General features: G+C 55.1%; 31 protein-coding genes across 31 annotated transcripts; 15 read left to right on the top strand and 16 right to left on the bottom strand.

The window, feature by feature from the left end:
- Positions 1 to 12,818: 12,818 nt before the first annotated feature.
- Positions 12,819 to 13,700, bottom strand: CH63R_12281 (uncharacterized protein; the record flags this gene model as incomplete). The annotated part of the gene is made up of 3 exons (XM_018307255.1): positions 12,819 to 12,876; positions 12,958 to 13,516; positions 13,601 to 13,700. The coding sequence occupies 3 exons, from the start codon at positions 13,698 to 13,700 to the stop codon at positions 12,819 to 12,821; spliced, it is 717 nt and encodes a 238-aa protein (XP_018154096.1).
- A 5,117-nt stretch (positions 13,701 to 18,817) lies between these two features.
- CH63R_12280 (uncharacterized protein) lies at positions 18,818 to 22,728 on the top strand (the record flags this gene model as incomplete). The annotated part of the gene is given in 6 exon segments (XM_018307254.1): positions 18,818 to 18,872; positions 18,887 to 18,990; positions 19,065 to 19,417; positions 19,585 to 20,044; positions 20,187 to 20,999; positions 21,106 to 22,728. The coding sequence occupies 6 exon segments, from the start codon at positions 18,818 to 18,820 to the stop codon at positions 22,726 to 22,728; spliced, it is 3,408 nt and encodes a 1,135-aa protein (XP_018154095.1).
- A 799-nt stretch (positions 22,729 to 23,527) lies between these two features.
- Positions 23,528 to 26,242, top strand: CH63R_12279 (uncharacterized protein; the record flags this gene model as incomplete). The annotated part of the gene is made up of 3 exons (XM_018307253.1): positions 23,528 to 23,622; positions 23,661 to 25,012; positions 25,140 to 26,242. 3 exons carry the CDS (start codon positions 23,528 to 23,530, stop codon positions 26,240 to 26,242), a joined length of 2,550 nt encoding a protein of 849 aa, XP_018154094.1.
- Positions 26,243 to 27,259: 1,017 nt separating this feature from the next.
- On the bottom strand, positions 27,260 to 29,520 carry CH63R_12278 (uncharacterized protein; the record flags this gene model as incomplete). Its single annotated transcript, XM_018307252.1, has 2 exons — positions 27,260 to 28,630; positions 28,768 to 29,520. The coding sequence occupies 2 exons, from the start codon at positions 29,518 to 29,520 to the stop codon at positions 27,260 to 27,262; spliced, it is 2,124 nt and encodes a 707-aa protein (XP_018154093.1).
- A 7,950-nt stretch (positions 29,521 to 37,470) lies between these two features.
- Positions 37,471 to 38,289, bottom strand: CH63R_12277 (uncharacterized protein; the record flags this gene model as incomplete). Its single annotated transcript, XM_018307251.1, has 1 exon — positions 37,471 to 38,289. The coding sequence occupies one exon, from the start codon at positions 38,287 to 38,289 to the stop codon at positions 37,471 to 37,473; it is 819 nt and encodes a 272-aa protein (XP_018154092.1).
- A 1,580-nt stretch (positions 38,290 to 39,869) lies between these two features.
- Positions 39,870 to 47,858, bottom strand: CH63R_12276 (Beta-ketoacyl synthase; the record flags this gene model as incomplete). Its single annotated transcript, XM_018307250.1, has 1 exon — positions 39,870 to 47,858. The coding sequence occupies one exon, from the start codon at positions 47,856 to 47,858 to the stop codon at positions 39,870 to 39,872; it is 7,989 nt and encodes a 2,662-aa protein (XP_018154091.1).
- Positions 47,859 to 50,619: 2,761 nt separating this feature from the next.
- On the bottom strand, positions 50,620 to 51,898 carry CH63R_12275 (Terpene synthase metal binding domain protein; the record flags this gene model as incomplete). The annotated part of the gene is made up of 2 exons (XM_018307249.1): positions 50,620 to 51,580; positions 51,672 to 51,898. 2 exons carry the CDS (start codon positions 51,896 to 51,898, stop codon positions 50,620 to 50,622), a joined length of 1,188 nt encoding a protein of 395 aa, XP_018154090.1.
- A 1,474-nt stretch (positions 51,899 to 53,372) lies between these two features.
- On the top strand, positions 53,373 to 53,615 carry CH63R_12274 (uncharacterized protein; the record flags this gene model as incomplete). Its single annotated transcript, XM_018307248.1, has 1 exon — positions 53,373 to 53,615. The coding sequence occupies one exon, from the start codon at positions 53,373 to 53,375 to the stop codon at positions 53,613 to 53,615; it is 243 nt and encodes an 80-aa protein (XP_018154089.1).
- Positions 53,616 to 53,622: 7 nt separating this feature from the next.
- Positions 53,623 to 54,951, top strand: CH63R_12273 (uncharacterized protein; the record flags this gene model as incomplete). Its single annotated transcript, XM_018307247.1, has 1 exon — positions 53,623 to 54,951. One exon carries the CDS (start codon positions 53,623 to 53,625, stop codon positions 54,949 to 54,951), a length of 1,329 nt encoding a protein of 442 aa, XP_018154088.1.
- Positions 54,952 to 55,832: 881 nt separating this feature from the next.
- Positions 55,833 to 57,681, top strand: CH63R_12272 (MFS multidrug transporter; the record flags this gene model as incomplete). Its single annotated transcript, XM_018307246.1, has 2 exons — positions 55,833 to 56,905; positions 56,973 to 57,681. 2 exons carry the CDS (start codon positions 55,833 to 55,835, stop codon positions 57,679 to 57,681), a joined length of 1,782 nt encoding a protein of 593 aa, XP_018154087.1.
- Positions 57,682 to 58,260: 579 nt separating this feature from the next.
- On the bottom strand, positions 58,261 to 59,895 carry CH63R_12271 (Protoheme IX farnesyltransferase, mitochondrial; the record flags this gene model as incomplete). The annotated part of the gene is made up of 1 exon (XM_018307245.1): positions 58,261 to 59,895. One exon carries the CDS (start codon positions 59,893 to 59,895, stop codon positions 58,261 to 58,263), a length of 1,635 nt encoding a protein of 544 aa, XP_018154086.1.
- A 5,056-nt stretch (positions 59,896 to 64,951) lies between these two features.
- Positions 64,952 to 65,191, bottom strand: CH63R_12270 (uncharacterized protein; the record flags this gene model as incomplete). The annotated part of the gene is made up of 1 exon (XM_018307244.1): positions 64,952 to 65,191. The coding sequence occupies one exon, from the start codon at positions 65,189 to 65,191 to the stop codon at positions 64,952 to 64,954; it is 240 nt and encodes a 79-aa protein (XP_018154085.1).
- A 3,201-nt stretch (positions 65,192 to 68,392) lies between these two features.
- CH63R_12269 (C6 transcription factor) lies at positions 68,393 to 70,747 on the top strand (the record flags this gene model as incomplete). The annotated part of the gene is made up of 3 exons (XM_018307243.1): positions 68,393 to 69,005; positions 69,057 to 69,143; positions 69,204 to 70,747. 3 exons carry the CDS (start codon positions 68,393 to 68,395, stop codon positions 70,745 to 70,747), a joined length of 2,244 nt encoding a protein of 747 aa, XP_018154084.1.
- Positions 70,748 to 73,731: 2,984 nt separating this feature from the next.
- On the bottom strand, positions 73,732 to 76,220 carry CH63R_12268 (uncharacterized protein; the record flags this gene model as incomplete). Its single annotated transcript, XM_018307242.1, has 3 exons — positions 73,732 to 74,151; positions 74,238 to 75,325; positions 76,001 to 76,220. The coding sequence occupies 3 exons, from the start codon at positions 76,218 to 76,220 to the stop codon at positions 73,732 to 73,734; spliced, it is 1,728 nt and encodes a 575-aa protein (XP_018154083.1).
- A 1,779-nt stretch (positions 76,221 to 77,999) lies between these two features.
- Positions 78,000 to 79,162, top strand: CH63R_12267 (uncharacterized protein; the record flags this gene model as incomplete). Its single annotated transcript, XM_018307241.1, has 2 exons — positions 78,000 to 78,966; positions 79,140 to 79,162. The coding sequence occupies 2 exons, from the start codon at positions 78,000 to 78,002 to the stop codon at positions 79,160 to 79,162; spliced, it is 990 nt and encodes a 329-aa protein (XP_018154082.1).
- Positions 79,163 to 80,777: 1,615 nt separating this feature from the next.
- On the top strand, positions 80,778 to 81,841 carry CH63R_12266 (uncharacterized protein; the record flags this gene model as incomplete). The annotated part of the gene is made up of 2 exons (XM_018307240.1): positions 80,778 to 81,393; positions 81,468 to 81,841. 2 exons carry the CDS (start codon positions 80,778 to 80,780, stop codon positions 81,839 to 81,841), a joined length of 990 nt encoding a protein of 329 aa, XP_018154081.1.
- Positions 81,842 to 83,399: 1,558 nt separating this feature from the next.
- Positions 83,400 to 84,618, bottom strand: CH63R_12265 (Beta-xylanase; the record flags this gene model as incomplete). The annotated part of the gene is made up of 4 exons (XM_018307239.1): positions 83,400 to 83,498; positions 83,583 to 83,785; positions 83,864 to 84,098; positions 84,163 to 84,618. The coding sequence occupies 4 exons, from the start codon at positions 84,616 to 84,618 to the stop codon at positions 83,400 to 83,402; spliced, it is 993 nt and encodes a 330-aa protein (XP_018154080.1).
- Positions 84,619 to 85,672: 1,054 nt separating this feature from the next.
- On the top strand, positions 85,673 to 89,278 carry CH63R_12264 (Myb-like DNA-binding domain-containing protein; the record flags this gene model as incomplete). Its single annotated transcript, XM_018307238.1, has 1 exon — positions 85,673 to 89,278. One exon carries the CDS (start codon positions 85,673 to 85,675, stop codon positions 89,276 to 89,278), a length of 3,606 nt encoding a protein of 1,201 aa, XP_018154079.1.
- Positions 89,279 to 91,189: 1,911 nt separating this feature from the next.
- On the bottom strand, positions 91,190 to 91,603 carry CH63R_12263 (uncharacterized protein; the record flags this gene model as incomplete). Its single annotated transcript, XM_018307237.1, is given in 3 exon segments — positions 91,190 to 91,390; positions 91,429 to 91,510; positions 91,515 to 91,603. Coding segments are annotated over 3 exon segments (372 nt in total).
- Positions 91,604 to 94,184: 2,581 nt separating this feature from the next.
- CH63R_12262 (Hexose transporter) lies at positions 94,185 to 95,941 on the top strand (the record flags this gene model as incomplete). Its single annotated transcript, XM_018307236.1, has 3 exons — positions 94,185 to 94,357; positions 94,458 to 95,627; positions 95,680 to 95,941. 3 exons carry the CDS (start codon positions 94,185 to 94,187, stop codon positions 95,939 to 95,941), a joined length of 1,605 nt encoding a protein of 534 aa, XP_018154077.1.
- Positions 95,942 to 96,927: 986 nt separating this feature from the next.
- Positions 96,928 to 97,829, top strand: CH63R_12261 (Endo-1,4-beta-xylanase B; the record flags this gene model as incomplete). The annotated part of the gene is made up of 2 exons (XM_018307235.1): positions 96,928 to 97,040; positions 97,142 to 97,829. The coding sequence occupies 2 exons, from the start codon at positions 96,928 to 96,930 to the stop codon at positions 97,827 to 97,829; spliced, it is 801 nt and encodes a 266-aa protein (XP_018154076.1).
- Positions 97,830 to 98,192: 363 nt separating this feature from the next.
- Positions 98,193 to 99,944, bottom strand: CH63R_12260 (peptidase family M20/M25/M40; the record flags this gene model as incomplete). Its single annotated transcript, XM_018307234.1, has 1 exon — positions 98,193 to 99,944. The coding sequence occupies one exon, from the start codon at positions 99,942 to 99,944 to the stop codon at positions 98,193 to 98,195; it is 1,752 nt and encodes a 583-aa protein (XP_018154075.1).
- A 919-nt stretch (positions 99,945 to 100,863) lies between these two features.
- Positions 100,864 to 105,068, bottom strand: CH63R_12259 (ABC transporter; the record flags this gene model as incomplete). The annotated part of the gene is made up of 2 exons (XM_018307233.1): positions 100,864 to 103,182; positions 103,248 to 105,068. 2 exons carry the CDS (start codon positions 105,066 to 105,068, stop codon positions 100,864 to 100,866), a joined length of 4,140 nt encoding a protein of 1,379 aa, XP_018154074.1.
- Positions 105,069 to 107,202: 2,134 nt separating this feature from the next.
- CH63R_12258 (Alpha-ketoglutarate dependent xanthine dioxygenase) lies at positions 107,203 to 108,706 on the bottom strand (the record flags this gene model as incomplete). Its single annotated transcript, XM_018307232.1, has 5 exons — positions 107,203 to 107,550; positions 107,632 to 108,174; positions 108,237 to 108,428; positions 108,466 to 108,519; positions 108,587 to 108,706. The coding sequence occupies 5 exons, from the start codon at positions 108,704 to 108,706 to the stop codon at positions 107,203 to 107,205; spliced, it is 1,257 nt and encodes a 418-aa protein (XP_018154073.1).
- Positions 108,707 to 109,922: 1,216 nt separating this feature from the next.
- CH63R_12257 (Alpha-ketoglutarate dependent xanthine dioxygenase) lies at positions 109,923 to 111,585 on the bottom strand (the record flags this gene model as incomplete). Its single annotated transcript, XM_018307231.1, has 3 exons — positions 109,923 to 110,350; positions 110,408 to 111,284; positions 111,352 to 111,585. The coding sequence occupies 3 exons, from the start codon at positions 111,583 to 111,585 to the stop codon at positions 109,923 to 109,925; spliced, it is 1,539 nt and encodes a 512-aa protein (XP_018154072.1).
- Positions 111,586 to 113,607: 2,022 nt separating this feature from the next.
- On the top strand, positions 113,608 to 115,278 carry CH63R_12256 (Benzoate 4-monooxygenase cytochrome P450; the record flags this gene model as incomplete). The annotated part of the gene is made up of 3 exons (XM_018307230.1): positions 113,608 to 114,810; positions 114,903 to 115,198; positions 115,251 to 115,278. The coding sequence occupies 3 exons, from the start codon at positions 113,608 to 113,610 to the stop codon at positions 115,276 to 115,278; spliced, it is 1,527 nt and encodes a 508-aa protein (XP_018154071.1).
- A 603-nt stretch (positions 115,279 to 115,881) lies between these two features.
- CH63R_12255 (Benzoate 4-monooxygenase cytochrome P450) lies at positions 115,882 to 116,611 on the top strand (the record flags this gene model as incomplete). The annotated part of the gene is made up of 3 exons (XM_018307229.1): positions 115,882 to 115,911; positions 115,957 to 116,368; positions 116,436 to 116,611. 3 exons carry the CDS (start codon positions 115,882 to 115,884, stop codon positions 116,609 to 116,611), a joined length of 618 nt encoding a protein of 205 aa, XP_018154070.1.
- A 100-nt stretch (positions 116,612 to 116,711) lies between these two features.
- On the top strand, positions 116,712 to 117,438 carry CH63R_12254 (Benzoate 4-monooxygenase cytochrome P450; the record flags this gene model as incomplete). The annotated part of the gene is made up of 2 exons (XM_018307228.1): positions 116,712 to 116,779; positions 116,832 to 117,438. 2 exons carry the CDS (start codon positions 116,712 to 116,714, stop codon positions 117,436 to 117,438), a joined length of 675 nt encoding a protein of 224 aa, XP_018154069.1.
- A 2,444-nt stretch (positions 117,439 to 119,882) lies between these two features.
- Positions 119,883 to 120,893, bottom strand: CH63R_12253 (Dopa 4,5-dioxygenase; the record flags this gene model as incomplete). The annotated part of the gene is made up of 2 exons (XM_018307227.1): positions 119,883 to 120,538; positions 120,584 to 120,893. 2 exons carry the CDS (start codon positions 120,891 to 120,893, stop codon positions 119,883 to 119,885), a joined length of 966 nt encoding a protein of 321 aa, XP_018154068.1.
- Positions 120,894 to 121,952: 1,059 nt separating this feature from the next.
- CH63R_12252 (Cytochrome P40 monooxygenase) lies at positions 121,953 to 123,761 on the top strand (the record flags this gene model as incomplete). The annotated part of the gene is made up of 3 exons (XM_018307226.1): positions 121,953 to 122,009; positions 122,195 to 123,349; positions 123,408 to 123,761. The coding sequence occupies 3 exons, from the start codon at positions 121,953 to 121,955 to the stop codon at positions 123,759 to 123,761; spliced, it is 1,566 nt and encodes a 521-aa protein (XP_018154067.1).
- A 452-nt stretch (positions 123,762 to 124,213) lies between these two features.
- CH63R_12251 (Geranylgeranyl pyrophosphate synthase) lies at positions 124,214 to 126,529 on the bottom strand (the record flags this gene model as incomplete). Its single annotated transcript, XM_018307225.1, has 3 exons — positions 124,214 to 125,777; positions 125,834 to 126,134; positions 126,184 to 126,529. The coding sequence occupies 3 exons, from the start codon at positions 126,527 to 126,529 to the stop codon at positions 124,214 to 124,216; spliced, it is 2,211 nt and encodes a 736-aa protein (XP_018154066.1).
- Between the last annotated feature and the right edge of the window lie 1,234 nt (positions 126,530 to 127,763).

Genomic DNA, 127,763 nt, shown 5'->3' with positions numbered 1-127,763 from the left:
AACCCTAACCCTAACCCTAACCCTAACCCTAACCCTAACCCTAACCCTAACCCTAACCCTAACCCTAACCCTAACCCTAACCCTAACCCTAACCCTAACCCTTTTCCCATACTTCACAAGCTTAGTCGGGACCCCTACCCTCCCGGCCGCCCTCGACCGGTCACGCCGCGTCACAGCGGTTTGCCCAACAAGCCGTGGACCGGTCGTTTGACCCCGTCCACCCGTCGTCAAAGCCCAACAGCCGTAACCCGGTCGTTGGAAACCGTCGCCGGGGTCCACAGAGCCGGAGACACAGAACCAGACAGACACAGCCAAACAGAGCCAGACACAGCCAAACAGAACCAGACACAGCCAAACAGAACCAAGCAGACACAGCCAGACAGACAGGCACAGCCAAACAGAACCAAGCAGACACAGCCAGACAGACAGACACGGCCAGACAGAACCAGACAGACAGACACAGCCAGACAGACACAGCCAAACACAGCCAGCCAGACAGACACAGCCAAACACAGCCAAACACAGCCAGACAGACACAGCCAAACACAGCCAAACACAGCCAGACAGACAGAGACAGACCCAAGTAGACACAGCCAAACAGAGCCGAACAGACCCAACACCCCGCCGGGGGCCTGACACGCGCGCTGCCGCACGCCACCGGTCGTTTTCAAGCAGCCGCCGCCGCACGCCGTTCGGGGGCCTTACCGCCTTCGCGGGGCCACGGGGTACGGGTCCACGCCGTTGCCGGTCCACCGTGCTTCCGGGGCCACGGTGTTACCGTCTCGGCCCGTAACCGCTACGCCCCCAAACCCGACGTAAACGCCGAAAACAACCTCACCCCATCCATCCGTCCGTCCGCCGCTGGGGGGCGGTTGGGTTCAACGCCGCCACCGCCTCCCATAACCCCAATAAAACCCTAACTTGCCAACTAACCCTAACCCTGATCCCTTCTCGTCCTCCTGCTGCCCCCCCCTAGTGCCCTCCGCCTGCTTACCTTGTCCCTGCCTGCCGCCTGACCCTAACCTGTTGTCGCACGACTGGGAAACACTAAGAAAACCCCCTGGAACCTCTGCCCCTCCAACCCTGAGAGACAACCCCAGCTAGAGAGCCGCCCATGCAGACCGCTACAGAACTAGACAAGTGGACACCCAGAGAAACAGAAACCCCAAGAACCAGTCACTGTAATGAAAGAGACCTACAAGAGACCCAGACGGCTCGAGAAACACCCTTGCCGCTTGTCCCAGACCAACCCTACCACGAGCCTAGCCACCTGCTGAATTAGCTCTACGTCCTGCAGGGTTTTATAGCCTGCCTTTGGCCTGCCTTGGTTAGCAATATATAAATACCTGTTATAACCCTGCCTGCCCTCTTTTGCTGGTTTCTTTACACAGTAGCAAACGTCTCTGTGGCCCCGATACAGGCGCTTTGCGTTCAAGTCTGATTGGATCCGGAGATCTGGACCTGCAGCCGAGCTAGGCACGGAAGAAGGGGCCGGCCTTGCCGCCTGCCGGCCTGCCTCGGGCGATCCCACCTTTGGTCCGATCTGTGGCCGGCCGGCCTTGTCATCCTGTCCCTGGTCCGATCCTGGCCTTGCGATCCTGCCCCCGGTCCGATCCCTGGCCGGCTCTGGCGGCCTTGTTGTCATCCGGCACAGCCCTTCCACAATCGGCGTGCCTCTCCGTCTGAGAGCGGGCGGTACATCGTGGATTGTGATTGTCTTGGCCCCACGATGGTGGCTCGAGGTTGATGAGAGCAGCCTTGTTGTTGACAGTGGGTGGGCTTCTATACTGGATAATGTACTGGTCACGCATCTCACGTGTTGTCGCTAGGGACAATCCATCTATTCGTTGCAGGCAGGCCTTTCCTAGGGTCGTGTTAATCCGGAGGTCCAACCCTGCACTTGGGCTAGGGCGGCCCTAGGGGCTGTTGCCTCACCCTGTGCGATCCCTCCTCTGGTCCGATCTGTGGCCAGCCAGCCTTGCGATCCTGCCCTTGGCCTGAACCCTGGCTCCGGAGGCCTCTAGGCGGTCCGGACTTTGGTCCGAACCTCCGGGCTGGCGTAGGGTGGCCTTCGTGCGGGGCTGAGGATGGCGCGCCGTCGCTGAGACGCCGGCGACGTTAAAGGTGACGGGCCCGCGTTTTCAGAGAGAGATCGATGCGCTGCCGACTTTGAACGTCGGGTTCACGAGTACCAGCCTCAAAGCAGGCTGGGCAGGCAGTGCAATGGCCTCGTCTGGGTTGGACAATTCGTCAGGTTTTATAGGCTGCGGGAAAATCATCCCCTGCTTGGTTGTTTTAAAAGGGAAGGAACAGGCTGTCCGTACCTTCCCTTTAGAGGGGTTTCTAACGAAAGGGGGGGTATAAAGGCACCTTCCCTGCCTCCGTCATCCCCCTCCTTCCCTTCCCTTCTCCCTACCCCGTGCGGGCAAATGACTTACCCCTGGAAGGGGGGGGGGGTTCCAGGCCTTCCTTCACCCGGGAGGCTGCAACAGAGGCGGTCTCGTCGCTGGCTGCCCGGGCAGGGTTGCCTCGTGCGATCCGGACTTTGGTCCGATCCGAGGCGGCTCTGGGCCGGCAGTCCGGACTTTCGTCTGAACCTCCGGGTTGGCCTACCCTAGCCATCGTACGGGGCTGAGGATGGCGCGCCGTCGCCGAGACGCCGTCGACCTTGAAGGTGACGGGCCCGCGTTTTCAGAGAGAGATCGATGCGCTGCCGACTTTGAACGTCGGGTTCATGAGTATCAGCCTCAAAGCAGGCTGGGCAGGCAGTGCAACGGCTTTATCAGGGGGGACAATTCGTTGAGTTTTATAGGCTGCAGGAAAATAATCCCCTGCTTGGTTGTTTCGAAAGGGAAGGAACGGGCCGTCTGCACCTTCCCTTCAGAGGGGTTTCTAGAAAGAAAGGGGGTAGAAAAACAGCCAACACCCCCTCCCTCACCCCCTCTTTTCCTTCCTTCTTCAGCTACACAGGCCAGCCCTCTCAGCCGAAGCTGATCTTCTGTGACTGGTGTTGGAGGCCGCCTGGGGCCTGCCCTCGCCGGCCGGCCTTGTTCCTGGGCCCGGCCTCCGCTGCGCAGTCCGGTCTCTGGTCCGATCCGTGGCGGCCCACTCCCAGCCTGGGCCCTGCAGTCCGATCTCTGCCTAGGGTTTCCAGCCTTCAGCCCTGCAGTATTTTAACGGCTGCCTTCGGGCCCGCCTTAGTCGGCAATATATTAATACCTATAATAACCCTGCCTGTCCTCTTTTGCTGGATTCTTCAGATGGTACGAAACGTCTTTGTGGCCCTGCTGCAGACGCTTCGCGTTCAACTCTGATCGGATCCGGAGGTCTGGACCTGCGACCGAGCCGGGCACGGAAGCAAGGGCGGCCTTGCCGCCTGCTGGCCTGCCTTGGGCGATCCCTCCTTTGGTCCGATCCGTGGCCGGCCGGCCCTGCGGTCCTGTTCTTGGGCTGATCCCTTGGTCCTGAGGCCTCTGCCGTCCGATCCCAGACCGGCTCCGGCAGCCTTGTTAATACTAGTGCAGGCCTCTACCTTTATCGAATAACAGGCCCCGACTTTCAAGTTCTGCAATTAATAGCTAGTATTAGATATACGACTAAAAACCTGAATACATTAAGGTTGCAGGATTCTTTCAGTCTTAGGCCCTAAAGGGTTTTAAGGCCTGCCTTTACCTTATTAGCCGCTAGCTTACCTGTAGGGTTAACCTTTTAGTTAAGCTAGTAGCTACCTAGCCTCTACACTCTTTTTTTTAAATCTAATAATATACCTGCCTAGTAAATAAAGGGTGTACCTTCTCTACTGCCTAGGCCTCTATTCAGTATACTTACTACTAGAAGCTTAACTATCTTAACTAGGGACCTAAAAGGGTTAATGATTTTAAGTACTACTCTAAAGCTAAAGTATATTAGTTTTAATTTACATACTCACTCGTAGTTAAGTAGGATTGCAAACTTAGGTTAATACTTCCCTATATTGTTTACATTTACATAGAAACGCAAACAAAGCCCTACATTATAAATGTCTTTTTGTTACTTTTATTCCAACCCTAGAAACAAATCATAACTCTAACTAAAAAACACTATATAATAGCACCTCTCTCTATGCCAAACTATCCCATCCCTATACCTTTATTACAGTAACCCTTATACATCCTCGCTCTCTACTCTACACACACGCCGTACTAACACTGCCCATGCCGCTAGCGCGTTCGTTGCCATGTCCAACCCCCCTACCTGCCGCGATCGTCCCAGCCAGCTGGTGAAGCCCGCCTCGTCCGACGCGTCGACCTCGAACTCTTCCTGCATCCACCGACGCCCCACGCTGAACTGCGTCGTCCACTGGATCACCGGCAGCACCGCGTCCGCCCACCGGCACCCGTCCGACCCCCCCGCCGCCCCGTCCCCCTGTCCCCCCGGGCACAACGTCTGCCCGAGACCGCACCGCCAGCAGCATGCGTACGGCTCGAACTGGATCTTAGCCCGCCACCTCCGGAATCTCTCCCGGTCCAGCCGCCCACACTCCACTCCCCGGTGCCTGAACACCTCGGCCTTGCTGGCCGGCCTGCCCCTGTTACACCAGTGCATGTAGCAGACTGCACACTTGCCTTCTACCTCGTTAAGCCAGCCCTGTAGTGCGCCTGACAGCTTCTGCGTCGCCATCTCCTCCCGAGCCAGCCGGTTCACCTCCCTCCTGACGTCTCCTCCTTCATCCTCCCCCACCCCCACCTCCTCCTCCCACCCTCCTGCCAACTCGCCATAGCCCTGCTCCTCGCATCGGTCGCACATCTCCCCCCCCAACCCCGTGCAGTCCTGCCCGTACCCGTCCATGAACACCCCGAGCGCTACCCGCCGGCACCCCTCCGTCTGCAGGAAACTCTCCATCCCCTGCCTGTCCAGCTGCCTTACGTCGCTTGCCTGCCGGTCATACGGCGTCCCGCCCTCTCCGTCCAGGAAGACCACCGAGTCGACTGTTTCCCCCTCGGCCCGACCTCCCCGCCCCGTCTGCTGCACGAAGTCCACGAGCCCGTACGGCGCCTCCGCGTGGAGAACGGCCACGATGCTCTGGATGTCGACCCCGGAACCGAGCCCCGTCGTTGCTGCCATCCACCGGCTCGGGGACCGTCCGCTCGACCATGCCTCGAGTGCCTCCTCCCGCCCGTCTGCGCTGACCGACCCGTGGTAAAAGGAGCACCCGATTTCCGCCGCGAGACGCTCGCACTTTTGTTTCGACCGGCAGTACACCACACCCTTCTGCCCCTGCCCCATCACTCTCTCTGTCTGCCTGACCTTGCTGAGCACGGCGGCCTCTATGGAGGAGAACCCCCCCGGCCCTGGCCCCTGCCCGCTGCAGCACGTCACCCGGTACCGGATGTTCGGCCTTGCCGTGCTGGCCCGCACGATGCTCGCCTCGTCCGCCACCATGAGCCGCCGGAACCATCCCTCCATCCGGACCGGCAGCGTCGCCGTCAACAGGATCACCGGCTGGTCGTACCGGTGCAGGCCGCGCAGCCCAAGCAGCTGGGGCCGGTACGCCGCGTCCGTGAGCACGGTGTGACACTCGTCGACAAAGATCCGCTTCAGCAGGCCCCGCGCCCGCAGGCCCTCGGCGTACGACGCGAACTCGGCGCAGTTGGCGTACTCGGCACCCACGAACACCAGCGGCGCCACCCGGACCCGCTCCACGCGCCCCGTCACTGAGGCTGGCTGCCACAACAGGAAGTCGAGCCCGGCCCTGCGTGCGCTGCGCGTGAGGCTGCTGAGGAGTGCGACGAACGGTACGACTACGATGCTGACCCCGCCGTGGACCCCGGGCACGGCCGGCAGCATGAACAACGCGCTCTTGCCCGCCCCGGTCGGGAGCACGACCATCAGGACCTTGCCTCCCCGTAGCGACATCACCTGCCGGGCGCTCTCGTGCTGCTCTGCCGTCTTCCAACGCGCGCCCTCGCCAAAGAGCCCATGGAGGCCGATCTCGAGCCGCCGCTCGAGCTCGTCCTCGTCCGGGACCCTTCTCCACTCCAGTATGGCGTCGTTGGCGGCCCTCCTCTTATGCCCCGACTCGGCACCCCGGCTGCCGGGCGTTTCGCTCGTCTCTGCCAGCCCTGTAGCCCTGCGTTTAGGGGCGGGCGTACCCGGCGCGGTTGTGGGGGTGGGCTGCTGGCGCCGATGTTGCTGTTGCTGCTGCTGCTGCTGCTGCTGCCGCTGCCCCTCTGCCTCTGCTGCTGGCCCCTGCTGGCCCTCGGCTGTTGTTTCCCCTGCCGGCATCGACACGGACGACGTCGACTCGAGGAAGGCGTGCCACAGCCGGCTGATCTCCCGGAAGTTGGCTACCATCTCCGGCTGCAGCTGGTTGGGGAACTCGATATTCATGGCGTAGTGCCGCCTTGCCGTAACGCCGCCGTGCGTTGCCTGCAGGTCCCATATAAACTCCATCCGGGGCTTCCTCCGCGCCTCGCCCGTGAGCGGGTCCGTCTCTAGTGCGCCTCGGTGGGCCCCCGCCCCGGGCCCGGCCCCGTCGTCCTCCTCCGCCATCTCGACCTCGACCTGCCGCACCACAAGGCCGCGGATCTTCCTGCCGAGCTCAATCGCCACGTGACGGTAGCTTGACACTGTCAGCGACACCCCTATCGTCCCTCTCGTGACGGCGTCTAGCTCCTTGCTCAGCTCAGCCGTGCCCCAGACACCCCGCCGCGCGTCCTTCCACAGCCACGGGTGCAGCGACCGGGACGGCCCGTGGATGCCGGCCTCGGCATAAAGGAGCCTCTCAAAGGGCAACACCCACGCAATGTACGCCACCATCATCTTGCCGAGTTGGTCAGGAAGGAACCGGGCCACCTTGCGACTGAGGCCTCGTATTGCCTGGTTCTTGTCCCGGTCCGTGACGATCATCACCTGCCCGTCAAAGACGAAAACGTTCCGCGCCATATCCTGCGTATCGCAGTAACGCGCCGTCGTCATCTCGGGTCCGCGCCCGGGCTGCCCCCCCCAGACGTGCATGCTGGCGAGCAGCGACCGCTTGAAGGACTCCGCCTTCGCCAGCCACCCGAGCACGCCGTCCTGCCGCCACTTCTCCAGTCTCGCGTCCCAGAGAGAGCCCCGGCAAAGCTCGGCCAGCCTCTGGGGCCCCGGCCGCAGCCAGCTGTTCGCCTCGTTCGTGGCAAACGACTGCCCGGCGCCCTCGAAGAGCGCCGTGTCGACAACCCGGTCGAGCGTCAGCGCCTCGCGCGCCTCGGCCCAGCCGCCCCGCATCAGCTCCTCCATTGTTGCCTCCGCCGTCGTCAGGGTCGTCCGCGCCGCTTTCTGGAACGCCTCGATCATTACCCGCTGCCCTAGGTACCGCAGCGCCCTGCCGCTGGCTTCCCACATCACCCGCGGCCTTCCGCCCTCCCTGCGCCGGTGGTCCTTGCCGTACGCCATCATGCGGATGATGGCGCTGAAGGGCGTGTGCGATCCGTCGGCGAGCCAGTACCTGAACTGCTCCACGAAGTCCTCGATCACCGCGACGCTGATCTCGTTCGGGTCGCCGTCGATTGGCTCCGCCTCGAAGAAGTGTTCGAGCATCAGGATCCGGCCGCCCCACATGATGCCGGCAAGCCGTTGCGTGAACTTGGATGCCGGGCACCAACCGAGGCCGCTGACGCCCCTGGCAACGGCCTTTCCTGGTTCTGGCCCGGTGCTGTTGCCACTGCTGCTGCCACCGCCGCTGCTGCCTCTGCCGGCGGTGTCGTCTGGTACACCCCTCCTCTTGGGGTCCAGGATGCCCAGTATGGCGGTGAAGTGGAGCAGCGGGTTGGCGAATATGTCAACTGCTACCTTCTGCTTCAGGGACACGACGCAGAACCTGTAGACCCGAAGGTCGAGGGCCTCGCTGTACTCCAGCCTGTCGCCAATCGTGTTTTGGAACCCGGTAGAGGAGTCTGTCTCGCCTGGTCTGCCGCCGCTCTGGCCGGGAGATCGGTGTCGTTGGTATCCGGCCCCCTCTATGTCGGAATCGCTACCGTCGCTGCTTGCCTCATACGCACTCTCGCTTTCATGCCAGTCTCCTAGGCCTCTGGCTGCTGGGGCCCTCCCCCCCCCTTGCGGGTGGCTGCTTCTGCTGCTGCCGCGGCCGCCTCGGCCAAGCCGCCTGTCCTCTTCCCTCGTGGCGTCGCCTGCTGCGTCGAGCGACTCCGCCAGTGCATCGAGGGCAGTCCACTGCTCGTCGGTGAAGCGGACGCCGCGCTGGCGCCGTGCTTCGGTTCGTCCTAGCCGGTGCGCCCGGATGCAGTAGCACAGGTACCGCTCCCAGATACCCTGGTACTTCCGGACTGTGTCGGCTTCTTGGCCGAGCTCGAACGGCCGTCCGTGAGGCTTCGACGGGTCGATGCTCTTCAGCCACCGCTTCGTCTCCAAGGGCACCTTGCCCAGCCGGAGGGAGCATCTCGCCACCTCCCGGCGGAAGCTCTCCGATAAGAGGGCGAATCGGCGCTGCTCCTCCTTGAAGCCCTCGTCCCAGGCTGCCCTGCGGACGGCCTCGGACACGGGCGCCTGCCCAGCGGCGTATAGGTCGATCAGGTCGAGGCCGGCAAGGTGCACAGCCCATCCCATCTCCCTGACCCAGCTTGACTGTTGGTTTATGTCTAGGCTGGCAACGATGGTCCGCCCCCATTCCTCATCCTCGGCCGCCATGAGACTCTCCTGCCTCGATAGGCGCTCTGCGAATACGTCGTCACTATCCTGCCAGGCAGACAGCCCCCCAACGCCACGGGCCTGGACAATCCAGTACCGCGTATACCGCCCTCGGCACAGCGACTGCACCTGGACCGCCCCCCACCCTGGACTGTCAGCATGAGCCGCGGTTGGGGTAACGGCAGGCAAGCCGGCTTCGTGTACGTCCCGCTGCGCATGCAATTTGGCTAGCTTCCGGCTGCTCGTTCGGAATGGGCACCGCGTGCATCCGTACCCGTCCAACAAAGGCACCTGCTGAATAGGCGGCGTGCCGTCCGGCGGCAGCTCGCAGGTGTGCGGGTCTTCGAGCGCGCCGTCGGCGGCCGTTACCCAGGCCTTGTCGAGGACGCCCTGGAGCAATTCGCCCTTCAGCCGGTGGGCCCGGCGGAAATGGGCCTCGATGGCGCCGTCCGGTCGGAGTGCTTGCTTGCAGTGCGTACATACCGCAACACGGGGTCGCTCAACAAACACAAGATACGCGCTCGGGTCGATCTTGCCTACCAGGCCCTGGCTCCTGCTGCTGCTGCTGCTGCTGCTGCTACGCCTAACCATGATGAGATGGCGCTCGGGGATGCTAGTCACACTAGGGAAAGAGCTGCAAGCTGCTGCCTGTGACCTATTACCTGTTGCTGCTCTATATAGCACTGTAGGGACTGTATGCGCCTTGGTAGTGCTTAGGAGCTAGACATAGAGTATATCCTGGTATTCTTGTCGGTGCTTTGAATAGCATGCCTACAGCAACGTTGTTGGTTTAGACGTTCGGTGTCTAGGTTCTCTGTGTTAAATTGGGTGGGTCTGATGTTGCTAAGGAGACGGCTGGCTATCGATACATAGACCCTAGTACGCATGGCAAAATCAATTGCTACTCCTATACTCCAGTAGAACTTGACTAATATAGAACAACAAGGACCTATAAGCACGTAGTATCTATACGGACTACCTTTAGGGTTTACTCCTAGCTGGTAAAGTAGTTTATACCTGAAGTGTAATGTATTTAAGCTATATATATACTTAGTACAATAAACTAGACTTTAAATTGGATAAGATAAAGCTTAAGAAGTTTTAAACTAACTAAACAATATTCAACTATTAAGCTATATCCTAGTATAGTAATATAGAGTAGTATCTTATTTATTTTACTTTTATATTACTATTTAATGCTATTACTATTTCATACTTAAAGCTATACTACGTACTACTTTAGTACTTAATTCAATATATAAATTAAACTATATATTTAATACAGACAGAAATTAGTAAGGTACTAAAAAGAGAAAGGGGGATGAACTTTATTGCTTTCATATACTATAGTTTCTTGAAGTTAAAAGAATAATATATCCTGAGGTAGCCCTAATTCGTACTGTAATACTAAATAGAGAGCTGCCTATTTCTAGGGTGTTATAGTAAATGCCTAACCTACCTCCACCTGAACTATCACAGTAACTTACATCTTGTCCCTTTTGCTGCATGGACGTTAGTGATTACTATCGTAAGGAATTTACCTTTACATTCTTTCCTAGTAATAAATAAAATAATCTTCTTAATTAGAGTATAGAAATAGCTACATAGAGTAGCAATAAGTTATAGGTTACCTATGCTCTTCATTATAGTAGAGTGCTTTACTACAAAACATATAGAATAGATAATTAATCTTTTATTAGACAGGTCCATATGAGGCTCCTATTAGTCTAACCTTTTAGAATAATTAAAGACTAAAGAGGACTCTATAGTAAAACGTAAATTATTAAAATAAAATATTGTACTACTATTTCTCTATGATTACTTCCTTCTATAGTACTATAAATTATCTAGTTGTAGAGTATAATAGAGACTACTACTTCTTTAGCTACTACTACGACTACTAGGAATAGATTAGGCTGAACCCTAGCCCTTTTGCTAGTAACCCTAACCCTATCCTCCTCCTTCTCCTTTTCCTCCTCCTCCTCTTGCCTCTCTATCTTCTTCTTTAGTATACTTATCTGCGCATCTGCTTACTACACCTGCTGTAACCCTAACTGGTACACATCTACTTACCTCCAGCCCCCTAACCTACCTCCCTATGTTGCGAATTCCCTTCCCTACTGGCTTGCTTACGCTGCGCCTTCTCTAGACAGGCTGCATACGTGGAGGTGTGCATCTCTCTCTCTATCTCCAGGCAAGAACCTCTGTTTTGCTGCAGTATGCGGTGCACCTTACCGCCCTGCTGGGTGCGGTTGGCAGCGCTCGCTCCTGGCTTACGCTCCATCCTCCAATTGGCATAGGGTTACTATTTTGGCAGTTTTGGCGTGGGGTAAATGCGCCAACCCCAGGGTTGCCGTGCATGTGGGGCGCGTTATCTTTATTTATCCTTTGTTTTTTCACGCCGTAATCTGCGAGAATCAGCCTGCGACAATGCACGGACCATGCCCTCCCGTTTTTGCCCGCAACCCTCGACCCTAACCCTGGTATTCTGCCAGAACGCCGCCCGCAATGACGGCTAATACTTCACAGGCTGCACAAGACGCCTTAAAGTTCAAGGTCGCCGTCCAGGATGACGACTTCTTAGGCGACACTACAGGGACTAATGGTGTCTTTGCAAAGGCGCTGCAGTCACAGGCTGGTCGCTGAGACACCATGACCTAAGTCCGGGACTACCGACAGGAAGCCGTCGACCATGCCAAGCACATAGAGGAGATGCTTAAGGACCCAACTTTGAACTGACTGACTGCAACAACCGAGGCTAGTGTCAACAGGGCGAGATGCATCTCCAGCTTCGTTCAAGTAGTACACCAAGTCCGATGGGGATAGTCGACCTCGACTGGCAACACGATTCTCAATGGCTGAGGACGATGATGATGAGTACATCCTCAGTACGTCACGTTGTGTGACACAAGTCACACAAAGGTGTCACGTGACTAATCTCCCAGGTATTTCAAATCAAACCCTCGTGCAGGACAAATCTCGGAGGAAGATCAACCACTGTTCACTCTCCTACATTCCTACACGTATAGTGCTCATCACAAGGAAGAACACTCTAGTCTTACATAAGTTACCTAAGACAATGCATCTGCTGATGATCGAATTGGTAGTTGGCGCAGAAGGCCACTTTCAATAGGGTTAAAATAGCTTTACTTTAGGCAGCAGGCTGGTAACAGCAACAGCAACGTTGCAGTAGTTGGATGTCGACAGTTCTGTAATGTGTGGTTCTGCTAGCAAAAAATTGGTCATCTTGCGCTTGCACGCGTTTTATCCTCACGCACAGACAGGTTGTTTAATTGCAAACGATGCCGACGCGGCGGACTGTGCTCCTCGCATAGGGACTGTCGTTTGGAGGGCGCATAAGACTCGGTAGCGCGTAGGCGCAAGGTCGGCCACGCGCCTCTCCCGTCTGCCTCTGTAGCAAAGGGCTTATCTTCAACTAGAGGAAGACAGGAAGGGAGGAAGGGGGAGGCCCTCGCTAGGTATTGGCAGCCAAGAATGCGGTCTGGACGGCGACAGCCGGCTGCCAACTGCAGCTGGAGGCCCCAGTAGTGCAACGACTGACTGTTGCCTGGGAACCTCTTGGGCCTGACGACTGCGGCAAAAGGACGAGGCAGTAGGGGCAGTGCTTGCTTGTGCGTATGTTGCCTACTTTGAATGCAGGGTTATCTAGCACGGGCGGCCTGCAGGTAGGGCCGGGCTGGGTGCGGGTCTGGAGTGCGTCGTTGGGGCCTTTGTGTCTGAGACGCTGCGCGCGACGAGACAGACAGGCATGCTACAGGCCGCCGTACCAGCTGACGACAGGTTTTTGCTCTTCTCACAGGGACAAACACTTCTGCAGTAGGCCGACGCAAGTGCCGTGCAGACTGTTAGGGGAAAGGAAAGCATTGCATTAGTCTCTCTGCTGCCTGTATTACTCTACTTCTGCAGCAGGCCCTACTCTAGATGCTGGGAGGAGGCAAAGGACTGTGTCCCTTAGCTAAAGCGCAATATGCAGACTGGCCCTAGTATAAGGGATGTGGGTGGGAGTATGGCGTCCCGAGCTGGCCTGTTCTTGCTCCGTGCTTGTCCCTGCTGTCTCCCCCCCCCCCCCCCCCCCCCTTACCCTACCCCTTCCATTGTCTAATGGCTAGCAGGACGGACATCCTAGCGAACTATGTCTTGTTGTGTGAGGGACTGAGATCCTCAACGACCTGATGCCACTTGGGTGACCTAGTGCAGTTGGCATTCTTCATGTTAGCTTACGATCGTCGGACTTCACAGGAGGCTGAGAGGGGGGGGGGGGAAACATACGCCAGGGTGCCTTGATTGACAAGCACGCGGACGTCGACGGCAAGGAAGAATTCCCACTCCCAAGTTGAGGGATCCCCCTCCTTCTTGGGCTTAATCTCGATCAGGCGTTCGATTCTAAGCGTGCAGTCGGCAATGTTGTGCGGGGTGTTTGAATATCCAGTGCGGCCGCTGGAGTTGCTGCCGCTTGGTGCAGTGGTACTAATGGCGAGCTGGCTGTAGCTGCTACTGCTGAGAGAGACGCTGAGGCGCCAACCGCGCAGGCTGAGGCTGTTGTTACTGGTAGGCTTGGTTGCCTGGATCTCTGCGATTGTGCGGCTCTCGACGTCTAGAAGCTTGAAGGTGACCTTGGGGCGACTGGCCGGGATAGGGTCGGCACCGGCGTGAGGGCCGGCCGGGACGGGGACGGCGTCGGCGTCAGGGTTGGCCGTGGTGGAGTTGGCGCCGGCATCCGGGGCGATCCGCGTGACGTTGATGATGACAGTAGACGGACTGCCAGGCTGGGTAGGGTCTAGCACGACCAACTGGTCGTTGTGGTCTTTGGTAGAAAGCTTGACAAGAACTATATAAGACATTGGTCAGCCTGCTCTGTGGATGGTGGGAAACACGCAGGGCGGGTTGGGGGAGGAGGAGTAAGGAAGCATACTGGCTCCCTTGACGGCAGGTAAGTTGTTCTGCCCGTTGAGGAAGGCAAGGACTTCCTCCGCGCTGCAGGCCTCGGCCTGGGCGACGAGCTGGGTCGTCATTATGCGACTGGGGACCGTGGACGGCGGCGGGCCTGGCGGTGTCTCGGTGGTAGGCACAGCGGCAATGCGGTAATGCGTGTATAATCGATTGGGTTGTACGCGTACGGGAAGAGAAGCTATGCAGCAGACGTCAAAGGGCGCTTTTCAAGTGTAGGCGTTTGTGTGGTGGTTGAATAGATTAGGTTGATACGCCTGGAGAGGGGAAGAAGCTAAGGCAAAGTCGAAGGTGAGGGAGAAAACGAACAGAAGGAAGAGGAGAAAGAAAGTACGAGGGTCTAGCGGTTTGCTGATCTAGAAGGGAAGGAAAGGGCCTACCTAGGTGGACGATAGAACGGGCAGGAAGGAGCAACCGGGGGTGAAACAGCTTGACTACCTATTTGTTGGAAGGAACGCAACGCCTGCAGTCGACAAGGGCCTGGGGACGATCTAGCTAGATAGTGGTTTATAGGTGAATACTGGCGCAATTGAACCTGTCTTTTTCTTTGATTCTAGTAAAGTCTTGCATCATGGAGGCACTGTTGCTTCCTGCAGGAGGCGCAATGACCAGAGCGGACTATTGAAGCCGAACCGTCCTTCGAGGCTAGTCAAGGTTGCTAGGGGGGAAAATGAAGCCAGAAAACTGGAATGAGGACTGCAACCGGGCTAGGCTACCGACGGGTTGCGCAACGTCGGCAGGCTGGAGATGGATAATAGGAGGATGGGATTATCTCTAGTAGGATACTGAGAGGAAGGAGCAAGAGACTCTTTGGGTAGGTTGTATCCCGGCAAGTTAAGCAATAGTTCTGATATCAGCCTATTGCAACTACCTTCCTAGCGGCTTGTTGTAGAGACGCGCTTGACTCCTGGGGGTGGGGGATAACTTCTGCACCTAGACTATTGCTAGAGAGGGATGCTGTGCTGAAGCAGCGTAGTAGTAGGCTGGAATACAAAAATGCTACTGCTAGGAAAGGAGGTGATGCTAGGGCTTATAGAGTGCGTAAGAGGAAGCCGGGCCATCTAAGTAGAGATCCGTATTGCAGCATAGTGTGTATTAGATTGGGCTACGTGCGCGAAAGCAGCACCCACTAAAACAACCTACCCTACTGAAACAGTCTAGCAGCGCTGCACACTGCCAGGCCGTCAGGAGGGCCAGGAGCAAAAGCGAGCCCTACTCCCACGCTTTCAGATCGTCGTAGTTCGTATGTCAATAGATAGAAGCTTCGATTCTCAGATCGAATTCACTTAGAGCAAGCAAAACGGAGCACAATTGATTGGTAAGAGTCCTCTTGAAGATGCAGGCAAAAGTGTGAAATTAAGACTGGAGTCTGCGATGATAATGCTGAGTCCTGCCGTCTGGCTAGGCTGAACCTATCTATTATACATGATCAGATCTGAACAACTGAGAGCCAAGTGGATCCTATGATCCTTTCCTCCTTGTAGGCTATACTACCCTATTCCAGTATCCTTACATAGAGGTCGACACTGTTGTCCCCTGTAACCCCACACGTGCTTTCTGCGGACTTCGATTTCCAATACACTAACATCTTTTATCGCCTTTGGCCTAGACGTTGGACTGACGGGGAAGGCGGCAAGTCTGCATTGCTATACTACAACAGGCTGCCTTTCCACCGACCTTACCTGTAGAGGAAAGCTTAATCATGTGGCTGCTAGCTCCTCAGGCATTATATAGTAGAGGGAACTTGTGGCAAGTAGGTATAATGTAGTAGGGTGGAGTAAGGGAGTGGGAGGAGGATGGCGACAGGCCACGTAAAATAGCAGGGCCAATTCACAAGCCGCAGTTTCTACACAGAGTCAAGCGCAGACGAATGTAGAATGGCAGGAAGCAAATAAGAGGAACTGGAGACAAGAGGAAAGAAGACATAGGAAACAGGAAAGAGAGAAGAGACGCGAGGACGAGGGAGGGGATAGGTGCGATGAAGATACAGACGACCGGCTGCCGAAAGATGCGGTCGGACAGTGCAGGGGAGGGAAGGCACGGCTGTCTTGATCGTCCGGAGAAGGCCCGTGCAGTCGCGACAGGACGTGGCCCGGAGGGTGCTCTGTTGTGGGGCTGCTGCATTCCCTGCCTCGCCAATCAGGAGACGATGCAGCACAAGGTCAGTGTCCCTGTGCTTAAAGTAACGCTAGGACCGACTTAACAGGAGGCGGACGAAAGGGGGGGGGGGGGGGGGGGGGGGGGGGGGGCACGAAGACGACAGACAACAAATCACAGCAAGAACAAGAGGGGCTGTAATAGCCAGCCTAGCAATCCCGGCAACCGCTTACCTAGAGGCAAACGAGTCTTTCTAGGGCAGCCAGAGGCCCTCTCGCTAGGCTAAGGGCCGATGATGCTAGGCGAGTAAATAGATGACAACCCTGCAAATGGTAGACGAGCTGCTTCCTAGAGGGCCTGGTGTGCTGGCTACACCTACGCAACAGCAGTAGTGTCTGACTTTCGAGGCGCAAGGAAGACCTGTGATACATACAGTCTTAGATGAGCTGCTGCTTGCTGCAGGGAGCAGACGCCTGGCGCTAGGTAGGGAAACAGGATACTACTTGGTTCTAGTAAGGGGAACTGTGTATTTGCATAAGCTTCTAATAATGTAAGGAATGTACTAGGTATAATGGTGCTTGTGAGTTTAGCTTGAGTGTACAAACAGTAAGCAACCTTCTAGAGGGCAATACCTGTATGCGCGTCTTCCACTGCTGTAAGGGAGACGGTCCGCTGAAACGTGGCGGCGGGCATGTTGCGGCGGAAGAGGGGCAGGGCTTGGACTGGGGAGGTTGAGGACCCGAAATGTACGGGGAGGGCTGATTGTGATTATCGGCTGCGGCGTAAGGTGGGTAGGCCTAGGTCGGTAGTGCGGATGGAATAGAATGGGACAGCAGTGCGAAGCGACGTGCAGCACCTGGCGCCAACCTATGCGTTACAGGATGGGGTCTCTGCGTGCTTCTTTCATACTTGGTCCTGCCTGGCCATTCTACGTCTATCTCCTAACTGACTTGATATGATAAGGTTTATGTTCTTGCATCCGAATGTAGGCAACTTAATGTGGCTGTTAAGTCGCCCTGCGAAGGTGAAGTTGGAACAATGCTGCTGCGGCAGCACAGAGGGGGGGAGAGGGGGGGCTTATACCTCTATATGGCTAGGCAAAACCGCCTACCTAGGCACAGGCTAGTAAGCAATTCCTGCCTAGTATTTCTAGCCTAGTAGGCGCGCACCCTCACCTTGTTTTCCTTACAAGGACGCAGTCTACCCTTAGGTACCTAAGTAGGTTTGCTGCTGGGGTGTAGTATGTTGCGCAGCAGATATCTGCTAAGGTACAAAAGTATGTACTGCAGGCTGCAAGTTGTTTTGCGTCTGCACACGCTGGCCCGAGGGGGACTTCGGGCCCGGCCGGGACTTGCGCGTCGGGATGGAGGTAGGTGTATGAAGTGGACGAAGGAAGCCTATGCTGCCAACCTGCGCCTAGGCTGTTTGAGAATGGCGTGAATCATACGAGACCTGGCATGGAGTCGGCTTTGTGCACAGGTAAGAAGGGACCGGGGGGGGGTGACAACGTCGTCTCTGTTGCATCGCAAGGCGTCTGCTGGGCGGGGGCCTAAGCCCAAGTAGGAGAAGTACCTTCCTTAACTACCTACCTAGTAAGAAACCTCCAGTCAGTACACCAGTAGGACAGAAGTTCCCTATCTAGTGCTTCCTTTAGACAAGGGCAGTATATAAGGGAGCAGTGTTCGAGCTGAGGGGAGGTCCCTAGGAGACAGGGCCGCCCATTTCTTTGCACTACAGCCTACACTTACAACATATTTCTATTTGAATAGTACCTTGTACTGTTAACAGACTTTACTCTACGCCTTTATGCCTTTACACCTACCTAGTATCCTTCCTATCTTCACCCTAGTTGCAATAGTTTAAGACGCTTTTCCTAGTAGCTATACGCCCTCTGCTGCTCCTACCCAAGCATACAGATATGCTATAGCATGCTGCCCTACTAGCAACGTCTTCACCACCAACATCCTTAGGGCCTATAGCAGCCTTTTACAGTCGTCGTGCAGCTCCACTCACAGCAGGCCTACAGGGTAAGTATGAATAGACCCGCTAGAACAACGAGGCATAGAGTTGCTTGCTTATTGCAAGCCGACGACAACAGCGCTACACATTTCTACCTTATCCAGCCTGCAGAGTAGGTGTTGGAGTGCTCCTTTAGCTAATACAACGGCCTATAGCTGGCTCTGCAAGGAGGAAGGACATCTTTCCTATTGTGAATACGCAGCAAGATTTGGCTCCTAACTATCCCCAGACGCACTACTGCCTACCTAGGTGTACACCTACTGTTACCTATCTGCTAGGGGACCCTTGTTAAAAAGACACCAATACATTAGTGTTTGTAACAGGCTGGTCCTGCAGCAAAAGGGACATAGTATATAGGTAAACAGCTTTGCGTAGAGAAACGCAACTACGTAAGTACAAGCCAAGCCCTTACATGTATGTACTAAGTGCAATATACTAAGGTAAGAGCAGCAGCCTTTATCTACCCTTGCACTATACATTTCTCCAAAGACAGGAAGTAGGCAGTGTAGAAGACACTAGCTAACTATTCCGGCGGACGTATGTGCCTGGTATTGTACACGCCAGCATTTAGTAGCCTTCCTTTACTACTTCCTTCCCTACCTCCTTCCTTCCTTCCTTCCTTCCCTCCTTCCTTCCCTACTTCCTTCCCTACCTCCTTCCCTTCTTCCTTCCCTCCTGCCCTTGTAGCAAGACGCAAGCACCACATTAAGGCCTCTACAGAAAGCCAGGCCTCCCCTATCCTAGCACGTTGTCTAAGCATCCGCTTGCCTCTCCTTCCTTACCTACGCAGGACAGGCATTGTTAAACTGCCTCAGACACTGGTGTCTCAACCTCTGGGGCCTCTCGTCAGGAACAGCTTTCTCACCAGGGCTTGCTGACGCTCCTTATCTGTAGGTACCCAGATCCCGCGCCAGGACAGTTCACATCTTCATCTATCCAGCTGGGTGCTAGCTACGCCAATCTCTGCAGATGCTGATGTTGCCTGGCTGGACAACAAGACGGCGCCTGCGTTCCTGGCTAATGATATTAGGAGCGCAAGGGAGTATGCAAACTGCCTGCGGCAGCGATGGCAGCGGCCTACGGGCCGACACGAAAGCGGCTGTTGACTGATATGTCCGCTGGTGGGGCGCCCTAGGAAAGGGCCAGTTCTACTGCTGCGACGAGGATCACTCCAAGGTCCTCCGCGCCACGCACAAAGGTGGCCTCGGGGCGGCCAAGGGGGGGCAGAACATCCAAGAGGTACGTGACAGCTGTTTCCGGACACGCGACAAAGGCGGCTGCGGTATGCCGTCCGACCTCAACGAGGTAGGCAGGGGGCTGACGTCAAGGCGCACTGGCAGGTGACGGACCATCTCCGACACCAGCACGATGTGCACGTCCAGCCGGACGAGGTTGGCCCCTTAGCGGCCTACCTGGCCGCGGAGGTGGCACAGGTCCCAGTAGAGGACTTGGATGGTCGCGCGCTTGAGGGGCTTCCCGGCCTCAACGTCTCCCTTAGCCGGCTGCGGATGGATCTCCGGTCCACGAGAGGCAAGAGGCAGCTGACGGCGGCTGTTGTGCAGCGGTGTTTCTGCCTCTTGTGCTACCCGGACGAGAGCCTGTGGGCGTGGAAGGACGGCATGTCGGGTGAAGAAATGCAGGCCCACCTAGCGGCCAGCCACCCTCAGTAAGTCCGGAGGGGACAGAGTGCGCCAGGCTGATCCTTCGCCTAAGGGGGCCTTGCACAATGGAGGAGGCAAGGCAGGGCGGATGTACGAAAAGGGGAAGAAGACGCTGACGCTTCGGCTTCCCTAGGGAGACATTCCCTTGTGGTTGCCCGGACAGGGGCTGCAGGTGTGAGGGCGCCAAGTACCAAACAATCCACCTGCAAAAGGTCCTCGAGTCGACAAGGGTTGGCAGTTCCAACCTTCCGAGCAAGTTCGTCAGGGTCAACGCACCGGAGACGGTGGATCCGCCGGCGGCCGAGCCGGCGACAGAGGGGGCGGGCCAACAAGGGGCGGCGGCGGCAGCAGCAGATGAAGAGGCTGCGTGGAGGGCGCTGAGGGACCGTTGCCGCGTCGTGCAACCGACAGTGGTCTTCGGCGACACGGCGGCTGCAGTTGACGTCCCCTACCGATTCGCCACACTTCTTGGCATGGACACGCACTTCTTGAACGGAGTCGACCTGGCGGCTTTCCAGAAGCTCAAGGCAAGGAGGGAAATGCCTGGCGACCACGCGGTGGTCGCGCTGTTCCTCGCGAACTTCGACATCCTTGGGGCTGCCTACTTCAGGGGCATTGCCCTCCTCCACCAGGTAAGCAAGCTTGATATGCGCGCCTGCCTGTCTTGGCGTCGCAGGTATTGGGGGGGGGGACGGGTTGCTGAGGAGGCGGGCGTTGTGCGGCGAGAGACGACAACGGCGGCTGACAGGACCTGGGTGGGCACGGCGACTGTAGGACCACAAACGCGACATGGGCAAGATTGCCGGACGCAGCTCCGGGGGCGCCGCGAAGGCCAAGGGGGCGTTCCCCATGCAGGACAGCACCATCGTGTCGTATCTCGAGAACTGGCGCGAGGTTCTTGTCTACCTCCTCCGGCGATTCCTCATCCACACCCGCAAGATGACATACGACGCCGGCCACCTGCCTCGAATCGACTGGTCGACGCAGGAGACGCAGCTGCCGTTGGAGATATCGACGACGATTATGCCAACCGTCTTCCCGCGGCGATCGGTGCTCGACGCCTTCATTGACCTGGTCTGTTTTGCGGAGGCGAGGCTGGAGACGCCGGCTGCCGACGCCGGCGCGGCAGGCTGGCTAGACAAACTGCTGACTGTCAGTCTTGCCCTTTCCGAGGACATTGTTGCAGGCGACAAGTTCGCCTGCGCGCTAGTGGGTGCCACCGCGGCGTCGTGCACGCGGGCCGACGGCGTCAAACACCCAACGGTTGCTAGTAAGGGCATCTCGGGCATCATTGCCTGCGTCAAGGCGACGTTTGTTGCCTGGAGCCACAGGGAATCGGCGCTGTGGAGCACCGGGGCCGACTGGGACTTTGCCTACACCATGTTTGCACGGCCCTACTTCGCCTACTTCAGCACCCGCCCGGGCGCGCTGACGAGCCGGCCGGGTTCCTACGTCCCGATCACGGCGCTCGCTTGCCTGTATGAGTGCCGCAACGTCGGCATCGAGGAGAGCTTCAACACGGCCGGACTGACGACGACTGCGTTGCGGGACGGCGGCCAGACGGCCATCCACGGCGCCAACAGCGAGGTGCGTTCCGGGGGGGCGGGGCGGGATGAGGGAGGGTCGAAAGGCCCGTTCGTTGGCTTTGGCGGGTCACCCTCTTGTGACGTAGGCGGCTGACACCTTGGCGCAGCTGAACATCCACGACTTCCGGGCCGCCAACGGGCAGCAGATCGCGCGCCTGCACCGGTGCCTCGTCGACCTGCTGCTGCTGGACGCGGCCGGGCTCCCCGAGCAGGCCTCGGTGCCTGCGATGCAGGCCTTTATCGACAACGACGTCCCGTTCCCCGACATTACCGACGACTGGACGGACCGGGAGTCCGGCACCTCGGCCTACACCCAGACCTTTGGCAAGGACGGACCGCCTCTGCTGTTGGACCGGGTATGGGACGGGGACCGGAGGCGCGCGTGGACGACGCCCGACCGGGTCTCGGGCGGCGTGCGCTTCCGGCAGGACGCTACCGCGGCCTATTTCCGCCAGGTGCACGCCTTCCTCGGCGACCTCCTCGTCACGGCGTTCCTTCTGGCCGGCGTCCAGAGCCGCGGGACGGAGTTTCTGACCATGCGCCACACGAACACGCCGCAGCACGGGCAGCGGAACCTCTTCTGGTTCGGCAACATGTGCCAGTGGGGTGCCGAGATCCGGTACCATAAGGGCGATAACGACACGGAGGCCGGCGACTCCGCGTGGCATTTCTTCCCTCCTCACCTCTCCTACGTTATATCATACTACCTTCTATATGTGCAGCCCTTCACGCAGGTCCTCATCCAGGAGATGGCGGGCGGCGCAACCGTCGACCACAGCCCGTTTCTGTGTGGCACGGCGCCGGACGCCCAGAGGTCGAGAGTGTTGGCCGGAGAGATCCGGCGCATGATGGACCGCGTGCCGCCGTCCGACTTGATGCAGGCGCTGGCTGGCTGCTCCGGGGCGGCCAGGGCGGCGGTGGCACAAGAGGAGATGGGCGACGACTACGCGGACGACGACGGCGACGAGAGCCGCCTGGACGGGGAGTACGCCTACGACAAGGCCGATCCGTCCAACGCCCGGCTGGGGCATTGCTGGCCACGACGGCCAGGCGGGGAAGACGACGGCGACATGCTTGGCCAGCTCGAGACGCTGTGCCGGACGCTTCGTGGGCTGGCTAGGGACAGCGCGATGGCCGACGCTGTGGACGCCGGCGATGGCGGGTCTCTGGCCGGCATCACGATCGGTTCCGGTACCGGGCTGGTGACGTCGCTGTGGGAGACGGCGGCGCCCCAGCAGGTCCCGCCCCGCCGGGCGTCGGCTGGGCCTTCCGACTTTTCGCCCGGGTTCTGGAACAACCGCAAGTTCTACATCGAGCTGGCCCGCTTCTTCGAGCGCCGGCTGGGGACGAAGATTGGCATTGCGAGCCTGCGACATATCATGGAGATATGGGCCCGCCACCTGACCGAGGGCCTACGGGAGGACGCGGCCAGCCTGTCGACGGTGCAGGGCATGACTGACTGCCTGCTGGGAGCCATGCACGAGCAGGCCGGCCACAGCGACCGGACGGCGGCGATTAAGTATGCCCTGAGCCAACCTTTTCTACACTGGGGCCGCGGCCGGGAGAAGATTGGCAGGCACGCCAGGGCTTCCATGGTCATGCATGCCTTCCTGCTGAGCGACGACATGGTCGGGCGGCCTATGACGCCGACCCTGCTGACGAGGTACGGTGGTTTGCTCTGCTGCTATATATATGCCCCCCCACCCCCCTTATTACCTCTTGGTCCTTGATAGACTGATGGAAGTGTGCGTAGGCTCTCGGAGTCCCCTAACGACCTTGGGGCTGAGGCGGATGCTGGGCGGCTAAGGGCGCTGTTGACGAGCCGGGATGCGGTTGTGCAGATGAACCGGCTCTGCGCCGGCGACAGGGCTGTCAATGACCAGCCCCTGGCGTTTCTCCAGGCCTGCTGCGGTGTCGGTGGCCACGGCGCGTCCTTCAAACCGGCGCAGGAGGGGGCTCTGCGGTTCGCCTACGACGGCCGGCCGCTGTCGGTGGTGGTGCTGCCTACTGGGGGCGGCAAGACGATCGTCGCCTTTGCCGGCGCGCGCCTCCCGGGCCGGGGGGTGACGCTGCTGGTGGTCCCCTTTGCAAACCTGCTGGAGGCCATGCGGCGTCGCGCGGCGGCGGCCGGCATCCTGGCGCTTACCTCGGAGCAGCTCTCCGCGAGGGAGGCAGCCTTCCACCACGGCACGAAGATGCTGATCTGCACGCCCGAGGCGCTGCATACCGCCTCGTCGTCGCCATCCGACTTCGCGGCTATCGTCCAGCGGCTGGTGGATGAGCACCTGCTGGACAGGGTCGTGCTGGATGAGTACCACAACCTCCTCGTTAGCATGTTCCAAGACTTCCGGCGGCCATTCCTTCACATACTCCACCGCCTGGCCGCAGTACCGAGGTGGATTGTCCTCACGGCGACGCTGCCACCGACGCACGAGACTTTCCTTGTGAAGACCCTGAGGCTGGCGCGCGACGGCTACTACCGGCCGATCGAGGCGGCCAAGGAAGCGACCCTGCTGCCGGCCCCCCACGATGCCGGCCTTGACCCGCCCGATGGCCGGGGCCCGCAGCGGCACGTGGACGCCGTCTTCCGAGCCTCGGTGGAGAGGAGCAACCTGTCCTACCGGGTGAGGACCTACCGCGCCCTGCATGACCTGGTTGACAGCCTGGCATGCGAGATCACTACCCGAAACACAGTGACAGGCCACCTGCCACGGCCGCCTAAGACGATTGTGCTGCTGTTTATGGACGTAGCCAGCGCGACGGTGGTGGCTGACGGCCTCGGCCGCGTGCTGGTGTGCGCCGCCCATCACTACAAGGGCGACCGGCGTCGGCAAGACGCGGTCCGCCAGGCCCTGCAGGAGTACGAGGATGCGCCAGATGCCTACGCGACCGCGACTGCGACGGCGCCGGCAGGCAGGGTGGCGCCGGAGATGGCGGCAGCGTGGCGGCTTGAGGACGTGCCATGCCTTGTTGGGACGAGTGTGATTGGCGAGTCGCAGGACGTCGGCGCCGACGCCGTCATCTGCGTGCAGGGCTTCCCCATTGGCGCGACGACGCTTGACCAGGGCTTTGGCCGTGGCGCAAGGGACGGGAGGCCCGGCACGGCGACATGCTTCTATAAGCAGGGCGATGCCGATGACGCATTGATTGCCCCAGCGCGCCACGCCGGTGCGGACGTCACAGCTGACGAGGTAGGCATGGCGGAGACCCGGGAGAGTAAGGCAGTAGTGGCCCAGTTCCTGTCGACGTCGCAGTGTCGAAGGGTGCCGCTGGCGACATACTTCAACTGGGCCAGCCGTCGCACGAGGTGCGACAGCCTGACGGGTGACCTGCTGTGCGATCTCTGCGAGGACAGGAAAAACGACGGAGCCGCGGCAGACACCACTGACGCAGAAGGAGCAGGGCGTGCAACGCCTGCCCGGCCCACTGTCCACCGGGCGCCGCCAACTCCGCCTGCCGACCCCGCCGGGCCAAGACGGAAACTGCCGGCCGGGTGGCAGCAGACGGGCGGTGGGGCCGACCGGCGAAAACGCGTGAGACGGCTGGACAGAGATGACGCGGCAGCGCGGCCCAAGAAGGCGCCGCCGCAGACCATGACGCCCTCACAGGAGGCACACCGCCATCATCGGCTACCAGGAGACGAGACTTCAGCCAGAGGACCTCGCAGCCACACCCTTGCACCGGCGTCGTCTCGAGCGGTTCGCAAACCAGAGAGCGCTACTCTACAGGTAGATTATGGTAAGCCTGGAGTTAAGGACTACGATGCCTTCCGGCTAGGCTCTGCTAGGAGGCGACAGCTACTGCATAACAAGGGGGAAAAACAGCAACGCGCGATGGATCCCATCAATAGTTCAGACGACGAGCATGCAGGGCTCGCAAGTCAGGCTGACCAACGAGAGACCTTTAACGAAGACGGCCTAGGGGTAACTGGACGCACTGGGCGCGCCATTGGTGCATCGATTATAGAGGAGGAGGTGTATGAGATTATGAGAGAGGGGGGGCTTGGGAGTCAAGGTATGTTGTTGGCTGGCGATCCATTCTTCCGGCTCCTGAGGCTGCGGTCTTAAGTGGGCTGCATGGTATCAGGCGCTGGGCTGAAGGGCATCTTTGTTGCTGTCTGCTAAGGTGACGTGTTGAATAGGCAATCCTCCTTGGGATGCTACTGAAGAGCCTGATAATGGCGACGGCAATGACGACAACGATGACGACGACGACGATGACAACAACAATGACGACGACGACAACATAGTGTACAGTAGGGCAAGGACACATGCTAGGATACGCTGCGCAGGCCCTATGCAGCCCCTAGCTCAGGCTGCAACCGGCAGCAGCAATCTTCGACGCATGCAGCCGTCAAGTGAGGTTGTACAGCGCTCTGGTAGCAAGCTCCAGGCCTACAATGACCTGCCCTACATTGAGATGCTGTATGGCGAGGAGGCCTTCTGCATTGTATGCAGGGTCCTCCAGGGATGCATTGCAGACGGCCACATGTCTGATGAGTGCAGCTTGCTTGAGCAGGATGTCGGCAGTGGCGTCAAGCTGAAGGGGGCGTTGCGGAAGGTGCTTGAGGCGATGAAGGATAAGTCGGTCAAGATGCCGAATGCGACCTGTTGGAAGTGCTGCAGGCCCCAACCAGGGCCGGGTGCTGAGGATCCTCTGCCTCGGTACATATGCAGGGGAATGGTGCGTGGCGCCTTTGTCTGTCGGAGTCCCGGTACGGAGTATCACGACCGGAGCCGAGACTACAGGGGGGCGGACGGGGCGGGGAGGTACCCGTCACTAGGCGTTGCTTTTTGTCTGTTGCTGTTGCTGCAGGATCGGAAGCGGACTGCTGGCGTGCTGCGTATGCTAGGCGCCCCGACGTCCTTTGTCGCCTGCTTTGACGTGGGCAGTGAGGCGGCGGCGGCTGCGGCAGGGCAGACCGGTCAGTCTCTGGACTGGTGGCAGGACCCGTCTCGGCTGCGCGACGTCGTCAGGGCTCGGGTCAGGAGCGGGGAGGGCAACGAGTGGAAGGAGCTTCTTCAACGCAAGGGTCTATGTACGCGGCGCAACTGCGAGCTCGCGCTATTTGTCCTCTTTGTTGCGCACAGCCTCGGCTTGAGGGCGCGCGATGGGAACAGGGTGCGACGGTGGGAGGATGTGGTGGCAGCGAGAAACAGCTCTCCTCCGTTGTCTAGCCAGATGCATCAACCCGTCGTCCGCCAGCGCGAGCAGCAGGACGCCGGTCATGATTGGGCCTTTTGATAGAGGTAGCAATAGGGCAGAATTGGAAGCTTGGGTAGACCTTCTTGCAGCCTGATTATCTTAACGCTCTGTATTAGTTTAGGTATAGGCATTTTGCTGCTAGCTGCACTAAATGGGAAGGGAGAGGGCAGCTCTTGTCCTTGTGGCTCCTTGCCTATTTTGCTCTTGTAGTTGCAACTGGTGGACCTTGAATGCCGGCTGGAGTGGTAATAACGCTTGTCTCCTACGCAGAACCTATTGTAGAACAACTAAAGTAAAAAGATAGAATCCGTACTAGCAGCAATGTAAACAAACTGTCTACTACTAAACTGTTGAGTAAGACTAAGATAAACGCCTGTAGATAGGCCTAAGGAAGATAGAACCTCTTTTGATTGGTGACGCAAAAGGGGAGCATAGGCGATGCTACCTGCCGGCTAGAGCGGTTAATAGAGGAACGCAAAGAAAGAAAGGGGGGGTTGCAAAAACAGACCTACTTAGGGAGGAGTTAGAAGCAACCTTCTTTTTAAAAGGGTAGGAAGCTAATATCCTACTATATATACTAGCCTTAGGTAATGCGCAGGTAGGGAGGCATTAATACATAGGGGTGACTACTACAATAGTATGTAGTTGTAAATAGAGGAAAGGTACAGCTTGTAGTTCTTGTAATTCTTGTCTCATTAGTTATGAACTAAGATAGAGGTAAGCTAGAGGGTAGGGTAAGTAAAACTTACATTATATAACCTCTTCAATAATAGACCTGCACAGATCGATCCACGGCTGCCCATTGGCTGTTTTAAATACAAGGCGAAAGAGGGCTTCAGCATCGTCGAGATAGGCCGTGGCAACAGCCCCCTGAGCCACAAGATCGGCATCCGGCTTGGCAACCATCCGGGTAAACCAGTCAATGTTGGTGTCCTTACTCACGAGATGACACCAGCCAAGGACAAGGAGTGTACGGTGGTTTAGCCCTGGGCCGCCTAGGCGGGGTACTCAGGTTAGCAATAATACTTGCGATGGGGACGTAGGTAGGCGGTGTAGCTACGAAAAGTAGGGGGGAAGGAGGGGATGTCTTATACCAGCTGAGCGGAATAGAGATGTCCGGTGCCGAATCCGTCCGGCGGCCTCTCCTGCCTCAAAGCGTACTGGCGCGACAAACCAGAGTATCCTAGTAAGCAGGGCAGCAGTACGCTCACAGCCGGAACGGGGTGCCTTTGTTGACGGCTCAAATGTGGCAAGGCCTGGCCTGACAAAGGGCGTGCAGGTGGCATGCCCAAAAACGAGGGCGGTGAGTAGGAGGATGTCGGCCACCTTGGGACGGGTGGCTATCAGGTCGTCAAGTACACTGCGCGCAAGGCGGTAATGGGCAGCAGTCTTGTCGAACTTGTCGTTCTTAAGGCTTCGGTTTTCTAGAGCAGTAAACCCAGCAACAACAAAGGGGGGCACCTGGTTGTATGGGGGCCGGTACTCGGGACGTATGCGTATGATGCGGCGGAGAACAACGCTCTTCCACGGCGGGGTAAGCGGAAGCAGTGCAGGGGCTGCGATTTCCTTGTCTTCTTCGTCTACATTACGCAGGGCGAAAGAGACGAGTTGAGATTGATTGCCGAACCATCGCCGCACGACGTTGCAGACCTGCACCCACGGGCTGTCGGGCTGGAAGCGGGCCATGTACTCAGGACTCCCAACCCCAGCCACGGATAAGAGCGTCTTTTGCATCTCAGGCGTCCTCCACTGGGACATAGACCTGCTGACCGTGCGCCACACGTCGTTCTGGAACTCAATAGACGACACCTCTGCTAGGCGGTTGTTGGGTAGACGCGCTGGTTGTCGAAGGAGACTTTGATAATACTGTAGGGGTATGGCGTGTGGGTAGCTGCAGCTTAGTGTTTTGCAACTGCAGCTGACAGCTCCTGCTGTAGACGACTCTTCCAGCGGGAGGCCTAGCTTGCTGCAAAAGGCGGATAAAGTAGGCGGGCCTTGGGAAGGGTTGTTACGAAGCTGGACGATGACTGCTGTAAGCAGCGGCACAAGTCGTTGCCGATAGGTTGATGTTGGGAGGGCTGTCTCTTGCCTGTTGTTGCTGGAAGAGACAGCCCAAAAGCTGATGTGGTGCATCACCTTCGAGAGCACGTCGACATCGTGCTTCTTCTCGTTTAAACAGCGGTTGATATCTGGCATTAGGGACGCGGCCTCGGATACGCAGTACTGGAGGACTTGACGATGTCTAGAGGCGTCCGCCGTCCCAACGTTGGCAGCAACATCTGGCTCCTCACCAGAGCGTGACGGCAGGCCTTGGGTAACTTGGCGAAGCCATTCCCAGGCCTCCTGGGTGGGATTGAACTCTGGGCAGCAACTGGCTTGCACGGCGCGGATGAACAACATTGTCTCTTCGATCCATGGGATCCAAAACTGGGACGGATGACGTTAGACATAGCAATCTAAGGAAGGGTGATCGTTTGCGACTGCTCTTGGGTGCTGGTCCTGTGTAGGAGGCGGAGCTGCGCTGCATGGGGGGACAAGATCAGGAGGCGGAGGCAAGGACGTACGTCGTCGACACGGCTGACGGCCATCCATTCCCATCTCGATATATTGAAGCTGCTCTCAGCAAGCCGATAGAGACACCACCTGTCAATAAGTGGACGCCATACTGCATTACGCTGGAGCGTGTAAAGACGCTTTACAGGGATAGGGGGGCGGCCTTGGTTGTGCGAAAGGTGCGCTGTGGGCGCTGGTGGGGAGCAGCCGTCTAGTATCCTAGCTGAGACGGCCCTGACGGCATGTCCTGCTGTACCTTGAACGCTCTGCAATACGCGTTGGGGAACAGGAGTGCCCGGGGCTGGAATCGACTGGGCCTGTCGCCAGTAACCGGCATGAGACTCGGTGGAGTCGAGGGCGAAAGAGAATAGGACCTTGTGGCTGGTTAGGTCTTTGCATGGGTTGTGTTTGTTGTAGTAGGGATGACGCACGAACCAAGTATCGGCCTTGTTGGCAGATTGATGGCGGAATCTAGGGGAGGACGGGGAAACGACGGAGGGAGAAGCCTGGCTGGCGCTGGTGGCAGGCTTGTACCTGCCAGTCCTGACCTCGTCAGGCAGGGAAGAAGGCCGATCTCTATGGACCGGTGGAGACAGACTGTTCACCGGCTGGGTAGCGATGGTGTCGACAGCTAGTGGTACAGGTAAACACTTGGTCTGAGGGTGTGGCATGGCCTGCTGCTTCGCACATTGCGCAGAGAGTGCAGCGTCAGCAGCATCCAGGACAGTGTCGGAACAGGTGCTAGGCGTAAAGTAGTGAAGCATGCTGCTGGAAGGAACACGTTTGGGTGAGAACACACCTTAGATATTGCTGGCAGGGAATCGTTGACAGCGTTATAAAAGGGGCAGCAGACGCCGTTTTTCTTGGGAGGTGGGTGGATGTAGGTAACTGACTGCTAGGATGGCTTTGCGTAGGGTTTTTGCAATGCTGCAATAAAGGGGGTCTCTAATGTACCAGTCTAAGGAATAAGATGGCGCTGGACGACGTTGACCTTAGATGACTGGCGGCTGTAGATACATACTACTGTTACCAGAAAAGGTCTAATAGGTGATTCTGTGTACAGTTTTAGGTTGATGCAGTAGGGAAAAGGAGCTTAGGACTGCCAATCTGCAGTAAAGCATGAGAGACGTCCATAATAAGGGAGACTGAGCAGCTTGCAGGTGAGGTGTAGCAAGTAAGCTAGTGAAGGGAAAACAAGGTCTAAGACATACACTGTGGTCAGAGCGTTGCTGTCCTTTGACCTTGTTAGCTGTAGGACACCCCTACGCTATGAAATGGACTGAGTCTTGCGGCTGCAGAATGGCTGGGGTACCTCTCCTGTCCTGCAGAGTTAGTCTGCGCTAGAGGGAGACTAATACAGTCTGTGGAAAAGGAAGCGTGCGGTATGACGATGGAACGGAAAAACCTAGGATAGTTATGTAACTTACTGAATTGCACTGCCCTGGTGACATACTGTAGTAAGAGGCCAGTAGCCTGCACCTGCTGTTAACCCTGAATTCCTCCTCATCCCTAATTCTATAATAATAACATCATTATAAGACCTTCTGCAGCATACAAAGATACAAAGATAGGCAGTATAACTCTAATCTTAAATATATTACTTAATTGTTCTACTTATAGTTTAGTTGAATACATACTAACTATAGCTAGTAGCTCTTTATTTGCTAAGGACTCCCTACTCTACTCTTGCATTTAAAGTAGATCCTACATTGAGTACAAGTATTAGTATAACTGTTACTATAGGTTTGATTTCACGGAGGCAAGATGGGCCAATTCGTCATACAGGGCAATAGCGATGATGCTGAATATCGTGACGAATTGCGTGGTAGGCTGCTTGAGGTCCTCAATGGCAGGCGCGGTGGCTGCCCCACTTTCACCAGACGGGCAGGTCGGGTGGGGCAACTCGCGCGTCGCCCACCTTTCGCCCCATTGTGCCGAGGACCGGATTAATCCCCTGCCCCAAGGTCGCAGGTCTGATTCCAACCCTAGCAACTTCTCTTTTGATCGAAAAGTGGCCGGGATCGAACCGCAAGAACTGAGGTAAAAGAGGCTCCTTTTCAGCCTGTATTCGCGCCTTTCCTGCAAGCTATTAAACACTCTCTAATTAGCTTACAATTCATACCTAACCCAGAAACAATTGAGTTAGGCATTTACTTCCCCAGATTCCTCCGCATGACCCCAAAAGCGCTAGTCTTCATCTTCCTTCCTGCTGAGTCCCCTGCAATAGACACTTCAAATCCGATTGACCTATCCTTCCATTCAAACAGTAACGTTATTTGCAGAGATAATGCGCTCAAGCGCAGCGTTAGAGTTGCTCTTCTTTATTGCGTCAGCTAGGTTATAACTCCTATTAATTAGTCTGACCTTTGTCAGCTCTCGTCGCTTGTATAACTGACGCTAGGCGTAGTGATGATGCCGTCCGTTCAAAGATTCTCACCAAGGGCCCAATCGGCGGCCTCCTTCTCGGACATAAATGCTACTGACGCATCGTTGGATCCGTTGTTGCAGAGGGGAATTTCGACGACGATAGTGGTCTTCTCGGTCTTGCAGACATCCTTGTCGGTGACTTTGTTGGCACAAAGTGAATTGATATATTGATAATTAGTAATAGCTTCACTTCGTTCGATTGGGTTGGTGCAGCTATAAGGAAAGGAAGGATAATAGACAGGGGTGCCTTGCAGTCGCCCTGCGAAGTAGGTGGGTGGCCTTTGATGGGGCCGCCCACCTTAACTCCGATACACGATTTTGCCAGCCCGATTCCGGCGAACCAACAGACTTGGATCCCTTTATTGACCTCTTCGTTGTCGCTGGAGTCCTGCCTGTGATAAGCTTAACCACAATGGATCTGAAGCTCCGGGGACCATTGACGTTGATAATTGAAGTAGTCCGGTCCATCCTTTCTTTTCGCACTACACGCGTACCTGTAATCCAATTGCGAGCTTCTTTAGGGCCAAATTATCTGGACTGTTGCGCGTGGCAAGTGCGTTGTTGACTTGTTGCTTCGCGTGGTTCTTTCTAATAGCTGCGCTAGCTTTGCGAATAGCCTCAGCACGTTGCGTAAGGTCTAGCAATGGAGGGGACTCATCGGTCGTACGGGGGTATGCGCCAAAGACAAGGAGGATCAGAACAAGGCCGTCCGGTCCAGGGGTGTTGTTGACTGACTTGAAGGCACCTTGGAGCGCTGAGTCTTACGGAAGGAAGAGGCATTCCTCTCAGGTGATCTTGTATGCCCTACGTACGGCAGTGTGGTATCTTTCGACCTTTCCGACGCTGTAGTGATTTTCGACAGGGATGATTTTGACGTTGATAGACAGGGCCTTGGCCTCCTGCTGAAATATGGGCAGCAGTGAAGTTCTAGCCAGCATCCGCAATGATCCAATCCAGGGGCCCTTGATAGACGGCAATCCAGCACGCCTAAAGTGCCTCCTACATTGTCTTTGAATAAGTGTCCTTCTGGAACCTTGCGGCATTAAAGGTAGTGGCGGAGTTGACGACGTAGCTACGTTCCAACAAAATCTGCTTGGGGCCTAATTAATTGAGCCTAAGCCCCGACGTCATTAGTCTGATTCTAGCAGCAAGTAATTAATATTAGCCAAATAGAAGCTGGCAAGTTGCAATGAATGTATTAAGAGTAGCACATTAACATGAGCTTTAGTTATTTAGATTGAGACAGAGTAGGCGAAAATACAGGGGTACTGATAAGTTCTGAGATAATAGACGAAGGAATATGGGCTGTAAGATGTGGGAACGTTGAATTGTTTTGGACCATGCTCTGATACTGGAGTTGATTACTTGGAGGGCATTCGAAGTTTGGAATATTAGAGCTAGTATTATAACAACTATTAGCAATAGAGAAAGTTATTAGAAATTGCAAATAAGGTAGGCAGGTAGGGTAGAATTAGAGATTAAGGGTCTATCTTAGGAAGGGAACTGCACCTTGAAATGTAATAGTGGTCTGGTAGTTTTTCCTGAGTATTTGGATGAATAGACGAATGTGGTAGGGGATCGCAAATGGGAGATACAATGCTAGTTATGTGATGATCTAATAAAGAGCTACTAGCCCTATGTTGCTTAAAGGAATGGGGCTCTAGTGATGACGGTAAGTCCAGATCTATACAACTGTGGTTGGGGTCTGGTGCTGCCTGTGTAGGACTCCCATAGCTAGGAATCAAAGCAAAGGGTAATGTAGTTGCTTGCTCTATTAAAACACAAGAGCTGTAGGTTACATCGCTGGATAAAGGATGAGACCCTTCATTCCTATGAATGAGCCTATCTTCGTTTGGTAAGTTTGGCGATGCAATAGGATTGCTATTAAAGACATGCTCTCCTAGCATGCCTCCTTCTGAAACTGGTGAACAGGAGGACTGCTTGGTTGTAAAAGGCCTAGTCTGAATAAAAGCGCATGGCGATAATCCAATGCCTGGTGTTACTGGAAGAAAAGGACTTGATGACCTTAGGGTTTTTTTGTTGGATAGCACTGAACTAGGGGCTTGGGCTGCAATCCATAGGTCCCCTGGTGAAGGTGCTGTAAGCAGAACCCCCTTAAGAATCTGGGTATGACTTTTTCTTACCCCTGAATTTGTTTGATCCTGAGGCTGCAGTCTGTCTTCTATCCGACAGGGAGAGGATATATTGTCGATACACTTTTGCTCTTCTAATCCAGGCTGGAAGAATCCGCTAGAAAGGGGCGAGGAAGGCGGGTTGGGTTGGGAATAAAACTTAACTGGCGACGTAGCAACAGGAGGAGACAACGTAGCCTTCTTCTCAGGCGAGGGAGATACAGAAAGTTGTAGGATAGGACCCTTTCTAGGCAGCTTACAACTGCCGGCTGAGCTAGGGCTACTAAGTGGCGATGAAAGATTCTGAGATATAGGCCTTCGGAAGACCTGTTTCCTTTGGGAGACTATTGCGGTGGGACTTAGCAACTGCCTCGTCTCTCTTGCAGGAACTGTTGGCAATGAGGACGTAGCAGTTGCCTTAGAGGTCTTTTTTTGGAGGAAGCTTCCTGGCCTAGCCACTTGTACGTCCACCAGTTTATGCGTTTTGGGCTTTTTAGGCAGGGGAGGAAGTACATCTGGCGACAGCTTGCGCTTCCGGCTTGGCGAAGTAGCTTCAGTTATAGGACGACTTGATGGAATACTGCACTTCCTCTCTGAGGTTGACGAAAGGTGTTGATGCTTGCTGAATTCATTGTCGATTGGAGATGATAATGTAAGGTCGATTATATCCTTTTGCTTCTCTGTTTTGCAGTTCAGGCTATTGCTTTGGGTGTATTGAGTAGTGAAACGTTGCATAGCTGCACTCTCGTGCTGATGGCGTTTCTGATTTTGAGCGATTTCAAGTGCAGCGCGTTGTGATGCTTGTTGCTGATTTTTGATTTTATTGGACTTGTAAAGCTCGTCTGCTGCTGCAATCTTGTCCTTCTGCCACTGCGCTCGCCAGGCAAAATTGGCTTTAACGTCGGTTGTACTAAGTAGCTGAGGATAGAGTAGATCGTTGGTTTGATTGAGGCCTAGGTACGGTTGCGTGCAATTACTCCCCTCAGAACTGGGCTGAGAAGATGGTACAAGATATCGTTGATGGCGAAGATGGTGGGTGGTTGAATGGGTGAATTGAAGTGATTTCCAATGGGCCTGCTGATGGTGTTTTATCTTCTTGGTAGGTGTTGTTGGATACGGTGACACCATAGAGGACGAAGAGAAACAATAATTTTATTGAAAATATTAGGAGGTTTTAGTTGTGTAAAAAAGGACAATTGTGTAAGATAGAAGAAAGCAAAACGTAATGAATTTGCATTATAATAGAGATTATTAGGTAAAAATGATTCTGATGGAATGAAAATAGTTTATTGAAGGGAATTAATGCTGGCTTTATAGGTTAGAAATCCTACAGCAAAACAAGAGTCTGAGATCTGAAAACTGGTTTTAGCTACCTAGATACCTAATAGACTTTAAAATTATGGTAGGAAAAGAGGTCCTTATTTTCAAAGTATGGCTTGTAGAAAATGAACTGGTCCTACGAACAGGGATAACCAGTTTAACATCTGTACGGGTTAAAGTTTTGTAAAATTTGGCTATCTAAACACTGGTAGGTGTTTTAGTTAAGCTGAAGTTTGGATCTTTGACACGTGCAGTACAGCAGAGTGTATTCTGGTATAAGGTGTGAATAGATGTATTGAACCTGATTGTCTCAGCTTGGTTGTGAAGGTCTGAGGGCGATATTGTTTTAAACCTATTAAAGTTTAAGCTTTGACAGGATCTGTGTCTGGAGACATGTGTTACGGTCAGATATCCGACAGTGGTGTTTCTGCTAACAGGTAGCTGAGGTCAGTACTCAATGAACAGTGCTGGGGTCTTGCTGGCTTGTTGGTAATCTTGTTGGTGAGAGTGCGGTGATCAGTCGTATACTCAAGGCGTAGATAACTTGTCGTGGTCACAACAGAAGGATAATCTAAGAGTTACTTATGGTAGAGTGAATCACGAAGTTGATTGCTGAAGAGCTATGGAAGGTAACTACGTTGTGTGGAATGAATGTCCTTATATCCTAGTGTCCTGTCGTTGGATTACTTCCCGTTGTTGGTGATCCTTGGTGTTGGATTAGTTCAGTGGTTCACTGATCCTGAGTGCAGGATTATGTTGGATCACTAGTGATCCAAACTGATCCATTACGTGACCTTCCCTAGTTCTTCTGTTCCGTCGTTCGGCCTGCGCTGTGCGCCTGCATACATGAGTGTCTCTCTGCCCTGCTGTTCGCGCCAGGGGCCGTTCCAGGCTGCATCAGTCACCAACCGAATTCGGGTCGTAACAACATGGTAGTTTCAGCACGACTAACAATACTATTACCAGCTACGCATCCTCAGCTTCTACTGGTAGGCACTACGATAATAGCTAATGATAGCAGCTTGGTTGAATAAGAATGTGGTTGCCTGCAACCTGTTTAGGTTGAGCCTTGTTACGTAATAAGACGCAAGATGGTCTCAGTCTTACTTTTCGTCTAAGCACAAATATGTATCTTTTGGAGATGCTAAAGGAGTGCACGACCTGAATTTGGGGACAAAAACCAAAAGAGAAGGAATGTACACTTTTTGGGGTACGCCTGGCCAATGCGCAAGTTTTTGTAGCCAATGAGAACCAAATACCAAACCAGATCTGGTCTAATTCTGAGAATCCTAATTGTTAGGGCTTCTTGTAATACTCTTAGTTGTCCAAATTGAAGAGTATAGAAAATCTGTAATGTAGGGCGACTTAAATAATGTACTCAAGTACAGCCATCCAGTTAACCTCTTTAACTAAAGGCCTACTGTACTCCTTTGCATTACGCTTAAATAGTAGTATTTCTTCCTAAGTATTAATGTACTCGAGCTAAAGGTCTAAATCCTACAGGGCGTTAATATCTTTATTTAAGATTACATATATTTCCTAGCGTATATAACTGTAAGCCCACTTACCTTAAGTGCACTCGTGTAAGACAAGACGCTTGTACTTACTGCCCCTAGTACACTATTTCTATTTACTCTCTTAATATAAGTCTGCAGTCTCTTACTGAACTTATCTAGGGCTATACTTACCCTAAAGTTAAAGTTAACGCTACTAGCAACTGTAGCTTATCTTATGCGCCTTCTATTGCTCTTAGATTCGAGATTCTAATAGGAAGAGTTATCTGAGGCACTACACTCTACGAAGACCTACGTATTCTGCCTACAGCCGTCGAAAAGCTGGAAGACGTTATTGTTAGAGTATACTTAGTAATTAGCTTTTGTCAGAAGACTTAGTCGACTTAAAGTTTGCTTGTCTTGAGAATGAGGAAAGGCAAAAAGGCGAGCCCTGTCACTAATTCTATAGTCTTTTGCCGGTTGTACCTACTGTAGTATGTAAATGGCAATAGTCAATCAGTCATCCACTTAAAGTAGGATTAGTTTGCGATAGAATAGGTGAAGCGCTGTAGCAGCCTTCTCGAGGAACGAGGCAGGTCGATCTCTCGATGATGTATAGAAGTGCTTCTATTAGAGATATAGATAATTCAGCTTGAAGTCAGATAATTCCAACTCTTGGAGTAAATCCAACTAATAGAGCGCATTGCGGACTAGACTCGGATAGTCCAACGAAATAGGCATATGAGCTAAGGCCCACGTCTTTTCTTCGGCGCTTAGAAATGCGAAGTCAAAGAAGTGAGCAAATTCCCCCAGAGATGCCCCATTACGCAGGCACCAGCTGTAGGTGAACCAGTGCCCCTAGCCTACTACCCTTTTCAATAGTTATAGAGTCTAAATTTCACTGCCCTTAATAAATAGTAGAGGGCACACAAAAATCGCTTATTAATTCCGTTAGTTATAAGTTAATATTTAATTGTATGGAAAGTATAGAGATGTCAAAAAGGGTGGTAGGCTAGGGGCGCTAGAAGCAATGCATACGCAGAGCGCCTAGGATGCTAGGAAGGCACTAGGAGAAGTATTTGGCTGAGGACTGCGCTAGGTGCACTTAAGGGCTGCACTAGAGGCGCTTAGTTACAGGGAACACACTAGAAGGAGGCGCATAAGGGACGCGGAGAGGTCTTAGGCAAGGACAAGCACAATACACATTACGATTGACCCCTGAATGTGCGCCTACGAATATTCGAACAAGAGAATTCTTAGAAAGTCCAATCTATGTTGTATGTGACCCTCAAGCTTCGCGTCTCTTTTCCTAAATCAGTTTTCCCCTCTGCTGGCTTTTAAGTTATTTCTTAATGCGTTGCCCGTATTTCGCACCACGTTCTACTTCAGACAATGGACGGCCGTAGTCGTAATCGGGCTCGGGATCTCGTTCAGGGCGACGGCCCCGATACACCATACCGTCCCAAATCTGACCGTGCGAGCCGCCAGAGCCCAGGTTCGAGTATAACTCCGCATAGCCAAGCACCCCAATATACGCCCAGCCAACATCGTAATGAGTTGTACCATCAACTTCCATGTAGCCTTCGTCGTCGTCCTCCTCTTCATCATCGTCTGCGTCGTCCTTTTCTTCTGGCGTATAATCTTGATGCAGGCCATTGACGATAACGACACTTCCTGTGCTACTCAAACACCACTGAAATCCTATCAACTTCCCCCCGTGTAATCTCGCTACGATACTCTTGATGCAGACCTCGTCGACGTATAGACAGAACTTGTACCGAGGGAGATAACCTGCAGCCCAAGGCCTGTCCGCTATTTCACCATCGCGTTTCTGTTCCTCCACCCACGCGAGGAATCGCGTCCGCACAGTAGCCTTGGACGCACTCTCCAGAGCCGTGCGATCCTCAATAACTGTCCATTCGAGATGAGGGCCGAGCTGGTCTTCTAGCTTCGAGTCGTGGAGCTCGTCAGCGATCGCTGCCTTGAAGAGGTTGAGAAAAGTCTGCCACTCGTCATCGTTGTCGTACACGCCTCGCAGAATCACGAAACCCCACTTGAAAAAGCCTGTCGCGACGCTGTTGTTGATGATGGTAGCGAGGTCTCCGCTCGCGGATTGATAGCCCTCTGGGTAACCAGGGCCAGTATTAGCTGCGTTGGGCATTTCGGAAGGTTACGCTGTAGGGCGGGCTAAACAGATTGTGTGTGAAATTTGGGGGTTTAACGAAGGATAAGATCAAATAAAGCCTCACTTTGTCGCGTTGTTTAAGCTACTACCGTTCATACTGGACGGCCGTAAAACTTTTGAGGCACTTGGACATCCTGGTGGCACTTGAAGATCAGGGTAACGACTTGGAATTTAAGTATTTATTAGAACTAAACCACACTGCTTAGTCACGCTCGAACCTAGTAAGGCCCACTGCCCATTGGCTCCACTCCTCCTTAATCGGTTTTCCACAGGAATGGGATACAGTCTGTAGTTTGTGAAGAGACCTAAAGAGATTCCAGAGCAGAGGCTTCACAGTCACCGGCGGGCACCGAGACGCCGATGGCTCTCGGGCCCGGCCTTAATTGAGGCTTGGAGACGTCTCTGGAGTCGACCCCCACTTAAAGGGCTAAACGCCGGGGAGATACCGAAGCCCAGACGCCCCGGCCCAGCCTCGAGGGAAGTCAGTCCAACAACAGCAACTGCACTCCTTTCCCTCCGACAGGATCGGTCAGGAACAATAATCGTACAGCCATAGGGGCTGTACAGTCTGCCCTTGACATTGAAGCGAGGCGCTACGAGGCCCGGCGAGAGTGCGGACAGTCTTACATCAAACTTTGAGGGGGGCAAAAAGCTTCTGTCGAGGAGAAGGGAGTCTATATCTTGTGGGGGCTGGTCGTCATCGTCACGCCTAACCGCGAGATTCCAGTCTATGGAGGAGAGCCCTGGGATATGATGCCTTTCGCCGGCCATCCTAGCTGCCACGCAAGAGACTATGCTAACCAGAGTTGAGCCAGCAATTGGAAATGCAGTCCTCCGGGCTGTTAAAATGCACCTGGACTAATTGGTCAGAGAAGACGTTTCGTGATCTTGTCTATGAGGGGGGTGGTTTTCCGGATGACCTGATTGGGGAACTGGAGAGGCTGTCACAGAATAGGACGATGTATAAGAAGCGAAACGGGAAGCAAATAGAATCTAGAGCAACGGAAAAGAATTGGTCTTAGCCATTGAAGGAATAACTATAACTAGAGAGACCGATTATATTATAAACTAAGTGCAGAAGTGCAAAGCTAAACTCCTTTGCCTATTAACCAGTGCATCACCGACGGAGCGAGACTGGGTTTCCTTGTCACTTGCTCACGGCCAACTATCTGAGTTAACAACGATGCTACGCAACTTCCGAGTAACTGGCAACTTATCACATGGCCACTCAACACGTGAAAGCCATCACCCAAGTCTGTCATGATCAGTCGATATGGATTCGTAGTGTAGCATGTACTGGTTGGGGTTACGCTCGACGTGTGGGAATTTGACGCTGTAGCCCACCCTCATCTGAAACTCCTGTCCCAGTAGCTTGGCAAAGACGGGTGCTCAAGACACGGTGCCGTGAATATCTATGGCATGACGCTGGAGGTGCATCTTGTGGTGAAGCGTTATGCCACAAGCCTTACAATTTTCATATAATAGAATACCCTAAAGAGTATATATTTAAATACAAAGCCTAAGTAAAATAGCGTAAGAATGAGCTACTAAAACTACTAGAGTACATATTTACTAAGGAAAGTATAAGCTTTCAATACAGCTTTCCAGCCGTCGGACTCCGGGTCGCTGCTCCGGTCGCAAATATGGGCAGCGCCATCGACGAGCGCGAGGCCGGCCGGCACGCCGCGGGCTACGAGCACGTCGTACGTGTCCTGGCTTTGGCGCCACGGGATTAGGTCATCGCCGGTGCCGTGGACCAGGAACGTGGGCACGGGCGCGTACGTGCCGGCCTCGACGTGGGCGCGCGGACTAACGGCGCGGACGCGGTCGAGGTCGGGTTGCGGCGCCGCGTTCCAGTCGGTGACGCGGCCGGCCCCGGCGGCCTCGTCGTCGCGGTCGGCGGCAGCACGGGTCGGGAGGCCGTCGACGATGAAGGGCAGGGTCTGGGCCTTCCAATTCATGTGCAAGATCATGCGGCAGCGCGCGTCCTCGAGGATGCGCGGGTCCGGCAGGGCCGCGTGGGCGCCGATGACGCCGTAGCTAGTCAGGGGCGCATCGTGGACGCCCTCGAGCACGTCGAAGGCGAGGCCCGAGCTCGCGGCGCCGGGTATGTCGATGGGCGTCGTCCACCACTTGTCCGTGTAGTCGGTCGGGCAGTAGAAGCCCAGGACGGCGGTGGGGGGCGGCAGGCCGCGCGCGGGCGCCGTCCAGGCCAGCGACAGGGCCAGCATGCCGCCCGAGGACCAGCCAATGGCAGCGACGCGGGCGCCGTCGACGACGACGCCGGCGGGGCGGGCGGGCGAGTCGAGGCCCGGGAGGATGTCGCGCGCCCACGCCAGCGCCGAGCACACGTCGGCCATGGGCCCGTCGGCCAGCGTCAGCTCCGGGCAGAGGCGGTAGTCGACACTGACGGGGAGGAAGCCGCGCGCGAGCAGGAGGCGCGTCTGCGCGGGGCGGACGTCCTTGCGCGAGTAGATGATGTGGCTGCCGCCGTGGACCATGAGGGCGACGGGCCGGGGCTTGGGGTCCGGCGGGCCGTCGGCGACGGGCCAGTACACGTCGGCGTGGATTTCCAGGTCGCCCACCTTCTTGTACACAACCGTCTCCATGACCGCCTTGGCGCCGTAGCCCTCGGGCTTCCTGGCGGCGCCTCCGCCGGGTGTGGTCGTCTTGGGGGCCGTCGGGAACGCTCCGATCAGCCGCACCGTCTTGGACTCGGGCGACTCGCCGTCGCTCCACTCGACGGCCGCGAAGCCGGCGGCCTTGATGACGCGCTTCCAGTGTCGCTCGTCGACGATGGCGTGCGAGCGCCCGTCCTCGAAGCGCCACCAGCCCTCGAGCGGGCCGAACACGACGTCGAGCCAGGACATGTTGCGGGTGATCTCGAGAAGGGTCAGGGCGCCGTCGTCGCTCAGCATGGCCCGCAGGTGCCGCAGCGACGTGCCCAAGTCGCGCGTCGCATGTATCGCGTTCGAGGCCAGCACGATGTGGTACGCCGCCACGTCCTCGGGCTTGGGTGGCTGCTCAATGTCCAGGACCTTGAAGCGCATCTTGCCGTCGCCGGCGAGGTCCGCGAACTCGGCCCGCTTGGCCGCGGTGCCGACGAGGGAGGCCGAGATGTCGGTGAAGACGTACTCGAAGGGGACGCCCAGGCTGCGCAGCCGCTCGACCACGACCTTTGTCGTGCCGCCCGTGCCGGCACCGACCTCGAGGATGCGGAACTTGCCGCCGCTTCCGTCGCCAGTGGAAGCGGAGGATTTTGCTGTCAGCGCCCGCTCCACGAAGTCTCCCAGCACCCATCCTGGCGCGCGGAAGAGCGGCCACCTGTCGTACACGTCCTCGAGCACCGCCTTGGTGGCCGGGTCGCCAAACAGGATCTGCAGGGCGTCCTTCTCGCCCGTCAGGCAGGCAGCGAGCTCGGACCCGACGGCGCGCACGAGCTTGTTGACGGTTGCGTGCGGCGGGTGGAGGTCGATGATGTCGTGAAAGACGGCCTCCGCCGGGGCCAGGTCCAGCGCCGCAGCCGTCCGCGTGAACGAGGGGGTCAGGGAGGACGAGGATCCCTGTATGAGGCCGCCGTCCTCGAGAATGCGGAAGAACTGCCGCACGAGCCGCGCGTGGCGGTCCAGCGTGCCCTGCACCCGCGGCACCGTCTCGCCGGCCTGCAGGGCAGCGAGGTCGCAGCCGAGCCGCGCGAAGGCTTCGACGACGTAGGCGAGCACCAGCCGCTTCTGCTGCGGGTACGCGTCGGTCCAGAAGCCGAGCGCCTGGGCGTCCCTGGCCAGGTCATCGTAGTTGAGCCGGGTCTCGCGAAAGGCATCGAGCGCGTTGCTGAGGGCGGGCATGGGAGGGCGGGCGATTTCGACGGCCGTCGGCTTCTCGGCTGGCGGAGACGTTGTTCCCGAGGAGCCAACGTCGGCGATACCAGAGTCAGCCAGCGAAGCAGCTACTGCCGACGGGTTGCTGCCGTCGTCGATGTCCTCGCCAACATCGCTATTCCCGGTGTCGCCAGCAGCACCGCCGAGGCCCAGCTGCTCGTCCACATACTGGGCCAGGACGTCGACGTCGGCAAAGAAGAGGAAGGTGGACAGGTCAATGGTCAGGCCCAGCCCCGTGCGGATGTCGTTGAGCACCTCGCTGGCCATGAGAGAGTCAACGCCGAGATCGTCCAGCGTCGCCTCGCCCATGATCTCGCCGATCGGTCTGTCGGTGACACTGGCCAGGATGCGTAACAGCTCTTGACGCTTGCTGGGCCCGGCCGACTTTGCCTTTTTGGACGCAGAAGCGGCCGTGACGCGGGGATCGGTCACATGCGCTCCCTGTACGAGGGCGTCGGACGCAGACACTGACGACTTCGCCCCCGCCGCATCTGTCTTGTTTACGCCCTGCAGCAGGCGCGCCAACAGAGCCCGCGGCATGCGCGAGAACCGGAAGCCAGAGAAGGCCATGACCATCCTGTCCGTCCGCGCGTCAAACACATACAGGTCCGCCGAGGCCTCCTTGACGACTCCGTGGCCTCCGACGTCCTCGCCGCCGCTGGTCAGGGTGGCCAGGACGCGCCACTCGCCGGCGGCCGGGTCGAAGCCGCCGCCCACCTCGATGCGCTCGATGTTGTTGCACACCAGGATGTGCTCCGCGCTGGCGTTGTTGAAGTAGTTGGCCAGGAGGCCGGCGGCCTGCATCAGCACGTCGGCCGTGTGCGCGTCGCACAGGCGCTGGTCGGCCGGCGCCGAGGTGTCGGGCGTCGCGCGCACCGTGGCCGCGGCCTCTCTGCCCACGCAGGATACGTAGTCGAGACGCTGGAACGACGGCCCGTAGTCGCACACGGCGGAGAAGGCCCGGTATATTGTCCGTCGGCCGCGCATGGACTCTGCGTCCGGACTCGCGAGCAGCTCGGCGACGCGGCGGCCGTGGCCCGCCAACGCCTCGAGGCGTGCGAAGGCCCGCGCGGCACGGTCGTCGGAGCGTCTACGGAGAAGCACCGTACCGGTGGACTTTTCAGCAGCCGGGTTGGCAACGGATGCAGACGAGGACGAGACCTGCCGTGTGGCGAAGGAGAAGGACCACGCGGGCCCCCCGTCTCCGTTATCCTCGGTCCTCCGCTTCCGCTTCAGCTTCAGCGTGATTTCTGTGCCCGTGTCCCGTCCGATCGGCGACATCATGGTCAGGTCGTCGACGACCGGCACGTACATGGTCGCCGCGACGTCATCCGCGAGGAAGAGTGCCGCGCGCGCAACCAGTTCAAAATACAGCGACGCCGGCGCGAGTGCCTGTCCACTCATGACGTGGCCGCCCACAACGGCCTGGAAGCGGTCGGATTGCGGATGGACGCGGAATACAGCTTCGTCGTCTGCACGATGGCGGATGGTGAGGAGCTCTTGCGTCTCATGAGCTCCCTCTCCTCCTCCTTGTAGATGCGCAGACTTGGCTTCCACCCCCCCCTTTTCGCTGACCTCTGGCTCCCTCCCGGTAAAGGGCAGCCAGTGGCGCGTCTTTTCGAACTGGTATGGCGGCAGGCTCAGATAGCCAAACTCGGGCTTCTGGCTGCGATGGAAGGCCCAGTACTGCACGGCGAGACCGCGCCTCCAAAGCTCGACGGTGCTGTCAGCGAGAGATGCCAGCGCGTCTGTCGATGTGGACGCGAGCTGAGGCGAAAGGAACAGCGGCTGCGACTGCTTGGAGCCAGCCACGCAGCCCCGGACGAGCTGCATGACGGAGGATCCGCGGCCCGCCTCGAGCCAGGCGCATGTGCCCTGCGGGAAACGCGTGGCGAGCCTCTCGATTGCGTGCTGGAAAAAAACCGGGCGCCGGGTGTGGCTCGCCACCATTTCGGAGTCGGGGTCCGCCTGGCGCTGGACCTCATCACACGTCTCCAGGTGGATGGCCGGACGACGCCACTCCAGCTCCTTGGCCAGGGCCGAGATGTGCTCCAGCATCGGCTCGGTGAACTTGGAGTGGAAACCATGCGTGACGTCGAGCCTCTTGGTGCGGATCGACGACTCGCTGAAGTGCTTCTCGAGAAGCTGGATAGTGCCAGCCGAGCCGACGACGACGTGGCTCTCGGGACCATTGTAGCACGCGATCTCGGCATACCCGTTGCCCTGCAGTGGGCCCAGAGCCTGTTGGACGGTCTCGCGGTCCGCCCTCACAGACAGCATAGTGCCTCGCTCCAGGCCCCAGTGCTTCTCCATGATCTCGGCCCTCACGACCACCAGCCTCAGAGCGTCGGCGAGGGACAGCACGCCCGAGACGCAGAGGGCCGTCAGCTGGCCAAAGCTGTGGCCCACGACGGCGCCCACCTCGAGCCCGCTGTCCAGCCATGAGGCGGCCGACGCGTACTGCACGGCGAACAGGCCCGCATGCAGTGCCGCCAGGCGCTGTACCGGCTCGCGCTGGAACACTGTAGGGAAGAGCCCGGTGCGGCCCTCTGAGAGAAGCAAGTCGTTGCAGGCGTCGAGGTGGCGGCGGAAGACCTTGGACGTGTGGTACGAGACCTCGGAAAGCCCGATGAAGTTGCTCTCTTGCCCGCCGAACACGAGCACGGCGACGGGCTTGCTCTGTGACGGTGGCGGCGGCGGCGGCGGCGGGCTAGTCGTGTCGGAGTCGGTTCCCGCCGCGGCCGCTGTGAGCTTCTCCTGCAGGTCGTCAAGGCTGGTCACCGTCGTCGCCAGGCGGAAGGGCAGCACGAGATTGGCTCGGTCGGCCAGGTTGAACGTGAGAGAAGACAGCAGGGCATCCGGGGCTGTCGACGCTGCCGCCGCCTCCTTCTTCAGCCAGCCAAGCAGCTTCTTGCAGTACCTGGCGAGGCTGTTGGCCGAGTTGGCCGAGATAACGAGCGGATACTTGGCCAGCTGAACCAGACTTGCCGCCGGCGTCAGCTGGGCCGGTCCCTGACGGATGAGGGCGGCCGAGTTGCTCCCGGCCGCGCCGTAACTGTTGACGCAGGCCACCCGTCGCAGCCCGGGGCCCGCTTGCCAGTCCACTAGGGATTGCGGGATCGCCATCTTGTCGTCCTCGAGCGGCGGCCCCAGCTTCGGGTTCAGCTTGGTGTGGCTCGCCTGCGGCGGGATGCGGCCATGGCGCAACATGAGCAGCACCTTGACCAGGCCCGCGACGCCGGCCGTTGCCTCGGTGTGGCCAATGTTGCCCTTGACGGACCCAAAGTGCAGCGTGTCCTCGCGGGCCGGCCCGCCAAAAGCCCGGCGGATGCTGCGCACCTCGACGGGGTCGCCGACCTGGGTGCCCGTGCCGTGCGCCTCGACGTACGAGACGTCGCCGGGCGCGACGCCGCCCTGCCGCATGACGTCGCGGTACAGCGCCACCTGCGATTCGGGCTGCGGCACCGTGATGTGGCTGGCGTTGTGGTTCTGGTTGGCCGCCGAGCCGACGACGACGCCGTGGACCGTGTCGCCGTCGCGCAGCGCGTCGTCGAGCCGCTTGAGCACCACGGCGGCCACGCCCTCGCCCCGGCAGTAGCCGTCGGCCGCCTCGTCAAAGGGCTTGCACTGGCCCGTCGGGCTCAGGAAGCCGGCGGCCGCAAAGTTGCGGTAGTCAAAGGGGCTGCTGATGACGTTTGCGCCGCCGGCGACGGCCCGCGAGCACTCGCCGGAGCGGATCGCCCGGCACGCCGCGTTGAGGGCCACGAGCGAGCTCGAGCAGGCCGTGTCGATAGTCAGCGCGGGGCCCGTCCAGCCGAAGTAGTGGCTGACGCTGCCGCTGACGAAGCAGCGCGTCGTGCCCTGCGTCGCGTAGGCCGTGGCCGGGTGGCACGACAGATTGTCGTAGTAGTTGCTGAGCACGGCGCCCACGTAGACGCCAAAGTCCGTGGGCTGCGCAGACCGACGGGGCGCGGGGCCGAAGTGGCCGGCCGCCTCGAGGGCCTCGTAGACGACCTCGAGCATGACGCGCTGCTGGGGGTCCCAGGCGGCGGCCTCGCGTGACGACTTGCCGAAGAAGCGGTGGTCAAAGGCCGTCGGGTCGCGCAGGAAGTTGCCCCACCACCTTGTCTTTGTCTGAGCGTGCTCGCCCGTCCGCGGCAGCCCCAGGCGCTCGACGGGCGCCGCCTCGGCCGTGCTCTTGCCCGCCGCCAGCAGCTCCCAGAGCTCGTCGACCGAGTCGGCGCCGGGGAAGCGCCCGGCCATGCCGACGATGGCGACCGAGTGCCGTGGGTACTGGGACAGGTCCCCGTCGTCGGCTGTCGCGATGTGGATTTCCTGCTCCATGTGAGCTCCGCTGATGATTCCGTTTGTGCCATTGATGCCGTTTGTGCCGTTAACCTTGCTCGCCTTCCCTTGGAGTAGCTTGCCGAGCGGGAGGACGCGGAATGACTGGACGACAGACGCCGGCAGGATGCTTTCGAGTCCCGCAACTGCGACGACCGTCGTCTTTTGGTTGGCCGTGGCCGACATCATGCTCTGGATGGATGCCTTGAGCGTTGCGTACCAGTCTGCTGTGCTCACCAGCACGCTCTCCAAGACCAGTCGCGTTGACTGGAAGGCCTCATCCCCATCTCCTCTATGCTGGGAAATGACCGCGCCGTCGATTGTGGAGCGCACAAGGCCCTGCGGGGGCGGGAACTGCAGTTCCTTCTGGCGTTGAACCATCCTCATGAGCTTGTCCACGTTGTGCTTGTGAGCGGCGGTGTGGAAGCGTCCCTGGACGCCTTGGACGAGCTGCACACGAAGGCCCAGGCCACGGGCATTCGAGGCGAACTCGTCCGAGTCCACATCACGCAGCGTGACCGTCACGCAGGTTTCGTCGTTGATGCTTGATATGTAGGCCTGCTCGCAGCGTTTTGATGTCAGCAGGGTGCTTGCGAACTGAGTGAGGATCAAGAAGAGGCTGCTCAGATGACTCACTTGTGAATACGATCCGACCAGCTTCCCGACGTCGACCTGCTCGCCCTCCCTCCACCGCACGGCCACGCACGAATACAGCGTGCGGCTTGTGTCTGGCGCAAAGACGCCGTCGAGGTCGACGTAGGCGCCGACGCACACGGCCAGCCGGAGCGCCACCGCCGCCGCGGGTCCCAGGCCGGACTCGCCGTCCGCGCTGGCCACGGCCACGGCACTCAGGAGGCCGACGCAGAACCCCTGGATGCCGCCGCTGCCGGGGCCGCCGACGGCGGAGATTATGTCGAGCTGGGCGTCCGCGGCCCCGGGCCCGGGCCCGCCCCGCCGTCGGGCAGCATCGCCCAGGTGGCCGAGATAGCGCGCGTACTGCGCGATCTGGACCAGCAGAGTGACAGCAAGAGCGAGGTGGTTGGGCACGGGGCCCTGGGCGTGGTGGGCAAGCAGCGAGCCGCCGTGCTCGATCCACCGGGCGAGCCGAGCGAGTTGCTCAGCGCCGGGGACGGGGCGCAGGCTCGGGTCGGACGCGACGAGCCGGTCCCAGAACCGCGGCAGGTGGACCGCGGCGTTGCACAGAGCGGAGAGGCTGTGGTTGCCGACTAGCTCGCTCCGCACATCGGCCAGCACCTCGTCCGAGGGGAGCGAGGTCTGCGGTCCAAAGACCAGGAGTGTAGGCGGCCCTTGCGTCGCTGACATGGTAGCCCGGCGCCAGCAGTGTGATACGGAAATGGCCTATGGCTGCTGAGACGTGTTGAAGCAGGCTTGGGCAGATGCTCGTTACTCAATGTTGACCGTGAGATGATATGGGTGCCATCTTTCCACCTCGCCCGCATTACTCAATGTTGACCGTGAGATTATATGGGTGCCATCTTTCCACCTCGCCCGCATTACTGTCACCCAAGAACCTCTCCTTTTTTTTCCGTCAGGATAATGCAACCTGCAAAGTCAACCCCCTTCACGTCGGGTCTGTCCCAAACGAGCAAGCAGCCAGGGCTTTAGCTACTTGGCAGTGCGCCCACGCGAGATGGCCCGGCTTATACCCAAGTTCAACCAACCTCCGCAACAACTGACCGGCGCCATTCCAATTCGGGCGTGCCCGCCGCCTGCCATTTTTGCCGTCCGCGTCTGCTTCGCCACTCACCGAGGCCTCACGTCAGCGCTTTTGGGTGGGAGTCACAAACTCCGGAGGTGGCAGTTACATATTCCCGAGATCCTTGCCGCTGAGAACGCTTATGTGAGTGAGACTTGGTATCGACGGCCTTCCCGCGGAAGCATCCTTTTGCTCCCGCACGCGACCCTCCACGTTTCTTAGCCTCTTGGCTGTGCAGCGGCTGGTTTTTAGTTGCCAGTAAATTGCTAGTGCAGTTTTAGTACTTTGCCGTTATCTAACCTTTTTTAGCAGGCAGCCCCAGCCTCAGTTAGAGTCAGTATACTAGATGTAGTTAGACAATAGGAAAATACTAAAACTGCACTAGCAATTTACTAGCTACCCTAGTTTTCAGTTGCATAAAGGCTACCTAAATTGCAACTCAGTTGTTTACACCTCCACAGGGATGCCAGACGTTAGCATTATACTTCCTAACTGGATTAGGGAGGGGATCTGCAGGTCAATATACTTCTCAATAGTAGGGATATAGTACTAATTTCAAGTACTAGTACTAAATTCTTCTACTATTATTCTTAATAATAAGCTGAAGCTAATAAGGCATCCTATAGGCTAAGCTTTTTAGAAAATTCTCTAGTATTACCTACTAAGTAGCCTAAATAGCTATCTAAAGGGTATTAAGTAAAAGGGTCTATATATTATAGTACTTCTTAATTTAATTCTTTATTTAGAACTATATATTCTTAATTAAGTTAAAGTTAGGCAAATTAACTAGCTAAATTAAGCTAATTACCCTTATTAACTCTAAGGCTTAAACTATAATTCTTACTTTATAAGTAGGGGTATTATTCTATTAAAATAAGTATAGTCCTTTAGTATAGTAGAAAGAGGCTACTATAGGGAGTATTATAAAGATGTACTTATAGGCTATTATACCCCCCTATACTTTCTCCTAAATAAAACTAGGGCCTTTTTTTCTACTTACAAAACTCCTCTAAAATATCTAACTATATAGTTTCTACTATAGGAGGGTAAAGGAGTCTAAATTCTCTAATTAGTAATAAGTTACTTACTACTTCTATATAGAGTTAGTATTTACCTATATTTTATTAGAGAAGATTACATCTTCCTAATCCTCTAAATAAGACTAAAGTTAGAGGTTGTAATAAGTAAAGGAAAAGTATTTACTCTTACTAGTAGTATTTAAGTAAATACACTTTAATTAAATAGTCTACATATACTTAAGTAACTATAGAGTAGTTAAAATAGAGTTAATTCTAAAAATTAAGAATTTAAGTAGTAGAAAGTATAGGAAATTATACTAATATATATAGTAGTAACTCTTATCTTCTAGAAGCTACTCCTTAAGATACTATTTCTAGGGGGTTAAAATAAGGCCCTTATAGTACTTATTTTTCTGCAGTATAAGGGGCAAAGTATTAGAGTAGGCCTATTAGACTTATTAATACAAAAAGGGTATATTTTTAATAATTTCTTAATACATCTAATTAAGATACTTTTAGAAAGCTTAAATCTTAATTTACTACTCCTTTATAAAATTAGTACTCTATTACTTTATAAATATAGAAAGTAGAGGGATTATAATTAGATTTAATAGAGGAAGTATATTTACTATAGTAATTAGAGGCTAGTAATAATTATTATAGTATTAAGGTAAAAAGGTAGGCAAAAGGGTAGGCAAAAGAGCAGGCAAAAGGGCAGGCAAAAGGGTAGGCAAAAGGGCAGGCAAAAGGGCAAAAGGCCTAAGCAAAAAGTAGCAATAAAGTATAACCTGTATTATTATTAATTTTACTATTAGTATTTATACTTAAATTAGTATAAGAAAATAGTATTAAAAAAGGTATTAGCTCTTGCCCTCTAAAAGTAGGGGATTTTACTGCGCTAACGTCTGGCATCCCTGTGGAGGTGTAGCTTTTAATTAGTAATTGCAGCCCTTCGGCTTTTGGCCTTGTGGCCTCGTGGTTTTGTAGGCCCGACTGCAGCCCCGTTGCCCGGTCGCTTTGTACTTGGGCTCCAGCTTGTAGCCCTATGGCTTTGGCCCTGCAGCCCTGTGCTCCGCTGTGGCCCAGAAGCTTAACTCAACGTTTGAGTCCTATGGCCCTGTGGCCTTGGGCCCAGAAGCCCCACGTGGCCCTGGAGCCCTGTGGCCCCTGCTCCGTCCGTCGAGATGGCTTGACCCTTTGGGGGGTGATTTGGGCGATACGCGGAGGGTGTAGAAACAAAAATGCATTAATGAAAACGAGGTTTGAAGCACAAGATAAGATTCCTCTAGATAATTTGTTATCGCTCAACAGGAAAAGGCTGGTGCTGGTCTACAGGCAAACATTCTATCTAGGCCGCAATCTTGACACCTCCCGCCGACGACATGTACTTGGGCAAGCGCAGCTTCCGCGTCGCCCGGACCTCGGCGCCCTCCTTGCCCAGGTAGCGGCCCGTCTCGAAGCTCCAGTGCAGCGAGGCGACGGCGACGTTGCGGTAGATGTCGAGGCAGCGGCAGACGTCGCGGTCCGTGTCCTCGCCGTAGCGGGGCAGCTCGGCGAGGGCCGTGTACCAGCGGCGGAAGCAGTCGTTGAGCATGTCGCCGGCCTTGTCCATGCTCTCCTGCGTCGTGAAGCCGCGCGACTTCCACGAGATGATGAGGTTGTGGTCGACGCCGTACTGGACGTCCTTCTTGTACGACAGTATGTCGTTCACGACGAGCAGCAGGTCGCTGACGACGCGGAAGGCCTCGCGGATCGACGGGTGCTCGACAATGTCGCGCGGCAGGTCGATGCCGGCGCACCATTCGAGCAGCGCCAGGATCATGGACGTGCCGACGGTGCCCCGCCGCACGGCCAGGAACTCGTCCTCGACCAGCTTGGCGTCGCGGCCCTCGACCTTGATCCGCACCTGCTCGGCCACGGCGTCAAAGTAGACGTCGTGCGCCCACTTCCAGCGCTGCCTGAAGTTGTCCGACGACTGCTTGCCGATCAGGTAGCCGTCCGGGCTGCCCTTGACGCGGTCCCAGAGCGTCTGGAAGACGTAGCGGATCGGGTAGTATTCTGGTGAGTAGCGCGGCCCCTGGTCGTCTAGGATGGCGCGCGTCTTTGCGATCTCGTCCAGCGCCGCGTCCAGGTCCGTGGCCAGGGGCCCCTCGTCGAACTGGTCGTCAAAGGCAAAAATGCACGACGCGAAGTCGTTGATGGTGCGCAGCGCGTACGGGTTGCTGTCGGCGTCCCACAGCGCCGACAGCAGCGCCAGGTTGGCCTTCTTGTTGACGGCCGGCCACTTGGGGTCTGTTCCCACCATGACGCTGCAGGCAGGCAGTCAGCAAGTGCCAATCATCCTTTGGTGTGAGACGGAGAGGCTGTCGAGCTGGTCTTGCCGTGTCTGTCCAGACTTACTCGGAAATCCACTGGTCCGCCTCACGCTTCACCTCTTCAAACGCGGGATTGAGCCTCACGGGAGCAGACATGAAGGAGGCGCAGAGATCGGGCATGTCCACGACCTCCATCTCGCCGCCCTCCAGACTTTGACCAGGAGCCTCGACCTTGATTTGTTCTGCCGTTGCCGGTGTAGCCATCCCTGCGGCCTCGGCCTCGTTTGCGATGGTCTTTGTCGTCGTGGCCATGTTTGCGGTCGAGTGTTGAAGCTGAGTCTTGTTTCCAAGGTTTGTCTGTATTGCGTAGTTTCTTTCTACGGCACCGGACTACACTACACACAAGAACGAGTGGGCTTGGGTATCGTACAAGGGGTAGACCATTCTGGATAAGCAGTGAGCTAGCTTTCTTATCATGCGTCGCGGTCGCTTTCTGGCCTTTTGACTGCCTCGCCGCGGTGGTTCTGAATAAAGCAGGAAGCCGCAAGCACGGCGCCACTTAGCCCAGGCGCTGCAATGGTAAACCACGGACAATCCCGCGGGGGAGGCCAGCCCAGGCTGCGCGGACCTATGCCCGGATCTACTCGAATAGGAAATGGCACGGGATACGCCACGGCACAAGCAAGCTGCGACGCGCGCGGCGGGTCATCTTCACACCACGCCAGTGGAAGCGGTGCTCTTGGCCGCTCTTGTTGACCAATGAGTTGGGGGATCGTCGCACCCGCGCCCGTCTCGTGCCAGCATCCCGCCACAATAACATTGCCGGGCCGTGGTGGAAAACGGCTCCCACCCGCTTCCGGTCCCCCATGCCAACCTCTTATCAGACGGAGGATTCTACCAAGCCTTGGTGTCTGTGGTCGCGGTCCGCAGGAAGCGTGCGCCTCTGGAGCGTGGTCCTCATGCGAGGAGGCTCGTTGGCTGCGGACCGTAGCCCGAAGAAACTTGGGTGGGGATCCTCTGCAGAAAGTGGGGGCCGAAGCACTCACTGCCTGGTTCGCTAGAGTCTCGGCGGCTCCACAACTCACCTGTCTCCCAGGGATGCAAAGCTCACGCCGGCGTGACTGCCTTGGCATGCACCAAAGCGGATATATATTGATGCGTGATAGGTAATATCGATCCGATGGATACGTGTTCGGCAAGTACGGAGGGTTGTCGGGATTGGCCTGTATAAGTATTTAAGCCCTAAAACAGGGCATCTCCTGGGACAGGGATTTGGCAACAACGAACAACAGGCCATCACACAGATCCTAGCCAAATTGATCCTACAGGTAATTGGATTGCTAGGATTATCTGTGAGGCCGGTTCAATAAGCACACCGGGCTGCGGCAAGCTGCATACGCCCTGTCAGGTCCGGAAGCCGAACCAGATAGCGGATATCTGCTCACCAAACTGCAGCGCGGTTGCATTGGAACAATCTCACGTCAGCCCGACTCAAGCAAGGCCGCCTGGGCATCGGCGTCATACACGGGTCGGACCGCCCAAACGAGTCAGAGTGGGGGCTGGCTTTATCTAGGGGCACGACGCGGGGTGCGGTAGAGAGGCCTGGACCGCCGGCTAACGCACTTTGCCGCCATCGTGCGCTGGGCAGGAGGGCGAGCTCACATCACACTGTGATTGGCTCAAGCACGCAGCATGCTGAGTCGTAAGCATCTCGAAATTTGGAAGAAGCGCAGGGTCAGTTTAAAACAAGGACACTTCCATCCTCGGAAGACACGACGGCCAAAGAATGCAGCGAGAGGACAAGAACAGCCCCGAACCAGCGAGGACCGGGGAGACCATGTTCAGCACGCTGAGGCAGACCTTTGGCGACGACGAGGCCGCCCTGGTGGACGTGCAGACCGTCGCCCCGTTCCGCAAATGCAGGAGGCCGCTGCGAGCGGCGTGTGACAGGTGCCGTGCCAAAAAGGTTGTACATGATAATACTGTCTCCGCACCGTTCGGCGCCCAAACCGCAAGCTTCAACCGCTGACTTAGCCATGCGAACACAGGCCAAGTGCATCGGCGGCACCGGCGGCTGCAAGCGCTGCGTCGCGAGGAACCGCAGGTGCGAATACTCGCCCGTCTCAGTCCGGTCCCGTCGCGGCTCCAGCATCGGCGCAGAGGCCGGACTAGTCGCCGAGTCTGCTGCCTCGGCTGCCCCGGGACGGCATCCAGGCGGTGCCCGTCGGCGGCGGGCATCATCCCAGTCGTCGGCGTCGTCGCTGGCCTCGCCATCCTCGCAATGTCGCGCAGCAAGGGCGCGTCTGAGCCCCGCCCGCGAACGACGCCAAGACTCCATCATGGGGCTAAACGAAGGCCCTTTGTCGCCCTCCAACAGTTCGCCCGTGGACCTCGCCGGCCACGTAGCATTCCCGGATCTGGACCTGGGCGACTTCATCAGCACCACGCCCAGCCCCGCCCACATGGCCGTCGACGACTTTGGCGAGGGCCTCGCGGTAGTCACAGGCGCGGCGGCCGCAAAGGGCGGTACCGCTGTGCCCTCCATGTCCGCAGGCAACATGCCGTTTACGTTCGCGCTTGACAACCTTGGCTTCTCCAGGATCAGCGGCGCTGAAGACTTTGCCAGTCCTGCGCAGAGGAGCAGTGACGGAGAGGCACTGGCTCGCCCAGCGGCGTCGACAAGCGCTAAGTCCAGCTCTGTCTACACGTCCTGCTGCTCCTGCATCTTCACCGCCATGTCTCTCCACGAGGCCGTCCAGATCGACCTTGTCTGGAACGACCTGCCTCCAGATCCATCGGCGGCGACTCGGCCGCTCGGGGAACCTTCATGCGAGTTGTCCTCGGCTGCGACGTTCCCCTTGTCCCCCTCCTTCCAGCCACTTATAACTCAGCAAACTATACTCCATCGGCAAAAGACGGTTCTGGCTAGACTAGACTCGCTGCTCTGGTGCGGTCCCTGCTGGTCGCGCTCCAACTTTGTCATTCTGATTATCACTATGTCGGAGCGCATCCTGGGCAGCCTCGAGTCGGTCGAGCGCGTGGTGCGCAGGAAGCACGAGCACGGCGGCGGCGGGGGCGGCACCCAGACGGCGACGGCCGACCCTGCGAACCCGTGGCTGGCGGGCAAGACAGGCGCCCTGACGCCGCCCCCGAGCGCGGGGGGCTGGCAGATCGACGATGACGACGAGCAGCGGCTGGTCGTCAGCCTGCTGAGGTCGCGCATGGCGAGGCTGGGCAGCACCATCGCCATGGCGGAGGGCGCCGTGAGCGCCAACGCGTGGTCCTCCCACGACAGGATGGTGCAGGCGCTGCGCAAGAGGTTCAACTCGCTGCTCTTCTCGCTCTCCTTCTCCGACCTGTCATGATATCGCGGAGCTTTAGTACTCCACCTAGAATGCCAAAACACACGGCCCGGGCCGCTTCAAGCCTCCGCGTCCGAGAAAACACGCCACTTTGAGTCCTGAGACTGCCTAGTCTGTCGAACAACTGACAAGTCCGTACCCACACACGTACCCATTTGATTTGACCAGGTGACTGGATCAGCGTCGATGGGGCTGCAGTCTCGATAGTACGCGCATGTGAAAGCAGACGAGCGTGTCCGCTTCCGCGGGCGTATCTGCGGGGGGATATTCCTCCACGTACTGTTGCTACTCGCTAAGACTCTCCTGCATGTTCCTCCACTTCCTGTTGCCACTCGCCAAGACTCTCCTGCCAGCCGAGCCAGGCAATATCAACAACGCGGCGTGCGCCATGTCGCAATGCAGGACTGGGTAGCACAGATTGCAACAGTACTAAACCGGCATGGGGCAGCCGAGGCTTGCGGCTGAAAAAGGCAAAGCACACTTGCTGGTAAGCAGGTCCCGGCGGGATTCGATGCCACTTCTAGGCCGAGGGCCGCCCTGCCTCTTTCGGCCTACCGCCGCCTTGCCTCTTTCGGCCAAACTCCCACCTGGGCGTTCGCGCGGAAGAGGCCGAACGCGGTCCGGGCCGGTGCAACCCAGCGCTTGTATATCGAATCACAAATGGTCGGTGAGGCAGGCAGATGGACACGGTACAGAGATTCTTATGCTATTGACTCCCAAGTACAGGTCCTCTAATGCTGAACTCGTCAAGACGCGGCCTTGCTCGGTGCTGGACCTTCTCAATCCTGTGATCACAGTCCACGGTGTTTTGTGCCCGCGATCCGGGTTGAACCTCACCGAGCAAATCTCAGGCTCACCGCGAGTGCGCCATGTCGACAACCACCATGAATCGCTCCACGACAAGGGCGGCCCTCGTGCCGGATCTCGAATCCCCCCAAGCCTTGTACGGCTTCGTTCGCGTGGCTCTGGCCTTGCTGGTCCTCACCTTTGTGGGCCAATGGGCCGTAGAGTACACGCGGCTGCGGCTCAAGATGCGCAGGAACGGCATCCCGTCCATCAACAGCGCCGTCGGCATCTTCGACCAGGTCATCCGCCCGCTCTACCCGCACATCCCGTACCTGTCGCCCATGCGCCAGCTCGCCTTTGACCGGCCCTTCCGCAAGTACGAGAACGCGCGCTCCGACCTCATCGCGCTCGGCCAGGCGTCGACGCCGAGCCGCCTCGTCTACGCCACCGGCTCGCCCGCCACGGTCCGCGCCATCGCCGCCGCCACCGACGTCTTCCACAAGCCCGCCGGCTCGCCCCGCTACCGCGTCGGCAACGTCTTTGGCCTGCAGCTCATCTCGGCCCAGAACGGCGCCGAGCACGAGCGCCACCGCCGCGTCGTCCGCGTCTGCTTCAGCGAGGGCTTCATGCAGTACGGCTGGGACTCTATGGCGGACATGTGGCGCGTCATGCTGCGCGAGGAGGGGCTTGAGACCGAGCAGGCCGGCGACACCCGCGTCCTCCACGACCCGGGCGAGATCCTCGTCAAGATGACCCTGAGCGTCGTCGGGGCCTCGTGGTTCGCTGTCGACATCCCCTGGCGGCAGCCCGGGCAGGAGACAGGGCCCATCATGCCCTTCGCCGACGCCCTCCACATCTTCTCCGGGACCGTGCCGGCGCAGCTGCTGCTGCCGCGCTGGTTCATGGACTACAACCCGTTCCCGTACATGCGGCGCCTCGGCAAGGCGCAGAGGTCCCTCGTCCACCACATCAAGGCTGAAAAGGCCACCGCCGAGCAAAAGCACAAGGCGCGGCTCGCGTCCGGCGCTCCACAGGAGGAGAAAAAGTACAAAGACCTCTTTGGGGCGCTGGTGGCCGCCAAGATCGACCAGGAGACGGGTACCAAGGACCAGCCGCCCCAGGAGGGACTCTCGGACAGCGAGATCGTGGGCAACATCTTCAGCTTCGTCATGTGAGTGCACCTACTTTGGGCCTGCTTGAAACACTTTGGCCGACTGATCTGACGCCTTTCCTCCCAGGGCGGGCCACGAGTCCACGGCGCACACGCTGGCCTTTGCCCTCGCGCTCCTCGGCCCTCGGCCCGACCTGCAGGAGCAGATGCACGCCGAGGTGCAGAGGGCGCTCCTACTCCCGGCCGAGGGCAGGGACGGCAGCCCGGGCCGGCTCGTGTACAAGGACATGTCGAGGCTGCCGCTGCTGCTCGCGACCGCGTACGAGGCGCTGCGCATGAAGGACATCGCGATGCACTTCAGCCGCATCGCGACGCGGGACACGACGCTGCCGTACACGACCTGGGAGGACGACAAGAACGGCAGGCCGGTGCCGCGCGAGCGCCTGGCGCACATCGCGGCCGGCGCTTGGGTGCACATGGACCTGGCGGCGTGCGGTCTCAACCCATTCGTGTGGCCCGAGCCCGAGTCGTTCGACCCGTCGCGCCACCTGCGCGAGACCGAGGTCGTCGGCGCCGACGGCAGGCCCGAGAAGAAGGTGTCGGTCTCGTTCGAGAACCAGGTCGGCTTCCTGCTCGGCGCGCGCCAGTGCATCGGCAAGCGCTTCGCCGAGGTCGAGATGGTCTCGTTCCTCGCCCACACCGTTCTGCACTACCGCTGGGAGGTGGTCAAGAGACCCGGGGAGACGCAGGCGCAGGCAGACAAGCGGGCCAGCACCGGCCGCGAATGGCTGACCTTTACGCCGGCGAATTTCGATCTGCGATTAATCAGGCGCTGAGATGGGCTGTAAATTCAATGTAGCAAGCAAAGACGTCGTTGACAATTGAGAATCTTGACCACCCAAACAGTGAATTTGTGTAAACAACCTGATAATGCTGGCGATGCCTATATTTGCATGATTTTCAACCTGCGACAAAGAATTTAACAGACCAAAAGCGCCGCTGGGATTGCCCGTCTTGGGCCCAGCCGCCAGTACAGGAACCTCTTTTAAAGCAATCTAGGCTGGACTACAAGCCAAAAGGGAAAAGGAAAAGGCTAAAGGGACGAGGGAAAGGAAAAGGGGAAGCGCTTTTCATAACTATCATACATGTATTGGAGCTAAGACTCGTCTAACGATCCCTTGCTCTTTAGGTCCGGCGTCCAGATCAAGCTCCGCATCGAGCACCAAGTCAAGTCCCGAAGAGCGCTCGGAATCCTCGCCGCCGCGGTCAGAGCCGAATGCAGGCGAAGAGATGAGAGCAGACTCAAGATGACGCGCCGTGGGTGACTAATTTCGAGTCTGTGAAAAGTGCGATATTCGCCGGCTGGTGCAAGCGCGGGTGAGCGACATAGGCATCATGTATGCGAGCCCCGCGCTCTAGGCTTGCTTTTCCGCGCCCTCGGTGTTGTCGTCGACGTACTCCCAGGCGTCGTCGTCCTCCTCCTCCTCCTGGTCGTCGGGCTCGCCTGTGACGCTCCGCCAGACGCGGCCCCACATGCCCTTCTTCTGCAGCAGGGCCAGGACCAAGACGACGGGCACGTACCAGATGCTGACCCAGAAAAGGCCCCTGGCGCTGCCGCCGGCGCCGCCCTGGCGCCAGAAACGGACCGACTCGCGGGCCATCCAGGCGTTTACGGGCAGCGAGGTGACGGCAAAGGACCACTCGGTGACGCCAGCGGCGCACAGGCCGACGCAGACGGGGAGGAAGCCGAGCACGCCGTAGCGCAGGGCAACGCGGGCGTTACGGGCCGGGTTAGTCCAGGCGAGCATGCGCAGGCCCGCGGCGCGGTACTCGTCGCGCACGCCCCACGACAGCGCCATAAAGTGGGGGAACTGCCAGGCGAAGAGGAGGGCGGCGAAGAGCCAGCCGCCCACGCTCGAGCCGTCGGGCGCCAGCAGGAGCTCGCGCCACGAACCGTCGCCGACGGCCGACTCGCCCGCCGCGGCGGCCCAGCCCATGAGCGGCGTGATGCCGCCGACGACGGCGCCGACCCACGTGTTCGCGGCGGAGAGGCGCTTCATGGGCGTGTAGACGCCCGCGTAGAGGACGATGTTTGCCGCGCCCAGGAACGCCACCGTCGGGTTGACGCCCAGGTGCAGGGCGGCGACGCCGGCGAGGGCGCAGCCGGCGGCGAAGAGGAGCGCGGCGCGCGTCGACACGAGGCCGCGGACCAGGGGGCGCGCGCGCGTGCGGCTCATGAGGGCGTCGGTGCGCGGCTCGTAGAGCATGTTGAGGGCGTTTGCGGCGGCGGAGCAGAGCGTCGTGCCAGTGGTCAGGAAGAGCAGCGTGAGCGGCGAGAGGGAGGACAGGGTCGCCTCGGCGGCGCCTGGTGAGAGGAAGGCCGGGACCGGGTATATGGCGTAGGGGACCATGGCCGAGAGGACGACGACGAAGGTTAGACGCGGTTTGGATAGCGAGAGCAGCGCCGAGAGCTTGCGCCGCATCGAGTCGGCCGGCTGCTTGGCCGCGGCTTCGGCGAGGATCGAGGACGCATCGGGAGGTAGTTGGGCACCGTTAGGTGAGGAGGGTGTTGGCTTGCTGGAGGCTAAGGCGGCGGAAAGAGCAGAGGCCTCGGCGTTCTGCTTGGCGGCCTGTCTCCGGCGATGTGGTAATGGTTCGGCGGTAGCGGTAGCGGCGGCGGTCGCGGGGGAGGACGCGTCCGAGGTAGCTTGTGATGAGGAGGTTGAGCCGAGCTTGGTTGAGGTTGCTGCTGGAGGCGACGTCACCGCAGCCGCGCCCATGTTCCGCGCCCTTGTCCGGAACTGGATGCCGCCAAACCTCTCCAGCAGCGTGTTTGACAGAAAGTAGGCGCCCTTGACACGGGGCGATTGGGCGGGCGCGCTGCCCGTGCCGGCCGCAGAAGCAGCCGCGGCCGCAGCTCTCGGGCGTGCGGTGGTCGAGAGAGGGGCCAGAAATCTTTGCCCTGCGGCTGGCAGGCAGCGCCGGCAGCACCTCCAGCACACATTGTCGACGGCGCCGACGCCCGGCAGTAGGGGCCTCGGGCCCGGCATGTCTCTGTGCGGTCTTTTCAGCTCATCAGGGCAGCATCAGAGGACAAGGTCGAGCGCATAGGGGTTGCGGTTTGGCGTCAATTGGGTGAGGTGCTTGCTCGTCGTTGCGGCTGACTCGTGAGTGCAGCAGAACTCGGCCTAGCTCCGACGAAGTTCTGACGATGGTTCGTGGCGCCAGATCAGGGGTGGACGTTGTTGACCGGCGAACGTAATCGCTGTCTGTTGTGGCTGTTGCCCGCCTGCAAATTTTCAGGCAATCTGTCCCGTGCCGCACTGACCATCCATTTCCTGCCGTCACGTGCACATCCGGTTGAAAGATGGCATAAGTAAAGCTGCTGTGGGGGCGCCCACTAGGCGCACATCCAGGCGCCCACTAGGCGCACATCCATGTGCGCTTACGTAAACCCAAAATCAGCAAAATGCATCTAACGCGGTGCTGCACCGCACCAACGAACACGCTCTTCATCACCAGCGCGATGGCGACCTTCCTAGACGACTGCCTTCCTCCCGAGGGGCTTTTTGAGTCGCGCGAGGCCTTAATTGAGTCAATTAATGCGTACGTAAAGCCTCGAGGCTATGCTTTTACTACCTAGAGGTCTTTTCGACGTTAAGATGGCCTTTAGAAGGTCTATTTTGCATGCAATTGAAGCCGCCGGCTACCTTTGTCGCTACGAAGAGATCGCTAATGAAAAACGACTATGCGGATGACGAATTGCCCCTTCTCAGTCGTCGCTAGGGAGTCTGATATAGGCTGGACTCTAAAGTACTGTCTTAGCCAACAATGAGTAATCTACAACTACGAACCCAGCCTTTACCTATCTACTGACAACTCTCCTGTACGCTACAGCTAGAGAGCCTTTTAAATGCTGGCCTTGCGCTGAAGGAGATTTAGACAATTGTATGGCAAAATGGCTCTTTGGCGACGCGTTAAGATATCTATAACTGTATTGCTAAGGTCTGCTGAGACTCTCGTTAAGGCGAGAGCTTAATTTACGCGCTTGCAAATTAGCTTAAGTAAGAAGGGTTTTAGAGCTGTATATAGTACGAGCCAGATATAGTTGTGGGCAAGAGAAATTTCGTTATATGCTACAGCAAGGCACGCAAGGCAGCCCTGACCAGCAAGAATATCATCAGTGGCTGGAAATGCACTGGGTTGTGGCCTATCAGTATGGCTAGACCCCTCATGAGTCCTCTGCTGCTTGAGAACACATCAACCCCTGCCAAACAGGCTGGCTAGGTCTGCAAGGGGCTCTCTAATGGCAAGGCAAGCGAAAAAATGGGCGGCAGAAATATCAGCAGTCCCTTGGTTAACCCCTAAGAAGAGGGATGAGGTTTAGGATCAGTTCAGCTTATTCAGTAAGCTGGATAACGATAAGCGTACGCAGCGCCTGCTTTTTCGGAAGGTTCAGAAGGGCTTAATGAAAAGGCATACCAACTGGCAGTAGCCCAGCGAAAGATTGAGGCATTACAGGCAGAGTTTGAAGCCAGCAGGGCTAGGAAACGCAAGAAGGTCAAAATGAGCCCAAATTCGAAGTTTGCCGATATCGAGGCCATTCGGAGGGCTCAAATTGAGGCAGGTGAACTTGAAAATAGCATAGATGAATCCGGCGAGTCTGAAAACCCTAGTGATAGCGAAAGTTGCATCGTCGTAGCATCATAATACATATAAAAAGTGGTTGAAGTTGATGTATATAAATGTGAGGGCATCAAAAATGGGGTGGCCAAAAGTGGGTGTGGGACGTTAGATCCGATCATATGCGTGCAGTTCATTGGACCGGACCCAGGCATCTTCATCCGGGCCGAGAGTGAGGCCGACGGTCCACAAGATTAGGGGTGCCTGCTATCAATCGTTATCAGCTCCGAGCTGGGAATTCAGGCGGGCCGGAAATACCAACCATATGAGTACAGTATGCCGCGTCCATATGTACAGTACACCCGACTTTGTGCCCCGGGTTACGTACTTGAGGCCCTCTCGGCCTCCTCGTCGTCGATTCGCAGTTTTCGCTCTCCTAATGATCAGCGGCGGCAGCGAGCGACGCAAAGTTCTTGGGCAGTGGTTTAGTCTGGGCGAATGAAGATGCTGATTCACCGAGTCAAGCTGTTCGTACAGACGCTTGCAGAGAAAACACTCACAGGCCCGCATGCCAGGACTTCAGCGAGGCACCCTGCAGCTCAACGGAAATTCATGTTTTATCCCCGTCGTACGGATTTATCTGAGAAATAGCAGTCTATTTGTTCTCTTGAACGACCCCAGAGATCTATCCTCCCATAACCTCCAGCCTGTGCGGTCGAAAGAGACGTTACCTTATCTCCATCACTGCTTTGCCCTTGATCCTGTCTTCCCCAATGGGGACATCTCCAAAAATCAACCATGCATTCAGAAGTGGCTTGCTTTTAGTCCAATTTTGAATTGATTTCATGCCACGATACTCCAACCTGTATATGTCTATCTGCAGAGCGGTAGTCTCCACTGATCCTCGGTGACGCTCATTCTCGCAGAGATCTTCCAGCTTCGCAAACCCTAGCACTTGCCCGGTTCGATGTCGTGTGTGTGTGAGATGGTAGACAGCGACCGCGGCGCGCTCTTGTTTGCAATGATATCCTTTGTCCAGCGCTTCAACATGGTCTTCTTATTCATCGTGCGGTAACCCCGAGGCAAAAACGTGCGCGCTTTTCCTTGCTTATCTCTCATGCGCTCCACGTTTTCCAGATCTCCCTGATTCACCCAAACAAGCTCTGACCGACCCATGACGAACGTGTCTCACAGAAGGTGAAGAATAACGATCAACAGGAAATGGTAAGTTGGTAAGTAGGAAGAGTTGTGCTGTGTGTGATGGAGAGGAGGAAAACATGGTATCTATGGACATAGATCAGTCCTCGAAAGCCATGGAATTGCACAGAAGGCCTGCTTACACCTGTCTTGTACTAACAGCGAGCCCTCATGGCTCATGAGTTGTTTATTGAGCAAATTCGCGTCATTCTGTATGGCAGTGCATCATACGTATGCAGTATGGGACATGTGACTGTGCGAAAGGTGAGTCACAATCAAAACAGTCACATTCTGGCCTATCAGCTTCTGCCGTTGACCAGTCGGGCGAATGAATCTGGTCGGCTGTGATCTCCAGGTAAACCGTGGTTTGGGTGGTTTTGGTGGCGACGCTGTGAGCAACGGTGACGGAGAGATGGAAAAGGATGAGCCCTGGCGACTGATATCGGATGCGGGAATCGACCGGCTGAGATACAAATTCGCGTGGTCGTCCTTCGTCTCCGCGTACCACGAGAACGCCGGAGGCATCGAAGTTCAAGTCTTGCTTGGGCGGCTTTTTGCCATTGCCCTCGGTCGACAATCGAGCCTGTGTAGACATAGCCAACAGACAGACTCATGCTTTCTTGAGGATGGCCGCCTGGAACCACGGCCAGTACTCAGTAATAATCCAACGTCCCAGAAGCTGAAGCACCGCCACGACTCGGTATATACCCTTTAGTTAAGGTTGTGGTTGACCCGATCAGCTTCTTACTCCACGCTCCGTAGCACCGTTAGGCTTCCTACCGACGGCGATGAACCACCATTCGTGACCTTGAACGATGATGCCAGGCAGAAAAGCCACGGCTGCTGCTGCTGGAGAAAAGCCCGGACGCACGGGCTGACCACCTGACGCGAGGTCGTCCAACGAATCCCACTGAGCGATTAGCCAAACTGTGATCTGATTGACTGCGTTGACCCAATCATGGCCGGTGGTCTTCGTCTCGATTGAGAGCCCGATCGGCGACCTAACAAGACCGGAGTGGTCGGTGTGATTGATCGATTCCGTCTCCGAAGCTATAATCGCTGCATCGAGCTCATCAGACTGTTCCTTGACGTAGACACAGAAATCTACCTACTTGTTATGGTAGGCGGATTTGCCGGATCTCGTGTATTTAAGGAAGGATTTGCGCCGTCGTACTGCGTGCCGTTAGTAATGCTGATGGCAGATCATAAAGGGGGCAGGCTCACCAGCTCTGCACGCCGATGCATTCAAAGTCGTCGTCCTCTAGAGCAATGTCGAGCAGCTTTCCATGTACAACTCTGTTCCACTGGCCTTCTTCATGATTGTCCCTATCCGCCTCAAAAGCAGATGACCAAACTCTCCGGGCTGTCTTAACCGAGGGTGTCGGACCCAATTCGTCACGGTTGGGGGGAAACGGTGATGTCGAGGTTGAAATGACCGGATCGCAGGCAAACGTCTCGTGTCGGACCCAGCGAAACTGACGACTCTTCGAGGCTTCGGCTTCAGCCCGAACAGATGCCTCTCTTGCACGTGAAACAATTCCAATACCCCTAGCCAGAGTCTCGATAACGTCGAGGAGATGGCCGAGCGCAGGGGAGGGCGCAATTTCCCCGTCGAAGCTCCTATGGTTCATGGCATTTTGAACGGTGATCAGATTCAATTGCTTGCGAGGACTAGGTTGTCGTTTCCGCTTCTTAGATGTCGACGATATCTATTCCAACAATGCCTGTTCCGACATCGATGTTTGCTTCGATATTGAAGAGGCAATACTACTTGTTTCCCGTCTTTCTTTGCTTTGTGACACCGCCAGAACAGAACCCTACTCAAGAACTCCTTATGCGACTGCGAGCCAACTCTTTCCTGGTTGATGCCGAGATCGTCGTCGAGGACTCCAATTACATCAATGCCTGGGACGGTTGGATGAAACAGCCAAAGGTAAGTAACTGGGATGCCAGCGTGTTTTCTTTTTTCATCATAATTGCATCAATCGGTGGCTTGATTTTGTCAAAGAGACGTGTCCTTTGTGTCGGCAGGTTCATGCGGAGACATGATTTTCGCATACATTGAACAGCTAGCACAAATCTCGAACATAGCCGGCTTCTGGGTCTTGAAATGAGCTATTTCAGGAGTGTGGTTATTTTAGGCAGGGCTTTTCGAAGGACGCAAAGTTATTTAATCCAGTAGTAGGTCGATATCATCACTAGCCTCCGACATGTCATCGTCTTGACTAGAAGTTGTACTCCAGTCGTCTCCATCTGTGGCCTGAGACTCGCGGTATTCTTTCTCTTCTACTTGTCCTTCTCCTTCTCCTTCTCCTTCTCCTTCTCCTTCTCCTTCTCCTTCTCCTTCTCCTTCTCCTTCTCCTTCTCCTTCTCCTTCTCCTTCTCCTTCTTCATTATCGTCGTCGTCGTCGTCGTGGAAGTCAGAGAAGTCGGACTCGGACTCGGACTCGGACTCGTACTCAACTTGCTTCTCGCTGGAAGGTAGATGGAGAACGTCGTCGGTCGAGAATATGTGGAGCGATCCATGTAGCGTTATGAACTCGCGCACGTCTTTATCGTGAACCACAAGCCTTTTGGTTCGGAAGCATCTGATATACTTCCATCGCGACGAGCGTAGCAGACGGCACAGCCGTGAGAAGAAGCCGTTCTGGTCACATGAATACGCTGACCAACTGATCGATAAATCCTGAATCTTATCAGCAGCATGAATGCAGGTGGCTAGACGTGTTGATAAAGCTTAGGGCTAAAGTCCTTAGTATAAAGGACAAGCCTAAAATACTTCTACTAGTCTATATGTAGACTAGTATGTCTATAAATCCTTATATACAAGGTATGCAAATAAATTATACACTATTCTACAGCTAAAATTATAAGGATTCTAAATATAAAAACTATTAACTTATATCTCTTTTAGTTATAGAGATATATACAATTAAGTATATAGGTATTTTTATAGATAAGCTTCTTTATTCTTAGTTTAGTTACTAGATTACCTACTATAAATAGAGCTCTAGGCTCTATATATACAATAGGGCTCTAATAATAGTATACGCATTAAGTTAAAAAGATATAGTATTAGTAGGAAAGAGTAAATAAAAATAAAAATCCTTAAAAAGTATAAGAATATAAGGGGGTTTTTCCTTTAACCCTTTAAAGAGGGGTTTACCTCTTATATGTATAGGTTAAATATTAGTATAGGGTATTTAGTACTATATAAGAAGTCTTTATTAGATAGTCTTCTATTAATAAAACTTCTCTTATAAATAGATAACTCTATAAGAATACCTAGTATTATTAAATTATTGTAGACTTAGATTCTAGTATTACTGCACTCTTTACTTTGTTAATAAATACTTAATACTTTATAGAATTTAAAGTTAGAGATCTTAGCTAAGAAATATATTGCCTGCAATAACTAGAAATAAATTACAATATCTAGAAATAGCTCTAATGTCGCCTTAAGTTAATAGTACCCCCTCGCTATTGTAACTAGCGTACTAATTGTTACACTTACCCTCACTGAGACGGATTTTGTAGTGAGGAATACACCTACTAGAATAGCAATCGTTGTAGTGACAATCGTCGAGACAAAGACAATTGTCGCTACAACGACAACTAATCCCTACAATACGACAACCGTCGTTGAGATTTCCGCCGCGAGGGAAACCGTTACGAGGACAACCGTCAACATAATCGCCGAAACGATGACCGTCGCCGCGACGACCGCAACTGGGGGGACCGTCCTCGTAATAACTGAGAGTGTGACGATCGACGTAATTGACGCCGGGTACCTGTCTACCTGTCTGGAAAGCATGTAGTCATGGCACAACTTCACTTTCGCCTACACTTTCTCATTAAAATGCGACGTTATTCTACCTTATGATACAAAGTCCTAGACATCTTATAAGACTGTGACAATGACAATGCATTGCCTCTCTACCTTGCTTGATGGCATATCTGTAAACGTCTTGTGCTTGCTCCTGACTAGCCTGCTCCTGATTTGCGTGAGCACGACTCATGAGTTCACGATCAGCCATTGCGTATCTCCGCGTCGCGTCATTTTTGTCACTGATTGAACCGGGGTCTTCCACCGGCTAAGGCATTTGTCACCTCGGCGCAGGTTTTCACTCTCTCCCCTGCCTCTCACTCGGGGGTTATGTTTACTTTGTACTCTGTACTGTATTCCTGTCTCTGGAGTAGTGGAGTCTCCGCGCCGCAATGATCCGTTGAACTTGGGTTCGAGGGCGGGTGTGTGCACGGTCTACACTAGTTAATTGAGGCGTTGTCAACGCCACCCAAAATCCATCGTCGACGAATCAAACCGTACTGGTCTGTGGGGAGTCATCTTGTGGCTACACTAGCGACATCAAGTACTTCGATGTACTTTGCTCACTGGTAGGGGTGTGTGGTTGGCCATAGGACGCTAGCAACGACTAGGGCCCTAAAAGAGTCAGGAGGATGAGAAGGACGTGGATGGCAGGAGTGGGTGGTGAAGACGGGAATGGAATGGAGCACACATGAGGTGGATAACTCCAAGAGCCACTCACCATTGTTTCTGCCTCGTACTTCTTGTTGCCGGCCTACTCCCTCTTGAGGCATTCTGTACACATGTCAGCACATCGCGCCGCGCCGCACCCACTGCACTAAAAGTAGAGAGCCTGCCAAGAGGATCTCAGAATCCACATGCTATCCCCCACTGACGACAGCCACAGTGTTAGCAGCTCTAATGTAGGTGGCCGTAGCTTTACTCATACACTATTTTCGATATGCGACAGTTATTAGACTCTTCTTCTACACTATTGCCATCCGTCGGCAAAGATCCCTCCGAATGGTGCTCCGGGGGCTCAGAGTGAGAGTGACAAGCCTGGCCTGGCTGACCAGCAGCAAGCAATCACGCCCCGCCCTGCTCTTGGCACGTTCGGTACGACGTGAGACGTCACCTTTTTTGGTCTATCACATCCTACGCACCGTTCTTATCTGACACATCATATGGGAGACATGGCTCCCATACGGGAAACATGGCTCCCATTCGCGCGTTGCGCACTTGATACACCTTGCTTGTGGGGAGCTGGGATGCTAGAGGACCTTTAGTGCGTGTGAGAGAAACCCCGGTTCTCTACATGTCTTTCCCTCACACACTCTTCCCGACCCTTGTCGATGTGCCCCCTCCTCCCCAACCTTCCATCCGCTAGCAGCAAATCTATCTACAGATATGTATGTACGCATCCCGCCCTTTCAAAGCCACTGCTGTTCCACCCATGTCCTGCCGTCCAACGACCCTCTTTCTCTTCCCATTTCGTGCCGACGGGCAAGCTACTTTCCAAAGAAGACCCAGCGATTGCTTCTCCACTCGTCTCAGCCCCTCTATTCCGCGTCGGCCCCCCCCCCCCCCCCCAACGATCGGCCTTTTCCCTTCTTTCTAAGCACTCTGCCGCAGTTGTTGATCTTCAACGAGGACCGACCCCTACCTGATCCTCGTCGTCCTTGGACCAGTCAGACCTTGGTCACTCTTCTTGGGCACCATCCGTTGTTGTCCACTGCCCCGCCTGGACCTCGTCAGCATCCCATCCATGGCTTTCCGGTTTTAATACTCTGTATTTGATCCAGATTCCAGCCGTCGAATCGCTACCGCTACATCGCACCTGCTCCGACTCGCATTCTCGACTGGCAAACCCACGTCCTTTGCTTGACCCTTTCCTGTTGGCATGGTGCTGTTAGTGACGAGGCATGAATTCTACTGCTCTTTCGATCGCGTCGGACGAAGGAGATGTTTCGTGGTCGGATAATCATAGCTACTCGTCCGACGACAATATGCAAGACGACTTGCTCATCCCGCACTCACCCGCTTCCCAAACGACGCCCGCTTGGATGAACTCGGCCGCGATCTCTCATTCCGATAATTGTCAGCTGTCCCCCGTCAGCGCCGCCATAGACATCTCGACTATGAACCCGTCTTGCGCCCCGACCATGGTACACTCCGCGTCCTCATCTTGCACCGATTCCTGGAGCAACAGCCACGCTGAGGTCTTTGACGGGGACGACGCTGACAACGACCTTGTGTGGGAGCAGGACTCGGACGACATCCTCACCGCACCCAAACTTGAACCCTTGGACGATGATTTCAACCTCGACGATGTGACTGAGGCCCCCTCGGCGACAACGCAGGCCCCTTTCGTCGCGGCTGCGAACCAGCCGAAACAGAAACGCCCTCGCGGTCGACCTCGTAAACATCCTGTGGCGCCTATCATCAACCCGAGCAAGGTCACCAAGGGTCGGTCCAAAACAGGCTGTATTACCTGCCGAAGGCGAAAGAAGAAGTGCGACGAGGCCAAACCGAGATGTAAGTGCTGGGCTTGACCCACGGCGCGGGCGTGTCTAATTCCTGTGGCAGGCATGAATTGCGAGAAGAACGCTGTTGTTTGCGAAGGATATCATGAGAAGAAACTCTGGAGAAGCGGCAAAGAAAAGGCTACAACAGGTGTGTGCTTCTCCGGATGGTTTGCGTGCGACATAATGGCATCTAACCCTTCTCGTGAAGATCATCTCGGGGACGAGGAATCACTCGTCTTTACCATGCAGCCTCTCTTCAATGGTGTCGACACGGTCGAAGACAAGATCTTTTGGCGACATTACGGAGTCCATCTCAGTAACGTCCTCACCGTCGAAGGAGAGGCCAAGAATGCATTCAAGGACGTTATACTCCCCTTGGCAAACCTTCATCAGGGCGTGATGCACTCTATTCTCGCCATGAGCAGTAAACACATCGACTTTGAGACGCCGTACGGCGCTAAGCTCTTGGAGAAAAACCCAACGACCAACCGTGAAGCACTGCAGGCAAGGTCGGCATATCACGAGGAGCAGGCAATGAAAACGTTGTACGCCGACATGAATCGCACCGGTGACGACAACGATGACGGGACCGACCGACAGACGATCCTTTCCGCGCGCTACGCGCAAATCCTGTGCCTTGTCGTCACCACCTTGATCGAGGGTGAACCGCACGGCGCCCATCGGGTTCACCTTGGTGGTTACAAACGACTTATTCAGGAGAGCCCCCCCGAGGATCCCGTTTTCTTAGCCTTTATCACGGAATTTTTCCAATATCATATTTACGCAGACGAACTCCTGTGGCATCCAACCCGCAACTGCCCACGCCTGGCTTCGGAAGGCTGGAGTTCTCTAGTCCCCCTTGACTCGCCACGTCTTCTAGGCGTTGCCGATGGACTATTCCATCACCTGTGCCACATAACCACAATACGAAACACCATCAGGGAAAACATCTACAGAGGTGCCGATACTGTGGTAACCTATCACATTCTTTACCAGGCGCAGGAAATTCAGGAGGCCATCGAGCAATGGATGCCCACTTGGCCGACGGGTGACAGCCGACACCGGGTCGGCTTGGTCTACAAACACATGATGTTCCTGCATCTGTTCCGCACCATTTACCCCCCCACGTCTCCCCAGAGACGGCACTCGGTGTTGTCCGTGGCGACCTCTGTCGCCACGTCGGTTTCTTCATTTTCCTCCCGGCGCCACTCACAAATATCCCGGCCTTCGACCGCTACGAGTTGCGCCTCATCCCCTAGCCTACGGCCTACGACGGCCGCCGGGTTCCCCTCGTCGATGCAACCGAAGCGCGAGCCGAGCTCTCGGGGTCCGTCGAGGACAAGCTCGATGCACGAATCCGATGCCGGCTCCTCCAGCTGCGCCATCATCGACGAACAGCGACCTGCCTCTCCGCCGCCAATTCGACGTCCTCCTCAGCACGATAACCGCATCACCTCTGCGGTCGATGAGTCTCTGGCCATCATGGAGGGTTTCAAGCCATCAGACCCTGCGTTGACTCTTTTATTGATGCCAAGTCTTGTCATTGGTACGACATGTTTTGAGCCTGCTCAACAAGAGCGGATCCGTGCCATCGTCCGGTCGGTCCGCGGCTATACCGGTCTTCGCAACTGCGACCGGGTCCTCGAGGTTCTCGAAGAAATCTGGCACTTGATGGAGTTTGGCGACTGGGTCTCCGTCTGGGACTGGCAAGGCGTGGCTAGAAGACTCGGGCTTGACTTTCTGTGCACCTGAGCAGGCCTGACTAGGACTCACGCAGCCATGTTTTCACGTATTCCTGACATTTTTGGTGCCTAGATTGATTTCAGCCTCATTTGGTTTTATTTCTGTCGGTATCATCCGCGTGTTGTATCCTCTCGCTATTCTTTTATTATTTCTTCGTCATTTATTTCCTATTTCCTCATGTAGGCTGCTTGTTATGTCGGAGCTCTCCGACGAGGCCTTCAACAGAGGCAACATCGTGTACACGGGATCTAGTTTGCAACAAGGTCTCCCACATGCATTGGAATCGCATGGGCCCAAGGACGGGCTCTTGTCAGCTCGAAAGTTGGAGAGGCAGACGCTTGGTTTACGGAGACATTGAAGTCTAGAAATCGGCATGGCATGTAGTCCAGCACGGCTTTTGGTTAAGAATCTGCATACGCACGACATTGTATCGGATGCCTATAGAGGCAGGGATAGGAGGGTGTTTCATTGCGTGCAACTTAGTTGCGATCTTTTTAGCGTTTCCTATTGTATTTGGGACGGCGGCTGTTTGTTTTCTGATGGCATCAAGTTCGTACTGGGACAGATAAGGTATATCTCGGGAGGCTCGGACAGTGTCCGGTTTGGTTTTTATTTTGCACACAATGGTCACCGCTATTGTTTCATCTTGGGCTAGGAGCTCCAGTACGATGGCATATGGAGGGCGAAGACGCATGCTATTAGGTCAGGCATTGAAGAAATAACTGCAACACAATACAAGCTGCGACGGTTGCGCCTCTATCATCTCTGCCTAGATACACACACCTGCAATTGTATCTGACTGACGGCGGCCTAGCGTTGAGCTAACGGTGGTTTTGATTTGGAAGTGAGTCGTCTGTTACTCGGACCATCACCGATCGGGGATGCGTGCTGCACGGAGCAGTCGTTCGTCTCAAGGCACCAACACTATCAAAATCGCAGTCCAAAGGACTAAACCCGCCCAGAGCCACCGCAAATATCGAATGCTGTACGAGTATTGAATATCCTGGACAAGCACGCATGCTTCTCGTACGACACTGAACCAAAAAGTGACCGTCGCATCCAATTACTGTATGTTTAGACAAATGCGACAACTGGTGCAGCGAAGATCCCATGCGGCCACCGTGGGAGCCGAGCAGCCCGTCTGCATCACTCCTCGACCCCGTCCCGCCCTTGGCTTCCCTCCTTTACTCTGCATTTGCCTTTGTGCATGCAGGTATGCCTTGGGGCGGAGAAAAGGTACGTAAAAGTACATCGGGTACTTATCGACACGATCAAGCAGTGCTCTTCCTGTAGGGGTTTACGGTGGATTTGAAAGCGTTGTGAGATTCTGCAGGAAGACCGGGACGGAGTCAGTCATCTGCTGTAAAAAAGGAGCTAGGCATGTAAAAGGGAAGACTGCAGGCAGGGAGGGCCCCATCCCCCCACAACGATGATCTCTCCACCAATGTGTACCTATCTAGGCATTGATTCATCCTGGAGGTTAGCCAGCGACATGCCCTGGCCTTGGCCAAATTCGCAGGATGGGGATAATGGATTTTCATGCCGTGCATTCTGGAGAACGGCCTTTTTTTCTCAACCGCACAGATCATGCAGAGTAGCGTACGCGCAAGGCAATCAATTCTCCATCATGGAAGGGTGTCAGTCTTGGCAAGTGGCCCCCATCGTGATAGCACACTGGTCAGCCCACGGTACGTGAGGGACGAGCTAGCTGGCCTCGTAGGCGCGCCCGTCATCTGTGCGGCGGAGTATTAGTGCCCCCCCTTCCCCGACAGCGGTGAGTGATGGGCCTCCATTGATTGGACAAGCAGGAGACGATGAGAGATGAGAGAGGAGGGGAAGGGGTTGTTGTTGGCCGTCGCAAGTGGAGCGTCTCCGCACTCGTCTGCCCCGGGGTTGATCCCTGACGGGGAGGGCCACTGGAGCAAGATTGAGAAGAGAAAAAGAAGTCCGGTTGCTGACGATCTACCGAGGATAATCGACCGAGGCGGGTGATTCTTCCCGTCGGGTTCGGGAAAATTTGGCTTCACGAGGGCACAGGGTTGGTAGTTGATGGTGGTGTTCCGAGACAAAAGACCACACAGCAGCGCCAATCACCAATATCAAGCAGGTTCCCGACAAGGACAGGGCAGGGATAGGGGCCCGGCGAAATCACGCCATCCACAAACGTACATGAATGCGAGATGGGAAGGCCGACCATGATGGATAACAAGGACACTGACTACAAGAAGCGGCAAAATTCGGACTCGCAGTCATGAGCCGTGTAATGGGGACGTCGGGCGTGACGGAAGATTGGTTACATGGGAAATATTGATTTGCTGGAAATTATTGATCGATCGTACATTGGGGGGGGACGGAAGAGGGTAGTATCACTTGAAGCCGCCGTCGGCACCTCCACCCTCCCCCCCCCTCTCCTCCCCTCCCCTCACCCGTTTCCAAGTATGTGTCTTATCCAGTTAAGAAAGTCTTTGTAATCGCTTCCACACCCCCCAGCCACGCCGTTTTTGTTTTCGTTTTTCTCACGTGCTTACGTGTAAGCGAGTAGATGCATTCCTCGCCCAGTCACGCCGGACGCCCCTTCACCCCCATCCAGCAGACGGCACGTGGCTGTCAAAGCTGGTGTCATCCCATCTGATCCGATGCAACTTTCAGGCTTCATCCCATACCAGATGGGTAAAGCCCGGTCCAGCAACCTGACAGCCAATTAGTAGACGCCGGACCTATCTCCGATCTTCAGGGTGTTTCTCTGATTTTGATGGGCGGCATGGATCATCGAAAGGATAGTGGGGGGGGGGTCGATGGACAGTCCCTTGGAGGATCGATCTTGCATCCCATCGCGCATCGCGGAGGGGGGCAGGGGGGAAGGGAAGGAAGACGGTCATCACCACATAGCTATCAGACCGCTCGCAAGGCCCTAACCGTATCTGGCTCAAGAGGCTACGCGAGAGGTGATATTCCCGTCATCGTCCCATCATGCTCCTTGACCAGTCTCACTCCTACAAATCCCGGTCCTCTCCCTCGGTCAACTTGACCGTAACCCCGTTCTTGCCCTCGCGGATGATCTCGTACTTGCCACCGAGTACGAGATCCTTCGCTACTAGCTCCCGAGTGCGGCCGAGCGACTCGATATCGCTGATACGTTGGATCGTCTTCTCCAGGTGGTCCCTGAAACCCTTCTGCGCGCATATCTCCTGGAAGGCGCGGTGCATGGGCACAGATGAGGCGCGCACCTCGGCGTTGGATGCGATGGTGAAAAGGTTGAGGCGGTCCATATCCCGGATGAAATCGGCGCGCGTCATGATCTCCTGCGCCTTGTGCATCTGGAACGAGGGCAGCACGTGACCCTTCTCCTCATCCCATAGATCCATGTCTTCTTCGCTGTCCACGAGCGCTTGTGCGAGGACCATGGCCGCGGCCTGGGTGACTAGTTAGCATTCACATTTCACCATCCCCGCGTCAGCTTTAGGAGGCACGCGCGGAGGTGAGTCAAGAGGGCACATACCGCCCACTTCTGTTGATCCATCACGTCGTCGTCCATCTCGGCGCCCAGGATCCAGCACTGGTTGAGGAACCACGTCTTCTCCACTTGGCAGATGGACTTGCAAGTCGCGATCATATCGCTGCTTTTGGCGACGCGGTTCAAGAACGACAGCCTGCCGCCGACAAGGTCGTACACCTCCTCTAGCATCGTCTCGCTCAGCCGCTCGTTGAAGTACTTGACGCGGTACTTGGCGAGGGCCGCAATGGCTTGACGCTTGGGCAGATCGCGCACCGACATGATTTCCATTCTCGTAGCCAGTTGCTTGAACCGCTCGTACACCCAGTAGTCGTCCGTGTTGAACACCATAGTCACGAGGTTGGAAGCGGCCCACTGCTCGGCGCGTTGCTGGAGCAGCTCGATGAGATCTTTGCCGTCGTCATCGTCGCGAATCAGGTGCATCTGGTTGATGATGACGACCAGCGGCTTCTTGCGCGTTGCGCGGTTGACGATGGCGACCTTTTCGAGTTTGTTGAGGGCGCGCTCGATATCCAAGAGGGCCGTCGTGTCGCGAGGACCGCGCTCGCTGAAGTAGCCGCCAATGTAGTCCTCGTGGAACTCAAAATCAAGGGCTTTGCCGAGACGGATGCGCACAATCTCCAGATCCGCGTGGGCCTCGAACATGGCTACGCCATCGCCGTCAATCTTGCGCATGGCCTCGATCAACATGCTGCTCTTACCCGTACCCTTCTCGCCCAGTATCAAAAAGTAGTGGCCGACCTCAGAGCCGTTGACGATCTTGTCGATGCGCGCCTGCTCCGGCCGCTGCACCCATCGGTCGTCGGCGTCGGCGGGGTTCTGCGGCACCTCCTTGCCGATGGCGGCGAGTTCGAGTACGGGGTCGCCGGGAGTGAAGGCGCGGGTCATTTTCTTGAGCACGATGCGCTTGTATGTCTTGTGGTAGGCGTAGCCTGCTATGGCGAAGCCGGCGGCTAGTACAAGTATTGAGGCAAAGGAGGTGGCGGCAGATTCGAGCATCTTCTTGGGGAGACTGTCGCCTCCATCTTGGGGCTTCGGGACGGGATCCGGCCTGGAGGCTGATTCTTTTTCGTCTGAGCGACGTTAGCCATATCCATGCTGACGAGATTAAGCATTGCGGTGTGCGAGAGACGTGAGGCTCATCACCCGATGGGCTTCAAGGCATTGCAGTGCGGTCCATTGAAAGGACGATGCCTTGGGAGGCGATACGCCAAAGCGAGTAAGAACTGCCGCGTCCGTCTCGTCGGCACTTTTGCATCTTGAGTAGCTCCGGGTCCGACCAGGTTCATCCTGAGGCTGGCGACGACTTCACCTTGCCGCTACATAATCGACTGGCAGATCTAGGAAGTGTGTCATGTGCGCTGCTCTCGCACCTTGGTGATTGCGACCGCGGATCCATTGATGAATGGCCTGTTCCGGCGGTCATCGACGATTTTCTTGTGCAGAAGCAGGCCTACGGCCATCACCGCCCGATCTGTCCAATCTCAAAGGCGGAGGTAGACGCCGTCTGACAAGCTGCATCTTGGCCTGCAGTGCCGGGAAAGCGGCAGGAAACATCCCTGTCGACGGCGTGTTTAAAGAGCGAGAATGTGACGCAGAGCCTCGTGCTGACGAATTCAAAGGATCTTGATCATGCCACCATCGGATCCTCCATCTGCACCGGGACGGGGGGGCTCGACCAACAGTGCAACAATGGGACGGGGGGCAGACACGGGATAATTGAGAAGGATATATGCGCACCGACATACCAGATCTTCTCGGCGGATGTGTGGAGAAGTAGACCACGGCCGTCCTGGACGCCGACAACAGCCTTGTTGTTCTTGTTGGGGTTGCCGATGCCGTCTTTGCCGTCGCTGACAGCGGGAGCAGCGCCCAAGGACCACGGCCTCCACGCGTCCCGATCCACCGGGTCGGCGTCGGGGAGGGCCGCAACAGCATAAGCCGACCACCCTTGCTCACCGATGCCATGGTCGATGTGTAACGAGCATCTGCAGGGCCTGCTGCAGGCTCGTGTCGGCGGTGATGGAGAAGTTGAGTTTGAGACGCTGGGGGCGAGAGTGGGAAGGGTTGCTGGATTGGTAAGTGGCAGAGCCAGACAGAGAGGCGCTCCAGCCAGGAAAATTGCGGCGGAGTGCGAGATTTTGATTGTTTATGGACCAAACAAGAAAACGGAACACTGCGTCAGTGTCCGAGTTCAAGCCTCAGGGGCTGGTGGAAACGGGTGAGCACAGGTGTTCGTAAGAAGGAGGACTCCAACAAAGAGCACTTTCCTTTCCATGCGTGTGGCCTTGGCACGCTGGTTTTTCTTGGCAGAGCCCCTGTCGGGCTGAACTCAATCAGCAAGCGTCCTGTGGCGCAAATTATGTTCCATAGCCACATCAGGAGACTAGCAAGGACACTGTGGCTGGTTTCCAGCTCGCTCGCTTTCAGTCACGTGATAGCTACACGACGCGTCCTGCAGCTGAAACGGGAGCCCACGATAACCTCAAATCCGCAATGCATCTCTGCAGCAATGCTACTGTTCGCTAGCTACAACTATCCATGCATAAAGAATCAGCAGTAAAAGGTCTGTTTTAAAGCCTAGCCTTGCCTTTCTAGTACTTGAGTAATAATGTGCAACTTCCTCTTCCCTACATGAGCCTTCTCTACATAAATACATGTTTATCTTTTGTCTACAATTAATATTATAGATATCTTAAAGTAATTAAATATATAGAAGCTGTCTTAAGACTCTATATTAATCTCCTATAACCTTACTATCCAGTGCTGCTTAGATTTGTAGTATGTGCCCTACCTATCTTTTTAACACACCTTCCTTGTCTGAACCATCCTTCTCTTCTGCTGGTCACTCCTTCCTACTGGGGTCGTTTTTTTCCCCATTCGTCTTTCTTCTTCGTTCTTGCTTCAACTTACTTGCCCTTTCTCATCTTTCTAAACTCAACCTTTGCAAAACAAGGTGTGCTTCTTCACCTTCAATTCACAACCTGCCTATCTCTCTTCCATCATTGCTGTTGCTCACAACAACCTCCAGGATTCCAGCATCCAGCCTTTTTTGGAGTTCAAGGTGCAGTTGGTCACTCCCAGTTTTAAACTTCAGTGCTGACTCTACCAACGACAGTCTCTTTTTGGTGCATGATACCAGTATAACCAGTCATTCCTTGGAATTTTGCTTGGTTGCATCTCACCTTGCATCATTTTCCACGTCAACTTCTGAACCCAACACCACATCTCATCAGTACTCCCCTCTCTTACCTCTACATCAGCCTATGGTTGCAACTGCAGAAGTTTTGCTGCGAAACCATGGCTCCTAAGTTGAATTCAATTGGCATTGATGGCTCTGAGTCTGCGCCATGCAAGGCTGCTTCTGACGACACGCCATCAGGTTCCCCAGACACAACTCAGGTCTCTCAAGCTGTTCAGTCTCAAATCCGGTCTTCAAGCAGAGGATCAGGTGAGATCGGCCGATCTGCACACTTTTCGAGGCTTCTGCGACGTCAACGCCCTCGACCTGCTCCTCTCAACATCTCTCAACAGACAAACCAGGCTGCGCCCCTTACAGCCGTTGAGAACTCGCCTCCGCCGCCTCCTCCGACACCTCTTCTTGCGGGATGCCCTGGTCGTGAGATTTCGGGCGCAACTTGCAACGGTCGAGAGTGGGCTTGCGACTTTGACAAGCCTCCTGTCTTAATGCACCCTCATGACCTATCCAAAACGGCATTCCACGAGCACCCTCTGGCGCAACACATCATGCTGGAAAAAGGATGGGAGATGGAACAGCTTGCTCTCTTTGGTCTCATTCTCCCTGCAAAGGTCGACAACGGATCTCCGACATACACATGGGACAGTGACTCGGAAGAAGAGGAGGACTCGAACAAGTCCTCAATGTTCGACAAAGAGGCTAAGACGCCACTGAAACTACCTGCGGCACTGGAGCGGTCACGTACCCCCTCCAATATTCTTCGCAAGGTCAAGTCCTTTGCCAACTTTATTGCCAACTCCGACCTCGAAAAGGACGTGCCTGAGCTCCCGGAGCTCCCGGAGCTTCTTGATCAGTTTGGTTTACCGCCTGGGGCCCCGATTGAGCCAACCTCTCGAACTTTCATTCGACCGGCTCGATCCAGCAGCTCCCTTCGTCCCAAGGCGTCCATTCGAACGGTCCCCAGCGCTACCATACTGCGAGAGAAGCGAAGCGCGGGTATCGATAAGTCCCAGATATCCCATCCTGTTGCTCCTGAAGAGAAGAGACGCGCTGGATCGGACTTCAGCCAGGCGTTTGCTCGACGCAAGGGAACTGCCGAAAGCGAGCGCTCCTCATGTTTAGCGGGGTCTTTACGCAGCCCTTCGAACTTGGTTTCCCCTTCGTTGTCGACGAAACTTCCGCTCTATCTTCTCCAGCCACAGCATCCCACTGTCTACTTTGGCAAAAATGAAGCACCTCCCAAGTTTCGACTTGCGCCCCCTCGACTGTCTCCTATGGAATACGCCCGCCAGTATCTCCTGGCCAAGACAAAGGCAGACAAAGAGGATGCGGAGTGCAACATTTCCAAACCGATCTTAATCTGGGTCTGGACTGAGGACTATCGAGAGTTTCTCTTACTTCCCCACGTCCCCAAGGGCATACAGAGAAACTTTTTGCCCAGCAATGGCAAAGACTGGAAGAAGTCTGACTTTATGAGACCCTGTTCCGACCTCTATGCAAAGGGCATGGAAGGATGTTTGCTTACACCTCTTCCTTTGGACCTTGCCCCTTCGTCTCCCCTTTTGCCAGCTTGCTTCTTTGGCAGCTTACACTCTCCAAGCAGCTCAACCCACAAGCGCAGCATGTCAATTGGTGCCTTCACCATCGATCAACCTGTGCCAACTGAGAGCCAGAAGAGCCCACTCCAGTCAACCAAGTCGCTCCTCAGTGATCCATCAGCTTCTATCCTCAGAGAGCATACCGACTTCTTTGTTGCTGTTCATACAAACAGCAGGAGCGAATCCAAAAGACTTTTCCAGTCTGATCAGCCTTCCTCTTTCCACAGAGACCAAAGTACAAGACAGTACCATCTGCTTGCTCCTCAAAGAGCAGCTAGCGCAACGCCCTCCACAGACTCCTTTGCTACTACTCTTTCTGCCCCTTTTGTTCCTGGGCAAATTTCAGTTGGCAGAAGCTCTGAAGGCAGCATCCCTACAAACAGTGCAGTCTCTCAGCCATCTTCTGTACCCTCTCCACAGCAAACAATTACTGCAGCGCCTGGGGTTGCAAACACAGAGGAGGCTTATCAGAACCTGCTATCACCAACACAAAGAATAACAGAAAACAAGCATCAAGGACCAGCAGCATTTTTCCAGATATCCTCCCCAGACTCTGTACTCTCCTATTGCCCTGTTATCAGACCTCACTCCCCTTTACTCACAATTGAGAGAGATGAGCACAACGTCCCGCCTAGAGATCCAAGCGATGACGGATTGCCCCTCGCCCCTGTTTCTCCCCTCAGCAGCTCTCCTGCATCAGCGCAGACCAAACAGCCCAAAGCTTTCCCCGCTTCTCAGGCCACTAGAAACCCTGACCTCCCTTACAACAGTTTGGGTGATTGTCAGACCCAACATCCAACTGACGAGACATACTCACAAGCTATCTCAGATGGCGGAGCTGACCTTGCAGATACCTCTTCAGTTTACTCACAAGATAGTGTCATCACAGTCGTCCATCATCCTGTAGCTAAAGGTAATCACATACCTCCTAGCCCTATGTTGCATGCCCGCACAGCTAGCAAGACTGGACAAACTCAGGTAGGCCTAGGTCGACAGCAGAACAGTTCTTCCAACACCATTCATCCAAGAGGAAGAACCTTTCAACAATCACCTACTCTGCTGCCTCTTGCATACATCCCTAACACTCAGTCTGCCTATTTGCATGCTACAAGTGAGCAACCTCAGGACTTTCATGTTGACTATCAATCTCACGCACCCTCTGGCATTATCAGTAATGCGCCAACTTGGGCCACTAGTTCTACTGTGTACCAACGCGACCGGCATTCCACAGTTTCCAACAAAAGTCTTATCTCACAGCCATTCGGGTCCATATCAGCAGCCTCACATTGCCCCCAGACTCCAGTCTCTGCTTCCAACCTGCTGCCAGGCTGCTTCTCTGACAGCAAGGATGGTTGTGGCTCTCGCATTGAAGGGACAGCCCCCAAGGTACCTTTCAACATTTCATACCAAAGCAGCAACATCTCAAGGCTGCCTATCCTCACCTCAGTTGCTGAAAGCCCTTCTTCTTCTTCAACCCTTCAAATGTTAGTCACTTCGCCTTCGACCTGTATCCCTGGCGAACCTCGGCAAAAACATCTGCCCAAGCAACCAGACTCATCGGAAGAAGACGCGGCCACCCAAACAATCGAGTCACGCAACCCGGATCTCTCACCACTTCAAGTCCGTCGACGCAGAGCCATCGAGCATCTTCCCTACATCCCAGTCTCTCAGATTTACCCAGAACCACTGCGGATCAAGGCGATGAAGTCTCCCAATCCGGCAAGCGCAATGTCTCCTGGCGATGGCGCTGCCCCTGACTCCAGCATCGGTACTGCCACCCGATCGGCTTCGAGTATCATCATGGACGTTAACGCCGAGGTCGATCGCGAGATGGAACAGGTCCTCTCGCCTCGCACCACGGCTCTTGTTGCTGCGTCGGAGTCAGCCAAAGAGGAAGAGGAGTTCAATACTCCCACTCGTCGGGCGCCCCATAAACCACGCTCGTTCCCCAAGCCGGTTCCTTGGTCGCCTCCTATTCACCCCCCGCCCAACAAGCCGCTGCCTCCCATCCCTCGGAAGAGGAACACACCGTCGGAACCTCCTCCTCGCACGTTTGTTGACGTCGACTGTGGCTCTGGCTCCACTGTGTCTCGAGCTCTGACTCTCTCCCACGCTGCCGCCGTCCCTCGCGCCAAGGCTGCCTCTCTCGCACCAGTTATCACGCAAGCACCGGGACCAGCTCGCCCTACCCCGCCCATTGCCACGCCCACGTCCGAATTCTACGACCCATATCCGCCGCCAAGAGTCATCTGGACCAACGGAGACGTCACCGTTTCCGATTTCTCGATCCCGAAGCGCATTGTTCGCCCTGCAGCCTCCATGACAGCGATCGCTCCCCGCCCGCGTAAGTGCCTACTATCGAATCTATGGAACCCTCCAAACGCATATGGATACAGAGCTAACCACAGAACATTCTAGCTTCTCTTATGGATCAGCGACAACAGCAGGTTCGCCCCCAAGAGTCGGCTGTGAATGGCAAATCAGCATCTGCTGCCGTACCTGCCGTCACAACTTCGCCTGCGCCCTCCCGCTCTCGCCTCTTAGGTAAGATAGCCTCGATGACCGATATGAAGACCCGAAAAGAGACGGCTTCTGGTTACTCAAGTGGAAGCGGCAGCGGTAGCGGCAGCGACGATGCTATCGGCATGAGAACCTTCCTCGGAGAGGACCTCGCGTCTGCTCCCGCGTTGGCCGAGGAGAAAACCCAAAGGAGTGAGAAGTCTGCCGAAGGCCGTAAGAAGAAGTTCTTTGGAAGCCTCTTCCGCAGAAACAAAAAGACAGGAGAGAAGTAAGGGGTAGACGCTGGCCAAGAACGGGGTTTCCGGATCGGCTGTGGTTTGTTTTGATTCATGATACCAAAAATGTAACGAAGTAACGACTCAGGGCTCAAGTGCCCTGCAATAACTTGGTAGCTAGAATTCCTTCCCAGCTGAAGCACAGCTAATACACGAGATCGAGCTTAAAAAAACGAGTCCGTTGTGAATGCCGAATCGTGAATGGTGATCTTTCGGCATGGGAAACAAAAGGTGTGCCCCCCTCAGGTGGGAAAGACCCGAGGAACAGTGAGAAATCATGATGAGGGCCTTGAAGGTAACCGGCACAAGAAACATGCGCCAATTAGATGTCTTCCGCCGGACATCAATAGTACCGTCGTCAATAGATTTACAAATTTGCCACCCAGTCCTCTCATTTCGTAACAGCACCACTCACCGGGAAACCCTTTGTGTTCAAGACTCGGTGGACTTCCTCGTCACTGTCCATACATAGATCCTCAAGGACTATGATCCCGGAGTCCTTATCCATTGTCTCTCACCGTCAACAACACCACGCCGTTGGTCGCGACGCCCGCCACTACCAGATTCCGGATCCCCATCGATCCCCGAAGGACCTCCAGATCGCTGCTGCCAAATGCCGAGATGAGTTAGTTTCCTTGAGACAAAGATCTCTTCGGGGGAGAGGTGTGGCCTCCAGGACGAATTGAGGCCTTGGTTTAGCCTGCCCTCAGCGCGGACGAAGGCGTCTGTCGACGAAATACGCCTAGAAGGGGTTCATGCGGGGGACCTCGGGATAGTTGCGACGGAAGTCGATAGTGATGTGGATGACAGGTATGCTCTTCTCGTGCGCAGCGGTGACGGTGCAAGATACATGGGATAGACAGTCTTTATTCTCTAGCAGAGTGGCGACGATGTTATCGATGAGGTCCATCTTGAGGAGGGCTGTGTCATTGCTTAAAGAAACTATAATGTACGAAGGTGGGTGATTTGAAAAGTGACAAAGCAGATAACCAGGCCTGGAGCAGTTAGACGTCTCCCCGAGGTGACAGTATCCCTTAGTGAGTTTCAATCAACGATTTCCAAACACCCTTCTTTTGAACAGATCTCTAGTAGCAACTCTTGCCGGAGGTTGTTCCGACTCGTTCCTAAGTCCATTGATGACTCCTAACTTCGTGCCTTCTGACATATCCCAGGCTCCCGGACTCCACCCCATGACTTTTGATGGGCGTTTTAACGATTTCTGCTTCTATGATTACTAACTTACAAGAGAGATCCGATCTGAGGTCTTGTTTATCGATGGCCTGTTCCGCTAGACCGACGCTACCTGAATCTTGTCTTGTACCAGAAATGGCACTCCTTGTTGTTATTGCGAAGCGTATAAGCTTCCAAGCCAGACGTTTCACCGTCATATATTCGTCGTTGAAACTGATTGTTACGACGCCTTCTTTGTCGTGTGCTAAACCATGAAAAAAAACCGCTGTTCCTGTTCACTTCGCAGCCGCATGGTGCTCATTATGTTGTCTAATTGGTCGACTGTCCGTCGTTCTTGGTAAAATGAGGGAGCTGTACTCAACCTTTACTTCTGCCGCAACCTTGTGACAATAGCATTGTACGCTGGCTTCGGCTCGTAATTGACGTCGAAAAGCAATGGTGTTGCGGTGCTGATCCAAGAGTTCTAGCGGCAAAATGAGAGTCAGCATAATTGCGGTCCACTCCAGATTTGTATCTGTCACTGGCAAAAGCCCCGTCTTGGTTCTACCTTATCGCTGACCCCCCAGACAGTAATGCCTCGGCACTTGGGCACGCTGAGGCATGCGCTTACGACGTTCGCGTACTCATTTGGTGGCGCCCCGGTGATATCGAGCTCGGTAATGGCGATCTCGGTGACGCGTGCGCTCGCAAGCTTCTGCAGTGCGCCCAGGACGTTCCCGGCCATGTTCTGGGCCAGATGCGTCTGGGAGCCTTGATCACACGTTAGTCATGTCATTGCCCCGTCAAACACCCGTGAGATTGGAGCCCATGGGCCAAGGGACTACCTACCTATGCCATCGATAGGAATGCCCTGGCCGAGCCACTGGTTCACCTTGCTGACTATGGCGACGACCTTAGCCCAATCCGCCCGGTCAAGGTTATAGTCGTTGATGTAGAGCTTCGCGTCGGGGTCTGCGGCGCGCGCCGCGCGGAAGGCGATGCCGATGTAGGCCTCGCCGAGCACCCGAGAGAAGACAGAGCTCCGGAGTGAGCCGTCGTCGTTGAAAGCCTCGTTGACGACGTCCTTGGCAATGGATGGCAAGTCAGCCGACGGCATCAAAATTTGATCATCTCTTGGCGAAACCAACCCACGATCGGACTTTGCCCTTGTATCGCCCGACGACGGCCTTGATATGTGTCTCGACGACGACCGCAAGCGTAGCCTTGTCCCTGATGACGGACACCCACGCCGGCAGGGCGCGGTGCCACAGCAGTGTGTGGCCGTGGATGGTCTTGGCGCCGTTCTGCCGGGCCCAGTTGACGAGAAAGTCGGCGTTGCCAAAGGTGAAGCGGTTGCGTGCGGGCTCGAGTGCATCCCACTTCATCGAGTACTCGGGCGTCACTTGGCCAAAGTTGTTCCTAATGATTGCCGCTGTTTTGCCCTGCTGGAGAGTACCGTTGTCGGTTGAGACGCCGATGTAGAGTTTGCCGCGGGCCTTGAAAAGCCGGTCGATGCTGGTTGGAGATTGTCGTTCGGCGAGGGGAGACATGTAGTCGTCGGGAGGGAGGGCGAAGACGGCCAGTGGCGCAAGGATGATGGGCATTGAGAGTCTCATGCTGGAAGCTAGACGATCCCACGGGCAGCGTGCATCTGCCGCAGGGGCTCGCGGTCATCTAATAAAGGCAAATCGAAGAAACCATTTTTGCCTGCCTCCATCCTTAGCGAACATTGGCAGGGGATGTACGAACGCGATTGTGTATGCTGGGACAAAGACAAAGGGGGCGAACGGCAACACGATGGAAAACAAAAAGACGGACAGGAGGCATGGATGGAATGCAGCAATCTAACACAAACCGTTCGCCCTGCCGACCAACCGTTCCGGTCGCGGCGATGGACGTAGGCCTGCACTTTTCCGGCGGCCGTCTCATGAGCATGCTTTTCAGCCATTCAAATTGCAATGGGGAACGGCATTTAGAAAGACCACGCGATCGAGGGACAGGGACCGGGCTGAACACATTATCACATGTGTATCATCTGAACGTATGGAGGAGGTGATTGCGAAGAAGTCAGCGTTGCGACAGCAGTGAGCCGCCCAACGTACAGTTGAGATTGCAACCGAAAACTGCCCTCCCAACTACATACCAACCTACCTACACAAGTAATTACGTACCTATTGGGCGCCTGGGCACTTACGCCAGACGGTGGCACCGTCACAGTGAGACTTCAATTGGTACGCGCAAGTGCAAGTAGCCAAATACACAGTCGTGAAGACAGACGAGATGGCAAAATCTACACAGTAGAGAGGGGGGCCCAAGCTTCCTCCCCCGAGATGGCCGCTAAACTCAAAGTGCTAGAAAAAGCGGGTCGCGCCTGCCGAAACATTTTCACACCCGCGACAGTCAAACGCGATCCTTCCCTCCCGAATAATCGCCTTACCCCAGGGAGCTCCTTCCACGCTCACCTTCCAGACCAAAAAAAAAAAAAAAAGTTTCCCCGCTACGCGATCCGTTCATTGTTCGTCCTCCACAAACTCCCGTCAATTGCGACCGGAGGAGCCCTCACTAATAAGCTTAGGATATCCCAGGGTCTCTTTGCTAGCGCGACTTCCGTTTGATGCGCACCCCCGGCCGCTCTGGCTTGTTGTCTTTCATTCAACCATGTTCAGCTCCATCTCCAGAATCCTCGCTGGACAGTCGCCTCCCAAGAGCTCGTACCCAGGACCCGCGAGACCCGATTACGAAGACACAACCGACAGAATCTTCCCTTCCACCGCGCCCGCCGAGTATCCCGATGGGATCGAGGATCATCACTTGACGGATATGGCTGCGCAACACTGGGGCCAAGACTCCATCATGGGTTCACCCATTGCCCCGGACGTCGACGAAGGCCCCGACGAGATTCCTGATGGCATCACCGACTACGTCGACCCCTTTTCTTCCATGCAGCCTTTCTCCACCCAGCCCTTGTCCGACGAAGAGGAAGCAGCTCCCGCCCAACTATCGAGCGAGTACGACGACGAGAAGAAGAAGAAAAAGAAAGGAAAAAAGGGAACGGATGTGGACGAGAACAAGACCCACAGTAAGAAAGCGAAAAACAAGACGAGGTCGGCCGACTTTGAACAGTCTGGGCAGGCCCTTCCAACTCCCACCACGAGCAACGAAGAGAATGCTTCCGCCAGTCAGAAGAAGAAAAAGCGTAAGCGTGAACCGATGAACTCAACCGAGTCGAGCGAAGCACACGATTCCGCCCGAAAGAAGAAGAGAAAGAACCGCACCACCTTGCATGACATCGAGGACGTCGACGTGGAACACTTGCCCGAGGGTACTGTATCTGATTCACCTATCACCTCCGTCAGAGATGACGCCGAAGACGCAAGCCCTGCCCGCAAGCGCAATCCTGCTCTGGACTCAATCTTGAAATCCGACCCCCAGCGATCGTACCTTGGGGGAGTCTCAAAACAGCTTTTCGACCAACCTTCCGACACTCCTGCTATCGATGCAAAGGACGACGAGACCCCCGTTTCCCTGTCGTCCCCGAGTGTCGCTGCGCAGAGAAGGAGGAGCATGTCACGGGGCTCCCAGATTTCTGTCTTGAGGCAGAGCTTGGCTCGAGAGGTCGCATCCCAGCCTGATCGAATTTCAGAAGCGGCCGAATCTGCAGATGAGGCAATGGATGAGAATGAAGGGAGCGCATTGGACCCTGAGGAGTCGTCAGACGCACTGCAGCATTCAGCGTCTGCCAGCCAACAGGATCACGACGAAACCGACGGACAAGGCAATGGAAGCGACGAGGACGCCGACATGGCCGACGTTTCGAACGGAGCCGTTGCCAACAACCTACCGCCGTCCTCTCAGCCGCCTAGGAAAGATGTTTCAAACTCGATTGTCGATGACGAGCTGGCCGTTGAAGAGCCACAACTACCCATCAGAACTTTTCGTGATGCCTTGAACAACTCGGCTAAGAAGCAAGCCGCCCACGCCAAAATGGCTATCTCTGAGCGTGAGAAGCCTGTAGCCACGCCCAGAGCTTCTCGTCGTCGGAACGTCGAGGATGACGCATACAACTCTGACACTGGTAACGTTCCAAGTTCGGCCCAAAAATCGGCTCGCTCCACAGCATCCAAAAGACAGCGACCGAAGCCAGACTTCTTTGAGCATGCGCCCAAAAGCCGATTCACTGTTGAAAACCAGGAGGCTGAAGCGAATCTTGACGTCGACGATGCGCAAAACGCCAAGGAAAACCTAGCCGCTCTATCCGAGCTCCCTTCTGCTGAGGCAACGGAGCCTCGGAAGAAACAGAAGAAGAGTCGAAAGCCGGCAACAGCTCGCGCATCAACCGCAGCCCACCTTGCTACGCCCAAGACGAATGCTACCAAGAGGACTGCATCCCAGAAAGCAGCAGCCCCTCACCCAGATTCAGAACAGTTCCTCACGGGACAGTTCTCTGTCGACGAGATGCGAATGCTCTCGGAGGCTGTCGAAAAATATCGCGACGAACACGGATTGTCACAAAAAGAGATGAACGATCGTATCCAAATGAAGAACCGCAAAAAAGCTGAGAAGTCAAACAGGGCTAAGGGTCTCGAGTTTGACAGTCAACAGTTCCAGGACATGTGGGCCGCTATCTGTGCCGGTGTTCCCAATAGGCGCCGTCAAAAGATCATCGACGTCGCTCGTCAAGAATTTCACAACTTCAAGGCACGCGGAGGAGGATGGACGACACAGGAAGACGCCAGACTGGAGGAGCTTCACACTAAGCATGAGGGCTCCTGGGTCAAAATTGCCGATGAAATGAACCGCCATCCCAACGACGTTCGAGACCGCTATCGCAACTATGTCATCTGCGGCGGCATTGAGACTCGCATGAAATGGACCGAAGAAGAGGAACGAGAGTTAGTTGAGCATGTCGTTGCCTCGCTGAGACGGATTGACAGGTCGCCTGGAAACAGTCGGAAGTCGCCATTGTCTCTTCTCAACTGGCAGAGCATCAGCGAGCTAATGGGCCATCGGCGCAGCCGTCTGCAATGCGCGAAGAAGTTCAAGACGCTCAACGTGGAACTGAGCCCTACAGAAGTTCTGCGGTGCTCACGACCCTCATCAACGGTTACCTGGACACTGGAGAAGGCTCGTAAGCAGATTCGGGAGATGCCACCCGAAGACAAGTACGAAATGGTCAACGCCATCCTTGCCGGGGCCGCCCGCAGCGACCGAGATATCAGGTGGGCGAAGCTTGTCGACTTGCAGTTCCGCCAAAAATGGCCTAAGCCGACTCTCAAGTTACTGTGGCATCGTCTGAAGCGGCAGGTTCCCGACTACGAGGAGAAGACGGTCAGAGACTGCAGCCGCTGGCTACTGGAAGATGCCGAAGCAAACGGCCTACGAGGCGTCAAATTCCTCGATGGCGGACACGCAGACGGCGACTCAGAAGATGAATTGATGGTTGTCAACCCTCCCAAGAAGCAGCAGGGCCCTAGTCGACGAGGCAAGAAACGCAAGGACCGCAGCGAGGAAATGGTGGTTGATTCCGACAGTGCGGAGGATGACGAAACCCGACTGGCGAACACCGATTCTCCTTCCGCACAACAGCAGCCATCTTCGGCGGCATCGCATCGATCCACCCCGCGCCTGGCGTATGCCCCAGAGAGTACCCCCCGCGCGACTCCTCGGAATTTGCGTCCCGCAACAACCCGGGACCGAACTAGACTGGCACCTAGTGAGTCGGAAGGAGTTAAGCCCAGCCCGGCTAAGAAGCGGGTCAGGCTCTCTGGGAGCAGGTCAGCGCGGCAGCATTCGTTGGAGGAAGAGGGCGCTCCGTCAGAACCCATGACCTCTCAGTATGCGGTCAAGGACATACCCGATAGACTCAAGGAGAAGAAAGAAGCAACCAGGCGACGGATATCGTCGGGCAGCCGACTTCGCTCTACGGCGTCACTTCAGCCTGAGTCCGTTCAAAATAGCGACATGGATGAAGACATGCCGCCGATTCACGTACCACCATCGACGCAGCCGCCAAGCCGCCAGAGCTATATTTTCAATGTCCCACCAGGCACCTGGGCCAGGAAGACAGGAAACAACATCCTGCCTGGCTTACCTGTTGAAGAGGGAGCAGAGAAGTCAATGTCGGACTTGGAGGCTTCCAGTGGTGAGACGCCTGAGGTGGAGAATAACACACCAGTGGATGTGGCAGCGTCTGTGGCGATCACCAAACCACACGAGAAGAAGGACAGACGCATGAAGACGCGAGTGGCCAAGTCCCCAACTTAGAAGGTTGTCAAGGCACAGCGGCATAGTCGGGCGTTGAAGCTTGTGAAGATACTCAAGTAAAACAGCGAGGGGGGCGATGCCATGGTTGACTTTGGGTTGGAATGATACAACAGCGGACTAGGGATGGCCAGATAGATTTCTTTTTCTTCAGTCGGCGTTAAGCGGACGCCACGGAAGAGGGTTCGGCCGGGTTCCAGGGGCATGTGGTCCCGCAAGGCGGGGTGGGAGTATGGCATGCCGTCATGGCCTCTTTTCATATGTATCAATACTTGGGCCGTGAGTCCTCAATGGCCCGACAGGCAGTGAAGCCGTTGTTGTGTAGTAGTTAGGCCACATGAATAGTAACCTTGCTGAAGAATCGTTTCTTTCGATCTCCCAGTTGCGTGCTATGTGGTGTGAAGATGCACGTCATCGGCACATGACTCGCCGGTGACCAGGAAGACCACTGTCCGAAAACGAGGAGTAAATTTTCTACCCAATGTCGTCATAAGCTGTTCGAAATGAATCAGCAATCGGCCATCACGAGAAAACGTGGTTATCTCCGACGCCGTGACGTTGTCCTGACTATTGCCGCCGTCGCCCCCGGAGGGCCGTGACGCCGGGGCATCTCCCGAGACAACGCCGCACGCCTTTCCCCGTCGTCATGAGGGGGCATCGTGGTTCCGGAGTTTCTGGTGCGGAGTGGATTGCGAGAAAAATCTACACATTTTTGAGAAAAACGGAGGTCATTTGTTTTTTGAGAATCCCCAGAATGAGAGGTGGATTGCACGATGGAGCATGGCAGCATGTTGTGGAAAGAGTTGGACCAACATCATCCGGGGAAGGCGTGGGCGTCTAGCATCCGAGTTTGAAGAAATTTCTGGCGTAGACCCGGCGACCGAGGAAGCCAAAAGGACAAGACGTCAGATAATGGGTGCATGAACGATTGTGTGACAATTGGCTTCTCAGTCGGAGCAGACCCAGCGAGATGTCAAGGCCGTCGCGTCATTCGCGGCAAGACGTTGGGACGCGAGCGAAGAGATAATAGTGGAACCATCCACTCAAGTTCTAGATCTGGAAAGGCCGCATTTTGGTGCTGTGTGATTATGATAGCAGCATATCTGGACTTGGCAAATTTGAGGGACCCTTTGGTCTTTTTTTTTCTCTTTCTTTTCTGCCTCTTTGGTCTGTTGAGGGGGAGGCGGTCATAGTGTGCGTCAACGAGCGAGAGAACAAGCGCCCGGTAGGAAAACTCTAAGGCAACGACGATTCGATTTGTCTCGAGGTAGTCGACACAAGGAAGTGTTGTGCGCAGAGAACGATGAGAGAAGGCGGAAACCTTCCGATCAGTCCATATCGGAGCATCCAAAAGAAAGCGGGCCGGAAAGGGGGTGGACGGCGGACCTTAGGCGGCGTGGCCGTGGCCGCACTTCGGGCCCTTAAGAGATGTGACCCGGTTTTGACGTGCTGTGTGGGCCGACGGGCGACGGGTATCCATATTCAGGGCGCACGGCCCAGACGAGGCGAGAATTTGCGCGCGATGGGGAAGTCGGCATTCGCATGTTGCTATTGTTTCCCGCTAGCCGGTTTGTGAAGGCTCAATTGTGCAATAACTAAGTAGGTGGTGGTTTTCCCTCGTGGAGGCCGTTTGCTTGGGGGTCAAGCACTCCCTGCAGTCAGCGCCTCAAATCGCATCGACTGATGCAGAGCTTGTTTTAGGGCAATGGCTGTGTGGGCTGTCTTGATCAAATCCCAATGCACCACAGCAAAGTTGACAGCTTGATGAGCGGCGATTGGCATGAATTAACCATCATTGCCCTCATCTCCAAGTTTCTCTGTTCCATCTCCAGCACATACGCTTACAAAGACAGACTCTCAAATCTCGTCTCTCCCTCCTTTGTATCCCCGTTGGCTCCCCTCTATTCCCACTTCTCATCCAACTCTGTCGTCAAGGAGGCCCTTTCGTGTTATGTTCTCGACTTGTCGGCCCTTTTTCACGGCGCCATGAGATGAAAAAGACACCCCCTTTCCCCCCCTCCAGAGTTTCCACCTCTCATAAGCGTAGGCTGTTTCGGTTGGTTGCCAGCAAATTCGGTCGCTGTTTCTACTGCTTGGGAATATCAGGTGACGGGTCTTGGTGGCCGAGACTCGGGCTTTTTCTGGACTCGCACCGTTGAGAACGGACCGACGAGGGGAGGGCCCGGTGATGCGGTCGCGGGTCCGCTGAAAGGTAGGTGGAGGTTAACAATGTACCTACGTTGGCAAATAGGGTCGGTTGGCACGCCGGCGATTGTTGTGGTTTGAGACTCGAGGCTCGAGGTTCGGGGTTTCTGGAATTTGAACCATATTCGCGCCCGTGGCGATCCCCTACTGCTCCGAATGCCGTTCAGCCTCCCTTCACCTCCCCCTCCCCAGCCTCACGTGGTGTCCCAATTGTGAGGGACCAGGTGAGTGCTCAAAGGGGACGGTGTCAAGCCACACCTCTCTCTAGGTGGTTAGCTGGCAACAGCGGCATCTGAGTGCCGGGCCGAACAGGCAACTAGGGCGGCAGGGGTCATCGCAGGACAGGGGTGGTGATAACAAGCGCCGATAGATGCCAGATGGAAAACAGATGAGTAACTGCGAAGTGGGGGGAGGGAGGGTCGGTGACAGTCTGTGTATGGATACAGGGGCAAGGAACGCTCTGCATATTCGGACCTTGTGTGGGCTTGACATGCCACGTTTTGCAGAGGTGTAGCAGCTGCTGAAAATTGCTGACTGACCGGTTTGCGGCGGAGGGGTTTGTCGTGATGATGGCACGATTAAAGAGCTAGATTCCGCAGCAGGAAGAAGGAAGGCAGACGCCGTTGCCCGGTAAAAATCGTAGCAGACAAACGCCAGACATAAGACGCTGAGCATTAGCCGTCACCGCATCGGCTATCAGCCATCAGACAGCGGGTGGCGGCGACAGTGGTGGTGGTACAAACCCACGATATTCCCATGAGCAGGCCGTTCCATGTCACAGATGCCCGCCCGTGCAGTGGAGATCTGAGGCGGCAGCACGCTACTTGGGATCCACTCTTTTCTCTTTTCCTATTTTTTCTTCCTTTGCTTCTTTCCTGCTCTTCGCTCTGTCAGGGTTGCCCTTTTTCATTACCGTCTCCCATGTCGGGATCTTTCCGCTCGTTCACGGCGCAGTTTGCATGCTACATCGTCATTTGCTTGGCAGTTTCTCGTCTGATGTACGGGTGGCCCATCGATCTTTTCTAGAAGAAACGCATGGCCGCTGCGGACGGTAGGGAAGCTGACTCTTGTTCACTCTCGACAAACCTGCATTGCAGCCGCTCTGTTGCCTGCTTGCTAGGTCGACATGTAAGTTAGCAGCAAAGCAGGCTCCACGTCGTAGCGAGGTGAAATGGAACCTGGGTCCCGAACCCTGACGTCAATCGGAGGCTTCGGGATCCCCACCCACGACCAGACCTGACGGCGGCGGGCGGACCATCTCGTGCTTTCTGCTCTTCTGCTCGCACTATCCGTAGTGTGTCCATACTCTGTCGTGTAAGTGGTCAGCAAAAGGCAAAATTCTTGTCAGGGATCCGTTCGGCGAGTTCCAGCTATCAAAGTATTGCCGCGACCCCTGATCTCTCTTTTCTTTCTCTCTTTCCCATAATCGCTCTCGGCCTATCCATCTCACTCACCCTTGTCCCTTTCTCATTACCCACTCGTGAGCCTCAACTCTACTGCAGGCCGACTGACTCCTCTTAGTGGCCGAGCATTGGACCGAGAAAACGTGATGCGCCTTGGGCTTCCGACGTCAATCAGCTAGCTCATGGGGGGTCAGTCCCTGACACGCCGGATTCAGAACACTCACACACTCACTCCCACTGTCTCCTTCACTCTTTTCTTTGAGTTCCGACACGCACACCCGTGTGCCCGTACCCGGTACATCACAGCCCCGCCCGGGAGGTACTCGGTGTAATGTACCGTGGACGATGCTCGACGTACGGCCCGGAAAAGCTACCGGCCATGCCGCCGCAAACATCCCCCTCACCCATGTCGTTGTCGCCGTTTCCGTCGTCGATGAAGTGTCTTAGTCTGACGACACGCCCCCCTTCCTAACATGTCACTATCACCGTCAGTCAGTCAGCCGCGCACGGCGTCTTTCCACAGACTGGCCAGAACTCTCTCTCACCCGCCATTCCGCCCACAGTCCCCCATGCGCACACGTACGTTGCCGCCCGCACTTTTCCTGCTTCTCCCACGGGCCCCCGACTTTGTCCGCTTGATGCATGTTGTGGGTGATGGTGGGGGGGGTTTCGACGTCTGCGGTCAACGGCCGGCTGTTGCCCAGTTTTCCCCCTTCTTGCCCGGTTGGAGACGTGATCATGAGGCATGAAAAAAAGCACCTTTCCATCTGTCATGTGTGGGAACACACGCGGAGGCGAACGGGGATGTACGGGGGAACGAACGAGGGAGGGGGAAGAAACCGGTCATTCCTTCCACTTGTGCTTCCACTTCCAACCCACGCATAAACGACGTACCAAGCAAGGACCGATCGGGGCTGATTGACGTCCTCTTTCCTACCTCGTGCCTTCTGTGCCTTGAATACAAAAAGAAATCTCGTCTCCTTCCCTTTCCGCCTGCCCCCTCACTCCTCCCTTCCTTCCCCATCCCGCATATATCGCGTCTAATCAGAGTTTTTAAACTCGCCGCCTCCTTCCTTCCCTTCCATCTCACATCTGGCCGCTTCTGCCCACCTTTTCCGAGCCTCTTCGCCAACCAACGAACAACGGCTATCCATCTTATCCCATCCCTTCGACCTCCACAGTCAAAGTAGACTTACCCATTTGTCCGTTACGCATCCTCTCCTGGATTGCCTTGGGATACATCACCGCCTCTCTTATACCCGCCAAACCCCCCTGACGCGCTTCGTCAACCACTGCCCAAGATGCAGTTCCCCAAGCTCGGTGGCAAGGGCGTTGAGCACAAGGACCGGACCGACGCCGATGCGCCCACGGATTCCAACTCAGTTGACCTCGTGGCTGAGCAGAAGGTCACTTTCGCCGCTTGCTTCCTCGGTCTTGTTGCCAGTATCGGTGGTTTCATGTTCGGATATGTCAGGTATGTCTTGGTTGCTCCCTGCCCGAGACACCAATGTCTCGCTTCATCGTCCACCCCTAAAGCGACGTCCGTTTGCTAACCTTTCCGACCCCCGCAACAGCGGTCAGATCTCCGGTTTCTTCCTGATGGAAGATTTCATGGAGCGCTTTGGCGAGCCCCAAAATGGAACTTACATCTTCAGCGCCGCTCGCCAGGGTACTATCGTCGGCCTCCTCTGCATCGGCTGCCTCGTCGGTGCCCTGACCGCCGGCAAGCTTGCCGACACTCTCGGCCGTCGCCTGACCATTTCGCTTTTCGCCTTCTTCTCCTGCATCGGAATCGTCATCGAGATCTCGTCCACCAACAAGTGGTACCAGTTCGCCATCGGCCGCCTCGTCAACGGCGTCGGTATCGGTGCCCTCTCCGTCGTCGTTCCCATGTACCAGTCCGAGTCGACCCCGGCCATCATCCGTGGTGTTATTGTCTCGACGTACCAGCTCTTCATCACCCTTGGCATCTGGCTCGCCGAGATTGTGAACTTCGCCACCCACAACAAGGTTGGCTCTGCCTCGTGGCGCATTCCCAACGGCCTCGGTTTCGCCTGGGCCCTCATCCTCGGTGCCGGTATCCTCCTCCTCCCCGAGTCCCCCCGTTATGCCTTCCGCCAAGGTCGCGAGGATGAGGCCCGTCGCAACATCGCCAAGCTTGCCGGTGTTGAGCCCAACGCCATGTCCGTCAACGCCCAGATCGACGACATCCGCGCCAAGGTTGCCGAGGAGAGCGCCGGTGCCGATACCAGCATCTGGGAGATTTTCACCGGTCCTCGCATGCTCTACCGCACCATTCTCGGAGTCGTTCTCCAGGCCGGCCAGCAGCTCACCGGCGCCAACTTCTTCTTCTACTTTGGCACCACCGTCTTCTCTGCCACCGGCCTCAGCGACAGCTACGTCACCCAGCTCATTCTCGGCTCCGTCAACGTTGCATGCACTTTCGGTGGCTTGGTTGTCGTCAAGAAGTCGGGCCGTCGCATGGCTCTCATTATTGGTGCCCTGTGGATGATGATGTGTTTCTTCGTCTACGCCTTTGTCGGCCACTTTGCCCTCGACCAGAACGACCCCCAGAACACCCCCACCGCAGGAACTGTTCTCGTTGCTTTTTCGTGCTTGTTTATTGCAGGCTTTGCCACGACCTGGGGTCCTCTCGTCTGGGCTGTTGTTGCTGAGCTGTACCCTGCCCGCTACCGCGCTCCCGCCATGGCTCTTGCCACCGCCTCCAACTGGCTCTGGAACTTGTACGTGACTCTTTTTTTTGTCGTTGTTGAACTACGAGCTAACATATCCCAGCCTCATGTCCTTCTTCACACGCTACATCACCGACGCTATCGACTACCTCTACGGTCTCGTTTTCGCCGGATGTTGTGCCGCCCTCGCCGTCATTGTCTTCTTCTTCGTAATTGAGTCCAAGGACCGCACCCTCGAAGAGATTGACACCATGTATGTCCAGCGCGTCAACCCCATCACCTCGGCAAAGTGGCGCGGCGAGGTCCGCAAGAACCATCACAACGAGTCCTCCAGCGAGGCGGAGAAGGCCGAGGCCACCGTTTAAGCACATCGTCCATTTGGATACCGGCTCCCCGGAGCTTTGCATCGTCCATCAGACTATCATAGTCGGCGTACACATTCCGTATGCACCATTGGTTCTCCAAGCCAAGTCTTGTGTAACATACAACCTTCATTGCGACGGCGTTGGGTGGCATTTTGTATTCTTAGAAAAGAATTGTTCATGAGGAATGAGACTTATTTAATTGTTCATTGATAACTTCCACTCTTTTTGATGGATCGACTGGGCTGAGCGACATGTGACGCTCTCGTTGTTGTTTGTAACGCCCACGAAGCAGAAGTATGAAGTTGAGGTTTGGAGTGTTATCCTTACGGATCGGTACTGAATAGAACACCTCGAGACCTTGGGGCAAATGCAACATGGAGTCCGAAGCTATGCACGCCTTACCTCGGCGTCACTCAACAATGACGTTGAAGTTTGACTAGACGCAAACATACAGCTCTCATAGGTATGTCACTAGTCCCTGCAAAGCTAGGATGCCTTAAGATACTGTCTCCGTTTTGGCAGAGGTGTATCTGCCTTTGATGTCTACTCTCTACTTCCGAAACTGTCGCTGACCTATGTCGATGATTTCTGGGTCACGATATGTCATGCCGAACCTACAAATTTCACCTGTCCACTAAGGCGTCGACAACTATATTAGGTTCCACTGACAGGGCGAGCGCGAATTGCCCCAGTTGACTCGCAACGAGCTCTCCTCATTGGTGGTCTTCAGTTACTTAGCGTTGAAGTAACGGCATCTCGGTTTGAAATGAGACGAGGTGCATGAATTGAGCTGCGTCGATGCTACCGGACAAATGGAACGGGTTTTTTTTGCTCGGGTGAACATTACCAGCAGCACCAGACTCTGAGGGGTATGTAAAGCAGGTTGTAGGTAAGCTTCAGCCGGTGCGATCGTCCATGAGTTCGTTCATTATAAGCATCGGTTTTCAGAAAATCTGTCAAAATTAACCAATTCCTTCAAAGAAATAATGAGGTCTATTTTGGTGCTGGCCATGAGCTCTCTCCTCCAGATTGGAGCTGCTGTTTCGCCTGGAGTCAACAGCGGGGAATCCCACGGATTCTCACGAGGTATCACAAAGCAGTACGGACACCCAGGCATTTATCGCTCTCAGGACGGCCGGACTTCGTGGCGGACAACCGGGCGATTCGGTTTATTGACTATGAATCTGACTTGTTCCATAGGTTCGATACGGCGCAAGTCACATATTTCCCCGCAGCCAACTCGACGGGCACTGGGGTTCTCGTATGTCCCGGCGGCGGATACGCCCGCGTGTCCATTGTGAAGGAGGGATATACCCCGGCGGCGTTCTTGAACAACCTGGGCATCGACGCTTGGGTTCTCGACTACACCACGGCCTCAAACGCGACGGCACCCATCTACCCGAAGCCGCAGAGTGAGGCCCTTGAGGCCCTGGACTACATCCGCGAGCAGAATCGCACGACCAAGCTGGGCATCTGGGGCTTCTCGGCAGGCGGCCATCTTGCGGCGGTGACGCTTACCGACCCGGCGGCCCGTCTCGACTTTGGCATCCTCGCCTACCCTGTCATCACACTCGAGGGGAGCTACACGCACGTAGGCTCGCGCAACAACCTCATCGGCGCCAACTCCACCGCCGAGGCGCGGCAGAAGCTGTCGGCGCAGAACCTCGTCTCCGCGACCACGCCTCCCACCTTCTTGTTCCACACGTTCAACGACGGCAGCGTCCCCGTGCAGAACACGCTCCTCTTCGCCGAGGCCATGGCGGCCCACAAGCGGCCGACCCAGGTGTTGGTCCTCCCGGACGGGTCGCACGGGCTGGGTTTGGCTCTTGACGATCCCAAGCGAAGCTGGACGCCTGAGCTGGCGCGGTTCCTGCGGTATGCCATCTAGAGGGGCGGCATAACTAGTCACTTTAAAAAAGGGTCGCTTATAGGATTCAATCTCAGACCGTTGCATGTCGCCATTGGCTCAATAATAGTGAGTGTGCTCGGTGTTGGTTGTGCACTAACACGGTGATGTCATTAAGAGCGCACACGACAGACGAGATGATTTGAAAAAAAGAAAACGCAACAGAGACGGGCAATGGTGAGGATAAAGAGGATTGTATTGACTAAAGTACAAGTCACGGCAGCAAACTCGCTGCGAGACAATGTGAGTTTGACCACCAGGTCGCGGAATCGGGTATCTAGATCTCTAACTACGTCCCGAGGTGTTCCATCCGTCAGACTTGATTGCAAACTCTACCGTCAAGACTCAAGAGAGCTTGGCTTCGTCAATGTTCCTCAAGAAGATGGTGTACCACTTGACGAGGTTGATGTGCCCCTTGACGCTCGTCTTCTCGTCGACGGTGTGGATGCCCGCCCACTCGTCGCTCTCGGGGTCGAACCCGGGCAGGAAGCGGAAGATGTGCTTCGTCAGGTCCCAGTAGTAGCGCGTGTCTGTGTTGCCCGTCATGAGACCGGGGGAGACGACGAGGCCCTCGCCGTAGAGCGCGCGCGTGGTGCCCGACAGGATACCGTAGGGGGTGACGCCGTCGACCTCGGTCGGCGTGACGGGCGCGGGCTCCAGCACCCTGTCGTTGTCCTTGAGCGTGATGCTCGACGGCGTCTCGGCGGCGCCGTCGGCCTCGAACGCGTGCAGGGTGAGGTTGTACTTCTCGGCGACGGGGCGCACGATCTCGGCGATCTTCTCCTTGACGCTCGCCGACCGGTCGCCGACGTTGACACGGTGGTTCACGACGACGCGGACGCGCTCGGGGAGCGCGTTGATCTTGACGCCGCCCTCGATGATGTCCGTGGCCACCGAGGTCGTGAAGAGGTACTTGATCTGGGGGCCAGCCTTGGCGGCTTCGCGGGCCAGGCGGTCCGTCTGCTTCTTGCACACCTGCTGGCGGTCGGCAGCGGGGAGCAGGTCGCGCAGGTTGTCCGGGAACTCGGGGGCGTAAGCGGCACCGCACTGCAGCTTCTCGAGGTACGGGTTGCCGGAGATCAGCTCGGGCTCGTAGGGGTTCGCCTCGATGCGCGTGACGAGCTCGGACAGGATGCCGATGCCCGTGTGCGGGGGCGGGATGGAGCTGTGGCCGCCGGGGGTGCGGACGACGATCTCGACGTCAATGTAGCCCTTCTCGGCCGTGCCGGGAATGGCGAAGTCCTTGCCCCACTGGGTGTCGAAGCCGGACCCCTCGTCGATGAGGATGGCGGCGCCGTCCTTGCCGTAGCGGTCCAGCAGGACGGGGGCGAGGTGGCCGGCGCCGCGCTGGCCCGAGACCTCCTCGTCGAAGCCGAAGGACAGCACGACGGTGCGCTTCGGGGCGAAGCCGGCGGCGATGAGCAGCTCGACGGACTCGAGGATGCCGATGAGGGAGTTCTTGCAGTCCATGGCGCCGCGGCCCCAGACATAGGTGCCGTCGTAGGCGCCGCTGAAGGGCGGGTGCGTCCAGCTGTCGATGGTGGTGGGCGCGACGGGCACGGTGTCCTGGTGGGCCATGAACACGGTGGGCTTCAGGTCGGCGTCGGACCCTTGCCAGGTGTAGAGGAGGCCGTGGGTGTTGACGCGCTCGAGCTTGAGGGTGTCGTGGACCTTGGGGAAGGTCTTTGCGAGGTAGGCGGAGAAGGCGAAAAGCTTGTCCCAGCGGTCGTCGACGCCGACGGCGCCGTAGTTGTCGAAGGACTCGGTGGGGACCTGGACGGCGCCGGACAGGCGGGTGATGGTCTCATTGCGGAACTTGGGGGTGTCGAGGTACGCGTCCAGCTCGGAGAGGCCGGTCGAGTTCTGGGTCGGGAAGAGCGGGTCGACCTGACGACAGCCAGCGGCAGCGCCGGAAGGGCCGTGACCGTGGTGGCCGTGGCCGTGACCGCCGAAGGAGGACGGCGCGTGGAGGTAGGTCAGGAAGAGGGCGGCCGGGAGGAGGGACCACCACGCGGTCCGGCGGGCGCGGGCGCGGGGCGGGGCGGCAGAGGCGGCGTGCTCCGGCGCCGGGTGGGTGAAGGGGAGTTTTTCAGACATGGTGCGTGCCAATGGGATGTTGCGATTGGGGGTTGCAATTGGAGGATTCAAAAGAGTTGGTTGCCGACCTCTCTGTGAGGGTGTCACTTGGACCGATGACAATGAAGGATGAGAGGAGGGTTGGATAGGAAGAGAGGAGAAAAGCGAGGATGGGAGGAGACGAGGATGGAGAGGCGAGATGAGAAAGTTGAGGAGAGGTTTAAGCGATGATGTGCTACGCTATGTGTATGACAAATGAGGAGTGAGCGGGCGAGGGAGCACAACTGAGCGAGGACGACTGAGTGAGGGCGCGAGTGAGTGAGGGTAAGAGTGCGTTGAGTAGGTAGGTAGGTAGGTAGATAGGTACTCTGTACCGGTATGAGTGAGCTCATGCCGCTATCGCTCGGGCGGAGGGGCGATTTGCAGCGGCAAACTCCACTGTGATTGCTGCACAGCTTCCGAATCGGGGCCTTATCGGCACCGCGGCTTTTGCATCATCGCCCGGTGGGTTTCTGGCCCGGTGCGATGGTGTCACATCAACCGGGATTATGCTCCTTGACACCGTTGCTCGGCTATCGATACAGCTGCATTGGGGGGGGGCTTTGGCTCGGCTGTTTGGCTGATTGCAGGATAGCTTCGAATGGGGGGTGTTTCCGCCCGCTTCGGGATAAGAGAAATGGACCAGCAGACGGGATGATAGAGGTGATTGAGGAATGGAGATACGGCAAACGATAACCGTCTATCTATCTAACGAGTACAGACGGAATTGAAGATATCCAACAATGGCTCGGTCCGCTTGCTTGAACGCCGCCAGAAATGCTCTCATGTATGGGAATGCCACAATTCAGAGCCAAGATACCACCCACACGCACATCTAAGCGCTTTCACTCTCGCGCCCACCAACTCAGCAGTCAGTCGGTCATCCAGTCACCCTCCCTATCTACTTCCTCTTCTTCGCGCCGTCCAGTCGCGTCCGCACGCCTCGCAACAGCGCCCACGCGACGAGCCGGTAGACGACGACGCACCCCGCCAGAGCCGCCATGTTCACGTTCGGATCCACGTTGAACTTGTACAGGTTCAGCACGTCCTCGCCCGTCTCGACGGGACACCGCCCGTCCGGCAGCCTTTGCGCGTCGGTGCACGTAAACGTCACCGACTCGAGGCTGTACGGCGCCAGCGCCCGCGTCGCGTACCGGATCGGCGACAGGTAGTTAAAGATCTTGAACAGCTGCGGCATGTCGATGGACAGGATACCGGCCATTGTGTTGGCCACCGACATGATGACCGACGTTAGGTTGACGGCGAAGCCCGTGTGGTTGAAGAGCGTGTTGAACATGATGCCCACCGACTCACCGCACGACACCACTCCGAAGCACGAGAAAACGCACACGAAGTACATGGGCGCCGTCCGCGGGAACCCCACCGCCAGGTTCGCCAGAACCCCGAAGACGAGGCAGCTGATGATCTCGAACGGCAGCTCCAGCACCGAGTACGCCGCCAGGAACGCCTCGACGCTGTACACGCCGTCGTCGTCCTCGCGGTAAAAGACGTCACGCTCCGCCGGGTACACGGCCACGTTCTGCAGCATGCCCACGAAGTAAAAGGCCCCGACCTCCTGCACGAAGCCCATGCGGTTCTGCACAGAGTAGAAGTCGTTTTTGAGCGGCGAGAAGAAGAGCGCGAGGACAGCGCCGAGGCCCACCACCTGCATGATGCGCGCGAGGAGCAACGGCGGCTGCCGACGGAAGTTTATAAGGCCGCGGTGGAGGAGGAGCGGGAACGCCGTGACGAAGGACGCGCGCTTGCGGACGAGGGCGCCCAGCTCGGCTGGCGTCGCGAGGTTCGCCTTGTTGAAGGACTTGCGTGGGCCTGCCACGACGCCGGGACGCTCGCCCGACATTCTCGCGATTGCGTCCTGGGCTGCTGGCGGCGGCGCCCCTGCTGTGGTCTCGGTTTGTCGGATGCTCGCTTCCTCCTCTTCGATACCGGACAGCCGACCAGTGCCAGTCTTTTCGTCCGTGGTCTCGTACGGCGCTGTCTCGATCTCTCTCTGCCACGCTTCCACCAGCTTCCTGACCTTCTCGCGGCTCTCGGCCTCCCTCGTCTCATGCTGCAGGTCGATCGTGATGAGATCGAGCGCAAAGTCGGCCGGGTTGCTGTGCGTAGGACATTCGAATCCCTGCCGCTGGAAGTAGGCCAGCATGGCCCCGGCCGGCCCGGCGTAGGCGGGGGAGCCGCCTCGGGCGAGAAGCAGCACGTTGCCGAAGTGCTTGAACAGATCGGATCGCGCCTGGTGGATTGTCAGGATGAGTGTGCGGCCCTCGTTGGCGAGACCCTGCAGCACCTCCATGATGGAATTGGCCGTGAACGCATCGAGGCCGCTGGTCGGCTCGTCGAGCAGCAGGACGCGCGGGTCACTAAGGAGCTGCACGGCGATGGTGACTCGTCGCTTCTCGCCTCCCGAGATGCCCTTGACAAGCTCGTTCCCGACCAGGTTGTCTGCGCAGTCCTTGAGGCCCATCTTCAACAGCACCTCTTCGGCCCGTCTGTGCTTCTCATCCTTGCTCATGTGGGACGGCAGCCGCAGCCCGGCCGAGAACCTGAGTGTCTCGCGCACAGTGAGCGACGGCAGAAGTGCGTCGTCATCTTGACAGACGTACGAGCACACGGATCGGACGACCGAGTTGGACGGCAAGGCGCCGTTGAAGGTGAGCTTCCCGGACGGGAGGTATCGCGTGCTGATGCTGTTGTGGAGTCGCAGAGCCATGGCGTTGAGGAGCGACGTCTTGCCGCTGCCGGACGGCCCCATGATGATGTTCAGCTTGCCCGCATGGAACGTTGTGTTGACGGGGTTGAGGATCGTCTTGGTCGCCAACTTCTTTCCTGAGGGCGCCCTCTTGTCCAACGCCAGCCCAAAGTCATCCAGTCCCACGTCGATGGTGCGCACCTCGGAGATGGACCGCGCCTTCATCTTCTCCTTTCCGGCCGATAGATCCGTGTCCGAGTTCCTCGCCCGCGCAATCGTCATCTCCTGCTTGATGTATTGAAGCCCGACGGCCGACAATGCGCAGAAGAAGACGACAAAGGCCACCAGGACGACAATGGGCCTCCAGATCCAGTTGTCCGGGAAGCCGAGGGAATTCATCACGAAGCGGCCGGTATACTGTACGCACTCTGGGTTCGATATACCGCCTTCGAGCGGGCAGTCATAAAAGCTTCCTTCAAACTCGTTGCCGCAGTATGCACCAAAGGAGTAGAACTGAAATGTGTTAGAATTGGGGGGTGTTCCAGGCGTCGTCGGTCACATTCGCTCGTGATACTCACCGAATATGTGATCCACTTCAGCCAGCGCACGTAGATTGGGATGGAATTCGCCTGGATGAACATGCCGCAAGCCATGCTCTGCAGAGTGAAGACCATGTTCGCAATCAGACTCGCACCTGGAAAGTTCCTCGATGCCGCGACGCAGGTTATCGCGCAGGTGACGGAGATGTAATGGGTGATCAGCGTGATGGCGAAGAAGATAAAGAACTGGCTGGCGTCCGCTTCGAAGCCGCCCATGAAGTAGAAGATGACGGAGAACAGAAACGGGACGGGTAGGTCTTCGGTGAACAGGCGGGCCAGGCGACGGGAGAGGAGAAACGGGACTGCGTCGACGCAGGATTCGCTGTGCTCGCGATCAAAGGTCGGGATGTCGACAGTAAGCCGGTAGACCTCAAACATGAGCGTCAGGTATCCCTGGAGACCCGTGGCGGTGTAGAGGGCGCCCTGCCGGGACCGAATGCCAGAGAGGTCTTTCGGCAAGTCGTAGAAGATGTATCCCGTCACGACAGACATGAGGATGGCCTCGACAATGGACGCTAACATGCCCATCGGGTCACGGTACGTGACTTTGAACGTCCTGTCAGTCAGGACTCGGATCTGTCGGCCGTAGGTGGCGTGCTTGTTGGTCTCAGATTTTGCGCCTCGCCCTCGTCTTGGCAGAGTCTGGACGGCCTTCTCTGACGGTTCAAACCTCTTGCCACTTTCTTGAACCCACGCAGTCTTGAGTTGGTTGACCCGCGCCGCTGTCTCTTCCTCAAGCTCGGGCGTGCGGTTGTCGATGGCGGCGACGTCAATGAGGAACTCGGCCGGGTTGACGAACGGCGGCAACCTGAAGCCCATGGCCTCGAACCACGGCACACAGTCGCTGGCCGGGCCCGAGTACACGGGGCTTCCCTTGGTGAGGATAATGAGGCTGTCAAAGAGATCCCAAATCTCCGACCGCGGCTGGTGTATGGTCGTGATGACCGTTCTGCCCTTGGTCGCCAGCCTCTTCAGCGTGCGTACAAGCTGGAAGGCACTCGTCGCGTCCAGGCCGGTTGTCGGTTCGTCGAGGAACAGAACCGACGGGTTCGCCAGCAGCTGAACGCCGATGCTGACCCTCCTCTTCTCGCCGCCGGAGCACCCTCGGTGCTGACTGTTTCCTATCCTTGTGTTGGCGCATTCCTTTAGTCCCAGTTCGAGAATGACCTCCTCGACGATGCGCATTCGTTCCTCTGCTGTCGTGGGCGGCGGCAACCTCAGATCGGCAGAATACCGCAGCGTTTCTCGCACAGTCAGAGTGGGGAGGAGGATGTCCTGCTGCATGACATAGGCATGCCGCGCATTGTGAATGCCCTCGTTGCCGTTGAAGGTGATGGAGCCGCCTTGGGCTAGGCGGGCGCTGATCATGCGTTCCGACATGGTGTTCAGCAGTGTCGTCTTCCCGGACCCGCTGCCGCCAATGATGGCCGTTAGTGTTCCGGGCCGCAAGGAAGCGTCGACATGGTGCAAGAGAGTCTTGGAGCTCGGTTTGGGGTTAAACTTGGCCTTTGCCAACTCCGGATAGGTTGCAGGGTCGAGCCATGAGGGCGAGGTGTCAACAGTGACGGCCAAACTGCGGATCTGGACGTCAACGGACTCGACATCATCAAGCGAGATGTGGCCGGCGCCAGACAGCGAGAAGCGGCCCGGACCGATACGATCTGCTGGCGTAATCGGATCCATTGAGGTATCGACGGAGCTGGGGCGGTCGATCTTCTCCACGTCGAGGACAACGGGTTGGCCGTGAGGCGTACTTTTTGGCGTTTTGAAGCCGGCGCTGTCGTGGTCAGGCCGTGCCATGACGAGCAGAGGCGACGGCGCAGCAGAGACGCTGGCCGGTGTGCTGGTCACTCTTTTTTTTGTCTCTCTTACGGCCGCAAGGCGTGCATGCTGTTCGTCATTAAGATGCTGACCGTCGGGATGAGATACTGAGGTTTACAGACAGCTTTGCGTAGGATATCAGAGTGAGAATGTGTTATCGGCGATGCGCCGAAAAGTTCGAGAATACCACCGGTGGAAGATGACGAGGAATCCCCGCCTAGGAGTGGGTGGCGGCGGCGTGGCACCACGAGCGGGAATCCGGCGCGGATCCTGCAGCCGTGTCTGTCTCACGCGGTTGGTGAATGAGACGGCAGGCGATCAAGTATGAACCGTTGATACGGGAATCGCAATGGGTGACGCCTGAGCAAGATGCCTTGTTCGACTAGACGAGAACCAGCAAGGAAAGACGTGGTGGCGTAGGACAGACGGCGATGGCACCGAGACAATACTTAAACGGCTGATGATGGCAGGTGTGTGAACGGGGAGTCCAGATGCACCTCTCGGATCGTCATGCAGAAGGAAACACCACAAGAACACAGCTCGAGCAGTCGGGAGCGACAGCGATAATCAAATAAAGAGAAAAGATGACAAGCGCCTGCGCCGGCGCCTGTTTTGGTTGACTCCCATGCCGCCGCGTGCTCTGTTGTGGATCGGTTGGCTTTGTTGGCCGATGGATGCATCCTCATGGTATCGAGGACCCCCCTCCTCCACTAGGCCCCTTTTGCCCCATCAAATGCCCTCCTTTCGCTATGCTCCAAGTTCGAGTGTTGCGCTGCTTGGCCGCGCTGGGTGGGTTCATTTGTGGTGGTGGTGTTTTGGGACATCGGGCAGCTCAGTGACGGTTATGGCGAGGCAAGCCCGTGATCAGATGCAGTTAGCTGCACCTGTCCCCTGCACAGTCATGATCTGCTCCCCATGCAAGTTCACAGATCCCTGCGCCCGGGTCCGCTCATCAAACCGAGTTGATTGCAGCATGCAACATGATGGCAGCGGAAGGCCAACAGCATTTGCGCCAGTCTAGTCGGTCTGGAGGCTTCGCAACTTGTGGCTGTAGAAGAGGTGGAAAACAAGACAATGCTCAGGGAGCGTATTTGCGGTAATCTCGACAAGCTTGGCAAACTGCCACGAGAAGCCAAGCGTGGCTCGGATGGACTCGACGCTTCGACTGGTGCTTCTGGTGCGCCGCCATGTGGACGGGGATCAAAGATGACAGGAGTCAAGGACAGTTTTGGGGGAGCATGTCTGTTTAGTCAGACCGTCCAGCGACGGATGAGGTTAGGCGTAGTCCGTTATGGTCGTATGTGACGGGCCACTGGGGGCGGCCATGGCAAGATATGGTGGAATCCCAAGCTGACGGGACTGGGGGCGGGGTTGGGTTGACAGACGGCCATTCCGGGCTCACTCATCGAGAGCTGCCGTCCAGAATGATCGGAACCCGCCTCTCTTCTCTCATTGGCACGGTCGGGTCGCCGATGTTTCGAAGCACACGCACTGGTGGTCGCGCCCCGGCCGAGCGAATCGGGGGTGGATGTCGTCGCAAAATCTTACACCAACTGCACCATCCGTCAGTTCTCGTCTGCCCGCCCCCAGCCCATCCAATTCGAAAGAGAGGGAGGAGAAAAACTGTGCCAAATCTCGAACAATGTCCATGTCGAAGTGGATGCATAGGATACGATGACGGGTTGTCGTGACATGGTTATCCGAATGAATAGAGAGAAAGCATGTTCATTGGACATTGTCGGCCAGGAAGAGGGGAGAATAGTGATCCCAGCTTTTCAAGGGACCGACCCCACCGGCTGTTCTCGCTTATGGCATCTCGCTTAGAGGCTTTCGGTACGTACCCACCGGCGCCGAAGGGAGACCTCGCTTATTTCGTATCATTCGGTTAACGGCCTCGCCTCGAGAGTTTTGGCTCGCTTGGGCGGAAGAAGTGGAGCATCACGGCGGCAGCAAAGGGGGGGTCCCGTATCCCGTGTTCCGAGGGACCTAGGAGCATTTCCGGTTTCTGGACGGAAATCCGCCACTGAGATTTGGTCGACAGCAATCTCATCATTTTGATAACATTCTCTTAATTTCACGCAATTTTTCATCTAGACCACGAATATCTTGTTTCCTAGAACACAGGAGCCGCAGCAGGTCCCACGGGCACTCTGCTTGCGTTCGTCCCCGCTTGGTGACAGAGCTTGGGTCCATACCGAGCCGGGTAGTCCACACGGCTATGCATCGTCGCCCAATTGTCCCACAGCAACAGGTCTCCCTCTTCTTCCGGCGGGATCAGGATGTACTCAGGCTTCAGAATACGCAGCTGTATGTCGAGCAAAATACGCCGAACTTCGACGACGTCGTCGACTACCCTGACTTCGTCGCCTGGGCTCCTCCTGATGAAGAGCTTCCTGGCTGCGTTGGCTTGCACTTGAAAACACTTCCGTCCTGTGGCGGGATTGACCCAAACCATCGGGTACTGTTCCCCTTGTCAGCACCTCTTGATATCGGGACCCAAAGCGCCTTCTCGTGGCTCCACGGACGAGTGTCTCTCACTTACTCGTCTGATCTTGGCCTCGTCGGGCCTCAGTCCCTTCAATTCGTCTTCGTTGAGCTCCTTGCCCTGGCTGACAATCCCGAGTCCCGTCGGGAAAAACTTGCACTTCCGGTTCCACTCGTACGGGAACGCGGCGTACTCTACCCAGCTATTATCGGCCATCTGCCGTTCATCTTCCGTCATGAGCTCCTCGTAGAGCTGCGAGCAGCAAAAGAACGGCGTGAGCCCCGGAGCGGACTTCATGCTCAGTCCAGATCCGTTGTCCCACTGGATCGTCACGTCCGGTCCTCGGGGCAGCCGGATCACACGAAACGCCGTGAACAGAGGCGGCTCCCGGTTGTACAGCGGGGCATCAAAGTGCCAGCCCTGGAACCGAGTGTGTCCGCCCTCCAGCTCCTCGGGGCCCAACGTCGGGTAGTGATTCTCATACGAGAAGGACTTGTTGAGATTCAAGTCCTTCAACCCGTAGTGTTCCTTGCCCTGGTAGCCCTTGCCAATGACATGGACGTTCTCGACACCGGGAACGCCCGTCACTCCTCTTGCTTTCTTAACGGGACAAAATCAGAAAAATCCGACCAAGTGAAACTGTCGTATCGTTTCTCACGTACAAGGATACCTCCTCCGTCAGGGTGGAAGTCTGCCATGAAGATTTCTGGGCTCTGTGGCCCTGCCTCGGGGTCAAGCCTGGTAACCAGTTCCCATTGCTTGGCAGGCTCGAGGTTTCGCTGTCCCTTGACGATGACAAACTTGTGGTTCCAAACAACATTTTTAAGGCGCTGGAGGTCTTTGTCTACAGGAACCTCGTCAGCAAGAAAACGCTATACGAGTCAAAGGGACCAGAAACTCGCCCGAGACATTGTTGATATCCAGGTTCGTGATTTTCGCCCCAAACTAGAAAATATCAGCACTTGATCATCTGATGGGGGAAGTAACTAGATTCCAAATCCTCAATGCTTACTTTGACCCTTTTGCCCGGTTCAAGCTTCAACGGTTCGACGTTGAAGCTCATGGCGGTGCGGCACGTCTGGGCAATCTTCCTACTTTGCCGGGAGAGCTTTTGTGGTGAAATGACGACCATGGAATGATCAAGCCCCCTTTCTCTCAGCGTAAGCTTGCTGGCTCGTCGAGAAGCTAGGGAGCAAGAGGCTTTGTGAGAGTTTCATAAATCGTATCGTACTTTTCCGAGACATGCTGGATGAACATCGACTCTACAGGTGCTGGATCGGCCTGGACAGCCTCCTGGCTTATCCACGTCAGCAACCATCGTAAGCTCATTTCGGTAATGGAAGCCGCGAGAAAATTGCCAAGAAACTCAATGTAAATCGCGTATAGGTACCAATTTATTAGGGGGGTCATCCCGTCGTAGTTTACCTTTTGCGGAAGAAGTCTATGAACTTGTCACCCACGAGACGGAAGCTCGGCATGGTGTGGCACTGCCTTAACTGACTGCCGTTACGAAAACTTGTGAGAAGGTTTCGAGTTTATGGTTACTCTTTGCCTACGATGTAAGCTCATGCCGAGAGTTCATTTGTACGACGTAAATCGATCAAGCTTCGATCTGTCACACACACCTTCCCACGATCAACGCGCTCGCATAGCAGCATAGTTTCCCCATAAAACCTTATATGTGCACTCCCGATAGTATAGTTTGGTGTATGTTTACTGAGGATTCTGGTGATTTGTCAATCCGATTATCGGGCTCGGCAATACCGGCTCTGGAGCTCTGACTTGCTGACGACCACAAAGGCTAAAATGAAAAATACTGCCCACTTTGGGCGCTGTGGACATGCTGCCATATGGGAGCCAAACTCAAAAGTTTGACGCAAACCTGCCCCCGAGTCCACACCCCCCAGCTCAAAGGGGATTCAGGCCTGTCCCATGGACAGTGTACTGACTCCGAGTTGTCCCTCAATCGTCCCTTCTTTTCCAATGGTAACTCTCGGCCTGACCAAGCAATCTCCTGGCCCGCTCTCGTCTCCGACAAGCACCATCTCGCAAGGTTCTGCGAAGAGACCCAAGCTTGCAGAACATTCGACTAAACCATTCAGTCGTTCTGGATGCTTCTTCGAATTTTTGATAACAGACATGAACCTATGGGCTGGAGCATTCGACAGCAAACCTTTGCTGAGGCGTGCCAGTTATGCGCCAGGTAGTTCAGCTGCGTAACTCCCTGGCAACCGATACAGCTGCCACACGTAGGGTCCCAAATACTCTGAGATATGGTCTCACAGTGAGTCCATTGTTCACGACTCACATCTCAGCAGGCGGCCTGGTTTTCGACCTGACTTCTAGTTCTATCCTAAGTGCGGCTGTTTCTTTCTAATCAACACCTTGGCATTTCTGTCCATAACCACAGCCATTCCCCAGTAGCTAGTCTTGGGCCTTTCTCCAGACTTGATTCTTATATCGTAATTAAGTAAAAGGTGTGCAAGAACAATCTTCATCTCCGCCACAGCAAAGAACCGGCCCGGGCAGGAATGAGCCCCGTGGCCGAAAGGCAGGTTATCAGGACCAGTGGTGGCTGCCAGATACTTGTTCGGAGAGCCTTCGTTTTCTCGCAATTTGCTGAAGCGAAAGCCGTCGTAGGCGGCTGTGTCGGTGTTATGTTGCACTTCCGATGATCTATGAGCGTGGTACATGTCGAAGTAGACGGTAGTGTCTTTGGGCACCACAGACCCATCGTCCAAGGCTAACGGTGACGTCGTGATACGGCCCATGGCAACTACAAAACAACGTTAACGGCTGGCAAACCGCCTCAAGGGTTTAGAGGAAATATTACCTAGAAATGGCGCGTAGTTCCTGGCGGATTCTCTCAGCAAACTGTCCATCTTCGACATCCTCCTCAACATCCCCATGTCCCAGCGACCCGTGGGCAATGCCGAAGTGACCGAGATCAGCTCTTCGTGAAGGGCAGTAGCATAATCCGGCGTTGAAGCAATGTCAAAAACGGCGTTCGTCAAAGCCTGGGCCACTGTATCTGACCCAGCAAGAGCCGCACGAAGTTGCGTTCTCGCAAGGTGCCAAGAGTCCTCGGCTCGAGCTTGTCCAAGTCGTTTGCGAACAAAGTCCATCAGAGAATGGCCTCTAGCTGCCTCCATGTCGCTCTCGTGCATCAATGGTTGCAACATGTCAGCCACTCGTTGTCGCCTGGCATTGAACCCAATGCGCCGGAAGATGAAGGGGTGAACGATTGGCCGAAGCCACGGATGCCAACCATTGAGTGCGTCAAACGCTCGCCGAAGATCACTAGAGTAGTTGTAGGCAATCTCTTGCCACTCTTCGTTCCTTGATAAATGATTCCCCACGAAAGCGACAGCGTTCATGATGGTGACAATGCGCTTGATAAAGACAAAGGCTGTCACCTCTTTCCATTCTTCGCCGGCGTCAAAATGCAAATTCTTGTCAAACGCATAAGTCACTTCCTCTTGCATGATAGGAACGAGATCCCGCAAATGACGCGTAAGATCGACCTGAATGGCGTGAAACAGCTCTGGCATAGGAGTGCCCAGATCGGTGTATTGGCCCAGGCCGCGGCGACATACTTCTTTATCTGCGGAAAGTAGTGACTCTGGGGCTGACTTGAGCTTGTTGATCAGTTTGTGCGGCAGTATGACGATGGGAGGCTCAGACGGAAGTGCAAACGCCTTGCCCAGATACTGATGGAGGTAACTGGTAAGTAAAGATATTTCTCTACGACTTCCTCAAGAGTTACAAGAAACTCACCAATTGTCGACCCTCACCTAGCGCTGATCGGAAGTCTGTGTCCGTCTTCTTCCCAACAACTGGTAGAGTCAGCCTTTGCCGTGCTTTTTGGTTCCTAATCACCCGGACTACTGCTCCGAGCAGCAAAGCAGGGATCACGAGACCGCCGAAGGAAAAGAGTTGCTCCCACAGAAAACTGCCAGAATTCCCGATGATTGTGTTATCGGCCATGGTTGTAGTAGAGCACAAAGGCATCAGGATGTATCTCTGATGGTCGAAATGGGCCAGCGACGGTTATGCACACTGAGCGTTACCAAGGGTGTTTTGCGTTGGAGGAACGTCGATAGTTTGTCTCGATTTCCGATTGCTTCTGCCAGCCGAAGTATCAGTGGGCGGAGGTTTAATGCAATGGCCAAGTGGGTGGAGATTAAAACTCTGTATAGGTGCTGCCCAATAGGATATTTACGCTTACATGTAACATCATATCAGGTGCTAATGCAGGTGAGAGTTTAACCTTATGGATGAGCTCTGATTCCTCGTAACCAGGACCTCTTAGTGTGAACGACCACACTTCGTTAAAGTGGCAAGGCACACTTTCCGCAGGCGGGATGAACTCCGGACATGGGTTCCTAAAGATAAACAGCCGGTATCCGAAAAGCTCGCTTTCGGAATACACCCTAGAGTCACCCTGGTTTCGTGTGGAAGGTTCCGTACAGATACGTTAGAGCGCTTGGTATAAACTCGTGCCGAAGCTTAGCTGCAGTGGAGATGTAGGTGTGTCCACTAACCTTAATTAGATGCCAGTTCCATGCCGCAACCTTGACATGTCCGCCTACGGTTTATGTGAATATTTTTTATCCCAGTCGACTTCAGTGTCGAACAACAATTGAGCACTGTGTTCATGCGAATGAAACTTGAACAAGTCATTTATAAGTTCTCTGGCCTACAATCACATCACATGGAGTTTAGCATTCGGCCTATGATGAGGTGGGGTACACACCATCAAACAGGATTCGCCGTCTGACAGGCTGGTCAGGCAGCGGTTGGGATATCATCAACTTACATCACGAGGCGTTCGGCATGATAGATCGATTTTGGGGTGTCTCCAGCCCTGATGCATGCAGTGTTTCCACGGATTGCGGAGCTCCAGCTTCCCATCGAGTGCGACGGGACCTCGTTTTTTGTCAAGGGACAGGTTTCCCAACCAAAAACATTACCAAGGAATCCTAGTCTAACCAGAGTCATGAATCAGCGATTATGGTGTAAAGCTTGAATTTTTTAAACCTAAGGGAAGTGAGGTCCATTCGCCCCCGATGGGACATGTGCTACCCATGCTGGCGGTTGTTTGCTCATCTAGAACCATGCCCAGCTACATTGTACCACCCGTTTCAGTCTTTGGTAACAGCGGTTGCAACTTGCTTAACCTCTCGAACTTGTGTTTGTGGGACAGAGCCCTAAATCAGTAGAAGCTAAATGGAATGGAAAGCAGCGTCAGCGAGGTAGTATTTCCAGTCAAGACTTCCCATATCACCAAGGCCGGTACCAGTATTGACCAGTCGCCGAGCTATTCGATGGTGACGAAGTAGGGGGGTGTAACTGCTCCAGCTTTCAGATGTTAAGGACATGTCTCCGCTAGGTACATGATCCAGAGGGAGCGAAACCGCTCCCGAAGCCTAAATGAAAGATGAAAAACAGAACGACAATCGCAAAGCCGGTCGGAGCTCTCATGCTCACTAACGTTCTTTGCAACCACCGCGTTCTCATCGACAGTTGTATCTTTCATGAATCATGAAGAACTTTGTAGGTGGTGATGATAGGGTGTGTATTACATTGAATTGATTCAAGGACAAGGGTGGCACACATGTATGCAGTTTGAGTGGAATTCTATTCGAACGCCGGTGGTTCATTTGTGTGTTGTTCTCACTCAGGGTCTCAAAACTCACTATCGTCCGGACAGGACAACTAGGCCGCGTCCTACATCGTTCACCCTTCTAGACAACCAAAGCAACACTTTCAGACTCTGATCGTCTCTGAAGCTACCCATGCTATCTGGAATAGACTCTCTGGTCGTACAGCCGTTCTGGTCGAAGTCTGGCGGGAATGGTTTCACTTGAGCCCCGGTAAATCTAATCTCGAGGCATCACCAGACCATAAAGATGATTGACCCATGTATATAAGAGGCAACTGTCAAACGGCTCACCACGGACCTAACAAGCTTAGTTCAAGCGCATTCCAAGTCAAACTTGTTGCCAAGGAGACAGCCCACGCCATATCACCATGCATCAAAACTATCCTCACTCGGTCCGAAACCAATGCGAATGGAACCCCGCGTCACCCCGTTACTACACTAGAGAACAAGACACTAGAGAAAAGCTTGTACTGCGACAAGTTCGTGGAATTCCGGGCCACATCAACTACTACCTAACTTTTTGCGTTAAACTCCGATATACCATGCCGGATGCCGAAGCGGAGTTGAGAGCTCGCGGAGCCTGGGTCTCGCTCCGATGCATGCAGCCTTCTATTGGAACCTTCTCGGAAGGCGATCATATGAAGGTCTCGGTTCTTGAACCCGGCAGTGTGGATGCGTGGACCTCCGATACCTTTTTCGTCCATGCATCCGCTGAATCGGCGCTTGCCCTGTCCTCGACATTGCAACCAACCACTGGGATGGCGTTGCATTTCCTTCCTCGGACCAAGGAGGTGATCATGTGTGCCTCTCACGAAAAGATCGACGGTCATGGCATGGTCATGCTGCTTGACCAACTTTGCAACTTGATGGCGTTTCCATCCCCACCAATGTTCGAAGACCAAGCTGGACGACTTTCTCCTCCCTTGGATGTAGCTGCGGAGATAGGAAGCGCCTCCCTAGAAATGTGGAATTGGACTGCGGATGTGTTGAAAGAGTGGAAGGCTCGAGCAGCTCATCCCTTGTTCATGACCACAGATCGACCAGGTCCTGCTGTCAGCGAAGTCAACACCGCCCTTTTGACTCTCTCAGAGAATGATTCGGCGGCAATTTCCAGATCAGCAGCCTTAGACAGCGTATCTGTAAACGATCTGATGAATGGTGCATTGATAATGGCAGTAAAACAACATGGCAGGTTTGAGACGGGCAACTGGTTGGGTGGGATTGTCAAAGACGCCAGACCATTGTGCAAGCATCCCTTCAACACCAGGCAGCATGCAGCGGCGGTATACTTTGTTACATGTCCAGCATATGTCGAAAACCCAAAGTCCATACTGGATGCCGCCAGGCAAATCCGGGACCAGCGACTTGCGTTCCAGCAGAACCCAGAAGCGCTCCGAATCGTGCAGCCTATCCTCGGCATCACGAGTGTAGGGGGCAACCAGAACCAGAGCCGAAGCCAGCGCCCGCAGAAAACTTCTCAAGCACAAGTGGAGTATAGTGGGCTGGGAAGGTTAGATGGGCTGTTGGGGCAGGTCCACGGCGACATAGAGATCTTTGACCTTTGGATGACTGTTGGCCATTGCACAGAAGCCATCGGGGTGTACTGTTATGCGATCCGTGGACAAGTCAGATTTACACTGAGCTATAATCCCGGATTCCACAGCCAGGAAAGCATAAACTCATTCCTTCGCGTCTTGGAAACCTTGATCAAGGGCGCCATTGCGGCAAGAGGGCAAACACATTAGCTGTTGACACAACATTTGGACTTAACTACATTCGCTTAGTAACACTGAGTTCGGTCAGCTTTACGTTTCATAATAACTCTACTCAGGAGATGACACCCTTTATGATTCGTTCGGAAATTCAGCGAGCCATTTTGAGTACTTGTTCTGGAACACGTGCAAAGCCGACTGATCCGTCAAGGTCCGGCTGTAAGCTGCTCATGGGCTGTTACAAAAGGTAACCCAGCATGACTAAAATCTAACGCTTTAGCGCTATTGTAATGACTCAGGTCGATAGATGGAGGCAATGGAAATTAGCCTGGACTGTTTTGTATTGTCTGTCTATTGCTGACAAGGAGCAATGCCACAGATCCAGACACCCGCTCTTGCTTTCTAGGCCACTGACAATTATTGAACCCACGGCAGTGCCTTGATTCCCTTCAAATAATGTACGGGGGAGTCCATCATCTAAAAACCTGATGTTTTGAACTAGGCAGCATCACTTGCACACCTAAAAACGATGGGGCTATCATTCAATACCAGCCCTACTGTCATCGAGGGGGTTGCGATCGCCCACCTACCTCAGAGGATTAATCTATCATCAGCTTTACTTTCACCTAAGAGCCTTAACTATTCTGATATTGTTGCGTTCATTATAGGAGCTGTGAGTGGAACTGTTGCTCCTGTTATTTCGCTTTCTTACTCGATACGACAGCTTCTGTCCGGATTGATCTACTCGGTTATCTACAACTTATATCTTAGTCCAATTGCTACTGTCCCAGGCCCATTGACAGCAAAATTATCACCAGTAGGTAACTTGATACACATGTATCGCAAGGGCATGTTGTTAGACGATGCTGACACTTGTTGCCGCTGTATAGCTATGGTTGATGCGCGCTGTGCGTTCCCAGCGCCTTAATCATGACATTCAAAAGCTTCACCAGAAATATGGTAAATCACCAGCATCCAAGTCCAACAGAACAACAACTAATCTAGGTAGGCCCTGTTGTCAGACTGTCGCCGAACGAGGTCTCCTTTGCTACGATTGAAGCCCAAAACGCCATTCATAGACCCGGAGCTTCGGCCAAGCAAAACTTGTTCTTCACTAAAGACGGAACTCTGGAGGCGATGATGGGCAAGATAATCTGGCCTGCGACAAACCTACTCACAGCCACTGTGCCCGAGGACCATCAACGGTTGAAAAGAGCCTTGCAATCAGCGTTTACTGATCGTGCGTTACATTGCCAGGAGCCGATTCAGCAACGTCATACGGATCATTTGGTGAACCAAATTAAACAAGCATCCCACAGGGATGGTATCATAAACTTGACACCTTATTTGTCTCTGACGATATGGAACATCGTCAGTGATTTGTCCTTCGGAGAGCCTTTACTGGAAGATCAGCTTGGTATGACGATTGCCTTTTGCTAGAAGCTATAGGGGCTCATTGAAGGCATGGCTCACATAGTCCACAGGAAAGTTCGAGCGACTCAAAACGGCATTTTGTATGGCTAGCCCGTTACTCGAAGCTCTCCAAGTCCTACTAGCTGTACCGGGGGCTCAGGCTCTAGTTCAAGCCTGGGTTGGCATAGTGCCACTCCTCTTCTGGCTCCCGACCAATATTCTGCCATCTTCCACACTGCGAAAGTGAGTTGACCATTTCCCCATCTGGTTGACTCTTCTAACAAGTTTCCATTCGCAATAGAAGATATGAACGCCAAGACAAAAACGAGGACTTTCTAACCGCAATCATGAGATGTAGGGAGCTGGGCATCCGACTAACAGACAAGGAGCTTCAGAGCAATGCATCTCTCCTCGTGTTAGTAGCGCTTCGTCCGAGAGACCTCGCTTATTTGCTAATCAGCCTGCAGCATGGTTGGATACGACACTACTGCAACTTCACTGTCCGCTACTATGAACTTGTTATTGCGCCACCCGAAGCGATTAGCAGAACTTAAAGAAGAGCTTCAGCAGCATTACCCTTCAGCTGCTGACATGGACGCAACATCTTTGGGCCAGCTCCCAATGCTCAATGGTTGTATACAAGAGGCACTTCGCTTATTCCCTCCTGCAAACGGCAAAGGCACCAATCGGACATCACCAGGTGTCAGCATCGATGGCGTTTATATCCCTCAAGGCATAAATGTCTCTGCGGATATGTATACCATTCAGAGATCTTCATTGTACTGGACTCGGCCAGATGCGTTTTGTCCGGAGCGTTGGTTCAACAATGGCCCCGGCACAGAGTTTGCCAACGACATCCGCTCTTCACATTGCCCGTTTCTCCTCGGCCCGCGAATGTGCATTGGGCGAGCTGTGGCACTACAGTCTATGAGGATGGTACTTGCAAAAATTGTGCACTCGTTCGAACTGCAAGCTGCCGAGACGTACAATTGGGAAACTGATGTTTCCAGCTCATATCTTTGGACAGGATACAGGTGCATGGCTCGAGTTGCACATGGCCAGACCATGCCTTAAAGAAGAGAAAAGGAGACAATTAGCTTACCAGAGACTTATTTGAGGGTATGGATTTCTTGGGTCTGGTAATCCATTCAAGTCTCCAAATGTAAAAGATATGAATTAGCCAGTTATCCTTAGAAATTGACGAGTTTTGGCTTTCGTGCGTATAATTTTTCAAGGGCAATTTTTAATTAAATAGGTTTCCCATGTTGTCTTTGAGAGAGACTGCCATGATGATCTCAGCAGGGGTCTTGAGCAAGTTTTGCATCATGGTAGAAACCAGAAAGAGCATGACCGTCAGTTGGCTTGCTCCGGAATGGCCGTCTGATTTTTTGAAAATGATTATATTGTTTCTTGCTGTGAGATATGTGTCTAAATATGTTTTGCAGAAGGAGTTAGAATTAATGTACATGCATAGTGAGCGGATCAACATAGTGAGCGGATCACTTTCCCCTTCTTTCTTACCTTTCCTCCTTACAACAACTTTCCTCTACGCACGACTATGGAATCCTCCTCAAATGAAAGCCGCATTATTCTTGCACTTAAAGCTATCCAAAAAGACCCAAAACTATCCGTACGAAAAGCAGCCTCTATCTACAAGATCCCATTCTCAACCCTTAACTACCGACGCATCGGACGACTACCACGACAAGAAACGCGATCGAAATCAATGAAGATGACTGAGCTAGAAGAAACAGTGATTCTTGAACGAGTTATTGACCTAATCGATCGAGGATTTCCACCGCGACTTGACGACGTACGAGATATGGCTGATTGCCTCCTTGACGAACGCGACGCGACGCGTGTTGGACCCCGATGGGCAGAGAACTTCGTACGACGTCAACCACAACTAAAGACGCGTTTTCGACGTAGAATCGACTATCAGAGGGCATTAGCTGAGGATCCTGCAATTGTGCAGGCCTGGTTTGCCCTCGTACGAAACACAATCGCAAAGTACGGAATCCACGATGACGATATCTACAATTTTGATGAGACAGGCTTCTTGATGGGAATGCTGTCGCACGCAAAGGTTGTTACAACTTCCGACCGTAAGGGAAGGCCTCGTACGAAGCAGCCTGGCAATCGCGAATGGGTTTCTGTCATTCAGGGCGTATGTGCAGATGGCTGGGCGCTGCCTCCGTACGTCATCGTCAAGGGCAAATATCACCTCCTCTCGTGGTATACCAATGGCCAATTCCCACCCCAATGGCGCGTCCACCCTAGCGAAAATGGATGGACTACAAATGAGATTGGCCTAGATTGGCTACAGCATTTTGAAAAGTGCACAAAGTCTCGTACGAAGGGTGCTTTCCGGCTCCTAATCCTTGATGGCCACAACAGCCACAAGTCCACCAAGTTTGACGATTACTGCAAGGAACACAGCATTATTGCTCTTTGCATGCCTCCCCATTCATCGCACGAGCTCCAGCCTCTTGATGTTGGCTGTTTTAGTCCACTAAAGGCGTCGTACGGCAAGGAAATTGAGAAAATGATGCGGATGCAGATTACGCACATTACTAAGGACGATTTCTTTCCTGCCTTTAAGGCAGCCTTTTTTACTTCAATGGGTGAAGAAAACGTACGAGCTGGCTTTAGACAGGCTGGCCTTGTCCCTTTTAACCCAGAAGTAGTTATTTCCCGGCTGGATTTCAAGCCAAAGACGCCAACACCATCCAACTCACGCCCAAGCAGCCAGGGCTCCTGGGACCCAAAGACACCAACTACAGCACATGACGCCGTACGAAGCTCTGCATCACTTAAGAAAAGGATTACTAGTCATCAACATAGCTCACCAACCCATTTGTACGAAGTAGTTGACTTGCAGGCTAAAGGTATTAGCAAGTTAGCACACAAACTAGCTCTTGTTGAAGCTGAGTGCCGTGGGCTTCGTACGGCAAATGAGATACTAAGCAAGCGTCGGAGGGCTAAAAAAACCCAACTACGTCTTGGAGGGTCCCTTAATGCAGCTGAAGCAGAGGCAATCCGGGTAGAGAAGGGTATTGTTGATGCTGGAGGCGAAAATGTGCGTCAGGAGGGAGCTCGTACAGAGGGGGGTGAATTGCGCGGTCGGCGATGTGGCAATTGCGGAAAGACTGGACATAACGTACGAACATGTCAGGTAGTTTGGGAGACCTCTGAAGAAGAGGATGATAAGTAGTTTTAATTGATTTCGTACGATGCTGCTGAATTAACTTACAATAATAGTAGGAAGGTAGAGAAAGGTGATCCGCTCACTATGTTGATCCGCTCACTATGCATGTACGTTACAGAAGAAAGGAAGCAGATTACGAGCCATTTAGACCACGTTGTCTATCAGTCTTCCAGATGGCATCAGAAACAAAACTTCCGGTCGAACAATCTGTGTATTTCTAGCCTCCTAAAATCATTGAGGAACAGCTTCTACTTGTCTTACATCTTAACAGTCCGTGTCTCGTATTTGTTCCTTTTGGTCCGTACAGAATTTACTGTCCAGGATTGTAGTCAGGGTGTGTTCTCTGGTAGTTCCTAATGATGTTCATGACACCATCAGGAGCTGGCACAGACTTCACGCCATGAGGTTTTCGAACATCCGTTTCAGTCATGTCTTTAACTGCTCTTTCATTGTGCTCTTCCATCACGGTCTCGAAGTCCCAGCATTGACGCCAGATGTTTGTGTCGGCGATGGGTCGATTGAATTCTTCCATCCAGCGATAGAGGTATACACCAGGATCCCCCGAGCACGTCAAGTGCTCAAAAAGGATCATGATACAGTGCGCTGTATGATAAGCATGGAATGGATTGTCATCAGTACCGTTGGGGTAGTAATGGTCGCGGTAAACTGCCTTCCGAATGTAGTCCAAACAGTGAATGTTGTGGTAGACTGCGGACTTGGCCATGTACGTGGTCTCCCCATCGATCTTGTAATTGTCAGGCATCGGAACAACTACAGAGGGGTCTTTTCTCATGGCTCTGATGTCTGACTCTTTGACGGGAAAGAGATATTCAGCTGTAACGCGCTCCCATGCCTTGTCGACCTCCTCGCTAGGCTCAGCGCGCCAAATCTCGAGCCCTCCCATGCCATACTGAGCATAACTTTTGCGAGGGACCAACGGGATTTGAATTTGATCCAACAAAGGTGCTTGATGTCTCAGTTTATGCTCCAAAAAGGATGACGACCACCTACAGTGCATTGAAACATCCTTCAAGCGGGCGTTGAAGCGATGAGAATGACGCCAAGCAAGAAAAAGGCTTCCGACTCCAATTTGGAAGAGCAAAAAGCTCACAATGAACACTGGACTTTTCATTGCTAACTTCAAGTTGCCAAGGAAACCTCGAGTTCGAGCTTCATTCTTGTGACAAGAAAGTTCCTTTTCCATCAAGGGTAGGTCGGAGTCGTTGCTGGACCGATCGCCATGGTCATTTCTATCTGATTCAGCCATTGGAAGCGAGTGGTACTTTTGGCTCGAGGTTTTGGATTTGATAAACTTGAACATCATAGGAGGAAATCTCACACAGTAAGGGAGAGATAAAACTATGCGTGTAAAGTGATGTCTGGTGAGTAGTGCTGGTATCAGAGGTAATTGCAGAGAACAGATGAGCAAATATGATGGAAAGAAATTCCCAAAGCCTCAAATTCCATGGTCTGCAGTTTCGGATTTGGCTAATGACCGAATCCGAGCATACGTGCAACCTTGTGATATTAGCTTTTCGTTCGACGTTTTGACTTTACTTCAAGTCTTTGGTAGTTTCAACATGTAGCTGTCTGCGTCTTCCACTCTCTGCTGATGCAAGCCTTAAGCGCCCAACAGAACAAACGAGTATTGATCATGGGCTATCAGCACGAGTCAGCTCGGCGGCCCAAGATAGAAGCCTGTCTCCTTCGCTGACAGGTAGGCGTCGTGATTTTAACTTCAGGAAGCTGTAGCCTTTCCCGGGGATGGGGGTGGTCTTTCATTTGAGCTTTCCAACTTCCAAGGGCCAGGGACTGACAATTGACTTTTTAGCACGCTAAAGCAGATAGTCGAATTTCATCTGATACTCCCACTCGAGCATGGCAAGCAACATCACAGGCTTTGATGTTCCTCGCAAGAGACAGACCGGCATGTAGAGGTACTCACTGTGTTTGCATGACACGGAGGTCTCAGTCTTAAGGTTGGAATCGCGTGAGTTTAACGATGTATGTCATACAACCCAGAACCGCAGCAATGCCAGTTATCTTCATAAGGTTTACTTGGACACTCTAGAATTGCCTTTCTTCGGCTCGTGTGGGATCACGACCATTGTAGCATTTGCAAGGGATAGCAATCGTGAACTCTGATACCGATTCTGTCTGTTGAATGATCTGGATAAACACTCGGAAGGTGCTTAGAATGTACCCTGGCATTTTGGCGTCCTCGCCCTGGCTGGTAGTCGACAGAGTATCTGTGGTATCAATCTTTGGATCACATTACATTGGCTTGTCATTCAACATCTCGCGGTCTGCATAGAATCTGTCCTCCCCTCAGTATTGCATCGACATCACAAATCATCAGTCCTCAACAAGCGTTGACAATATGATGTCTTGGATTATCACACTCAGTGTTCGTGCCGCTATCTACCTATTGGGATTAGTAAGTAGCTCAGTCCCGAATCTCCTCACACTGTTCTAGTGAGAAATCAGACCTGACGTCAGCAGGGTCTTGCATACCTCGTTGGATCATCCATTTACAATCTTTTCTTCCACCCGCTCGCTAGATTTCCAGGTGAGGTTGTCTGCCAGTGCCGTTATGATGCTTTGAGAACTAATCAACGGCAGGCCCAATATCTGGCCGTGCCCAAGATCTTTGGGTGTCCCGTCAATGGTAGGTTCTGTCAAACTGAAGATAACTTCCGTATTCTCACCAGTATTAGGATCTCGGGTAACTGGCCTTGGGAAGTGGAGGCCCTACATGCCAAATATGGTGACATCGTGCGGATTGGTCCGAACGAGTTATCCTGCGTCCATCCTCAATCAATCAAGGACATTTATGGACAACCAAACATCAACCACCCCCAGTTCTTCCGCAAATTTACCACTTTCTATAAACAATCGGATGTTGGTGGGTCAATAGGTACAGAGGTTGACCCTCATGTCCATCAAGGCATTAGAAAGCGGCTAGCTCCTGGATTCAGCGCCTCTGCCCTTCGCAAACAAGGAGACATCATTGTCCGTCATATCGATTCCCTCCTGTACCAGATCTCGAAACAAGGGAATACCCAGCAGGGGATGAACATGAGTCAATGGTTCATGTGGCTTGCTTTTGACGTGATTGCGGATCTCTCCTTTGGCGAGGAGCTTGGCACAATCGAGATAGGCAAGACACTGCTAGACTGGAGCGCTTTGCATGAAATCGAAGCTGACCGTCATGACCTAGGCGAAGGAAACTACTGGATGCACATGCTGGCTAACAGTGGTTTCCAGATTGCCCTAGGCTACGTGGTCCGTCGACGATGGAAGGCTTTCCAAGACCTCGTGAGGTATTGCCTCGTGAATGAGAAAAGCAAGAGGATGCGCAACAAGTACCTCGCCAACGCCCGCCAGGCGGCTTCTCAGCGACTTCAGAGGGGTGCAGACGTCGATCGTTTCGATTTCTTCAGTCATCTACTGCGTGAAAAGGCCCCAGAAGCCAACATTGAATTCTTCGCCTCGCAGGGTAGCACATTGGTTGCTGCTGGAACTGAAACGACATCCACCTTCATGTCCGCGCTCACGTACCATCTCTTGCAGCAGCCTGACTGCCTGAAGCACCTTCAGGATGAGTTACACTGCACGTTCCGACAGCACAGTGAGATCGACGGTGAATCTACAAAGCCACTGAAGTATCTCAATGCGGTGATAGAAGAGGGGATGCGCATTTTCAACCCTGCAGCCTTTGGGTTGCCTAGGGTTAGTCCAGGAGCTAATGTTACTGGAGAATGGATTCCGAAAGGGGTAAGTCTGTTGCTGTCTTGACCTTTTTCTCCTATGTCTCTGGATTAATGGAAAACAGACGGTTATAGCCACGGCAACTCATGTAACTTCTCGTGACGAGAGATGGTTCTGTAAAGCGAAAGAGTTCCATCCGGAAAGATGGCTTCCCGCGGATCACCCATGCTACGATGCTACATTCGAAAATGACCAAAAAGAGGCTTCAAAGCCGTTCTCCATCGGCCCAAGGTCTTGCATTGGTATCCACTTGTCTTACATAGAGGTACGAATATGTATTGCAAAGTTGGCCTGGAGCTTTGACTGGGAACAGGTCAACAAAAGCGAAGATTTCGTCAGAGATGCGCGCTTGTTAGGTCTTTGGAAGGCTTCTCCGTTCCACGTGCGTTATCGTCCGTTCCATGGGTTCCAAGTCTGAAGCCACCTAAAAAGTTCAAGGCGTTATTGGATGGTTTCTGCCTTCTGTTTCCGCTGCTTGCTTTCGAATTCGGGTTACGGGGCAGTGGCAGTAGCCTTTGTTCAATTTACACTTCATGGAAGCTGAGTCGTCTTATTTGTAGATTGTCAAGAAGAAGATGAAGTGGGAATCAATACAATTCAGAAAGATTGAAACGTGAGAGGTTTCTCTTGATGCAAAGCGCTCGCTCTACTGGCTGTGTGGTGCTCTCGTCTGTTGTTAACCGACACACAGTCCCTTGGCTTCTTTTCTACTTTCTTCCTCCCGGAGAGTGCAGCTGGTATATGCGCTCGCCCAGCTACCGCTGACCGCAAAGACTCAGTGCAAAGTTGTGTTGATGCAGTCAGGGGATTTTAAAAACCAAGTATCTGTGTGTTCATTCTGTTCCTCAAGATCGACTTTTCGAAATCTAACTACAAAGTTACATCCCTAACACTAAGTCTACTGAGGAGAATTCGCATGACCGGATTCGTCTCTCCGAACCGTTCCTCCAGATCACTGATCTTCTCCTCCATCGCAGCCTCGAGCTCTTGCAATTTCTTCAACGTCAAGGCCATGGCGTCCGAACTCTTAAGGAGTCCCAACATGTAGCGCTTCGTCTCGTGTGGGAGACGTGCAGACTCGGCCGAGCCGCCTTTAGCAGCATTCGCGGTCTGTTGCCTGAAGATACCCATGATCAGGTCCTGATACTCCGGGTTCTGCCGCAGAACTAGAATCATGGGGTAAGACATCTTCCCCTCATCCAGGTCCTCACAAAACCCCTTCAGGTCGGAGTACTCGCTTGAGTTGAGATTCATGAAGTCATCCCTGATCTGGAAGAACCTACCGAGCAGGCGGCACATTTCATCCAAGAGCTGCGCAACTTTGTCATTGGCAACAACGGATCTCGCGTGGAACATTAATCTGGTAAGCAGTCGGAACATGGCGCCGGTCTTGCTGTCCACCATCGCGAAGTACTCTTTTTCCGTAGGAATTTGCAGGTGGAATTTCCAATAGAGGTCCCAGCTTTGTCCGATGAACAAGCATTCGAGCTCGCCGAGAAGAGTTCCAAGACAAGCGGGGTTTGATAGTGTTTGGGCCTGCTGAACAGCTTGTACAAACATGTAGTTTGCGGTATTGATAGACTGAGCCCTTCCGAAGACCATGTGAGTTGCTGGCAAGCCTCTCCGAAGTGGCGAATCGTCTTCAATATCGTCCAGAATAAGCGATGAGTTGTGGAGCAGGTCGATGATGTTCTTGATTCGATCGAGTGAAGCGTTGTCGACGAGAAGCCATTGGTCAAGTGCTTCAGCCATTAAATGCCTCAGTCCTTTAGATGGCATTGAGCGTATATACTGGCAGGGCGCCCGCAGAGGACTGTCGCTAAGCCTTTGTGGCTGTTCATCACAGCCACTGATGGTGGTGAAGCTGAGAACTTCGGAGAGTGTCATTTCCGTTGTAGGAGATGATTTCTGTGACATGGAGCTTGAAGTAGTTGCCCCTGGCGACGTGGCGCAATCGTCTTCAACGGTGTCCTCAGATGAAACGGAAAGCCTCCGCCCGATAGGATCAAGGGGAGCATCTTGATCGCGCCAAGAATGGTGTCGAGGGCAATTCGCACACCAGTAGTGATTCCCAGCAGTGATGACGCCGCATACTTCAATGTATTTCTTGAGATCCGCGCCAACGTTGGGGTTCTGGCTGTAGAACTCGGTCTTGAGCCGTAGGTATTCGGCTTCGTAAGCCAGTATCCGGTCGCGTACCGCTTCTCTGGCTTCATGCATTGCTAGCCCGTGTGTTCTCATAAAGAGATGCACGGCATTTACAATTCTAGATTCTTCAGCCTGTTGAGCCTGCCGCCACTCTCTGTCCCAACTCCAGTAGTCGTTTGTTAGGACGAGAGCGGACTCTGCAGCTGCAAAAAGGGGCCGGATCCTTGTCTTGTCAGAGTCAGACACGTCCATCGCCATGCCAAACTCCACCATGCTCCAGAAAGCCCTACCGCCATTTCAGTTAATGCTTGACGATCTGACGACATCGAAGTCTTGACTTACTCCATCCCGCCGTTTAGATTTCTGAAAACGAGGTATTCATCAAGAGTTTCAATCTCGTTGACGTCACGGCGTTCCATGACATCAAGCCACTTGGACCGATAGGTGTTGATCATACGCAAAGCGCGTGGACGATCAATATTCATTGCTTCAAGAAGACATTTGGAAATGTACTTCTTCATCTTCATGGATCGATCAAGTGCCTTAGGTCCCTGGTGGGGAGCTATGGCACTGATCTCCATAGCTTGGCTGAGGTTGTTGTGCTCCTTGAGAGCCTCCTCATACGTGAGATCATCACAAAGGTCTGCGTCACCTGATTAGTTTTAATGCATGAACATAGTAAGCACACTTACCATCATGGATGTTTCCCATATTGGCGAGATAGGTGATGACACCCAAGCGCTCAGGGAGCGATTCAGGGAAAATGAAGGCACCCCAATTGCCAACCGGACTCCACGAAGAGCCCGACTTCCGCTCCCATCCATCACCGACATGTGAGCCCCAATCCTGAATCGAAAGCTTTGTTGCTTCATCAGCCAGGTCGTTCCGCTGGTGAATGCGAATGGCAAGACTAGTAAAGCAGCCTGTAGACAAAGCCACTTCACGGTCAATATCAACCGAATATTTCCAGATGTCATCCATGGTAATTTGAGATATTGTGCAATTGGATAGGAAGAATTCTAAATGCCTAGTAATCATGTTCAAGTACTTTCTCAAGCATCTGGTACATGGAGTAATGGTTACAACGAGCTTCCAATATGCCCTCGCCCACACAAGAGTCATTCACCGCCCAATCTGAGCATGCATTAAGTAGCAATCCCCCTAAAACTCAACTCTATAGAAGCTTTGGCTCTAGCTTCGCATTTCTTGCAACCTTTACAGCGGCTAGGTCTCTGATCTACGATGCTTTTCACGGGCATCTAAACGCAATAGCCGCTTCGTTTCAATGTACTGTGACTATCGGTTCTAGAATCGAAAATGGTCAATATTTCGGGAGTTTCGTGCGAGTCAAAAGCAACCTTAAACATGAAAGACCTTGCTTGCTGTCACTTTTGGTTACAGCTCAACCTGCTTGCCGAATTTTGCCGACACATCCTTGAGTTGATGGGGAGGTAGACCAGGATCAACTTGTAGGCCAGCCTATCAGGGGCTTACATCTTCATAACAGGCTGTCGAATATTCCTAGACCAGCCGTGACCTCGTGGACCATGTCTAGGGTGTGTATGCATGGGGTTGTTCTCTCGTAGTAAAGGTTGTCGAAGATCATGCCTAGTGATTATGCAGGTACAAAGCATTTGTCAGACAATATCGTCGGCGGTTCGGTCTGATGGCATCCCAGCGGGCAACAATTTAAGTTATGGGCTGATTTATGCAATAAACCCCTTCAGAACACAGTGTTTTCTGAAGCGTTCCTTAAACATACCGGTTTTCCGGGAAACGAAACTCTATGTCAAGCTTTACATCGTTCTTGAAACTTTGTCCGACCTTCGTCAATCTTGACTCATGAGTTCCACGCGTCTTGTGTTGTCCCGCGTCTTCAAGGTTACCGCTCACAGGATCCACGTGCTCTTACCTTGTCCAAGGCTTCTTATTTCGCATTAAAGACTGTGAAGCCAAGCGAGTGTGTGAAAGTTAAAGTTACCTCAGCGGAACGAGAGCCAAAACCCCCACAAGATAACGCGGAAAAGAGTGCATGGGGGTTAATGTACCAGGAGGCCGAGAAAACGCTGGATCTCTTACGCGGACTCTTTACACCACAGCTATGTCTAGGGTTACCCGGTGTCAGCAATGCTGCAACGAGAAACTCAGAGACTGTTTGCTTCTTTCGGTTAGTCTATATTTGAGCCTTCACCTTGCATAGGCTTTCGGACTTACGCTTTTCGTCGAACTATTTACTCCGAGAACCTTGCCGTGTGAATGAGGAGCTTGTGAT

The sequence above is a fragment of the Colletotrichum higginsianum genome, chromosome 8, assembly GCF_001672515.1.
Source record: "Colletotrichum higginsianum IMI 349063 chromosome 8, whole genome shotgun sequence".
NCBI classification, from domain to species: domain Eukaryota; kingdom Fungi; phylum Ascomycota; class Sordariomycetes; order Glomerellales; family Glomerellaceae; genus Colletotrichum; species Colletotrichum higginsianum.
The sequence above is the reverse complement of the archived record's forward strand: the minus strand, read 5'-3'. Positions and strand labels throughout refer to the sequence as shown.